The sequence below is a fragment of the Salvelinus namaycush genome, chromosome 4 (assembly GCF_016432855.1).
Source record: "Salvelinus namaycush isolate Seneca chromosome 4, SaNama_1.0, whole genome shotgun sequence".
Lineage (NCBI taxonomy): Eukaryota > Metazoa > Chordata > Actinopteri > Salmoniformes > Salmonidae > Salvelinus > Salvelinus namaycush.
Window position 1 is genome coordinate 73,717,590 of NC_052310.1, and position 141,178 is coordinate 73,858,767.

General features: G+C 44.5%; 2 protein-coding genes and 2 long non-coding RNA genes across 10 annotated transcripts; 3 read left to right on the forward strand and 1 right to left on the reverse strand.

Annotated features, from left to right (window-relative positions):
• Window positions 1–33,820: 33,820 nt before the first annotated feature.
• On the forward strand, window positions 33,821–36,389 carry LOC120045720. The gene is made up of 6 exons (XR_005476747.1): window positions 33,821–33,933; window positions 34,641–34,700; window positions 35,200–35,244; window positions 35,519–35,576; window positions 35,782–35,828; window positions 36,042–36,389. It is a non-coding gene; the product is annotated as an uncharacterized LOC120045720 (long non-coding RNA).
• A 653-nt stretch (window positions 36,390–37,042) lies between these two features.
• On the forward strand, window positions 37,043–89,151 carry LOC120046809 (protein phosphatase 1B-like). 7 transcript variants are annotated; one of them, XM_038992327.1, is made up of 6 exons: window positions 37,043–37,193; window positions 67,979–68,842; window positions 72,146–72,263; window positions 75,441–75,552; window positions 82,383–82,440; window positions 86,803–89,151. In XM_038992327.1, exons 2-6 carry the CDS (start codon window positions 67,994–67,996, stop codon window positions 86,830–86,832), a joined length of 1,167 nt encoding a protein of 388 aa, XP_038848255.1. In that variant the 5' UTR covers window positions 37,043–37,193; window positions 67,979–67,993; the 3' UTR covers window positions 86,833–89,151. The 7 variants fall into 7 exon arrangements, with proteins under 7 accessions (XP_038848255.1, XP_038848253.1, XP_038848256.1 ...); XM_038992325.1 differs by lacking the exon at window positions 37,043–37,193 and adding an exon at window positions 37,311–37,703; XM_038992326.1 differs by lacking the exon at window positions 37,043–37,193 and adding an exon at window positions 54,640–54,690.
• Window positions 87,215–98,254, reverse strand: LOC120045995 (vegetative cell wall protein gp1-like). The gene is made up of 3 exons (XM_038990912.1): window positions 98,177–98,254; window positions 97,948–98,074; window positions 87,215–88,109 (listed from the first exon to the last, which is right to left on the reverse strand). Exons 1-3 carry the CDS (start codon window positions 98,252–98,254, stop codon window positions 87,361–87,363), a joined length of 954 nt encoding a protein of 317 aa, XP_038846840.1. The 3' UTR covers window positions 87,215–87,360.
• A 36,828-nt stretch (window positions 98,255–135,082) lies between these two features.
• On the forward strand, window positions 135,083–136,808 carry LOC120045721. The gene is made up of 3 exons (XR_005476748.1): window positions 135,083–135,234; window positions 136,092–136,255; window positions 136,762–136,808. It is a non-coding gene; the product is annotated as an uncharacterized LOC120045721 (long non-coding RNA).
• Window positions 136,809–141,178: the final 4,370 nt, after the last annotated feature.

The window sequence follows — 141,178 nt, forward strand, 5'->3', positions numbered from 1 at the left end:
CAGCTTGGAGTTTTCCAAAAGGCACCTAAATAATATGAGAAACAAGATTCTCTGGTCTGATGAAACCAAGATTTAACTCTTTGGCCTGAAACCTGGCACCATCCCTATGGTGAAGCATGGTGGTGGCAGCATCATGCTGAGGGGATATGGCAGACTAGTCAGGATCGAGGCAAAGATGAACGGAGCAAAGTACAGAGAGATGCTTGATGAAAACTTGCTCCAGAGCGCTCAGGACCTCAGACTGGGGCGAAGGTTCAATTTTGAGGTGAATTAAATGTCAGGAATGTGAAAGTTTAAATGTATTTGGCTAAGGTCTATGTAAACTTCCGACTTCAACTGTATTTACTTGCTAACTAAATAATAACATAGAATAAACATACACACTTAATACATGAGAAAAAGGTCGCTAACAGACTGACAACATATGGCGGCTTGTTACACAGAAAATGAAGAGGGGGGGAGAAAAAGAGACACCTATCATTGATACATTTTAGAACTATTCTCACAGTAATCATTTACTGTGCACACGAACCGCCTCCAGTTTGGAGTAAGAAATCATTAATCTATTTATGTGGGAGTGCCATTGTTCAGCGTTTATCTCTGTCAGAACCAGCCCTCAGTAGGAAGGATGTGGGTTGGCCTTTCGGCGGTACTCCTGTAAGGCTCTGATTGTCTGAAAGGGTCCAGGCCCATCTCTTCTACTGTTGTTCACTCTGGGAGATGCTCCTGGGAAGATAGTCAGCCGTGTCGACGGTTCCCATTGGTGATGAGAGTAGTGTACTATGGTGATTTGAGAATAGTAGTACAGTAGGATGATTGGAAGAGCATTAAGGTGTTCTCACTTAAATTAGCTTTTCTAGATATTTGACTTAAGACAGCTAATAAGCCGTTCCAGTGATTTTCCGAGAGGGGAGTTTTCTCCTCTCTCCACCTCGTGTTGATATTCAGAGTTTGGACCGCTTTACATGTGCAGCTGCAGCCTGGCGATGTTCTGGTCAAGTCTGGGAGGTGAGTTACTGTTCTTCACCTCATGTTGAGGTTCAAAGTTCCAACCATTTCAAACTTGTAGCTATGCTCCATGCTTTTATGCACTCTGGCCGAAGGGGACGGTTCCGTCAGTCTGACACGCTCTCTGACTTCACTCGGGGCGTGGCTACTTACTGTGCACAGTTTATAGGAGATAGATTATCTTATACCTCCTATAATCATATTCATATCTTCACAAAAACACTTGCTTCATTGTTCATATTTATATACAACGTTAAGGATGGAGACTTCATACATGTAGTGTAAATACTTTTCAAGTTACAGTATTTCCTTTACGACCTTTTCAATGACATCACAAAATAAAAACCAATATGACATTCGTTTTCTATAGATCCTCTCTGACCATTCCCCACGTTCTTGTTAGAATTAGTTTTGGTGGGAAAAAGTCTGTTAACAAAGAACATTCCTTGGTGGGTTTCTTGATCCCCTCTCCTTTAATACGACAGGGTGTGAGCTGGCAACCGGCCCAGTTACCTCCTCCCCTCTTTGGTTGAGAGAGGGCCTGGCTACTGTCATCCACCGCCAAGCTGATCTCACCTATTCTGATCCTCATCCTAATAATGTTTTGGTGCATAACAATGACTGTCATTGAGGAGACTGAAAAGATTTGGCATGGGTTCCCAGATCCTCAAAAAGTTCTACAACTGCACCATCGAGAACATCCTGACCGGTTGCATCACCACCTGGTATGGCAACTGCTCGGAATCTGACCGTAAGGCGCTACAGAGGGTAGTGCGTACAACCTAGTACATCACTGGGGCCAAGCTTCCTGACATCCAGGACCTATATATTAGGCGGTGTTAGAGGAAGGCCCAAAAAAGTGTCAAAGACTCCAGTCACCCAAGTCATAGACTGTTTTCTTTGCTACCGCACGGCAAGCGGTACCGGAGCGCCATGTATGGGACCAATAGGCTTCTTAACAGCTTCTATCCCCAAGTCGTAAAACTGCTGAACAATGAATCCACCAGGACTATTTACAATTAATCCCCCCAACCCTTTGTTTTTACACTGCTGCTACTCGCTGTTTATTATCCATGCATAGTCACTTTACCCCCTGTGGACCAATGGACCAGCTAGCCTCATTATTGTTATGTAATTTTCTTGTATTCTTTTTGATTTTATTTATTTATTTTCACTTTAGTTCATTTAGTAAATATTTTCTTAACTCTATTTCAAGAACTGCATTGTTGGTTAAGGGTTTGTAAGTACGCATTTCAGTGTAAGGTCTACACCAGTTGTATTCGGCGCTTGTGACAAATAACATTTGATTTGATCAATGACAACATTAGAATGCCAATCCAGAATGGACCAGCTAGCCATCATTACACTACTTGTATACACTATTATAACTTTACATCATACATTTGTATATGTATATATTATGAAAATTCCTATTTTATATCTTACATTGTACTGTATCGATTTATTGTACGCTTACACCCCCAACGATAGTTATTCTGTTAATCCACCTCTGTTTCATTACATGAGGACAAGCATAAAGCATTTTTGTCTAGACATGCATGTACTGTGTGACCTGTGCTGTGCTATACACAGATCATCATCATAGTGAATGAAGGAATTGTTAACTCACGCGGCAACTTCATTAATGTAAGAAAATCGCACATTACTGACAGCAATAAATTATAGCTCTCTTTGAATGAAATGATGGTGCAATGACTTTTTTAAACACCAATATAATGTCAAAGCTTTCACATACAGTGTGAGCTTATCAACAGAGTTTGACTGAACAACTGTTGTCATATAACCTGCTGCTGCATTTCCAAGAAAATCCAGTTGGGGATGCTCTTGCCCTATAGAATTGGGTCAGATGAGGCAAGGGAGTAACAAGACTAGGGTTGCAAAATTCAGGGAACTTTCAACAAATTCCCTGTTTTTCCTGAAATCCCGGTTGGAGAATTCCCGTTATCAGTAGGCAGTGGTGTAATAAGTACCCAACTGTCATACTTGAGTAAAAGTAAAGATACCTTAATAGAAAATTACTCAAGTAAAAGTGAAAGTCACCCAGTAAAATACTACTTGAGTAAAAGTCTAAAAGTATTTGGTTTTAAATATACTTTAGTATCAACAGTAAACGTAATTGCTAAAATATACTTAAGTAAAAGTATAAATAATTTCACATTCCTTATATTAATCAAACCAGGTGGGACAATTAAAAAATTAAAAATAATTTACAGATAGCCAGGGGCACACTCCAACACTCAAACATCATATACAAACAAAACATTTGTGTTTAGTGAATCTGCTAGATAAGACGCAGTTGGGTTGGCCAGGGATGTTCGCTTGATGTGTGTGAATTGGACCATTTCCCTGTCCTGCTAAGCATTCAAAATGCATCAACAACATAGAGCAGGTCTTCATCACTAAAGTCAGACTGTCATTACTGATATGATTTACACAATACCCCCTCATTGGTAAATGCTCAACCTGTCAGATGTCTGCCGCAAGCTGTTGTTGTTTGTTTTTAACAAGGCTTGTTTCCTGTGGGGCTGTAGGGAGAGGCTGATTGGCTCCTGCTAGGGGTCAAGCTGGGTAAAGTTCACCCAGATGGGGTGTAGGGCAGGCGTGGGCCGACACCCAGTGGGTCGCAGCAGAGCGTCAAAGCCGCGTTGAGCGTCAGAGCCAGTGGAGGTACGATGAGGTTGACATGTGCCATGCCTTCCCCGGCTCACCAGGGTGACATTTGCCCCCGCAGTCACAGCCCCCATCTCCCCACCCCATGCTGTATGGCACACCACCCCGCGTTGTGTTACCCAACTGACAGGTGACAGTAAACAGGCCCTGCCTGCCAGGCACGTCCAACCCTGCTGGAGCTGTCCTCTCCCTGTCTACTCCGGCCCGTCTAGAGCCGCCCGTCTGCCCACCCAGAGAGGACCAGGGGCAGGAGAGCAGGGGGAGGGCGCTTTGGCAAGTCATGGTGGCACAGCTCAAGCTGATGGCACAAATGCCAAACAACAGACTGGGCAGCCTGAGTCACCATGCCTTATCTTGAGAGAGATTAAACCAGAGTCACACCATGGACAGGTCTAGTAGAAGAGGGAAATGTAACTCTTTTGAATGATGAATATGTTTCCTAATGGCCCAGTGAGTGATGCTGCTGCTGCTGCTGCTGCTGATGCTGCTGCTGATGCTGATGCTGATGCTGCTGCTGATACTGATGCTGCTGCTACTGTCGCTGCTGCTACTGATGCTGCTGCTGCTGCTACTGATGCTAATGCTGCTGCTGCTGATGCTACTGATGCTGCTACTGATGCTGCTGCTGCTGCTACTGATGTTGCTACTGATGCTGCTACTGGTGCTACTGGTGCTGCTGATGCTGCTGACGCTGCTGCTGATGCTGCTACTGGTGCTGCTGATGCTACTGATGCTGATGCTCCTGATGCTGATGCTGATGCTGTTGCTGATGATTTTGCTGTGTGCTACTTGAGGATGTGAGCACATTAGAACATTTGAGTTGCTTGTATTTTCCCTCTAGCTACCAGAGCACATATTTCCCCCAGGATACGTGCAGCTCCTATTCTTCAGTTTGTTTATGTATTGTAGCGTATTCCCTGTGTATCCCCTATCAGTGCTGGTCTTTGAGATAACAGAGAACAGCCTCAAACATATACCACTGCCTTCCTTGTCTCTCTGAGATCACACCGTCTCCCTCTTTTATAATTTAGCCAAAGAAAATATTCCTCCTGATCATGCGTTAAAGATACACTGGTTTCTAACTGGCAGGTGAAAACAGCAACTGCAGACCTGCAGCACCTGAATAGGTGATTGTATTCATGCTAGTTCACCAGTAAGGTGCCAGCTGTGGGACTGTAGTAGCTCTCCAATCCTGTCCTGTAGGAGCATGTCTCTTTATTTACCAATATTTATATTGGCCTGCTTAAGAATTGATTGCTGCACCACCAGCCCCCGTCCTCTTCTCCTGCTTCAGCACGGTGAGTGAACATGTGACAGCTCCGGAGTGATCATGACAGGCAGGCTCCAGTGTCCAAAGGGAACCGGGCCTTTTCTCTGGCCATGTGAGTTAAAAGTAGGACACAGCCAGGGGGGGAAGAGGAGGGATATCTCAAGGTCACTGAATAATGAAGGAGGAAGGGTGAGTTGCGCCACCGAGCAAAGTCCCCTCTCCACTCTCCTCCTCTCTCTCTCTTTTTGCTGAATGAACTGAGATAAGGCCTGTTCTATTTTTCCACAGCATGAACGCATTTGTGTAAGTGATCTATAATTCATCACTATTATCCATTACTTACTTACTATTTTCACTTCTTTACTAAAAAACGTTTTCCCTCAGTCGTCCTTTCCCTCATCGTCCACTAATTGATAACCTGGGCCAGTTGATTCATATGAACAAACCCCTTTCCCTCCTGCCCAGGACTGGAGGTTTTCCCATCTGTGAAGTGCAGCATGAACTGTGCTAAAACACAGGTAGATAAAGCACTACCCTCTAAGTGACCTAAAGTATGTGTTGACAGGCTCTCCTGTCCAGGTGAGGTCCCAGCACTTAGGTTCTGGGTTGGTTATATAAAGTTTCAGCGCTCCTGTTTCTGTCCTGTGCCCACGCCAGCGCCATCCTGCCTGATGGCGGCAGGTGTCTTTCTGAAAGTATCAATCCACCATCACGCCATCCCCTCGAGACCAAACCTTGACACTACTGTACCACATGACTCGATGCCACCCACACAACCCCCACGAGCAGGAGAGGGAGATAGAGAGAGAGGGAAGGAAGGAGGAGGAGAGACATGAAGCACAAACAGAAATAGAAAGAGAGACGTGTCTCCCTAAGAAGTGGTTTCTGTCCATCTGCATCAGGAAGTGTGAATGTGAAGACAGCAGGAGAACTTCCACCAGTCTGAATGTGAAGACAGCAGATCTTCCCCCAGTGTGAATGTGAAGACAGCAGGAGAATTTCCCCCAGTGTGAATGTGAAGACAGCAGGAGAATTTCCCCCAGTCTGAATGTGAAGACAGCAGATCTTCCCCCAGTCTGAATGTGAAGACAGCAGATCTTCCCCCAGTCTCAATGTGAAGACAGCAGATCTTCCCCCAGTGTGAATGTGAAGACAGCAGGAGAATTTCCCCCAGTGTGAATGTGAAGACAGCAGGAGAATTTCCCCCAGTCTGAATGTGAAGACAGCAGATCTTCCCCCAGTCTGAATGTGAAGACAGCAGATCTTCCCCCAGTGTGAATGTGAAGACAGCAGGAGAATTTCCCCCAGTGTGAATGTGAAGACAGCAAGAGAATTTCACCCAGTGTGAATGTGAAGACAGCAGGAGAACTTCCCCCAGTCTGAATGTGAAGACAGCAGGAGAACTTCCCCCAGTCTGAATGTGAAGACAGCAGGAGAACTTCCCCCAGTCTGAATGTGAAGACAGCAGGAGAACTTCACCCAGTGTGAATGTGAAGACAGCAGGATAACTTCCCCCAGTCTGAATGTGAAGACAGCAGGAGAACTTCCCCCAGTCTGAATGTGAAGACAGCAGGAGAACTTCCCCCAGTCTGAATGTGAAGACAGCAGGAGAACTTCCCCCAGTCTGAATGTGAAGACAGCAGGAGAACTTCCCCCAGTCTGAATGTGAAGACAGCAGGAGATCTTCCCCCAGTCTGAATGTGAAGACAGCAGAACTTCCCCCAGCGGGAATGTGAAGACAGCAGGAGGACTTCCCCCAGTGTGAATGTGAAGACAGCAGGAGAACTTCCCCCAGTGGGAATGTGAAGACAGCAGGAGAACTTCCCCCAGTCTGAATGTGAAGACAGCAGGAGAACTTCCCCCAGTGTGAATGTGAAGACAGCAGGAGAACTTCCCCCAGTGTGAATGTGAAGACAGCAGGAGAACTTCCCCCAGTGTGAATGTGAAGACAGCAGGAGAACTTCCCCCAGTGTGAATGTGAAGACAGCAGGAGAACTTCCCCCAGCGTGAATGTGAAGACAGCAGGAGGACTTCCCCAGTGTGAATGTGAAGACAGCAGGAGAACTTTACCCACTGTGAATGTGAAGACAGCAGGAGAACTTCACCCAGTGTGAATGTGAAGGCAGTAGGAGAACTTCACCCAGTGTGAATGTGAAGACAGCAGAAGATCTTCCCCGAGTGTGAATGTGAAGACAGCAGGAGAACTTCCCCCAGTGTGAATGTGAAGACAGCAGGAGAACTTCCCCCAGTCTGAATGTGAAGACAGCAGGAGAACTTTACCCAGTGTGAATGTGAAGGCAGTAGGAGAACTTCACCCAGTGTGAATGTGAAGACAGCAGGAGAACTTCACCCAGTGTGAGGACAGTTGTTTGCCTCAGAGACCCCAGTGAGCTCAAGTGTCACATACAGTTGAAGTCAGAAGTTTACATACACCTTAGCCAAATACATTTAAACTCAGTTTTTCACAATTCCTGACATTTAATCCTAGTAAAAATTCCCTGTTTTAGGTCAGTTAGGATCACCACTTTATTTTAAGAATGTGAAATGTCAGAATAATAGCTCAGAGAATGATTTGTCTCAGCTTTTATTTCTTTCATCACATTCCCAATGAGTCAGAAGTTTACATACACTCAATTAGTATTTGGTAGCATTGCCTTTAAATTGTTTAACTTGAGTCAAACTTTTTGGATAGCCTTCCACAAGCTTCCCACAATAAGTTGGGTGAATTTTGGCCCCTTCCACCTGACAGAGCTGGTGTAAGTGAGTCAGGTTTGTAGGCCTCCTTGCTCGCATATGCTTTTTTAGTTCTGCCCACACATTTTCTATAGGATTGAGGTCAGGGCTTTGTGATGGCCACTCCAATACCTTAAATTTGTTGTCTTTAAGCCATTTTACCACAACATTGGAAGTATGCTTGGGGTCATTGTCCATTTGGAAAACTCATTTGCGACCAAGCTTTAACTTCCTGACTGATGTCTTGAGATGTTGCTTCAATGTATCCAGATAATTTTCCTACTTCATGATGCCATCTCTTTTGTGAAGTGTACCAGTCTCTCCTGCAGCAAGCACCCCCACAACATGATGCTGCCACTCACGTGCTTCACAGATGGGATGGTGTTCTTCGGCTTGCAAGTCTCCCCCTTTTTTCTCCAAACATAACGATGGTCATTACGGCCAAACAGTTCTATTTTTCTTTCATCAGACCAGAGGACATTTCTTCAAAAAGTACGATCTTTGTCCCCATGTGCAGTTGCAAACCTTAGTCTGACTTTTTTATGGCGGTTTTGGAGCAGTGGCTTCTTCCTTGCTGAGCGGCCTTTCAGGTTATGTTGATATAGGATTTGTTTTACTGTGGATATATATACTTTTGTACCTGTTTCCTCTATTATCTTCACAAGGTCCTTTGCTGTTGTTCTGGGATTGATTAGCACTTTTCGCACTAGAGTACGTTCATCTCTAGGAGGCAGAAGGCATCTTCTTCCTGAGCAGTATGAAGGCTGCGTGGTCCCATGGTGTTTATACTTGCTTGGATGAACCAGACAAGTGGAGGTATACAATTTGTTTTCTGGGGTCTTGGCTGATTTCTTTTGATTTTTCCATGATGTCAAGCAAAGAGGCACTGAGTTTGAAGGTAGGCCTTGAAATACATCCACAGGTACACCTCCAATTAACTCAAATGATGTCAATTAGCCTATCAGAAGCTTCTAAAGCCATGACATAATTTTCTTGAATTATCAAGCTGTGTAAAGGCACAGTCAACTTAGTGTATGTAAACTTCTGACCCACTGGAATTGTGATACAGTGAATTAGAAGTGAAATAATCTGTCTGTAAACAATTGTTGGAAAAATGACTTGTGTCATGCACAAAGTAGATATACTAACCGACTTGCCAAAACTAGAACTTCTAAACAAGAAATTTATGGAGTGGTTGATAAACGAGTTTTAATGACTCCATCTTAAGTTTATGTAAACTTCCGACTTGTTTGAAGATCGTATGTGAAAGTTGCAGTTTGAGCTGGTGGGTGAGCTGGGTGGTTGAGCTGGGTGGTTGAGCTGGTGGTTGAGCTGGTGGGTGAGCTGGGTGGTTGAGCTGGGTGGTTGAGCTGGGTGGTTGAGCTGGTGGTTGAGCTGGGTGGTTGAGCTGGTGGTTGAGCTGGGTGGTTGAGCAAGGTGGTTGACCTGGTGGTGGAGCTGGTGGTTGAGCTGGGTGGTTGAGCTGGGTGGTTGAGCTGGGTGGTTGAGCTGGTGGTTGAGCTGGGTGGTTGAGCTGGGTGGTTGACCTGGTGGTGGAGCTGGTGGTTGAGCTGGGTGGTTGACCTGGTGGTGGAGCTGGTGGTTGAGCTGGGTGGTTGAGCTGGGTGGTTGAGCTGGTGGTTGAACTGCTGGTAGTATGTCTTAGAGAGGATGCTCTGGGCTACACCTTTAACTCACCCTTACCCCGTAGCCCCAGGCCCAGCCATGAGCAGCCCTACTGATGAGCCATGCTCCTTAGAGAAAGAGACAGAGAGAGAGAGAGAATGAGAGAGAGAAAGAGAATGAGAGAGAGAGACAGAGAGAGACAGAGAGAGAGACAGAGAAAAATGTCCTCCTGTGTGCTACCTATATGCCCCACTAGAATCCCCATACTTTAATGAAGACAGCATCTCCATCCTGGATGGGGAAATCAATCATTTACAGGCCCAGGGACATGTACTAGTCTGTGTACTAGTCATTAACAGCAGTCTCGTACATTTCCTCAATGAAAACAATGTACTGAGCAAATGTCAAATTGGCTTTTTACCAAATTATCGTACGACAGACCACGTATTCACCCTGCACACCCTAATTTACAATCAAACAAACCAAAACAAAGGCAAAGTCTTCTCATGCTTTGTTAATTTAAAAAAAGCCCCACCCTCTCCAACATATATATCAACGAATTGGCGAGGGCACTAGAAAAGTCGGCCTCACTCTACTAGAATCTGAAGTCAAATGTCTACTGTTTGCTGATGATCTGGTGCTTCTGTCACCAACCAAGGAGGGCCTACAGCAGCACCTAGATCTTCTGCACAGATTCTGCCAGACCTGGGCCCTGACAATAAATCTCAGTAAAACAAAAATAATGGTGTTCAAAAAAAGGTCCAGTCGCCAGGACCACAAATACAAATTCCATCTAGACACCGTTGCCCTAGAGCACACAATAAACTATACATACCTTGGCCTAAACATCAGCGTCACAGGTAACTTCCACAAAGCTGTGAATGATCTGAGAGACATGGCAAGAAGGGTATTCTATGCCATCAAAAGGAACATAAAATTCAACATGCCAATTAGGATCTGGCTAAAAATACTTGAATCAGTTATAGAACCCATTGCCCTTTATGGTTATGAGGTCTGGGGTCCGCTCACCAACCAAGAATTCACAAAATGGGACAAACACCAAATTGAGACTGCATGCAGAATTCTACAAAAATATCCCCAGTGTACAACGTAGAACACCAAATAATGCATGCAGAGCAGAATTAGGCCGATACCCGTTAATCATCAATATCCAGAAAAGAGCCGTTAAATTCTACAACCACCTAAAAGGAAACGATTCTCAAACCTTCCATAACAAAGCCATCACCTACAGAGACATTAACCTGGAGAAGAGTCCCCTAAGCAAGCTGGTCCTGGGGCTCTGTTCACAAACACAGCACACCCCACAGCGCCCCAGGACAGCAACACAATTAGACCCAACCAAATCATGAGAAAACAAAAAGAGAATTACTTGACACATCGGAAAGAATTAACAGAAAAACAGAGCAAACTAGAATGCTATTTGGCCCTAAACAGAGAGTACACAGTGGCAGAATACCTGACCACTGTGACTGACCCAAACTTAAGGAAAGCTTTGACTATGTAGGAGCCTAGCCTTGCTATTGAGAAAGACCGCCGTAGGCAGACTTGGATTTCAAGAGAAGTCAGGCTATGTGCACACTGCCCACAAAATGAGGTGGAAACTGAGCAGCACTTCCTAACCTTCTGCCCAATGTATGACCATATCAGAGACATATTTCCCTCAGATTACACAGATCCACAAAGAATTTGAAAACAAACCCAATTTTGATAAACTCCCATATTTACTGGGTGAAATCCCACAGTGTGAAATCACAGCAACAAGATTTGTGACCTGTTGCCACAAGAAAAGGTCAACCAGTGAAGAACAAACACCATTGTAAACACAACCCATATATATGATTATTTATTTTCCCTTTTGTACTTTAACCATTTGTACATCGTTACAACACTGTATATATACATAATATGACATTTGTAATGTCTTTATTCTTTTGGAACTTCTGTGAGTGTAATGTTTACTGTTCATTTTATTGTTTATTTCACTTTTGTATATTGTCTACCTCACTTGCTTTGGCAATGTTAACATATATTTCCCATGCCAATAAAGCCCCTTGAATTGAATTGAATTGATTTGAGAGAGAAGCGAGCGCAAGAGAGAGAGAGAGACAGAGAGAGAGAGAAAGGGAAGAGAGAGAGACAGAGAGAGAGAGAAAGAGAGAGAGAGTGAGAAAGAGAGAGAGATACACTTTCAATTCCTCTTTTTATAAATATATACTATACATTGAGACAGGCAAATCAATCTCTGCGTCTCTCCTGTTTCCCTCGGACACATATACATGGTATCTTTTCCTCTCTCAAATACATTTTTATTTCCACACACATTCTAAACCATATACAGTGTCTCCTCTTTATACCAACCACACATTCTAAACCACATACACTGTCTCCTCTTTATACCAGCCACACATTCTAAACCACATACACTGTCTCCTCTTTATACCAACCACACAGTCTAAACCATATACAGTGTCTCCTCTTTATACCAACCACACATTCTAAACCACATACAGTGTCTCCTCCTCTTTTTACCAACTTTCACCCTGTGGATTTCACCTTTTTATTTCTTTCCCACGCTTGAGCCCCTTTGTGGACATACAAAAGAGTTTCTTTCTTCTTTCTCTCTCTCTCTCCGTATCTCATCTCCCTCTATGCGCTCCTATGCGAGGAGTGACTCACACCATCCTTCACTGATCCCAAAACACAGTGACATTCAACCCCATGCAAGGATCATTAGCGCCATCATTATAATGATATTAGGACAGTGGAGCAGTTTGCGCTCCAACAACTACTGTAGCACACTGACCGCGTGGAATCTGCTCTGTCTATGTCTCTAGTCATCAGGGTCCTCAGAGAGGCTGCATTCCTCTCCCGCCTGGTGGAGCGTGATGGATGGATGGCAAAGGGGAGATATGTTTGTTTACCCAAACCTCTGTCTTATAGCCGTGCCAGACCTGTGTAATCTTGGGGATCGCGTGACAGATAACCCTGGCTCCCTCTCCTTAATGACTCCACAGAAGGAGTGGTTAAATCTGCCTTGAGTGAGGGAGAGGGAATCGAGGGAGGATGGAGGGGGGGTGGAGGGGGGTTGGAGGGGGCAGTGCATGCCCAATCTAACGATGCCCCAGGCCTGGCTATAGTCACCTGAGAATTAAGTCTGCCTCCCTGGTCAGCGGCTCTCATTCGCCTCTCTCCCAACGCAATGTGCTATATTCATCTCAGACAGACACAGACACACAAGCTATCTCGCCTAAGTCTCTCTCCATGTGTGCAGATGTTGTGAGTGAAGACAGTTATGGTTGTTACTAATGGAGAAGAACATAGCTGTACTGCCCAACACTTTGTTCTCTCATTCCTGCACAAGTGACATAAGACCAAGTCAACAGTGTTCAGGGAACAGCTCTGATTATCAAGTCTATGTGAGGGACAGTGGTCAGGGAACAAGGAGCCCTGGTTATCAAGGCTATGTGAGGGACAGTGGTCAGGGAACAAGGAGCCCTGGTTATCAAGGCTATGTGAGGGACAGTGGTCAGGGAACAAGGAGCCCTGGTTATCAAGTCTATGTGAAGGACAGTGGTCAGGGAACAAGGAGCCCTGGTCAGGGAACAAGGAGCCCTGGTCAGGGAACAAGGAGCCCTGATTATCAAGGCTATGTGAGGGACAGTGGTCAGGGAACAAGGAGCCCTGGTTATCAAGGCTATGTGAGGGACAGTGGTCAGGGAACAAGGAGCCCTGGTTATCAAGTCTATGTGAAGGACAGTGGTCAGGGAACAAGGAGCCCTGATTATCAAGTCTATGTGGAGGACAGTGGTCAGGGAACAAGGAGCCCTGGTTATCAAGTCTATGTGGAGGACAGTGGTCAGGGAACAAGGAGCCCTGATTATCAAGTCTATGTGAGGGACAGTGGTCAGGGAACAAGGAGCCCTGATTATCAAGTCTATGTGAGGGACAGTGGTCAGGGAACAAGGAGCCCTGATTATCAAGTCTATGTGAGGGACAGTGGTCAGGGAACAAGGAGCCCTGGTTATCAAGTCTATGTGAGGGACAGTGGTCAGGGAACAAGGAGCCCTGGTTATCAAGTCTATGTGGAGGACAGTGGTCAGGGAACAAGGAGCCCTGGTTATCAAGTCTATGTGAGGGACAGTGGTCAGGGAACAAGGAGCCCTGATTATCAAGTCTATGTGAGGGACAGTGGTCAGGGAACAAGGAGCCCTGGTTATCAAGTCTATGTGGAGGACAGTGGTCAGGGAACAAGGAGCCCTGGTCAGGGAACAAGGAGCCCTGGTCAGGGAACAAGGAGCCCTGATTATCAAGTCTATGTGAAGGACAGTGGTCAGGGAACAAGGAGCCCTGGTTATCAAGTCTATGTGAAGGACAGTGGTCAGGGAACAAGGAGCCCTGGTTATCAAGTCTATGTGAAGGACAGTGGTCAGGGAACAAGGAGCCCTGGTTATCAAGTCTATGTGAAGGACAGTGGTCAGGGAACAAGGAGCCCTGGTCAGGGAACAAGGAGCCCTGATTATCAAGTCTATGTGAAGGACAGTGGTCAGGGAACAAGGAGCCCTGGTTATCAAGTCTATGTGAAGGACAGTGGTCAGGGAACAAGGAGCCCTGGTTATCAAGTCTATGTGAAGGACAGTGGTCAGGGAACAAGGAGCCCTGGTTATCAAGTCTATGTGAAGGACAGTGGTCAGGGAACAAGGAGCCCTGATTATCAAGTCTATGTGAAGGACAGTGGTCAGGGAACAAGGAGCCCTGATTATCACGGCTATGTGAGGGACAGTGGTCAGGGAACAAGGAGCCTTGATTATCAAGGCTATGTGAGGGACAGTGGTCAGGGAACAAGGAGCTCTGACTATCAAGTCTATGTGAGGGACAGTGGTCAGGGAACAAGGAGCCCTGATTATCAAGTCTATGTGAGGGACAGTGGTCAGAGAACAAGGAGCCCTGATTATCAAGGCTATGTGAAGGACAGTGGTCAGGGAACAAGGAGCCTTGATTATCAAGTCTATGTGAGGGACAGAGATCAGGGAACATGGAGCCCTGGTTATCAAGTCTATGTGAGGGACAGAGATCAGGGAACAAGGAGCCCTGATTATCAAGTCTATGTGAGGGACAGTGGTCAGGGAACAAGGAGCCTTGATTATCAAGTCTATGTGAGGGACAGAGATCAGGGAACATGGAGCCCTGGTTATCAAGTCTATGTGAAGGACAGCACAATACAAATCCTGGAGACAGAGAGAGGGGTGAGGCTCTGGAATGCATACAGACACACAGTGTTCCTCTCACAATATGTTAGCGGCAGCTGGAAAAGGTTTTGGGGAAGCTGGTGTGACAGCACTAAGGCGCTGGCTGAGCACTTGACACAGGAGGTACGGGGCACATTCAGACAGCTTTAGGGAAATAATTGTGAGGTGTGATATTTGGGTATTAACCCAAGCTCAGCAGGTGAGAGGGCTGGTGTGTGTGTGCAGTGGTGTAAAGTACTTAAGTAAAAACTCTTTAAAGTACTACTTAAAACTTCTTCGGGATCGGTGTCCCTTCCACGGGACATTTGAGCTAACTTAGGCTAATGCAATTAGCAAGAGGTTGTAATTAAAAAGAACATTTCCCAGAACATAGATATATCTGATATTGGCAGAAAGCTTAAATTCTTGTTAATCTAACTACACTGTCCAATTTACAGTAGATATTACAGTGATAGAATACCATGCTATTGTTTGAGGAGAGTGCACAGTTTTGAACATGAAAAGTTATTAATAAACAAATTAGGCACAATTGGGCAGTCTTGATACAAAAATTTGAACAGAAATGCAATGGTTCATTGGATCAGTCTAACACGTTGCACATATACTGATGCCATCTAGTGGCCAAAATCTAAATTGCACAGGGGCTGGAATAATAAATTATGGCCTTTCTCTTGCATTTCAAAGATGATGGTACAAAAATACTATTTGTACATTACTATTTATATTTTTGACAACTTTTACTTTTACTTCACTATATTCCTTGACGTCATGGGAAAATCAAAAGAAATCAGCAAAGACCTCAGAAAACAAATTGTAGACCTCCAGAAGTCTGGTTCATCCTTGGGAGCAATTTCCAAACGCCTGAAGGTACCACGTTCATCTGTACAAACAATAGTACGCCAGTATAAACACCATGGGACCACACAGCCATCATACCGCTCAGGAAGGATACGCATTTTGTCTCCTAGAGATGAACGTACTTTGGTGCGAAAAGTGCAAATCAATCCCAGAACAACAGCAAAAGACCTTGTGAAGATGCTGGAGGAAACAGGTACAAAAGTATCTATATCCACAGTAAAATGAGTCCTATATCGACAAAACCTGAAAGGCCGCTCAGCAAGGAAGATGCCACTGCTCCAAAACTGCCATAAAGCCAGACTACGGTTTGCAACTGCACATGGGGACAAAGATCTTACTTTTTGGAGAAATGTCCTCTAGTCTGATGAAACAAAAATAGATATGTTTGGCCATAATGACCATCGTTATGTTTGGAGGAAAAGGGGGAGGCTTGCAAGCCGAAGAACACCAACCCAACCGTGAAGCACGGCAGCATCATTTTGTGGATGTGCTTTGCTGCAGGAGGGACTGGTGCACTTCACAAAATAGATGGCATCATGAGGTAGGAAAAGTATGTGGATATACTGAAGCAACATCACAAGAAATCTCAAGTGGGTGAGGTTATATCCTGCCTGTTGGCCCTGTCTGGGGGTATCGTCGGATGGTGCCACAGTGTCTCCCGACCCCTCCTGTCTCAGCCTCCATTATTTATGCTGCAGTAGTTTGTGTTGGGGGGGCTAGGGTCAGTCTGTTATATCTGGAGTATTTCTCCTGTCTTATCCGGTGTCCAGTGTGAATTTAAGTATGCTCTCTCTAATTCTCTCTTTTTCTTTCTTTCTTTCTTTCTTTCTTTCTTTCTTTCTTTCTTTCTTTCTTTCTTTCTTTCTTTCTTTCTTTCTTTCTTTCTCTCTTTCTCTCTTTCTCTCTTTCTCTCTCGGAGGACCTGAGCCCTAGGACCATGCCTCAGGTCTTCCTGGCCTGATGACTCCTTGCTGTCCCCAGTCCATCTAGCTGTGCTGCTGCTCCAGTTTCAACTGTTCTGCCTGCGGCTATGGAACCCTGACCTGTTCACCGGACGTGCTACCTTGTCCCAGACCTGCTGTTTTCAACTCTCTAGAGACAGCAGGAGCAGTAGAGATACTCTGAATGATCGGCTATAAAAAGCCACCTGACATTTACTCCTGAGGTGCTGACCTGTTGCACCCTCGACAACCACTGTGATTATTATTATTTGACCCTGCTGGTCATCTATGAACATTTGAACATCTTGGCCGTGTTCTGTTATAATCTCCACCTGGCACAGCCAGAAGAGGACTGGCCACCCCTCATAGCCTGGTTCCACTCTAGGTTTCTTCCTAAGTTCTGGCCTTACTATGGAGTTTTTCCTAGCCACCGTGCTTCTACACCTGCATTGCTTGCTGTTTGGAGTTTTAGGCTGGGTTTCTGTACAGCACTTTGTGACATCAGTTGATGTAAGAAGGGCTTTATAAATACATTTGATTGATTGAAGACATCAGTCAGGAAGTTAAAGCTTGGTCGCAAATGGGTTTTCCAAATGGAAAATGACCCAAAGCATACTTCCAAAGTTGTTGCAAAATGGCTTAAGGACAACAAATCAAGGTATTGAAGTGGCTATCACAAATCCCTGACCTCAATCCTATAGAAAATGTGCGGGCAGAACTCAAAAAGCGTGTACGAGCAAGGAGGCCTACAAACCTGCTTCAGATACACCAGCTCTGTCAGGAGGAATGGACCAAAATTCACCCAATTTATTGTGGGAAGCTTGTAGAAGGCTACCCAAAATGTTTGACCAAAGTTAAGCAATTTAAAGGCAATGGTACCAAATACTAATTGAGTGTATGTAAACTTCTAACCCCATGGGAATGTGATGAAATAAATAAAAGCTGAAATAAATAATTCTCTCTACTATTATTCTGATATTTCACATTATTAAAATAAAGTGGTGATCCTAACTGACCTAAGACAGGGAATTTTTTACTTGAATTAAATGTCAGGAATTGTGAAAACTGAGTTAAAATGTATTTGGTTATGGTGTATGTAAACTTCCGACTTGAGTTACACCCCCCCCCCCCCCCCCCCCTTTGCCCTCAGAACAACCTCAATTCTTTGGGGCATGGACTTTACAAGGTGTCGAAAGCATTCCACGGAGATGCTGGCCCATGTTGACCCCAATGCTTCCCACAGTTGTATCAAGTTGGCTGGATGTAATTTGGGTGGTGGACCATTCTTGATACACACAGGAAACTGTTTCAGCTTTGCAGTTCTTGACACAAATCGGTGCACCTGACCGGTACTACCATACCCCGTCCAAAGGCACTTAAATATTTTGTCTTGCCCGTTCACCATCTGAATGGCACACATACACAATTCATGTCTCAATTGTCTCAAGGCTTAAAAATCATTTTTTTACCTGTCTCTTCACCTTCAACTACGCTGGCTGAAGTGGATTTAACAAGTGACATCAAGGATCACTTGTTTTCACCTGATTTCCAAAAATGTAGCATCACATGGAGCTGATTGTCTGGTGTCTTTACAGTATTTTATGTCCAGAAAATATGGGGGGCCAAATAAAACTACCCACGGGCCACCAGTTGGGAAGCCCTGGTGGATTGTATGTAGTATCTGGACATTCCACATGGTGAATGAATGGCCCTGTTAAATTGTTGTTTATTCTGCATCCATATTCAACTAACTATCTCTGACCTCTAACATCTAACCTCTAACCTCTAACCTCTGAGGGATGCTGGAAAACAAATAGTAAACAAACATGCAAACATCCAAATAAATAATTAAACACAGCTATAGCCATTATAATCCAAGGTACAACCGAGCATATGATCAAATCGTCACCCCTTGTAGCGAAAAAAAATTATTAAAAACAAAACGAAACAGGGAAAGATGAGTGAGAATGTACCTGGTCCCTTGACCTGTACCCTCTCTGTGACCTCACTGAGGCCTCTTTCTCTCTCTCCCTCTCTTTTTTCTCTCTCTCTCTTTCTGTAGTTGGACTGGGATGTCCACTCTGTGATTTGTGGTGGGCGGTGTGTAATGTCAGCCGTGTCGTCTCGCATTACCGCGTGGCACCGTGAGGAGATGCTGCGTGCCATCGCGCTCTGCTGAAGATGCCCCTGACAGAATCAGTCCCCCTGCTCTCTGGCACTTATCAGTTAGAGTCTGCATTCCCGGGGGGAAGGAGATTACTGTCGCGCTGCTTCTGCATTCTGCTGCGCTGTGAAAACAGGGCCCGGGGGCATTTAGCAGCGGGCCTAGCTTAGGGGGGATTGTGTTTTTAGGAGCTCAAAGAGAGATACCTTTATTTTATTAGGGCCAAGGAGGCGAGAATGAAAGCCATTATTCTGTGATCTGGCTCATACATGTACATCTCTACTTTTCTATGATCAACAGATTAACCCTCATCATCACTGCACAAAGCTCACATCCAGGACCTCTGTACAAGGCTGTGTCAGAGGAAGGCCCTCAACATTTTCAAAGACTCCAGACACCCAAGTTATAGACTGTTCTCTCTGCTACAGCACGGCAAGTGGTACCAATGCACCAAGTCTAGAACTAACAGGACTCTGAATAGCTTCTCTCCCCAAGCCATAAGACTGCTAAATAGTTAGTCCAGGTAGCTATTTGGTGAACTATTTAACTATCTGCATTGACCCTTTTTGAAATAACTCTTTTGAGTCATCACATATGCTGCTGCTACTGTTTATTATCTATCCTGTTGTCTAGTTACTTTATCCCTGCCTATATGTACTTATACAGCAGGTGGGTCTAATCCTGAATGCTGATTGGTTAAAATCACATTCTATCTGGTGTCTATTCCACGAGTTACCACCGGCTAAATCTATGACCTTAAAATGCCTATTTACTCTGTTCTATCTTACGACGCAATCCACTGTCTCACCAGCCCAGCCAGGCAATTTTGATCTCCGCTATAAAAAGCATTTTTGAAGTGGTTGTGTTAGCTGTGTTGATGGCTAGCTCCTCTGAACAACAGGGTCCAGGCGAGAGAGCATATGTACTATGCCAGGTGAAATCACGCATCATTAGATCATTGTTATGGATGTCTCCAAATAAATGTCACCAGAAAACAGCTTAAGCAAATGCAGCTACTTCGTTGTTATTCTGGCTGCACTGTTTGACTTGACTGTAAGTTAGCCTTAGTTGGCTAACTAGCAAGCAAGGCATAGAAAATTTAGAACAAACAACTTTGTCTCAGGCCTAACAACAGCTGTGCCAATATATCCTCCAAACACCGACTTCGAGGGCGTTTCGTACCCCTGGACATCGACTCTGTACTGGTACTCTGTGTATATAGTCAAGTTAATGTTAGTCATTGTGTATTTATTCCTTGTGTTATTATCTTTCTCTCTGAATTGTTGGGAAAGGCCATAAGTAAGCATTTCACTGTTAGTCTACACCTGTTTGTTTAGAAGCAAGTGACAAATACAATTTGATTTCATTTTGATATATCATGTACATATAATCCTCTTTCTCTTTCTCTCTCTGTCAGATTGCCCTTACTTTACACAATGTCCATTCCCTCTCAGTTTCTTTCAGTCCATATTTATCTGTCAAACAGTTTCTCTGCCCTTGTCCCTCCCCCTTCTTACATTTACATTTAAGTCATTTAGCAGACGCTCTTATCCAGAGCGACTTACAAATTGGAAAGTTCATACATATTCATCCTGGTCCCCCCGTGGGAATTGAACCCTGGTCCCCCCGTGGGAATTGAACCCACAACCCTGGCGTTGCAAGCGCCATGCTCTACCAACTGAGCCACACGGGACCTTCTCTCCCTCTATCCCTCCCTCTCAGCCTTTGGAGCATTTGCTGAATCTCATTAGCTAGCAGGTGAACCCTCCCTGCTCATCTTGTCTGTTTCGTCTGTCAGAGTAGAGCACTCATTCCCTCACTTCCTGTCATCTTCTCTTCCACTCACTCCCTCACTTCCTGTCATCTTCTCTTCCACTCACTCCCTCACTTCCTGTCATCTTCTCTTCCACTCACTCCCTCACTTCCTGTCATCCTCTCTTCCACTCACTCCCTCACTTCCTGTCATCCTCTCTTCCACTCACTCCCTCACTTCCTGTCATCCTGTCCTTCTCTCAAACTTCATCAGCACTCCCCTCATCATAATCTTCTCTTCCTCTTCCTGTGTTTCTCCTGCAACTCTGAGCTGATTTACATTTCACCCCACCACCACAGCAGACCACCAAAAGAGCTGGGCTAGACAATCTGGACCCTCCCTTCCTAAGATTATCCGCCCCCATTGTTGCAACCCCTATTACTAGTCTGTTCAACCTCTCTTTCGTATAGTCTGAGATTCTTAAAGATTGGAAAGCGGCCGCGGTCCTCCCCCTCTTCAAAGGGGGAGACACTCTAGACCCAAACTGTTACAGACCTATATCCATCCTGCTCTGCCTTTCTAAAGTCTTCGAAAGCCAAGTGCACATCATCATCTGCTCATTTATCACTCCAGTGTTAATCTGCTAAATTGTAATTATTCGCTCCTATGGCCTATTTATTGCCTACCTCCTCATGCCTTTTGCACACACTGTATATAGACTCTTTTTTTTCTACTGTGTCATTGACTTGTTTATTGTGTTATTGGCTTGTTTATTGTTTACTCCATGTGTAACTCTGTGTTGTTGTCTGTGTCACACTGCTTTGCTTTATCTTGGCCAGGTCGCAGTTGCAAATGAGAAGTTGTTCTCAACTAGCCTACCTGGTTAAATAAATGTTAAATTAAAATAAAATAAAAGTGAACAAACAGATCACCGACCATTTCGAATCCCACCGCTATGCAATCTGGTTTCAGAGCTGGTCATGGGTGCACCTCAGCCACGCTCAAGGTCCTAAACGATATCATAACCGCCATCAATAAAAGACAGTACTGTGCAGCCGTCTTCATCGACCTGGCCAAGGCTTTCAACTCTGTCAATCACCATATTCCTATTGGCAGACTCAACAGACTTGGTTTCTCTAATGACTGCCTCGCCTGGCTCACCAACTACTTCTCAGATAGAGTTCAGTGTGTCAAATCGGAGGGCCTGTTGCCCGGACCTCTGGCAGTCTCTATGGGGGTGCCACAGGGTTCAATTCTCGGGCCGACTCTCTTCTCTCTATATATCAATGATGTTGCTTTTGCTGCGGGTGATTCTCTGATCCATCTCTACGCAGACGACACCATTCTGTATACTTCTGGCCCTTCTTTGGACACCGCGTTAACAAACCTCCAAACGAGCTTCAACGCCATAACACTCCATAACACCCACCCGTAGCACACGCTCCAGCAGCTATATTTCACTGGTCATCCCCAAAGCCAAAACCTACTTTTGCCGCCTTTCCTTCCAGTTCTCTGCTGACAATGACTGGAATTAATTTTAAAAATCACTAAAGCTGGAGACTTATATCTCCCTCACTAACTTTAAGCGTCAGCTGTCAGAACATCTTACCGATAGCTGCAGCTGTACACAGCCCATCTGTAAATAGTCCATCCAACCAACTACCTACTGTAACGGTTGTTCTCCTCCTCGTCTGAGGAGGAGCATGGATTGGACCAAAACGCAGCTGGTGATGAATACATGTTGATTTATTAAACAAGACGAACACGAAGCACACTTGAATAACTACAACACAACAAAACGACGTAGACAGACCTGAACATGAGAACTTATAGAACACAAAGAACGCACGAACAGGAACCGACTAAAACAAACGAAACAGTCCCGTGTGGTAACAACACTGACACGGAAGACAATCACCCACAAACAGACGGTGTGAACAGCCTACCTTTATATGGTTCTCAATCAGAGGAAACGTCAAACACCTGCCCCTGATTGAGAACCATATAAGGCTAATTACCAATGAACCTAAACATAGAAACACATAACATAGACTGCCCACCCAGCTCACGTCCTGACCAACTAAACAAAGCTAAACAAAGGAAAATAAGGTCAGGAACGTGACACCTACCTCATCCCTGTATTTAGTTTTTGTTTTTCTGCTCTTTTGGACACTAGTATTTCTACTTGCACATCCTCATCTGCACATATATCACTCTAGTATAAAATGCTAAATTGTAATTACTTCACCACTATTGGCCTATTTATTGCCTTACCTCCTTACTTCATTTGCACACACTGTATACCGATTTTTCTGTGGTATTATTGACTGTACGTTTGTTTATCCCATGTGTAACTCTGTTGTTGTTTTTGTCATACTGCTTTGCTTTATCTTGGCCAGGTCGCAGTTGTAAATGAGAACTTGTTCTCAACTGAACTACCTGGTTAAATAAAGGTGAAATAAAAAAATACATATAAAAAAACAAAAAAGACCTGTCCAAAATGGCCGCCTGCCATTGACCCCCTTCACCTGCCCTTTGGTGCCTTGTCCAACCATGTATCTGTATCTGTCTGCCCTGTGGCCTCAAGTCAATCACTGTCCATCACTCCTGTCATCCATCCATCCATCCACCCACCCATCCGTCTATCCCTCCATCCATCCCTCCATCCATGGGCCCGGTGGCCAGGCGGATGTGTGAGGCACCTAAAAGGATTGCTGTCACTCAGGGTGTGGTGGGGGTGTGAAAGGTGCCGTCATGCTCTTTCAGGATCATATGCTGGGTGTCAGACACATGGCAAGGAGACAGACACGCCCCTCTCATGCCCCCTGCTAGCAGCCACATGTCCCCTATACACACACACACACACACACACACACACACACACACACACACACACACACACACACACACACACACACACACATACACACAAACACACAAACACACACACACACACACACACACACACACACACACACACACACACACACACACACACACACACACACACACACACACACACAGGCCATACACTCTCTGGCACATTCACACCACCACAGACACCCAGAGGAACCTTCACACCCCAGCACCCTGAAAAATAACTCTCACATTGATACTCCCCCGGTGGAGAAGCTGCTGTACATCCATGTGAGTGTTGGAAGAGTGGTAAACTCCATTACAGAGTGGGAGCGGGTCTGTGAATGATGGATGAGTGGTAAACTCCATTACAGAGAGGGAGCAGGTCTGTGAATGATGGACGAGTGGTAAACTCCATTACAGAGAGGGAGAAGGACTGTTAATGATGGAAGAGTGGTAAACTCCATTACAGAGAGGGAGCGGGTCTGTGAATGATGGAACAGCGGTAAACTCCATTACAGAAAGGGAGTGGGTCTGTGAATGATGGACGAGTGGTAAACTCCATTACAGAGAGGGAGCGGGCCTGTGAATGATGGAACAGCGGTAAACTCCATTACAGAAAGGGAGCGGGTCTGTGAATGATGGACGAGTGATAAACTCCATTGCAGAGAGGAAGTGGGTCTGTGAATGATGGAACAATGGTAAACTCCACTGCAGAGAGGGAGCGGGTCTGTGAATGATGGAACAGCGGTAAACTCCATTACAGAGAGGAAGTGGGTCTGTGAATGATGGAACAATGGTAAACTCCATTACAGAAAGGGAGCGGGTCTGTGAATGATGGAACAGTGGTAAACTTCATCCCCAACCTCATCCCCTTTCCTCATCAACACACCCCCATATCACCCCCCTCCCCTTCCAAACCAGCCAAACCATACATCCCGTGGTGGCTGTGTTTGTTATGACTGCGTATCGACATCAAAGATATCGGAGGGTGGAGAGGGTTTAGGGTGTGGGTGTACGTGTACTCGCGCGTGTGTGTGTGTTTTCCCATGGTTATGTGTGTGTTTGCCCATGGTTATGTGTGTGTTTGCCCATGGTTATGTGTGTGTTTGCCCATGGTTATGTGTGTGTTTGCCCATGTTTATGTGGGTAAGTAGATTTCTTTGTTAATTGGTTTGTGTAGAGGGGGTAGATTTAGTCCAGGGAGACAAAGAAGATGGAGAGGTCTTCGTCAGACGGCCAGCTATCGTTTCGGGTCAGCCTGGGTGAGAGGCAGACAGAGCTGAGGACAGAGCAGAGGACAGAGCAGAGGACAGAGCGGAGGACAGAGCAGAGGACAGAGCAGAGGACAGAGCGGAGGACAGAGCGGAGGACAGCGCTGAGGATGAATAGGTAAAGAAGCAACATGCTTGGCTCATGTTAAATTTAGAAGGCTCAGCTGTTTGGCCCTGGGTATCGTCGGACAGGGCCACAGTGTCTCCCAACCCCTCCTGTCTCAGCCTCCAGTATTTATGCTGCAATAGTTTGTGTGGGGAGGCTATTGTCAGTCTGTTAAATCTGGAGTTTTTCTCCTGTCTTATCCAGTGTCCTGTGTGAATTCAAGTATGCTCCCTCTAATTCTCTCTCTTTCTCTTTCTCCTTCTCCTTCTCTATCTCTTTTTCTCTTTCATTCTCTCTCTCTACTCTCAGAGGACCTGAGCCCTAGGACCATGCCTCTGGACTACCTGGCCTGATGACTCCTTGCTGTCCCCAGTCGACCTGGTCATGCTGCTGCTCCAGTTTCAACTGTTCTGCCTGCGGCTATGGAACCCTGACCTGTTCACCGGACGTGCTACCTTGTCCCGGACCTGCTGTTTTGGACTCTCTCTCTACCGCACCTGCTGTCTCGAACTCTGAATGATCAGCTACGAAAAGCCAGCTAACATTTACTTCTGAGGTGCTGACCTGTTGCACCCTCTACAATCACTGTGATTATTATTATCTGACCCTGCTTGTCAGCTATGAACTTTTGAACATCTTGGCCATGTTCTGTTATAATCTCCACCTGGCACAGCCAGAAGAGGACTGGCCACCCCTCAGAGCCTGGTTCCTCTCTAGGTTTATTCCTAGGTTCCAGCCTTTCTAGGGAGTTTTCCTAGCCACCGTGCTTCTACACCTGCATTGCTTGCTGTTTGGGGTTTTAGGCTGGGTTTCCGTACAGCACTTTGTGACATCGGCTGATGTATAAAGGGCTTTATAAATACATTTGATTGATTGATGTTAAATGCAGAAGGCTGATGTTAAATGTAGAAGGATCATGTTAAATGTTTTATTAAACCTTTATTTATCTAGGCAAGTCAGCTCAGAACAAATTCTTATTTACAATGACGGCCTACCCCGGCCAAACCCGGATGACGCTGGGCCGATTGTGCGCCGCAATACGGGACTCCCAAATCACGGCCAGATGTGATAGATGTAGCAGGCTCATGTTAAATGTAGCAGGCCCATGTTAAATGTAGCAGGCTCATGTTAAATGTAGCAGGCTCACGTTAAATGTAGCAGGCTCATGTTAAATGTAGCAGGCTCATGTTAAATGTAGAAGGCTCATGTTAAATGTAGCAGGCTCATGTTAAATGTAGCAGGCTCATGTTAAATGTAGCAGGCTCATGTTAAATGTAGCAGGCTCATGTTAAATGTAGAAGGCTCATGTTAAATGTAGCAGGCTCATGTTAAATGTAGCAGGCTCATGTTAAATGTAGAAGGCTCATGTTAAATGTAGCAGGCTCATGTTAAATGTAGAAGGCTCATGTTAAATGTAGAAGGCTCATGTTAAATGTAGCAGGCTCATGTTAAATGTAGCAGGCTCATGTTAAATGTAGAAGGCTCATGTTAAATGTAGCAGGCTCATGTTAAATGTAGCAGGCTCATGTTAAATGTAGCAGGCTCATGTTAAATGTAGAAGGCTCATGTTAAATGTAGCAGGCTCATGTTACATGTAGAAGGCTAATTTTAAATGTAGAAGGTTAATGTTAAATGTAGCAGGCTCATGTTAAATGTAGCAGGCTCATGTTAAATGTAGCAGGCTCATGTTAAATGTAGCAGGCTCATGTTAAATGTAGAAGGCTCATGTTAAATGTAGCAGGCTCATATTAAATGTAGCAGGCTCATGTTAAATGTAGCAGGCTCATGTTAAATGTAGCAGGCTCATGTTAAATGTAGCAGGCTATTGTTAAATGTAGCAGGCTCATGTTATATGTAGAAGGTAACAGATCAGACTACTGACCTGTCTGGTGAGCCTGTCTCTGGGTATTAGAGAGTCCGGAGGCAGTTTGTGGTAGCGGTGGAGGGCGCCCGCTCTAGTGGAGTGTGTGCTAATTGGGAGCTCAGCGGGACAGGAAGCAGTTCTGGCATAATTCAGCATTTAGTGGTCCAGCATCCGCCCTCCGCACTGGGCAAGGACCCCAGAGAGGGCCCTCAAACCTGCCTGTCAGCAGCTGTTATATCACAGCTATGATCGCAGCTATGCACCGCCGCCACACAAGGCCGCACACACACACACACACACACACACACACACACACACACACACACACACACACACACACACACACACACACACACACACACACACACACACACACACACACACACACACGCAGGTTCATTTAGACACATGGAAAACTCCATCAAATTGGTGTAACCCTCTACTGAAATACCTGTACATGTTCACATCCACAGTAAAAGTTGGTACACCCCGTCATAGTCATCCCTCCTTCACAGAAACCCACTCATACACATCACTCCTTCACATAAACCCCCTCATAGACATCCCTCTTTCACAGAAATCCCCCCACAGACATCACTCTTTCACAGAAATCCCCCACAGACATCACTCCTTCACATAAACCCCCTCATACACATAAACACCCCACAGACATCACTCCTTCACATATACCCTCTCATAGACATCAATTATTCACATAAACCCCCTCATTGACATCAATTATTCACATAAACCTCCTCATTGACGTCACTCCTTCACATACACCTCCTCATGGACATCACCTCTTCACATGAACGTCCTCATAGACATCACTCCTTCACAGAAACCACCTCATAGACATCACTCCTTCACATAAACCTCCCCGTAGACATCACTCCTTCACATAAACCTCCTCATAGCATCACTCCTTCACATAACCCCCCCCCCCCCCCCATTGACATCACTCCTTCACATAACCCCCCCATAGACATCACTCCTTCACATGAGCCTCCTCATAGCATCACTCCTTCACATAACCCCCCCCCCCCCCCCCATAGACATCACTCCTTCACATAAACCCCCCCATAGACATCACTCCTTTACATAAACCCCCTCATAGACATCACTCCTTCACGGAAACCCCCCCATAGACATCACTCCTTCACAGAAACCTCCTCATAGACATCACTCCTTCACAGAAACCTCCTCATAGACATCACTCCTTCACAGAAACCTCCTCATAGACATCACTCCTTCACAGAAACCTCCTCATAGACATCACTCCTTCACAGAAACCTCCTCATAGACATCACTCCTTCACAGAAACCTCCTCATAGACATCACTCCTTCACATAAACCCCCTCATAGACATCACTCCTTTACATAAACCCCCTCATAGACATCACTCCTTCACAGAAACCCCCCCATAGACATCACTCCTTCACAGAAACCTCCTCATAGACATCACTCCTTCACAGAAACCTCCTCATAGACATCACTCCTTCACAGAAATCCCCTCATTGACATCACTCCTTCACGTAAATCCCCTTGTAGACATCACTCCTTCAGTCAGATCAACACATTGACTGCACCTTAAACAAAGAAAGAGCATATGTGAACAGTAGTAATTTACAATAATTCACAGTCTTGCCAATTAAAGAGAAATGATCATCGTGTTGGAGCAGAATTTATAAGAGGAAGTTTCAGTGTCTCTCATCCTCTGCTATTTCAGTTCTCATCACTGCTGTGGTAATGAGTAGGGAAGGAGGAGCTAACTGCTGTGGTAATGAGTAGGGAAGGAGGAGCTAACTGCTGTGGTAATGAGTAGGGAAGGAGGAGCTAACTGCTATGGGAATGAAAAGGGAAGGAGGAGCTAACTTCTGTGTCAGCAAGTGCTACTGACACAGCGGGTGAAACATGCTCTGCCACCTTGCCTGTTTTGTCCTTGTGCATATTTAAATGACATCATCAATTATGGACAGGGCCCTATCAGTGGCAGTGCAGGCTGAGATCAGAATGAAGACGGTTCATCTCAGAACCCACTCTATGTGGGTCAAACTGTAGTTTGTTAGCCTTGTTTGTCTCAATGGCTAAGGACTCTCTGTGCACCAACCATGGACCCTCAGAGTGCTCACTCACCGCTCTGGATTTAAGGGAGTTGTGACGGATGACAGGATGCCAACCCTTTGCATGTTTTATGCAATCATGAAGAATGCACAAGGAGAACATGTCTGCATTTGTATTTCCGTCTGTATCTATATCGCCATAAATGCAGCACATATTTTATCATATGAACTGAGATTACCTAAGGATTACCATGAGTATAAAAAGGGTGAATATTTTCTTCAGTTTTGCCCAACTACTTTACTACTTTACTACTTTCAGAACTTTAAGAGCAGAATTCAGTTTGACATAGTTTAACATACATTGTGGGGAGGCAGGTAGCATAGAGGTTAGGCCTGCAACCGGAAGGTTGTTGGTTTGAATCCCTGAGCTGTCTAAGTGAAAAATATGCCGATGTGCCTTTGAGCAAAGCACTTAACCCTAATTGCTCCTGTAAGAGCGTCTGCTAAGTTGTCCCACCCCATTCCACCCAAGGGTCAATGGTACTGCTATGAGAGAAGACAGACTCAGTACTAGTAGCTATTCCTTGGAGAACACACTCTTTATCTGTCTTTCCCACCCAATTACTCCTGGTTCTCTACTGCTTTTTCTGTCATTCCCTTTACATCTCCAACGGCCCCCCTGAACTCACCCGGTTCTCCATCCCCCTGCAGACAAACAAATTGGGTGTGTTTTCCTGTCCAGATCAATACACAGTGAATGTCACGGTGAGACAGAGGTGCTCCTGTGCATGCTTAGGGAAAAAGGCTGCCCTTGCTTTGTTAAATGATTTCTTCTGGTTAAACTGTTCTCAGTCTGAGAAGCCCAGATGGGTACATGTCAGAGCAGTTGAGACGCTGAGTTCACGTGGTCACCATGGCATCCTACTCCTGCTCATCACTTCACCTTGCTGTCTTTCCTGTCCTGGTCATTTCCTTCCTGTACTGGTCATCTTCTTACTGTCCTGGTCATCTCCATCCTGTACTGGTCATCTCCATCCTGTCCTGGTCATTTCCTTCCTGTACTGGTCATCTTCTTACTGTCCTGGTCATCTCCATCCTGTACTGGTCATCTCCATCCTGTCCTGGTCATTTCCTTCCTGTACTGGTCATCTTCTTCCTGTACTGGTCATCTTCTTCCTGTACTGGTCATCTTCTTCCTGTCCTGGTCATCTCTATCCTGTCCTGGTCATCTCCATCCTGTCCTGGTCATTTCCTTCCTGTACTGGTCATCTTCTTACTGTCCTGGTCATCTCCATCCTGTCCTGGTCATCTTCTTCCTGTCCTGGTCATCTTCTTCCTGTCCTGGTCATCTCCATCCTGTCCTGGTCATCTCCATCCTGTCCTGGTCATCTCCATCCTGTACTGGTCATCTCCTTCCTGTACTGGTCATCTCCTCCCTGTACTGGTAATCTTCTTACTGTACTGGTCATCTTCTTCCTGTCCTGGTCATCTTCTTACTGTCCTGGTCATCTCCATCCTGTCCTGGTCATCTTCTTACTGTCCTGGTCATCTTCTTCCTGTCCTAGTCATCTCCATCCTGTCCTGGTCATCTCCAACCTGTCCTGGTCATTTCCTTCCTGTACTGGTCATCTTCTTCCTGTCCTGGTCATCTTCTTACTGTCCGGGTCATCTTCTTACTGTCCTGGTCATCTCCATCCTGTCCTGGTCATCTCCATCCTGTACTGGTCATCTCCATCCTGTCCTGTTCATCTTCTTACTGTCCTGGTCATCTTCTTACTGTCCTGGTAATCTCCATCCTGTCCTGGTCATCTCCATCCTGTACTGGTCATCTCCATCCTGTCCTGGTCATCTCCTCCCTGTACTGGTCATCTCCATCCTGTCCTGGTCATCTCCATCCTGTACTGGTCATCTCCATCCTGTCCTGGTCATCTCCTCCCTGTACTGGTCATCTCCATCCTGTACTGGTCATCTCCTCCCTGTACTGGTCATCTTCTTCCTGTACTGGTCATCTTCTTCCTGTCCTGGTTATCTTCTTACTGTACTGGTCATCTCCATCCTGTCCTGGTCATTTCTTTCCTGTACTGGTCATCTTCTTCCTGTCCTGGTCATCTCCATCCTGTCCCGGTCATCTCCTTCCATCAACACTGTGCTGAAACATAATTAGAACAGGTAACCGTTACACTACTGTACTGGAATTCATGGCAGTACTGCCTTGTGCCACTAGATGGTAATGATATTATTATTATTAATTTTTTATTTGAATTTCACCTTTATTTAACCAGGTAGGCCAGTTGAGATCAAGTTCTCATTTACAACTGTGACCTGGCCAAGATAAAGCACAGCAGTGCAACACAAACAACAACACAGAGTTACATAAGGAATAAACAAACATTCAGTCAATAGGAAAAAATCTATATACAGTTTGTGCAAATGAGGTAAGATATGGGAGGTAAGGCAATAAGGAGTACACCACATCAATCACTGGCTTTATCAATAAGTGCATCGAGGACATCGTCCCCACAGTGACTGTACGTACATACCCCAACCAGAAGTCATGGATTACAGGAAACATTCGCACTGAGCTAAAGGGTAGAGCTGCCGCTTTCAAGGTGCGGGACTCTAACCCGGAAGCTTACAAGAAATCCTGCTATGCCCTGCGACGATCCATCAAACAGGCAAAGCGTCAATACAGGGCTAAGATTGAATCATACTACACCGGCTCCGACGCTCGTCTTATGTGGCAGGGCTTGCAAACTATTACAGACTACAAAGGGAAGCACAGCCGCGAGCTGCCCAGTGACAGGAGCCTACCAGACGAGCTAAATCACTTCTATGCTCGCTTCGAGGCAAGCAACACTGAGGCATGCATGAGAGCATCAGCTGTTCCGGACAACTGTGTGATCACGCTCTCCGTAGCCGACGTGAGTAAGACCCTTAAACAGGTCAACATACACAAGGCTGCTGGGCCAGACGGATTACCAGGACGTGTGCTCTGAGCATGCGCTGACCAACTGGCAAGTGTCTTCACTGACATTTTAAACCTGTCCCTGACTGAGTCTGTAATACCAACATGTTTCAAGCAGACCAATATAGTCCCTGTGCCAAAGAACACTAAGGTAACCTGCCTAAATGACTACCGACCCGTAGCACTCACGTCTGTAGCCATGAAGTGCTTTGAAAGGTTGGTCAAGGAGTGGTAATGAGCTTCAACATCATTATCCCAGAAACCATAGACCCACTCCAATTTGCATACCGCCACAACAGATCCACAGATGACGCAATCTCTACTGCCCTTTCACACCTGGACAAAAGGAACACCTATGTGAGAATTCTATTCATTGACTACAGTTCAGCGTTCAACACCATAGTGCCCTCAAAGCTCATTACTAAGCTAAGGACCCTGGGCCTAAACACCTCCCTCTGCAACTGGATCTTGGACTTCCTGACTGGCCGCCCCCAAGTGGTAAGGGTAGGTAACAACACATCCGTCACACTGATCCTCAACACGGGGGCCCCTCAGGGGTGCGTGCTCAGTCTCCTCCTGTACTCCCTGTTTACTCATGACTGCATGGCCAGGCACGACTCCAACACCATAATCAAGTTTGCCGATGACACAACAGTTGTAGGCCTGATCACCAACAACGATGAGACAGCCTATAGGGAGGAGGTCAGAGACCTGGCTGTGTGGTGCCATGTGGTGCCACCTCTCCCTCAACGTGATCAAGACAAAGGAGACAATTGTGGACTACAGGAAAAGGAGGACCGAGCACGCCCCCACTCTCATCGACAGAGCTGCAGTGGAGCAGGTTGAGAGATTCAAGTTCCTTGGTGTCCACATCACCAACAAACTATCATGGTCCAAACACACTAAGACAGTCATGAAGAGGGCACGACAAAGCCTATTCCCCCTCAGGAGACTGAAAAGATTTGGCATATAGTCCTCAGATCCTCAAAAGGTTCTGCAGCTGCTCCATCAAGAGCATCCTGACTGTTCGCATCACTGCCTGCTATGGTAACTGCTCGGCCTCCGACCACAAGGCACTACAGAGGGTAGTGCGTATGGCCCAGTACATAACCTGGGCCAAGCTTCCTGCCATCCAGGACCTAAAAAACCAGGCAGTGTGTCACGTTCCTGACCTGTTTTCTCTTGTTTTTGTATGTGTTTAGTTGGTCAGGGCGTGAGTTGGGGTGGGCATTCTATGTTATGTGTTTCTATGTTTAGGTTCATTGTCATTTAGCCTGATATGGTTCTCAATCAGGGACAGGTGTTTTACGTTTCCTCTGATTGAGAACCATATTAAGGTAGGTTGTTCACACTGTTTGTTTGTGGGTGGTTGTCTTCCGTGTTTGTGTCTGTACACCACACGGGACTGTTTCGTTTGTTCGTTCGTTTGTGTAGTCTGTACCTGTTCATGCGTTCTTCGTGTATATGTAAGTTCTCTAGTTCAGGTCTGTCTACGTTCGTTTTGTTGTTTTGTATTTTCCGAGTGTTTTCCGTATTTATTTTTTCCTTAATAAATATTCATTATGTCATATCACAACGCTGCGCTTTGGTCCAATCCCTACTCCTCCTCTTCGGACGAAGAGGAGGAGGACAACCGTTACACAGTGTCAGAGGAAGGCCCTAAAATCGTCAAAGACTTCAGCCACCCTAGTCATGGACTGTTCTCTCTACTACCGTACGGCAAGCGGTACCGGAGCGCCAAGTCTAGGTCCAAAAGGCGTCTTAACAGATTATACTCCCAAGCCATAAGAATCCTGAACAGCTAATCAAGGGGCTACCCAGACTTCTCTTTTACGCTGCTGCTACTCTCTGTGCATTATCTATGCATAGTCACTTTAACTCTACCTACATGTACATATTACCTCAATTACCTCGACTAACCGGTGCCCCCGCACAATGACGCTGTACTGGTACCCCCTGTATATAGCCTCACTATTGTTATTTTACTGTTGCTGTTTAATTATTTGTTACTTTTATTTTCTATTTTTTACTTATCTATTTTTGTTGGTTAAGGGCTTGTGAGTAATTATTTCACTGTAAGGCGCATGTGACAAATAATTGTAATTTTTATTTTTTTGGACACCAGATGACACAGGAGAAATACTCCAGATATAACAGACTGACCCTAGCCCCCTGACACATAAACTATTGCAGCATTGATACTGGAGGCTGAGACAGGAGGGGTCGGGAGACACTGTGGCCCCATCCGATGATACCCCCGGACAAGTGAAGCCCCTGACTGCAGTGTGCAGTTTGGGGCCGGGCTCAAAGTGGGCGGAGTCAAACGTCGGGTTGGGCTCAATGTGTGCGGGGTCAAACGTGTTTATCTCGAACCCTTCCCATCTCCTTCAAGGTCACCCAAGTTGAGGTATACGTCGAAGGTATCAACGACAACGAAAGCGAACCTTAATCGAACCTAACCTAACCTACATGGATAAGAATATAAACCATGGACGTAAGTGAGACTGTTATTATGCATAATGCACTTTGTAATATTCATGTTATACCAGTGCAGTGGTATATTTTTATATGACCAACTACCGCACCAATGTTAGCATAGCGTTAATTAGCACCCACCTGCACGTGAGCTAGCTAATAGCTCACAATGAGGGAATCTTATTTGGACAAATTTGCCTACTTGAGCAGTAAGCCTTGGTTTACATGTACAGTTATGTAATCGATTTGATCATTGATTTTCTGTGTTTCTTCAATGTATGCCTTGTTGTGTTTGGCTGGCTCTAAATGTGTATCGCTGATGCCATTCCCTTAGTTACACATAGCGAGTCTACACAGCCTACACATAGTATATACAATAATGAAATTACCTTTTCCCAACATACATGGCAAGTCAAGAAAAGTCATTTTAACTTGTCCACACTGCAAACTGAAGTTAAATAAGAAAAACACATTTACGAAGAAAGCATACACATTGCTTTGAAACAGTGTCCAAGGAAAGATTTTTGGCATGTGAGTGCATTGATGTGAGAAATGGTGTGTTTGCAGTCGAAAATACATTTTCTGGTCCAGCAAAACCCATACATGTTGTGAAAAATACTTGGGCTAATTCAGTTCCAACAGTGTTCAAAACTGTTATGCATGCTGCAGTATAAAAAGCTGTTGAATTGTACTTTTTCTTTACTTTCACATACACCGTGTTCACAGAAACATTGCTCGGATCTTGTCCCCTGGACCTTGGAGGACTTTGGTGTGGATGATGTTCAGGTTAGATATTCCTTTAAATTATTCCACTGAACTGTACTATTTGAATGTCATTCCTTTATTGAAAAGTGTACCTTGTTCACACCACAGGGCCACAGGGCCTTTCTCAAACAACTGTGGGGTGTTTGTTTTGATGGTAAGATGCTGGCTATTCAGTATATTATATTAGTCCTATTTTCTGTTATAACATATGAAAAGTTATAATTTCTGTGCTTGCGGCATGCAAAGCAAACTATTGTTATTGCTCATACTTTTTCTTGTTTATTATTCTTGACACTTTTTGGGACCTATTTCCTACAGTTGTTACAATACATACACAATTCATACATCAAACTCCTGTAGAGCTGAATGCTGATGTGACGTGCTGTGACTTCTTGGGAGGGGATGTCTTCTACATCCTGAAATATATTCCTGGGGGGGAGTGGTATTATTATTATTTACTATGATCATTGTTGTTATCATAACTATCAAACTTAACAACCTACTCTTTCTTAACTTACAGTACACTCTGTACATTACAATGGAAGCACAGTGTGATTTCACTGAGGTATGTATAAATTATGAAATTCTCATCACTAGTGGATATAGTGTTTTTTGTGATCCCCATCGGATTGTGTGATTTTATTTTTCAATGGAAAACATGCAGCAAATTAGGCGATGGTGGTGCCTAGTTCTCCTGCAGAACTTTCCAATGCCGTAAGTCTTGAACATTATAAAACCTTTTGTTTGTATCCTTAAAATCACTTGTTTCACTGTAGCCAGACTGACCTGAATATAATTTCATAATGAAGGTATGTAATGTATGTCCTTCACTCACTAAGGTCTGAAGAAGAGAGGTTGAAAGATCGAAAAAGGCGGTGAAAACAAAACACACTACAGGTAGGTGTCATATGATGAGTGGAATAGTCTTAAACCAATGGTCAAAGACTTAACCCCCCCTCCAATATATTTCAGGAAGATGTAGAAGACGTCCCCACCCCTCTCTACTGTATAGGCTATTAGATAAAGTAAGGTGCATTCTTGTTCATACATCCCTAGAGTCTCCCTTACAATACTTAACGACCACAATCTGTTTTCTTTCTAGATGATACTGAAAACGAAATGCACGGCGAACTGGAAGCTGTGAACTGGGTATGTAGTCTAATGTGTGTAATGCTGAAGGCTTGATGCATGGCAAGATATAATAGTTGTGATGACTTGTTGAGTAGTTATAGATATCACTGAAAACCCCTTTAGTAATTGTGGCATTTGTTTTCATGGTGGTATTGTGAAAGTGGGGTGTAATTTGATTTGATCACCCAATGAGGCACTACTCTTAATATTTATTCCTCCTTTTTCTTCAAGGAAGCAGATGTTCTTTTAAGGGACACCCTGGAGGCAGCAAGGTGGTGTGAACTCCAAACATTTAAAGGCACTGTTTCCCTCCCTAGTGTAATTGGGATGGACGGGGAAGACCGCATTTCAGCCCTTAAAGAACTACGGTTGTATGATGGCCTGGATGAAGAGGAAAATATTCTCCTCAAGGAACAATTCATGTTACAGAGAGATTATGAGATGTTCTATGTGGAGGCAGTTGACAACAAGAACATTACTGTCTTTGCCTCTTGAGGAGCAGGAGTGAAGCCATTTTTGAGGAGTGGTCAAACCTTGTTTTTGTCTGCTGTGTTAATTGTTTCAATTGTTAATTGTGTTATGTTGTTTAGTAAAGATGACGTAGAAGTCACCCAAGTCTCTGATCTCTTTACTGGAGCTGGTAAAACTTAATGTACAAAGCACATTCAGCTTGTCAGTATGTCTATATGGTATAGTCTGTCTCCATTCTCATGAGGAAAGTAAATAACATTATAAATCAGGATAGGTAGTAACTGTATATATATGCTCAATTAAATAATATAATTACAAGTTATAACATTTATCAACACAATGTTAACATTACATGACATAACAAGTTTGTTCACTGCAACAATATCAGTAGCTTGTCTCAAATATAGCATGAAGCAAAAAGTGTTACAACACATCTGCTGGTACTTCATATAATATTTCTTAAGATCTTCAAAAATGAAATGCGTTTGTATTCAATGTGTGCCTTGCGCAAACGTGTGTGTGTTTGTATTCAGTGTGTGACTGTCAAACCTCAGATGGACAAAAATGGCGGGCGGGGTCAAAAGTTTGACACCACCCACATTGAGCCCGGCCCCGAATTGCACACTGTAGTCAGGGGCACTTACCGGACAGGGCCAACCAGGCCCCACCCAATCAAGCCCTCATCCACTTTGCCAAAGCACAGCCCAGGACAGCACACCACTAGAGGGATATCTTCAAACCACCAATTTACTACCCTGAGCCAAGGCTGAACTCCTCCACGGCATGAACCCGAGGGGGCGCCAACCCGGACAGGAAGATCACGTCAGTGACTTAACACACTCAAGTGACGCAAGTGAAAACAGTACCGAAGCGATAAAAAAAAAAAATGTCAACAATATTTCGCCTCAGAGGGTAGGTCACAATGTAACTTGACTGACAAATATAAGTACCAATCTTAGCTCAATTTTGTAGTATACTTTGACCAATGACTAAGGAGTGGAGAGAATGTCACTTCCCTTGAGTTGGACTTCGAGCAGGGATCTACTGTGCTTTAGCCCATCAATGGAGGAAAGAACGTTATCTGTTTCATACATTTAGCTGCCAACATCAGATCAGTTATTCCATGATAACTAGCTAGCAAGTATTTTATTTTTTATCTCTCACCCCATTATTACCATAGCGCTGTCTCTTTTTGGTGCCAAACATGCATTAAAAAAGACCACAGTCAGTGCCGAGAAATGTTGAAAGGGGAATTCGTGTAAGCGCTAGCTATCTCTTGGTTATAGCTAACGTTAGCAATCTAGCTTTAATTCTGGTCAGATAAGTAGCTAGCTAGTTCAAGAAAACGAGTTAAAACCAAAAATTGATAGACAAGTAAATCAATATTCCCTTGCAACCAGAAGAGAACATTTCTCCGAAAACGTAAGTAGATAACTATTTCAGGGCTATTGGTATTAGCCAACTTGCTATCTAAGTCTTAACGTTAACGACTAGCTTGCTAGTCATATTGCAGTCATACTAAATCACGTCTTTCATATGTGCTAGTTATTTGTGTAGTTAGCTAGTTATGGCATAATAGCTAATTACATTATATAGTTAACTAGCGAAAACGGTAACGTTAAATGGACATTGAAGTCGACCTTTGCATGTACGGTAGCCTTTCGGTATTTCGCTAACGCTAGTTGTTGTTGACAGTGCAGCACATTTTCCCACACTTGCACAACACTATTTAGCTACTGTAACTCCTCAACACAGAAACCACACTGGCCCAGTCATTTACTTGTTCTTGGCTACAGATGGCTAGCTGGCCAACTAGAAATGCACGCTAATTTGGTCGTTATCCATAATATACGAGCGGCCAAGACCGCTGGCAAGCTAGTTTTAATTGGGTTCGTACTATCTAACGTTATATTAACTTAGTCACATTATATAGTTGAGTGACATTTGGCAGTGTCCAATAACGTCACTGGAAACGACAACATTAGCTTCAAACATTGTTGACCGAATCTGCAAGACTCTTTATACAGAGGTCTATTTTTATTTAGCCTCTGGGAAGTTGTTTAACAGCAGTGATTTGATTGTTCTTCATTAGCTATCCCACGATCAACAGTGCCATGCCAGGTGGATATAACTAGCTAAGCCAGGACTATAACCATATGTAAACTGACATTGTGTGTTCTGTATCCTTGTCTGTCTTGTTCATCTTAGTAGCTTGTGTGACACTCCTGTTGCGATGGGTGTATTTATTAGTCAGATACTGTAGCGAAACGGTTTGCAATGGAACATTTTTACTGAGATCTGTTTGGTTCCTGGTGAATACCTCCCAGTTATGCGATAATTGTGCACTGCACTTATGTCACAGGTGTGGTCCAGTCATTCCAATAGTATGCAACTCAGAGGGAAAGTATTAGTCCTAAAAAAACAATCAGGTCCAGCTAAAGACAAATTGTTCAGGCTTTACTGGTAGTTATATATAGACAGTGTATGGCTATTAGGCTAAGTGCAAGTACTTGCAGGACGAGACATTTTCAGCTGAAAATTAAAATCATCTCCATGTCTGTTTTGCGTGATTTGAACGATCACACCTGCTTACATTATCTGGGTGCATCGTATGGGTCCCCCCTTCAGGTTTCAGTAGAGATGACAATGACTTGTGGTGTTATTACTGACTACCAACACCTGGGGGAGAGTCAGCTGTGTAGATGAAATTGGATCATCATTAGCCATGTTTCCATTCACAATTTTAATGCGAATAAAGTCATACTGTATTGAAAAAACATGACAGCTGTGATGGAAACAATTTTATAAATGCTGACAAATACTTTGTTCATTCGACATGGTGGGATCTTTTTGTGTCTGTAAAATGTATTATGCGAGGCATGGCAGTGGAAATGTCAATATGCACAAATATTGATATAATAACCATTATATCGAAGTAAACTTGGAGACATGCTGTGATATGGTTTGTGGTCCTCCCACTACAACTTGGGAAACATGCAGTTTTTAAGGCTACGTATGAAATACGCTATATATGCAAAAGTATGTGGACATCTCTTCAAATGAGTGGATTCCGCTATTTCAGCCACACCCGTTGCTGATAGGTGTATAAAATAGAGCATACAGCTATGCAATCTCCATAGACAAAATTGACAGTAGAATGGACTTACAGAAGAGCTCAGTGACTTTCAACGTGGCACTGTCATAGGATGCCACCTTTCCAACAAGTCAGTTTGTTGAATTTCTGCCCTGCTAGAGCTGCCCCGGTCAACTGTAAGTGCTGTTATTGTGAAGTGGAAATGTCTAGGAGCAACAACGGCTCAGCGCTGATGTGGTATGCCACACACGCTCACAGAACAGAGGTGCTGAAGCACGTAGCGTGTAAAATTCATCTGTCCTCTGTTGCAACACTCACTACCGAGTTCCAAACTGCCTCTGGAAGCAATGAACAGTAACTGTTCGTCGGGAGCTTCATGAAATGGGCTTCCATGGCCGACCAGCCGCACACAACCTTAAGATCACCATGCGCTATATGCCAAGCGTCGGCTGCCATTGGACTCTGGAGCAATGGAAATGCGTTCTCTGGAGTAATTAATCACAATTCACCATCTGGCAGTCCGAAGGACGAATATGGGTTTGGCAGATGCCAGGAGAACGCTACCTGCCCGAATGCATAGTGCCAACTGTAAAGTTTGGTGGAGGAGGAATAATAGTCTGGGGCTGTTTTTCATGGGTTGGGCTAGGCCCCTGAGTTTCAGTGGAGGAAAATCTTAATGCTACAGCATACAATGACATTCTAGACAATGCTTTGCTTCCAACTTTGTTGCATCAGTTTGGGAAGGCCTTTTCCTGTTTCAGCATGACAATGCCACCTGCACAAAGCGAGGTCCATACAGAAATGGTTTGTCAAGATCAGTCTGGAAGAACTTGACTGGCCTGCACAAATCCCTCACCTCAACCCCATCGAATACCTTTGGGATGAATTGGAACCCAGACTGCGAACTGGGCCTTATCGCCCAATTCCAGTGCCCGACCTCTAATGCTCTTGTGGCTGGCTGAATGGAAGCAAGTCCCGCAGTAATGTTCCAACATCTAGCGGCTGCTATGGCAGCAAAGGGGAGACCAACTCCATATTAATGCCCATGATTTTGGAATAAGATGTTTGACGAGCAGGTGTCCTCATACTTTTGGTCATGTAGTGTAACTTCTGATGAACTTCACAGGGTGGTGAAAGTGCACAGTGAGCTTGATGCTCCTTTCCAATTAATATTGAGGGTCTTACGCTGGTGACATGATGATCTATGCTTGACTGCTGTTTGACAAAATGTTCTCGCTCTTATCCATAATAATCTCATCATGTAGACTAGCCTACCTCCACAGCCTACCCGCACTGAATCTCTGAGCTGTTGGCTAGAGCGCTATCTGCCAAGACCAGAGTAGGCACATTTTGCCATTTAACACAACTGTTTTTGTGACACAACTATTGGTAGAGTTCAAACTGGGATGGAAAAGCATTGACATTTTGTATTATTATTCTGTACAAAGTTAAGCAAAAAAGTATATTTTGTGTGCATTACGTCAACAGGCACAGCCTTTTTATCAGCAACAAGTCAATTTGATGGAAACATCTCTGGTGGGAAAATGTGCATGTTGTTTTTATGCAGATTTTACAATATTAATGTGACAATCCAGTCTGTCGCCAATTAGGTGGAAACCTAGCTATTGACATGTTTATATTGACACATTGGTGCAAAATGCTGCCCCTGTCCCAATGTAAATATCACTTCTCTCAGCCTGAGGCGAAAGACACTTGTTGGTCAGAAGCTCTTAATAACCTGTTATGGCTGCAAGGGACGGTATTGAGTAGCCAGTTAAATCGTGCCCATTTCAAACGGCCTCGTACTCAATTCTTGCTCGTACAATATGCATATTATTATTACTATTGGATAGAAAACACTCTCTAGTTTCTAAAACCGTTTGAATTATTTCTCTGAGTGAAACAGAACTCATTCTGCAGCACATTTCCTGACCAGGAAGTGGAATGTCTGAAATCGATGCTCTGTTCAACTTCCTGCCTATACATGGGCATGATACGTAAGAGTCTACGTGCACTTCATAGACCTTCCTCTGGATGTCAAGAGGCTGTGAGAGAAGAAATTTCGTGTTTATCTTGATCTGAATTTGAATACAAGCTCTTTGTATGACGTGTCCCTCATTTCCGGTACTCTTGGCAGCGCGAAAGGGGACATGGATTTGCCTTCTGTTTAGCTGCCGTTATGGATGACTACTATCTCCGGCTCTGATTTTATTTGATACATGTGACCATATCATCGTAAAGTATGTTTTTTCAATATAGTTTAATCAGATTATTGAAATTTTTTCGGGAGTTTTGCCGTGTTCCGTTCTCTGACTTTGTTGACGTTGGAGAGATCCGTGCCACTTGGCAAGAGCCCATGCTAAATCAAGAGGGAAATTTGCCGTTCCAGATCCAAACAACGACTGTTCTGGACAAAGGACACCTTGTCCAACATTCTGACGGAAGATCACCAAAAGTAAGAAACATTTTATGATGCTATTTCTAATATCTGTCGTGCATGTGAACTGGTCGTCGGCGCCCAAGTGTTTCTGGCTATTGTGGCTACGCTAATATAACGCTACATTTTGTTTTCGCTGTAAAACATTTAATAAATCGGAAATATTGTCTGGAATCACAAGATGCCTGTCTTTCAATTGCTGTACACTATGTATTTTTCAGAAATGTTTTATGATGAGTAATTAGGTATTTGACGTTGGTGTCTGTAAATATTATGGCTGCTTTCGGTGCAATTTCTGATTGTAGCTGAAATGTAAACTATGATTTATACCTGAAATATGCAAATTTTTCGAACAAAACATATGCTATACAATAAATATGTTATCAGACTGTCATCTGATGAAGTTGTTTCTTGGTTAGTGGCTATTTATATCTTTATTTGGTCGAATTTGTGATAGCTACTGGTGGAGTAAAAAAGTGGTGTCTTTTGCTAACGTGGTTAGCTAATAGATTTACATATTTTGTCTTCCCTGTAAAACATTTTAAAAATCGGACATGTTGGCTGGATTCACAAGATGTGTACCTTTCATATGCTGTATTGGACTTGTTAATGTGTGAAAGTTAAATATTTAAAAAAAATATCTTTTGAATTTCGCGCCCTGCACTTGAGCTGGATGTTGTCATAAGTGTACCGACGTCGGGCTTGCACGCCAAACATCCTTGCGCTAGATATAAACACGTGACCAACCAGTGCCATCCTGCCACTGCCTACACAACAACTAAGTAGAATTCTGTTTGGTCTTCGTATCAACTGAAAAATGCGTGATGTAGCCTGCCCCTTTCTAATACAAAGCTGTGAATTTGGCAGACTTTCAAACAAGTGTTGTGTGTTTTCAGATGGGAGCCATTACATTGAATATTGTCTTATTGAAGCCACTTGCCCTTACATGAGTCAAGAAGTAGGCCTAGTCTAACATCCTTTATACAGAGGTCACTTACAAGAAGTAGGCCTAGTCTAACATCCTTTATACAGAGGTCACTTACAAGAAAAGAGAGCAAGGAAAATTAGCCCAAGGAGTTGCTGACAGTGTAGAACGTATGCACACACACAGATGCACACAGAGAGGGAGGGATAAGTCAGTGATGCGTTCATGGTCTGGAATGAAGAGAGAGAAGTCTAATGTTCACTATAGTGACATGTTTTGAAATCACATAAGCCTGGAGGTCAACGAAGCCTGAGGCCTCATTCATTCTGCTGTTCTGAATGTGACCTGAGTACCACAGGTCTTAAGCATCCATCATAGTCTAAAACCTGTATGCACAGCAGTGTTCTAGAATATTGGGCTGTTGGCTTTCATACTTTTCATATTCTGAGCACAGCAAGTTCTCCAACTGTCAACACATTGAAATGAATAGATGTGTACCGGAGCCCTGTTGGTTGGGAATTGTGTGGAGGTGCACGTTTGGCCTGTGCATCCCCTGTGGATGGTGGTCTCAGAGCTCCGTAGTCTGGCGTCCCATTGCGACATAGTTATCGTGTCTGGACTATGATTTACTCCTGTAGCCCCTGAATATACTTTTTTTAAATGTTGGTGTAGATGGGCGACACTTATGATGACTGAGTATCTCTGATAAAGTGATTAGGCCTAGCAGTCCTGGGGCTTCAGACGACCAGGTGAGGTGGTGACGGGTTCAAAACCAACAGTGATGTCTCCTTCCAAGAACGAGCCTCTCGCTTTCTTGGAAGGAAGGTAGCTCTCTGTTTGTTTTGAGCCCGTCGCCTCGACTGCCATAGAGAATCAGTGCTTCTGAGGTCTCAGGGTGTCATGACATCCTGTTATCCTTGGTCTCAGTACCTCATAGGTGGTGGTGGTGGTGTTGATGGTTCGAATAGAGGGTGGGAGTTGAAGAAAAAAAAAGTAGTGGTCTGGATTTCTTTTTTCCTGGGCTCTACTGAGGACAGTTAAAAAAAATTTTTTTTTTATGTTCTTGACTCCTGGTTCTTATTTGGTAAGTTGTAGTAGGCTTAGGCTTGTTCTGTTAACTGTGTTTGAAAACATGTCATCCTTTTTTTGCGCAGAACTGAACACAACCCAGCTGCTCATTCAGCCTGTTATTCCCACTCAGTTGTAGAGCTGGTGTTTATGCTGGACGGCTCAGACATTTGGTCTCATTATTGGGAGACGGAAAGCCAGCCAGAACGTCTGACATGTTCATTGAATAGTATAGCAGTCTACTCTGCTTCTATGGCTTAGGCCTATGACTAGGGTGGAAAATGTTCAAATAAAACCCACCTGTCCGGTGTATTCAGGATACTTTGAACATTAAATGAACACACAAAATTCGACTGCTTTGAGATTTTGGGGGGATTACGTGTAAAGTATGCTTATTCTTAAATGTTGTACATATTTTTTTAGGTGGTTTGGTACATTATTCAGACAGTAATGAAATGAGGAGACAGGTAAATGGGAGAAACATTGGGAAGGTTGGAAGCAGGAATTGATCCCTGTTCTCAAGTGGAAAGTTGTATGAGAGACGTGTCAGGGAGTGTTACCACCACTACACCAATGCTCTGCACAGGACATTTTCATATTAATGATTTAATGGCAGTGGTTAACCAAATCATAGATTGCGGTCTCCTTGTCCATAGACTGCTTTAAAGGTAATGAGACAAACATTTAGAATTTTTAAAAACTGTCTCTTAGAATGGGGCTAATTTCACAAAATCAACAAAAACTTAAAGATAAATCAAATAAATATATATTTTCAGGTGGTTTGAGGCCTACTAGTTGAAGACCCTACCATCGTCTTCATCTGAATGCAGTGCATACAGAAAGTATTCTGACCCCTTTTCCACATTTTCCCTCATCAATCTATACTCAATACCCCATAATGACAGGTTATTAGACATTTTTGCCAATGTATAACAAATGCCTTGTTTTAAATATCACATTTACAGTAATCAGTAAGCCTACCCTTTACTCAGTACTTTGTTTGATGCACCTTTGGCAGCAATTACAGCCTTGAGTGTTCTTGGGTATGACGCTACAAGCTTGGCACACCTGTATTTGTGGATTTTATCCCATTTTTCTCTGCAGATCCTCTCAAGCTCTGTCAGGTTGGATGGGGAGCGTTGCGGCACAGCTATTTTCAGGTCTCTCCAGAGATGTTCGATCGGGTTCAAGTCCGGGCTTTGGCTGGGCCACTCAAGGACATTCAGAGACTCCACTCCTGTGTTGTGTGTTGGCTGTGTGCTTAGGGTTGTTGTCCTGTTGGAAGGTGAACCTTCGCCCAAGTCTGAGGTCCTGAGCGCTCTGGAGCAGGTTTTCATCAAGGATCTCTGTACTTTGCTCCGTTCAACTTTCCCTAGATCCTGACTAGTCTCCTTGTCACTGAAAAACATCCCCAAAGCATGATGCTGCCACCACCATGCTTCACTGTAGGGATGGTGCCAAGTTTCCTCCAGACGTGATCCTTGGCATTCAGGCCAAAGAGTTTAATCTTGGTTTCATCAGACCAGAAAGTCTTGTTTCTCATGGTCTGAGACTGGCAAACTCCAAGCGAGCTGTCGTGTCTTTTACTGAGTGGCTTCTGTCTGGCCACTCTACCATAAAGGCCTGATTGGTGGAATGCTGCAGAGATGGTTGTCCTTCAGGAAGGTTATCCCATCTCCAGAGGTTTTGTGTGTAGATTGATGAGGGGGAAAAAACAATTGAATACATTTTAGAATAAGGTTCTAATGTAACAAAATTTGGATAAAGTCAAGGGTCTGAATACTTTCCGAATGCACTGTTGACAAAATATGATGCGTTTGAATTGAGTCCCCCTACCATCTCTGCCTAGCATGTGCACAATACTAAAATCAAACGTCAAATTATATTTGATTCCTGGAGCATTTAATATCCAATGGGTATTTGTATGACGTACTCAAAACTGTCCATGAATGTCTGCAAAAATGTATAGCCTCATGTTAATAATTTTCAGAAGACACAAGTAGGCATATCAGATTTCCAGTATATGATTACACTGGCAGAATTGGGGAGAAGTGGAATAATACTATTATTGTGGGGAATAACAGTAGTGTTGTTGCTGACAAGCACAGTAATTACCCAGTATTTTAGCCCATTAAGAATGAGATTTGTTCCACTGATCAGACTAAATAAATAAAATCTCCAGAAGAAAATATTACATAAATCTGCCCCTACACCCTAACCAAATCATTTTTGTATTATTTTCCCCCCTCTAGAATCGAACTTACACTTTTGGGGTTGCAATAATTTTGACACCCTTTTTTCTCCCCAATTTTTGTGATATCCATATGGTAGTTAGTCTTGCCCCATCGCTGCAACTCCTGTTTGGACTCGGGAGAGGCGACTGTCAAGAGCCATGCTTCCTCTGAAACATGACCCTGCCAAGCCGCACTGCTTCTAGACACACTGCTCGCTCAACCCGGAAGCCAGCCGCACCACTGTGTCGGAGGAAATACTGTACAGCTGGCGACCGAAGTCAGCGTGCATGCGCCCGAACCGCCACAAAAAGTTGCTAGAGCGTCCCAGCCGGCCAAACACTCCCCTAACCCAGACGACGCTGGGCCAATTGTGCGCCACCTCATGGGTCTCCCGGTTGCGGCCGGCTGCAACGCTGCCTGGGATTGAACCCGGATCTGTAGTGACGCCTTGTCACGAGAATGTCTATCCCAATGTTCTAACTGAACTATTTTATATCTCTGTCTAATTCCTGAAGGTTGTAAAGCTCCAGTTCAAATAAATAGACAGTCTCAGCCTGCAATAGATCAATTCTTTATTCAGAGAGCGCTCTGTCTTCAAAATGAGAACACAATCTTTTTATAGCACACACACACACAAATGAACTCACATCAGTAGAAACTCCACCTCTCTTTAGGTGGGCTGTATTTTTCCACAGTTCACATACATTGTTTATCACACTTCTGCAACATGTTTCATCTTCTGCAAGCCGTTTCTAACAGTTTTTCTCCTCCCTAGGGTGGGGAGGCCTCTTTCCAGTTATTAGTTTCACCGTTCTAACAAGTCGACAGTTCAGTTGTCTTTGAATGTCTCAACTATACCCTGCTCATATTGCGAAATAGTAACACAATGGCCTAGTCTTAAAAAGTCTAGTCACACACATTATTGGATTATGACTCTAACACATTTCATACAATTATATGGTTTCAGGGTGGAATACTTTAGAAGAATTTGTATGTTTAAGATAATGACTATCACGCCTTTAGCACTGTGATGCAGTGCCTTAGACTGCTGCGCCACTCGGGAGGCCCCTTTACATATCCAGACCAATCATATACTTCAATGTGGCAAGACAGGACAATGATAGCGGTTCCGCTCCTGATGGTAAATTGAAGGCGCAGATGCTCCCATTTCAAAACGATTTGGAGCACAGTTGAAAAGTTAACTGACTATACAATGGACTAATTTAGAAAAATACATTCAGTACTTTTCAATGTGTGATATGTGTTGTGGTGTGAGAAGATGGTAAAATGTGTGTCTCGGCCAATGAGTTGGCAGCTCTGGGTGCGGGGGATTATGGATGTGTGCGGGGGGTTATGGATGTGTGCGGAATGCAGAGAAAGTAGGCTGTACTAGCCTAATCAGTGACGTGTGTTTCTGTGTCAATAATGAAGTCATAGTATGTTGAGTTTTATGCCTATGTTCCTGAGTGTCACACAGACAGTCCTGTTGATTTCGGTGTCTGCGACCAAAAATATTAGATGTTTATTGGATGGGTTTATTGGGAACCAATTACTGGCTGACGTGACCGTTAATGATGTCACCAACAGAAATGGTGTCAACCGTGAATTGTTCCACTCAGTGATAAACCCTGTCTCCCCTGTCCAGATGTCGGCACACTGTTGACTGGAGGGCTCAGAATGACACCTAAATAAGTGTCCAGTGCTGGGTCACTGGTAACGTTGAACAGGGTATCTGTGGGGAAAGGGACTGAAAGGGTCAGGAGAGGCCAGATAACTGAACTCAATCAATATCAAGTGGAAACTGAACACATGCAGTGTGTTAATTTGCTTTGAGAGTTTTGCACCACCTATGCATATGTATGTTGTATGTGCAATTCGGGTTGGTGTGCAGAGTCACTCTGATATTCACACCCTTTCGCAGTGAAGAAAGACCCAAGCTCTCCCAAAGATAATAATTGTTAGAAGTGTTGGTTTTACTTTTTGCCCTCAGAACAACATTCCATCTAAAATTCAGTTGAAATGGTTCCAGAGAGATGAGAGAAACACGCCTCTGGCCCGGTCATTCCTGGGAACTCTTTTGACTGAACCACTGGGAGTAGTTCAGTCAGTGTGAGATGTTTGACAGTGGATTTGTTTGTGCATGTGTGTATAGGCCTATTTGTGGATGATGACTTTAGGATCCGATCTTCATCTAAGGCCAGATTAGGCTACTCAGTGCCCTGAAGAGGTGTTTGTTTTGTAGGACTGACTCCGGATTTAGAAATGGCTCTCGTCATCTTAGAATGAGGATGATGTGTTTGCTCTGTTGGGGGGGGGAAAGGGCTGTGATTCCCATCAATTAGGCGTAAGGCGTCAGCATCCTTCAGTTCAGCTGGCGGCTAGCCGAAGTCGGCTAGGCGAACCGAACGAGTGTGCTCGCATATATTCCTTTAATGCACCCGCTGTGTCAGATTTCAAAAAGCTTTACGGCAAAAGCACAATATTCAATCATCTGAGAACAGCGTTCAGCCACAAAAGGAAGCCATACAGTTACCCGCCAAATTGTGCAGTCAACAAAACTCATAAATCGTATTATAAATCTTCACTTACCTTTGCTGATCTTCGTCGGAATGGACTCCCACTTCCACAAGAAATGTTTGTTTTGTTCGGTAATGTCCATCATTTATGTCCAAATAGCTATTTTTGTTAGCGTGTTTGGTAAACAAATCCAAAGTCAGGAAGCGCGTTCACTAAAAGCAGACGAAATGTCAAAACGTTGTATTGAATCAATCTTTAGCATGTTTTTAACATAAATCTTGAATAACGATCCAACCGAAGAATACCATTGACTTCAGATGTGCGATGGAACAGAGCTCCCTCTCATGTGATCAGAGCATGGTCAGGTCATGGTAGACCTGACTAATTCCTGTCTCCTTCGGCCCCACTTCACAGTAGAGGCATCTGACAAGGTTCTACAGACTGTTGACATCTAGTGGAAGCCGTAGGAAGTGCAAACATATCCATATCCCACTGTGTATTCAATAGGGGCTGGGTTGGAAATCGACCAACCTCAGATTTCCTACTTCCTGTTTGGATTCTCAGGTTTTTGCCTGCCATATGAGTTCTGTTATACTCACAGACATCATTCAAACAGTTCTAGACACTTCAGAGTTTTCTATCCAATACTACTAATAATAATATGCATATATTAGCATATGGAACTGAGGAGCAGGCAGTTTAGTATGGGCACCTCTGGGCACCTTTCATCCAAGCTACTCAATACTGCCCCTGCAGCCATAATTAAAAGACCTTCGCTTGAAAAACTAGAAAAAGTGGCAATAGTACTGTTTGTCCATCTCGAGATCCCGTAGTCAGTATACACTTCCTCAAAATGGTCACAATAAATCTACGATAACTCAAGAAATCTGTCATTAATTTTGACGTTTTTGCAGAGATCTTAGTCGTGCAATTTTATATCGAACTAAGATGTTTGGTGCAGTATTTCTCAATGAAAAAAATGTGCATGACAAGTCGTCTCTCGTTGAAAGACAACAAATACTTTATTGAAGAATCCCTACTGTTGACCAATCACCGATGAAGGGGCATAGACTTTGGCTCCGAACTTAGGTTTGCCTCGGGAAAAAATGGTGTGCCCGAACAGCTGAAAAGCCGTCACCGAAGTCCAAAACAAACAAACAACCTTACAATGTCGTCATAATATATGCCTTAACAGTACACAACCCCCACAGTGCCATGCAGCCATATCGGTCTCCCCACCTTTACTTGTCCTTACTTTTTCTGTTCTTAGTGGTATTCCATGGTGGGTCTGACTACACCAGTCCTAACATCCATCTACATCGAATTTTCAGTTAGGCTAGTCTCCCATTGACCTCAATGCATGCCTAGGGAAGAGCAGTGCCATTCATCCATCCCTTTGGGCTGGCCGCTGTTCAATCAGAGGCTAATCTGGCACTGCATGGACCCATTGAGTAGTTTACCAAATATAAACGTACCATGTAAAGTCAATCAATCAAATGTATTTATAAAGCCCTTTTTACATCAGCTGATGTCACAAGTGCTATACAGAAACCCAGCCTAAAACCCCTAATAGCAAGCAATGCAGGTGTAGAAGCATGGTGGCCAGGAAAAACTCCCTAGAAAGGAAGGAACCATAGAAGAAATCTAGAGAGGAACCAGGCTATGAGGGGTGGCCAGTCCTCTTCTGGCTGTGCAGGGTAGAGATTATAACAGTACATGGCCAAGATGTTCAAACGTTCATAGATGACCAGCAGGGTCAAATAATAATCAGTGGTTGTAGAGGGTGCAACGGGTCAGCACCTCAGGAGTAAATGTCCGGTCATTCAGAGTTCGAGACAGCAGGTGCAGTAGAGAGAGTTGAAAACAGCAGGTCCGGGACAAGGTAGCACGTCCGGTGAACAGGTCAGGGTTCCATAGCCGCAGGCAGAACAGTTGAAACTGGAGCAGCAGATAAATCCGGTGAACAGGTCATAGTTTATTTCTCTCAAATTTTGTGCACACATTTGTTTATATCACTGTTAGTGAGCAGTGCCAAAATCCTTTGCCAAAATAATCCATCCACCTGACAGGTGTGGCACATCAAGAAGCTGATATAAACATCATGATCCTTACACAGGTGCACCTTGTGCCTGACAATATTGGCACCTTAAAATGTGCAGTTTTTTTTCGCACAACACTGCAACAGATGTCTCAAGTTTTGAGGAAGTGTGTAATTGGCATGCTGACTGCAGGAACGTCCACCAGAGCTGTTGCAAGAATTTAATGTCCATTTCTCTACCATAAGCTGCCTCCAACGTCGTTTTAGAGAACTTTAGAGGACTCGCAAACGCACACCACCTGTGACCACGCCAGCCCAGGACCTACACATCCGGCTTCTTCACCTGTGCCATTGACTGAGGGGAAGGGTGATAAGGAGTGTTTCTGTCTTTTAATAAAGCCCTTTTTGTGGGTAAAAACTCATTCTGACTGGCTGATCCCTTGCTCCCCATTGGGTGGGCCTATGCTACCTCAGTATAGCTACCTTTTTAAGACTCTCTGAAGTCCCTTTGTCCTGTGTAAAACGGTCTGGAGATTTTGGCTTCTTCTCCAATTCTAGCGAGGAAGTGGACATTTTAAACATGCTCCTTGTTCTGATAGGTTCCTGGAGAACCAGAACATGATCCCTTGACATTCCCGCTGTCAAGGTCACAAGAGGGTGTGTTTGCTGTGTGTTTGTCTGTGTATGGCACACAGTGAATGTCTATTGTTCTCTTGGGACCGATTTGGGAGAGATAGGTGGTGGATGATTTGAATGGGAGAGATGGCTGAGGTGGTGGATGATTTGAATGGGAGAGGTGGTGGTGGATTTGAATGGCTCTGACATGGAGTGCTGGCTGGGTGAGTTGGACAGACGGAGCACGCAAGAAAACAGCACAGACGTGATGTGACTCAGAGGAAATAGAGAGGAACTGAGCTATCCCAAATGCTGTCAATCCATGACTTCAGCAGAATGTCTCTCAGTAGTTCAGCCAGAATCCACACTCAGTGTCAGAGGGTGGTGACTGACCTGCCCGTCACTGACTGTCCTGCCCTGCCCGTCACTGACTGACTGTCCTGCCCTGCCCGTCACTGACTGACTGTCCTGCCCTGCCCGTCACTGACTGACTGTCCTGCCCTGCCCGTCACTGACTGACTGTCCTGCCCTGCCCGTCACTGACTGACTGCCCTGCCCTGCCCTCACTGGCTGACTGCCCTGCCCTGCCCTCACTGGCTGACTGCCCTGCCCTGCCCTCACTGGCTGACTGCCCTGCCCTGCCCTCACTGGCTGACTGCCCTGCCCTGCCCTCACTGGCTGACTGCCCTGCCCTGCCCTCACTGGCTGACTGCCCTGCCCTGCCCTCACTGGCTGACTGCCCTGCCCTGCCCTCACTGGCTGACTGCCCTGCCCTGCCCTCACTGGCTGACTGCCCTGCCCTGCCCTCACTGGCTGACTGCCCTGCCCTGCCCTCACTGGCTGACTGCCCTGCCCTGCCCTCACTGGCCGACTGCCCTGCCCTGCCCTCACTGGCCGACTGCCCTGCCCTCACTGGCCGACTGCCCTGCCCTCACTGGCCGACTGCCCTGCCCTCACTGGCCGACTGCCCTGCCCTCACTGGCCGACTGCCCTGCCCTCACTGGCCGACTGCCCTGCCCTCACTGGCCGACTGCCCTGCCCTCACTGGCCGACTGCCCTGCCCTCACTGGCCGACTGCCCTGCCCTCACTGGCCGACTGCCCTGCCCTGACCTCACTGGCCGACTGCCCTGAATCAAAATTAATCTTTGGCAATAAATCCCACCAAGCAGGCTATTCTTCATGTTCCTGGGGATATGTCTCTGAGCATGGCAATTTAATGTGCTCAGCAGTAATGCAATTAAATCATTAAACAGTTCTGTGATTTAAATGCATGGATATTCAGGTGACTTACTGATGAAAGCTGTGTCGAGAAGTTCACATGTTCTGTTGAGGGAGCATGATTGGGGGAGGTGGGACATGAATCCAAGCTGAGGAGTTTTATTACCTTACTCTTCGTGCTGCTGTTCAAATACACTGAAACACCAGGATCAGGGGAAATGGGGTGACGACTGAAAAGTGTGTCTGCAGTGTTTATTTCGACAAAACTCCTGTCATTCAAGCGAAGAAACAGTGCATGGTCAGGGGTTTGCTGTTCAGCAGTGCTAGAGCTCCCGGTTGCTATAGGAACCACTTGGCTGCCACTCCAAGCCCAGTAACCATAGAGATGGAACACATGACATCAGCCCCAGAGCTAGAGCAGTCCTGTGGTTACATCACTGCAGTGCCACCGACCTCTGCAAGGGTTTTCTCTGTGTGGGAGAGAGGAAACATCTTCGAGTATGGGAACACAAATCATATCAGAAACTGTATGTTTAGCAAGATGATAATAAATTAAATCTAATTTTATATGTCACATGCGCCGAGTACAACCAGTGTAGACAGTGAAATGCTTACTTACAAGCCATTAACCAATGCAGTTTTAAGAAAATACCAACAAAAAAAAGCAAGATAAGAATGACAAATAATAAACAGTAAAATAACAATAGCGGGAATATGTACAGGGGGTACTGGTGTCGAGGTAATATGTACATGCAGGTGGAGTTATTAAAGTGACTATGCATAGATGATAACAGAGTAGCAGCAGTGTAGAAGGGGGGGGGGGGGGGGCAATGCAAATAGTCTGGTTAGCCATTTGATTAATTGTTCAGGAGTCTTATGGCTTGGGGGGTAGAAACTGTTTAGAAGCCTCTTGGACCTAGACTTGTCACTCCGGCACCGCTTGCCATGCGGTAGCAGAGAGAACAGTCCATGACCTAGGGTGGCTGGAGTCCTGAACAATTTTTAGGACCTTCCTCTGACACTGCCTGGTATAGAGGTCCTGGATGGCAGGATGCTTGGCCCCAGTGATGTACTGGGCCGTACGCACTACCCTCTGTAGTGCCTTGTGGTTGGAGGCCGAGCAGTTGCCATACCAGGCAGTGATGCAACCCGTCAGGATGCTCTCGACGGTGCAGCTGTAAAACCTTTTGAGGATCTGAGGACCCATGCCAAATCTTTTCGGTCTCCTGAGGGGGAATGGGTTTTGTCGTGCCCTCTTCACGACTGTCTTGGTGTGCTTGGACCATGTTAGTTTGTTGATGATGTGGACGCCAAGGAACTCTCAACCTGGTCCAGTCATGAGTGAACATGGAGTACAGGAGGGGACTGAGCACACACCCCTGAGGGGCCCCCGTGTTGAGGATCAGCGTGGCGGATGTGTTGTTACCTACCCTTACCACCTGGGGGTGGCCCGTCAGGAAGTCCAGGATCCAGTTGCGGAGGGAGGTGTTTCGTCCCAGGTTCCTTAGCTTAGTGATGAGCTTTGAGGGTGCTATGGTGTTGAGCGCTGAGCTGTAGTCAATGAATAGCATTCTCACACAGGTGTTCCTTTTTGTCCAGGTGTGAAAGGGCAGTGTGGAGTGCAATAGAGATAGCATCATCTGTGGATCTGTTGGTGTGGTAATGCAAATTTGAGTGGGTCTTGGGTTTCTGGGATAATGGTGTTATGAGCCTTGACCAGAATTTCAAAGCATTTCATGGCTACGGACGTGAGTGCTACAGGTCGGTAGTCATTTAGGCAGTTTACCTTAATGTTCTTGGGCACAGGAACTATGGTGGTCTGCTTGAAACATGTTGGTATTAGACTCCGACAGGGAGAGGTTGAAAATGTCAGTGAAGACACTTGCCAGTTGGTCAGTGCATGCCCAGAGTACATGTCCTGGTAATCCGTCTGGCCCTGCGGCTTTGTGAATGTTGACCTGTTTAAGGGTCGTACTAGGGTTGCAAAGGGTCGGAAACCTTCCTGCTTAAAATTTTGCTTAAAATCATCAAGAAAGTTTACTCTTTTTTTTGTGGGATATTCTAGGTCTTGTGGCATATTTTGGTTAAACTATCCCCAATTCAATGGAATTGCAACCCTCTGCATGCACAGTGCATTCTTCCATCACGTGCAGTACACTCTTCCATCACATGTACAGCCGATTCTCAAGATCTTGAACGCTAATGAGATGCTATTGAGCCTACACTACTACACTGTCTGAGCCAAGGACTACATGCTTTCTGGTAAGTTTTGATTACAATACTGGGTGGGGTGAATATATTTTATGTGACATACAGGATTTTTTGTTAACTAGTAAATAGGAGCCTACAGCAAAGTGTGTTTTTAAATCATTTCTAACTTGTTAACAATTTCTTCTAGTTCGTTTTTTCTACCATGTGGGTTTTAGCTTGCTTGAGCCTGCTATAACTGAGTGTTAATTCACCCGTTTCCATACATGTTTCATTTGATAAATTTATCTTACAAAGGAGTTGTTTAATCTAACTGCTGAACTATTTAGAATTGTATTTTTTTTTACCAATTTAAAAAAAATCTTTACAGGAATATGCCTGATGTGTGGAGACATTTCACTGCAGCTAATGTAGAAGGAAAAGCTGTGTACATTTGCAAATACTGTGCCAAATCATATGTGAAGAATGCAACAAGGATGCAGAATCATCTGGCCAAGTGCATGAAGTTCCCTCAGCGCTCACAACAAGCAACCTCTGACAAAGTCCCTCTACTTCTATTCAAGGTGAAAATGATGAATCAGACACCTTATCGATAGCAACAGCTCATGGTCCTCCTGGAATCAAAGTTGTTTTACTCAATGGAGGAACGTAGTAGGAGAAATCACGATGAATCTTGCTCGAGCTGTGTATGCAACTGGTTCCCCTCTGATGCTCACAGGCAATGTGTATTGGAAGAGATTTCTGAACGTTCTTCGCCCAGCATACACCCCTCCAACCAGACATGCTTTATCTACTCATTTGCTGGATGCAGAGTTCAAGTGAAGGTCAAGCAAATCATAGAGAAAGCAGACTGTATTGCAATCATCTTTGATTGTTGATCGAATGTTCGTGGGCAAGAAATAATTAACTACATAATCTCCACCGCTCAACAAGCATTCTACAAGAGCACAGACACAAGGAACAACAGAAACACCAGTCTCTCCATTGCAGATGAGCTGAAGGCAGTCATCAATGACCTTGAACCACAGAAGGTATTTGCACTGGTGAGACAATGCTGCTAACATAAAGGCTGCTTGGTCTAAAGTGGAGGAGTCCTACCCTCACATCACACCCATTGGCTTTGCTGCTTATGCATTGAATCTGCTCCTCGAGGACATCATGGCACTGAAAACAATGGATACACTCCATAAGAGAGCCAAAGAAATGGTTAAGTATGTGAAGGGTCATCAAGTTATAGCAGCAATCTACCTCACCAAGCAAAGTGAGAAGAATAAGAGCACCACATTGAAGCTGCCCAGCAACACCCGTTGGGGTGGTGTTGTCATCATGTTTGACAGTCTCCTGGAGGGGTAAGAGTCTCTCCAAGAAATGGCCATGTCACAGTCTGCCGACATGGACAGCCCCATCAAGAGGATCCTCCTGGATGATGTATTTTGGGAGAGAGTGGTACGCAGCCTGAAACTCCTGAAACCTATAGCTGTAGCCATTGCACGGATTGAGGGAGATAATGCTGTCCTGTCTGATGTTCAGACTCTGCTTGCAGATGTAAGAGAAGAAATCCGTACTGCCCTGCCCACTTCACTGCTCCAAGCAGAGGAAACTGCAGTTCTGAAATACATCAAAAAGCGTGAAGACTTCTCCCTGAAGCCTATACACGCCGCAGCGTACATGTTGGACCCCAAGTATGCTGGCAAGAGCATCCTGTCTGATGCAGAGATCAACAAGGCCTATGGTTTCATCACTACCGTGTCTCGCCACCTTGGCCTGGATGCGGGCAAGGTTCTTGGCAGTCTGGCGAAGTACACTTCCAAGCAAGGGCTTTGGGATGAACATGCAATATAGCAGTTGTGCCAACATATCTTATCAGCCACCTGGTGGAAGGGACTTTGTGGATCTGAGGCTCTTTCCTCTGTGGCCTCCATCATCCTCCAAATTCCACTAACTTCAGCCACCTCAGAGCGCAACTGGTCCTTGTTTGGGAACATGCACACCAGCGCACGCAACAGGCTGACCAATAATAGGGTTGAAAACTCGGTAGCCATATGGGAAAAGTTGAGGCTTTCTGAGCCTGACAACGAGCCATCCTCAACAAGGTTGGACAGTGAAGATGAGGCCTCAAAGTCTGATGTTCAAGAGGTGGACATTGAGGAGGTCCAGGGAGAAGACAAGGAAGCCTGAGCGGAAGACAATCAAAGCTTTAGTTTCTAGACTATCATTTTACAGATGCATGTTGAAAATGTTTTTGGGAGATGCGATGGATCATTGGGGATCATTCCATTTTCCCTTTTGTTGTTTAGTGAAATCATCCCATGTGAGGAGTCAACTCAAGTTCCATTTGTAACAATTTTTTTATTTTTCTGTTGATTTAAAAAAAAATAATTAGCAATTTTGTCTACTTATAAGGTAAAGGTTTGTTTGTCTCCATATGATATGGAAAATATATCCAATGCAAAAAACATCTACATTTAAATGGTAATATTAATTTGCATATATTTCAGTTAATTCCCACAAAGTTTCCACCTTTGAATATTCCCCAAAATGTGCAACCCTAGGTCTTACTCACATCAGCTGCAGAGACTGTGATTACACAGTCGTCTGGAACAGCTGATGCTCTCATGCATGTTTCAGTGTTACTTGCTTCGAAGCGAACATAGAAGTTATTTATCTCTTCTGGTAGGCTCATGTCACTGGGCAGCTCTCGGCAGTGCTTCCCTTTGTAGCCCTGCCACATCCGACGAGCGTTGGAGCCGGTATAGTACTATTCGATCTTAGTTCTGTATTGAAGCTTTGCCTGTTTGATGGTTCATCGGAGGGCATAGCGGGATTTCTTATAAGCTTCCGGGTTAGAGTCCCGCTCCTTGAAAGCGGCAGCTCTACCCTTTAGCTCAGTGCGAATGTTGCCTGTAATCCTTGGCTTCTGGTTGGGGTATGTACGTACGTACAGTCACTGTGGGGACGACGTCCTCGACGCACTTATTGATAAAGCCAGTGACTGATGTGGTGTACTCCTCAATGCCATCGGAAGAATCCCGGAACATATTCCAGTCTGTGATAGCAAAACAGTCCTGTAGTTTAGCATCTGCTTCATCTGACCACTTTGTCATAGACTGGTGCTTCCTGCTTTAATTTTTGCTTGTAAGCAGTAATCTAGTCTCATTTATTTTATTTTATTTCACCTTTATTTGACCAGGGTGGCCAGTTGAGAACAAGTTCTCATTTTACAACTGCGACCTGGCCAAGATAAAGCAAAGCAGTGCGACACAAACAAAAGAGTTACACATGGAATAAACAAACATACAGTAATTAACACAATGGGGGAAAAAATAATATATACAGTGTTTGCAAATGAGGTGAGATACGGGAGGTAAGGCAATAAATAGGCCATAGTGGCGAAACAATTACAATTTAGCAATTAAACATTGGAGTGATAGATGTGCAGAAGATGAATGTGCAAGTAGAGATACTGGGGTGCAAAGGAGCAAAAAGAAACAGTATGGGGATGAGATAGTTGGATGGGCTATTTACAGATGGGCTATGTACAGGTGCAGTGATCTGTGAGCTGCTCTGACAGCTGGTGCTTAGAGTTAGTGAGGGAGCTATGGGTCTCCAGCTTCAGTGATTTTTGCAATTCGTTCCAGTCATTGGCAGCAGAGAACTTGAAGGAAAGGCGGTCAAATGAGGAATTGGCTTTGGGGGTGACCAGTGAAATATATCTGCTGGAGTGCAGATACGAGTTGGTGCTGCTATGGTGACCAGTGAGCTGAGATAAGGTGGGGCTTTACCTAGCAAAGACTTATAAATGACCTGGAGATAGTGGGTTTGGCTTTGGATTACGTTGGTAGTGCAGTCGTGATGGATCGGCGGGGCTCCGTGTCGGCAATAAAAGGGGTCCAGGCCAATTGGCATTGTAGCCCAAGGAGTGGCTGATGGACCTCTTTAGCTAGCTGGGAGATGGGCCTAGCATAGGTTAGCTACAGGCTAATTGGTGCTTGCTTCGGGACAGAGACGTTAGCCAGGAGAAGCCAATTTGGATAGCAGCTAGCTAGCTGTGATGATCCAGGTGAAGAGTTTCAGAGCTTGTGGTAGGAATCCGGAGATATGGAGGAAAAACTACTTTTCCCATAGTGCCCCATATTCCTAATGAGTAAATTGTTACATGATTAATTTAATCGAGTAACAATTAAACATAGTTGGTTGATGAAATAAATTAGTCATCAGATTAATGAGTCACGACAGCACACACACGTAAGCAATGAGCAGAGCTGGGGCAGACAGTGTTTTGTCATGCTAATGTCAGCGTGCAATCAAAGTGGGCAGAGGATGATGGAGTCAGGGACCAGGTGTGTGAGGAGGCAGGTGTTATTCCTGAACACAAACCCTGTGATATTTATAGCCTGGTGTGGGTGAGGCGTGATGGGCACAGACAGGCACACTGCTCCCTCTGACGCCATAGGACAGACCACTGACAGGACAGGCTGGAATAGCTCAGCCTAGCCGACCCACTCAACACCATTGTGCTGACCTGAACTGTAAAGTGGGTGTTGCTGCGTAGGGTCAACTAGTGGCCTAGCTTACGCAATGTCATTTGTGGGTCGGCAACCCCTTCCTCCGACTTGACATCGGAAAGTCTACCCGTCTCCTCTCCTTGCAATGAGAGAATTCGTTCTCACTGAACCCTCCCTGACTAGCACCAAAAGCTCAGCCTTTAGGGCTTTCTCAGGGATGATGAATCCATAATGGTCAGCTATAGCTAAAAGGTCTACTTTACGAAACCTCACCAAACAATCAACAGAGGGCGCTTCAAAAAACGTGGAGATGGCTGAGGCAGCCATCTTGTACACACAAACTAAACAAGTCATCCAAACTCACAACCTACCATCACTAACCACAGAGAGCTCAGTGCAGCAGGGTCCGGTGGGTTTAATGGAATCCCGGATGAGCCCCCATTATGTTACGCACGCCTCTGAGAAGAGGGAACGCAACACCCTGTGAAGTGGAAGAGGTATGGACCGTAGGTGTGAGAAAGGACGACAAAAGGAAGAATAGACCGTTTACTAGGATTTTATTCCTTTACACGGTAATATGGGGAAAAGGGTCTGGATGGAACCAAAGCAAAGAAAGTAAATGTCAAAGCTCCCCCTCTCCTATCTAACCTGCCTACCCACTACTTACCTAACTTAGCACCCCCTGGTGCACTAACCAAAATACAGGGGGTGGTCCACCCAGGTCTTACCTAGTGTTCCTAGACAGTGAATGTACTACGGGTATATGTATGCCCGTGGGCCTCTTGCCTAAGCACTCCCTAGGTGCCTTCCCCTTCCCCCCTGGGAACAAATGAAACAGAATATCAAACAATATCTCAAACTAAGAAACAAAGGACATCCAAAAAGCTCTCTGAGCAACAGTCTCACACAGAACATACCAACTGCTCCCAGCAACAACTAACACAGTACATACCAACGACCAACATGCTATAACCCTCAGCCATCAACCTCCTCTCTCAGCAATGATCTATATCACATTCAATCTCTCCAGCAATGATCTCAGCCTGCAATGATCTAAGCCTGCCTATGATCTCTCTCTGCAATCTCTCTCTCACAATCAATCTTTCTGCAATGATCTCAGCCTGCCTATGATCGCTCTCTTCTGAACAACAGAACACTGGCTTTTATAGCTTCAGAAGGCATTGGTAATTAGAGACAGCTGCGTCTTGACGAGAGGGCGGGGTCAGCTCTCCAATCATCAATTGGGGCCGACCAATCAGCTGCTTGGGGAGAATTTCAGGAAGCCATCTCCTGAAACACACACACTCAAATACAAACTACAACACAGAAACTGGGGAACGTAACATTCTACATGTCATTGGAATGACAGGTCTTTGCAGCCGATGGCATGTTTTCATTGCCTCAAACATCAAGAATACTGACAGCCGAGAGGTACTTAGTACCTCTGCCCAAGGTGTCGGCAGTACATTTTTTGTTCATCACATAGCACAGATCGGCCTTCAGCCTTGTTAAAATACTCCAGACCAGAAGGTGACAGTACCATTGCCAAGCTATGTTTGGCTTGTGCCTTTGTAGATGGCTAATGTTAGCTAGCTAGAAAGCTAGGTCGAATGTGTAGTAAGCCCTTGTTTATACTAGCCAGATGGCCACAACTAGATAACTAGCATAATTTAAATCACAATGGATACATTTTTTTATGAAGCAGCTGCTTGTCAGCTGTTGAGTAGCTAGCTAGCTATGTTGTGCTAACTGGCAAATGGCAACGCTAACTAGGAAGTTAACTGGCGCTGGACGTATGGGATAATGGAGAGTGAATTCAATTATTTCTTTATCTTGCTAGCTTGCTAAATCATTTAGTGTTGATTACATTGTGCTGCACTTACCACCCCATTCATTTCATATGAAGTGTGTGTGGCTGCTAACTATAGCTAGCTAACTAATGAGCAAGTGTACATTATCAAACCTAACAAAACATGCTTCTTCAAGCACATTACTCCTTAGCTAGACTTAAAAGATGTAAAGGCTTGCTCCAGAAAAACAATATGTATTATGCAGCTTTGTTTTATGCTGAACAAAAACGCAACATGTAAAGTGTTGGTCCCATGTTTCATTAGCTAAAATATATAATCCCAGACATTTTCCAAATGCACAAAAAGCATATTTTTCAAATAAATGTTGCACTAATTTCTTTACATCCCTGTTAGTGAGAATTTTCTCATTTTCCAAGATAATCCATCCATCTGAAAGGTGTTGCATATCAAGAAGCTGATTGAATGAAATTATCATTACACAGGTGCACCTTGTGCTGGGGACAAAAGGCCACTCTAAAATGTGCAGTTTTGTCACAACACAATGCTACAGATGAGGGAATGAGCAATTCACATGCTGACTACAGGAATGGCCAACAGAGCTGTTACCAGAGAATTGAATGTTCATTTCTCGATCATAAGCTGTCTCCAGTGTCGTTTTACAGAATTTGGCAGTACATCCAACTGGCCTCACATCCACCGACCACATGTAACCAGGCCAGCCCAGGACCTCCACATCCGGCTTTTTCACATACGGGATCGTCTGAGGAGGGGGAGGGAGGGTGCCCAGTGGGTGGAACTATGCCTTCCCAGGCCCACCCATTACTGCACCTCTGCCCAGTCATGTGAAATCCATAGATTAGGGCCTAATTAATTCATTTCAATTGACTGATTTCCTTCTATGAACTGTAACTCAGTGAAATCGTTTAAATTGTTGCATTTCTATTTTTCTTCACTATAGTTAGGCCTGCTGAAAAGGGGGTGGATTACACCGGAAAAAGTGTCCTCCCTTTTTTTGTTGTCAATCCTTTCGGCTCCCCTCTCGCGGACGTCCATGCTCTCTGATTAGCTCAGTCAAATTGTCGTTGGGGCAGGCCAATTCTACATGTTCTAAATGTCCTGTTCGCCAATACTAGGTCGATTACCCAGCAGGCCATCAAGACAGTTTTTGGGTGATGCTTTCCTTTCAGTACCTCTCGGTCGTCAGCTGTATGTTTTCTTGCAGTACCTCTTGGCCGTCTGTTTTCTCGGTGTGTCTGACCTCGTTAAGCGACAAAGTATGCTTGGTGTGTGTGATATGTTCTTACCGGTCAGGTTTGGCCAAAGGAATTAAAGCTGCGCCATTCATAATCTTGGAGTAGGCCAGTGACTGTCTCTGGATATCACTAGCTAACATGGAGAAAGGAGAGCACCATATATTTTTACAACAATGGGTCTCCACACTACACCACCTGCTTCTCCGATACCCACTTGACACAATATTGGCTGTTCTTCTGATCAGATCATTCCGGCAAAGCTAAGATCGAAGGCACTGCTATGGTGCTCAAAATCAGATGTAATGATTTAGATAGTTTGGCCTGTTTCCCCAAATAGCACCTGTAACATTGTGGCCACCCAAAAAGTATCATACTCAAGAGACAAAGAGCACAGACATATGCAGAAGAAAATGAAACGTCCCATGTGTAAAGGACTAGCCTAGATAAGTGGAAAATGTTTAGCTTCTTTGTCCTCTCATTCCTGGGAGCTGTCCAGTGAATAAGTTATTCCCCATCTAGCCCTAGTTGGCTAACCGTTGGGGCGGTCATTCCCCATCTAGCCCTAGTTGGCTAACCGTTGGGGCGGTCATTCCCCATCTAGCCCTAGTTGGCTAACCGTTGGTGCGGTCATTCCCCATCCAGCCCTAGTCGGCTAACCGTTGGGGCGGTTATTCCCCATCTAGCCCTAGTTGGCTAACCGTTGGGGCAGTTATTCCCCATCTAGCGCTGGTCGGGCTAACCGTTGGGGCAGTTATTCCCCATCTAGCGCTGGTCGGGCTAACCGTTGGGGCAGTTATTCCCCATCTAGCGCTGGTCGGGCTAACCGTTGGGGCGGTTATTCCCCATCTAGCCCTGGCTAACCGTTGGGGTGGTTATTCCCCATCCAGCCCTGGCTAACCGTTGGGGTGGTTATTCCCCATCCAGCCCTAGTTGGCTAACCGTTGGGGCAGTTATTCCCCATCTAGCGCTGGTCAGGCTAACCGTTGGGGCGGTTATTCCCCATCTAGCCCTGGCTAACCGTTGGGGCGGTTATTCCCCATCTAGCCCTGGCTAACCGTTGGGGCGGTTTTTCCCCATCCAGCCCTAGTTGGCTAACCGTTGGGGCAGTTATTCCCCATCTAGCGCTGGTCGGGTAACCGTTGGGGCGGTTATTCCCCATCTAGCCCTGGCTAACCGTTGGGGCGGTTATTCCCCATCTAGCCCTAGTCGGCTAACCGTTGGGGCGGTTATTCCCCATCTAGTCGGCTAACCGTTGGGGCGGTGATTCCCCATCTAGTCGGCTAACCGTTGGGGCGGTTATTCCCCATCTAGCCCTGGCTAACCGTTGGGGCAGTTATTCCCCATCCAACCGTTAGGTTGGCCAACCCTTTATTTAGCCCAGCTATGTTGTCAAAACACCTCAATGTGAATTTGGCTGGACAAACAGACATGGTGTGAGTGGCCCTGCCAGTGCTGAGTGACCTGCTTTCACCGCTGGACAACAGTGGTCTGACATGTCCAGAACTTTACTCCCGCTTCTTCTGCTTTCAGGGCAGGGATAAAAGGTGTGAGTGAGGGAGAGACCAGAGTGCATTCAGCATGCCCTCTAACCTCTACAACTGGAACTGGGCTCTAGCCAACAGGAATAGACTATGTACCTGTCCACATACGGAACTGCCTGAGCTCTGTGTAGGCCTATACTGTATAGATTGTCAAATAAAGGTCAGATATTTGCGCTTGATTTAGGCTACTTTGCCCGGTACAGTATTTGTAATACTGTACCGGGCAAACTCTTTGGTCCGTTAACCTGCTGTATGTAAAATATTGTGTGCTGTAGCTTGGAAAATAAATACATGTGACTGTGGATGACAACATAATGATGTTTCCAAAATAAGTGAAATCTGCTTTGTGTTTTGTTAACTTGCCACGTTATTACTAAAGGGTATTGCGATACTGTTATTGTCCCCAGCTGAAGTATTTGAATATGGATATGACACAGAATGGTTTGAGAAATCATCTCAATGGCATAAGCTATATTATAAATAATCTGCAACACATCATTATGCCTGGCCAGCCAGGTGATTGCTGCTGCAATCATGCTGGTTAGGTATTCCATCTAGCCTACTCCGTTAGCTGTTGTGAAACCAGATGGCTGTCTTTGGCCTCTCAAAGCTAGGCTGCTCTGTCCACTCAAGACCAAGGCTTCAGACATCCAGGAGCCTGCCCTGCTCGCAGCCTGCCCACCATTAAAACACTAAAGCAGTGGTTCTTAACCTGGGTTCGATCGAACCCCAGGGGTTCGGTGAGTCAGTCTCAGGGGTTCGGCGGAGGTCAAGACACACATCCGACTCATATGCTGTCCCCAGTCCGCCTGGCCTTGCTGCTATTCCAGTTTCAACTGTTCTGCCTGCGGTTATGGAACCGCCACCTGTCCCAGACCTGTTGTTTTTCAACTCTTAATGATCGGCTATGAAAAGCCAACTGAAAATTATTCATGATTATTATTTGACCATGCTTGTCACTTATGAACATTTTTGAACATCTTGGCATAGTTCTGTTATAATCTCCACCCGGCACAGCCAGAAGAGGACTGGCCACCCCTCATAGCCTGGTTCCTCTCTAGGTTTCTTCCTAGGTTTTGGCCTTTCTAGGGAGTTTTTCCTAGCCACCGTGCTTCTACACCTGCATTACTAGCTGTTTGGGGTTTTAGGCTGGGTTTCTGTACAGCACTTCGAGATATTAGCTGATGTACGAAGGGCTATATAAAATAAACTTGATTGATTGATTGATATGATTCGTGATGACACGCCCTGCTTGGCCATCATTGGCTGCAGGTGATCACGCTACATCGCTTGGCCTATCTGTGCTGCAGGGAATTTGGTGCGCTCAGTAGTCGACTTGTGACTGTCGTGATGGTACGACATGGTCTTGTGATTTCTTTCTTAATATTTTAATCCCTTCATACTTACTATGTCGAGCAAAAAAAGAAAGTGGTCGGACGAATATGTACAATATGGATTCACATGTATAACGGAACGTGATGGGAGTCAGCGTCCTAACTGCATGATTTGCAATGCCAAGTTGAGCAATTCTAGTCTAGCACCGGCAAAACTAAGAGAACACTTCCTTAAGCTGCATGGAGATGGAAAATACAAGAACACAACGCTCGCTGAATTCAAGGTGAAGAGAGCCAGATTCGATGAAAAGGCTACTCTGCCTGTTCTCGGCTTTGTACCCATCAACAAACCAATCCTCACAGCATCGTACGAAGTTGCTTACCTGATCGCAAAGCAGGGCAAACCACACACCATTGGTGAAACACTCATAAAACCAGCTGTGTTGAAGATGGCGAATATCATGCTGGGAAAAGAGGCTGAAGTTAAGTTATACTAAATTCCTCTTTCAAATGACACCATCAGCGACAGAATAGAGGACATGAGCAAAGACATCTTGGCTCAAGTAGTTGCAGATCTGATTTCAAGCCCGACAAAATTCAGCCTTCAACTCGACGAGACCACAGACGTTTCCAATCTAAGCCAGCTTGCTGTATTTGTGCACTATGTGAAAGACGACGTGATAAAGGAAGATTTTTTATTTTGTAAGCCTCTTACAACAACAACTAAGGCAGCCGATGTGAAGAAACTTGTGGATGACTTCTTCAAAGACAACAATCTTTCGTGGGATATGGTTTCTGCAGTTTGTTCGGACGGAGCTCCAGTCATGCTGGGAAGAAAGTCTGGTTTTGGTGCGCTAGTGAAAGCCGATGCACCACACATCATTGTTACGCATTGTATTCTGCACAGGCATGCGTTGGCAACAAAAACCTTGCCTCCAAAACTGGCAGAAGTATTAAAAATTGTAGTGGAATGCGTGAACTATGTGCGAACTAGTGCTCTGAGGCACCGCATCTTCAGTGAGCTGTGTAAAGAAATGGGCTCTGAATTCGAGGTACTTCTGTACCATTCTAACATTCAGTGGTTATCCCGGGGACAGATGCTGAATCGTGTTTTTGCCGTGCGTGTGGAATTAGCCCTGTTTTTGCAAGAGCACCAACATTGTCATGCAGATTGCTTCAAAAAGAGTTCATTCTCATTTTAGCGTACATGGCTGATATCTTCGCAGCTCTCAATCATCTCAATTAAAAGATGCAGGGCGGTGGAGTCAACATCATCGAAGCGGAGGAAAACCTGAAGGCTTTTCAAAAAAAGCTACCGTTATTGAAACGACGAACAGAGAACGATAACTTCGCAAACTTTCCCCTGCTGGACGACTGTGTAAGTAAGATCGAAGATGTATCTGGAATCGGAGACATTTCTGTACCCGCGGAACTGAAGCAAGCAATTGCCACGCACTTAGATGAGCTTGCAAAGTCTCTCGACGGATACTTCCCTACAAGAGAGTCATATCCAGCATGGGTGAGACAGCCGTTCACGTTTAGTGTTGAGACAACAGATGTCAATGATGAATACCTCGATGAAATCATTGAAATTCAGCAGAGCCAGGTTCAACAGCAACTCTTCAGAACAACAACGCTTTCAACGTTTTGGTGTCAACAAATGGTAACGTACCCTGTTATTGCTAAGAAAGCTCTGGAGATTTTCATACCGTTTGTTACAACATATCTTTGCGAGCAATCCTTTTCGAGGATGCTGGACATAAAAACGAAGAAAAGGAACAGACTTTGTTGCGAAAATGACATGAGAGTGGCACTTGCCAAGGTGAAGCCGCGAATTTCTGAACTGGTCTCTGAAAGGCAACAGCAGAAGTCACACTGATTTGCAGTAAATATTCATTATTATGTTTTTGTTTTTGTGTGAAAATCATGTTTTGATGATTTTGTTTTTTGAACACACGGTGTTGATGTTGATGCACAGTTCATTTTGTGCACCAGTAAAATATATACCTATGTTTTGAATTTGAAAAAATCATATTTTATTTTTCCAATTAAGAAGGGTTCGGTGAATGCGCATATGAAATCTGGTGGTGGTCAGTAACTCCAACAAGGTTAAGAACCACTGCACTAAAGGATACATTTTCATAGTGCAAAAGCAATGTTAATTTACCATAAACCTCATTGTAATCTGGCAGCACGATTTCACCAGAAATCTATTACCCAGCCAAAAGGATACTAACACTACCCAGCCAACAGGACATAATATAGAATAATAATACTCCATAGGCTAATCAGTTGAGTTGAAAAGTTCTGAAGTTCTTTTTGAAGTCTATTCAATTAGATCTGACACACTGTTCTCCCTCTCCCCTCCCCTGTCTCCGTCACTGTCTGGTGGGTGTTTCTCTTAGAAATGGCGTGAACACTCAGAGCTAGGAAGCAGATTTTCTACATAAGAGTAGTACATTTCAGACCTCTCCACATTCATTTTTATCTTCAATACTGAATGCAGTCTGGCATCCAAGCCAACTATCTCAATGTGTTTAATATAATTGTGTGGGTTTAGTTGTTGGTTGCTATAAAACAAGTGTCTGTTCTGAAGATGCACGTTCTTCATAGACACCGAAGCAGATGCAATGTGGGAGGCATCAGGAAGCAAACCCTGTGTTGATTGCTATAGTGTTGCTTTAGTCTCACACTTGTTGTTGCCAAAACTTTTATCAACATTACTTGAATAGAGTATGTTGTGTTTTCAGCTGCTCTGTTTGGCTAGGCCCATCTCACAAGTGGAATGAATGAGGTGTTTCTAATTTTGCAAGCTCTAACCAGTCTCCTGATCTTCTTCTCTCATTCCCTTCCTCTCTTCTCCTCTCCTCCTCCTCATTCCCTTCCTCCTGTCGCCAGGTGGTGGCCTAAGCCATGGGGGCGTTCCTGGACAAGCCCAAGACTGAGAAGCACAACGCCCACGGCGAGGGCAATGGTCTCCGTTATGGCCTGAGCAGCATGCAGGGCTGGCGGGTGGAGATGGAAGACGCCCACACCGCCACGGTGGGTCTACCCCAGGGCCTGGACAACTGGTCCTTCTTCGCTGTCTACGACGGCCACGCCGGCTCCCGCGTGGCTAACTATGCCTCTAAACACCTCCTGGGGCACATCATAACCCACAGCATGGGTCCCCCGGGCCCTGAGGGTGTCACCCCAGCACCTGCACCCGCCGTGGAGATGGTGAAGATGGGGATCCGCACCGGCTTCCTGAAGATCGATGAGCACATGAGGAACTTCTCTGACCTGCGTAACGGCATGGACCGCAGCGGCTCGACGGCCGTGGCCGTGCTGCTCTCTCCAGAGCACCTGTACTTCATCAACTGTGGTGACTCACGGGCCGTGCTCTACCGCAACGCGCATGTCTGCTTCTCCACGCTGGACCACAAGCCCTGCAACCCACGGGAGAAGGAGAGGATCCAGAACGCAGGCGGCTCCGTAATGATCCAGAGGGTGAATGGTTCCCTGGCCGTGTCCCGGGCCCTGGGAGACTACGACTACAAGTGTGTGGATGGGAAGGGTGCCACGGAGCAGCTGGTGTCCCCAGAACCCGAGGTGTTTGAGATCGAGAGGGCCCTAGAGGATGAGTTTGTGGTGCTGGCCTGTGACGGTATCTGGGACGTGATGACCAACGAGGAGCTGTGTAAGTTTGTCAAGTCCCGTCTGGAGGTGTCCCACGACCTGGAGAAGGTCTGCAACCAGTTGCTGGACACCTGCCTGCACAAGGTACAGTGAGGCTAGACTGTGTGTGTGTGTGTGTGTGTGTGTTTTACAAATGTAAAGGATCGAGGTGTTTGGTACACTGTATTCAGACTAGAGGTCGACCGATTATGATTTTTCAACGCTGATAGGATACCGCTTTTATTGGAGGACCAAAAAAAACGATACCGATTAATCGGACAATTCATTTTTTTAACATTTGTAATAATGACAATTACAACAATACTGAATGAACACTTAATATAATACATCAATAAAATCAATTTAGCCTCAAATAAATAATGAAACATGTTCAATTTGGTTTAAATAATGCAAAAAGAAAGTAAAAGTGCAATTTGTGCCATGTAAGAAAGCTAACGTTTAAGTTCCTTGCTCAGAACATGAGAGCATATGAAAGCTGGTGGTTCCTTTTAACAAGAGTCTTCAATATTCCCAGGTAAGAAGTTTTAGGTTGTAGTTATTATAGGAATTATAGGACTTTCTCTCCATACCATTTGTATTTCATTAACCTTTGGCTATTGGATGTTCTTATAGGCACTAGTATTGCCAGTGTAACAGTATAGCTTCCGTCCCTCTCCTCGCTCCTACCTGGGCTCGAACCAGGAACACAACGACAACAGCCACCCTCGAAGCAGCGTTACCCATCGCTCCACAAAAGCCGCGGCCCTTGCAGAGCAAGGGGAACAACCATTCCAAGTCTCAGAGCGAGTGACGTTTCAAACGCTATTAGCGCGCACCCCGCTAACTAGCTAGCCATTTCACATCGGTTACACCTGTCTCATCTCAGGAGTTGATAGGCTTGAAGTCATAAACAGCAAGAGCTGCTGGCAAAACGCACGAAAGTGCTGTTTGAATGAATGCTTATGAGCCTGCTGGTGCCTACCATCGCTCAGTCAGACTGCTCTATCAAATCATAGACTTAATAATAACACAGAAATATGAGCCTTAGGTCATTAATATGGTCGAATCCGGAAACTATCATCTCGAAAACAAGACGTTTATTCTTTCAGTGAAATACGGAACCGTTCCGTATTTTATCCAACGGGTGGCATCCAAGTCTAAATATTCCTATTACATTGCACAACCTTCAATGTTATGTCATAATTACATAAAATTCTGGCAAATTAGGCGGCCCAAACTGTTGCATATACCCTGACTCTGCGTGCAATGAACGCAAGAGAAGTGACACAATTTCACCTGGTTAATATTGCCTGCTAACCTGGAATTATTTTAGCTAAATATGCAGGTTTAAAAATATATACTTCTGTGTATTGATTTTAAGAAAGGCATTGACGTTTATGGTTAGGTACACATTGGAGCAACGATACGCACCGCATCGATTATATGCAACGCAGGGCACGCTAGATAAACTAGTAATATCATCAACCATGTGCAGTTAACTAGTGATTATGATTGATTGATTGTTTTTTATAAGATAAGTTTAATGCTAGCTAGCAACTTACCTTGGCTTACTGCATTCGCGTAACAGGCAGGCTCCTCGTGGAGTGCAATGTAATCAGGTGGTTAGAGCGTTGGACTAAATAACTGTAAGGTTGCAAGATTCAATCCCAGAGCTGACAAGGTAAAAATCTGTCATTCTGCCGTCATTGAAAATAAGAATTTGTTCTTTACAGACTTGCCTAGTTAAATAAAGATAAAATAAAGGTGTTTAAAAAAAATTAAATGTAAAAAATTAAATCGGCCAAATCGGTGTCCAAAAATACCGATTGCCGATTGTTATGAAAACTTGAAATCGGCCCTAATTATTCGGCCATTCTGATTAATCGGTCGACCTCTAATTCAGACCCCTTGACCTTTTCCACATTTTGTTAGGTTACAGCCTTATTCTTAATCGTTAATCGTTTTTTTCCCTCATCAATCTACACACAATACCCTCTAATGACAAAGCAAAAGCAGGTGTTTAGAAATGTTTTTAGTAATTTATCACATTTACATAAGTATTCAGACCCCTTACTCGGTACTTTGTTGAAGCACCTTTGGCAGCGATCACAGCCTCGAGTCTTCTTGGGTATGACGCTACAAGCTTGGCACACCTGTATTTGGGGATCTTCTCTACAGATCTTTTCAAGCTCTGTCAAGTTGGATGGGGAGCTTTGCTGCACAGCTATTTTCAGGTCTCTTCAGAGATGTTTGTTCGGGTTCAAGCCCGGGTTCTGGCTGGGCCACTGAAGGACATTGAGAGAGTTGTCCCGAAGCCACTCCTACGTTGTCTTGGCTGTGTGCTTAGGGTTGTTGTCCTGTTGGAAGGTGAACCTTCGCCACAGTTTGAGGTCCTGAGCGCTCTGGAGAAGGTTTTTATTAAGGATCTCTCTGTACGTTGCTCCGCTCATCTTTGCCTCGATCCTGACTAGTCTCCCAGTCCCTGCCGCTGAAAAAGGTTCCCACAGCATGATGCTGCCACCACCATGCTTCATCGTAGGGATGGTGCAGGGTTTCCTCCAGGTGTGATGTTTGGCATTCAAACCAAAGAATTCAATCTTGGTTCCTATTGGAAAAATCCAGGTGGGCTGTCATATGCCTTTTACTGAGGGGTGGCTTCTGTCTGGCCACTCTACCATAAAGGCCTTATTGGTGGAGTGCTGCAGAGATGGTTGTCCTTCTGGAAGGTTCTCCCATCTCTACAGAAGAACTCTGGAGCTCTGTCAGTGACCATCGTTTTTTGGTCATCTCCCTGACTAAGGCCATTCTCCTCCGATTGCTTAGTTTGGCCGAGCGGCCAGCTCTAGGAAGATTCTGGGTGGTTCCAAACTTATTCGTTTAAGATATATGGAGGCCACTGTTTTTTGGTACATTCAATGCTGCATAAATGTTTTGGTACCCTTCCCCAGATCTGTTCCTCGACACAATCCTGTCTCGGAGCTCTACCGACAATCCCTTCCACCTCATGGCTTTGTTTTTGCTCTGACTTGCACTGTCAACTGTAGCACCTTTATATAGGCAGGTGTGTGTGCCTTTCAAAATCATGTCCAATCAATTGGATTTTCCACAGGTGGACTCCAATCAACTTGTAGAAAAATCTCAAGTATGATCAATTGAAACAGGATGCACCTGAGCTTATGGTGTATTGTGTGTAGATTGCTGAGGGAAAAAAACGATTAACGATTAAGAATAAGGCTGTAACCTAACAAAATGTGGAAAAAGTCAAGGGGTCGTAACAAAAAGTTGATGGGTCTGAATACTTTCTGAAGGCACTGTATAAAGGAAGCTGCCTTATTTTATTGTCAGAGTTAACTGAGCCTCCCCACACATGTAATGACTCTCCATCCCTCTCTCCCCCCTCCGCTACAGGGAAGTCGGGATAACATGAGTGTTGTTTTGGTGTGTTTGCCAAACTGCCCTAAAGTGTCAGAGGAGGCGGTGAAGAAAGATACAGAGCTGGATAAGTTTCTGGAGTCTCGCGTGGAAGGTGAGAATGATTGTACACATGACTTTTCCCCTCCATACTGTTGTCTTCATCCAGGCTGCATCCCATTCTCTATTACCTTTCTCTCCAAGTGTGCATTAGTTTCCTACCCCTTACGGACCACAGGCCCTGTCAAAATGTATTACACTCCCCTCCAATCCCCTTCTCACACACTTTCTAAACAGCTGGGTAAAACTGCCTGGCTGCCGTTTGCTAGAACTCCAGCTGGCCTATCAACTCCCATTGAAGCACATTCATGTCTTGACCCACTTTCTCATTCCACACTCCCCCTCTTCCTCTCCTTCTTCACCCTCTGCTTCTCTTCCAACAGTCTCTCTCTCTCCCTTCTCCTGTCTGTCACATTCCCCCTCTTAACCCTGTTTCAGATTCTCGTTCTCTTGCTCTCACTCTTAAATTAAAAATCAAGCTGCTTCATTGGCATGAAAAACATTGCATCAATATTTCCAAAGCAACAATGTATACAATATACATTGTAATAAAATTATGAATAATACAAAAAATAATACAATTGTGTTATTATCATTATTAACAGTCAATAGTAGAAGTATAATAAATGTAAAAGGCTAAACATGGAAAATGAAACTGACTGTCATCCTCAAATTACATCAGTATTACAACTGCCATCGTCATTATTACTACTACTACTACTACCACCACCATCATTAAATTGCTATCATTACCATCACCCGTACTACTTGTACCACTATTATTTGGAATAATAATCACAACAATAATAATAGTAATAACAGTAATACCACTGTTAACAATAATAGTAATGGACCTCCTGGGTGTTAACAGTCTAAGGTACTGCATCGCAGTGCTAGCTGTGCCACCAGAGACTCTGGGTTCGAGCCCGCAGCCAGCCGCGACCGGAGGCCCATTTGGCCCAGCGTCGTCCGGGTCAGGGAGGGTTTGGCCGGCAGGGATATCCTTGTCTGGTCGCGCACTAGCAACTCCTGTGGCGGGCCGGGCGCAGTACACGCTGACCAGGTCGCTAGGTGTACGGTGTTTCCTCCGACACATTGGTGTGGCTGGCTTCCGGGTTGGATGTGCGTTGTGTCAAGAAGCAGTGCGGCTAGGTTGGGTTGTGTTTCGGAGGACGCATGGCTCTCGACCTTTGCCTCTCCCGAGTCCATATGGGAGTTGCAGCGATGAGACAAGACAATAGACACTACCAATTGATTACTACGAAAAAGGGGGTAAAAGATCAATTAAAAAAATATACAATAATAGTAATAACAGTAATACCAATATTAACAATAATAGTAATAACAGTAATAACACTATTAATAGTAATAACAGTAATACCACTAATAACAATAGTAATAACAATAACACAGTAATAACACTATTAATAGTAATAACAGTAATACCACTAATAACAATAGTAATAACAATAACACTAATAAATAGTAAGTTACTGCAGATGTTATTTTTCAGTGGGCTATATTTGGCTGAAAAAGTATTTTTTTGTTTTTCCTCTGGGTTTAATAAGTACAAATTTGGCATAAATGTCTTAATATCTGTGAATAATATATCTCTTGGTGAGGAATATTTCTCACAGTAAAGGAGAAAGTGCATCTCTGTCTCTACCTCCCCTGTCGTGCAGTGACCACATACACACTCCTCTTTGGGTAGCCATGTCTTTATATGTTTGCCGGTTTCTATTGCCAATTGGTGGTCACTCAGCCTGTACTTGGTAAGGTTCTGTCTCTGCTTCGTATCTCTGACAGAGTACAGATAATCAGCCATTTCATATACTCTGTTTAGATTTTGACCCCCCCCCCTTTGTTCAGGGAAACATTATTCCATTTCTGTTAGTCACATGTCTGTGGAACTTGTTCAGTTTATGTCTGTTGTTGAATCTTGTTATGTTCATACAAATATTTACACATGTTAAGTTTGCTGAAAATAAACGCAGCTGACAGTGAGAGGACCTTTTTTTTGCTGAGTTTATTTTATAAGGCTCTAACGCAACAAAATGTGGGAAAAGTCAAGGGGTTTGAATTCTTCCTGAAGGCACTGTATAGACTTGCAAATACTTAAAGTACGAAAGGGAAAATAAATCAACATAAATATGGGTTGTATTTACAATGTGTTTGTTCTTCACTGGTTGCACTTTTCTTGTGGCAACAAATCACAAATCTTGCTGCTGTGATTGCACACTTTGATATTTCACACAATGGGAGTTTGGGAGTTTATCAAAATTGGATTTGTTTTCAAATTCATTGTTGGTCTGTGTAATCTGAGGGAAAAATTTCTCTCTAATATGGGCATACATTTGGCAGTAGGTTAGGATGTGTAGCTCAGTTTCCACCTCATTTTGTAGGCAGTGTGCACATAGCCTGTCTTCTCTTGAGAGCAGGTCTGCCTATGGCGACCTTTCTCGATAGCAAAGCTATGCTCACTGAGTCTGTAAATAGTCAAAGCTTTCCTTAAGTTTGGGTCAGTCACAGTGGTCAGGTATTCTGCCACTGTCTTTCTCTTGCTTGCTCTCTCTCACTCTCAATTCAATTTCAATTTAAGGGCTTTACTTTCTCTCTCACTCACCATCTCTCGCTCTCTCCATTTCTATTGCTCTCTCTCTCACTCAGTCTTGACAAATGACCCAACCATCTCGGTTTTGTCTAATTTCTCTCCTATCCTCCCCTTTTTTCATGTCTCTTTTTGACATTTGACTTACTCTGTCAAACGGGGGAGAGTTTTGGGGGTTATGTAAACTCTTCCCCCAGAGTTGGCCCGCAGTGTTGGAATAAGGTTGTGGTAATTTTTCGCTAATGTTTAGCTGGGGGAGCGCCAGAGGGAGCTCCCGCAGAGCAAAGAGGAATGTCTGCTCCAGAGAGGAATGCTCTGGCGGGACATCTAACTGGCACCGGACCTAGCCAGTCCAACTGGGCTGCAAGGGTTTCCTCTGGTCTGTCTCTGTCTCCTACTCCAATGATACATGCACTCTTACTTTCTGTCTCTGGCTTATGCCTCAGGGCTCTGACCTTTCTTCCTTGGTCTTACACACACACACGTAACATTTTCTCACACTCACTTGTCTCTCCGCAGTTGAGGTTTTATGTAGCAACATTTAACCTTGAATGAATCCCTTCAATTCTCATCCCCCTCTTTTCTCTCGCTCACCCTCTCCACCTCTCTCTCTCTCCCTCTCAGAGATCATAGAGAAGGCAGGAGAGGAGGGTATTCCTGACCTGGTGACGGTCATGAGAAACTTGTCCTCAGAGAGCATCCCCAACCTGCCACCAGGGGGAGGCCTCGCCAGCAAGTAAGAGCCTGGCCCCTCCCTCTACTGTCTACTCTATAGTGTTTAGTCTAGTTTCTAGTGTCTAGTCTCTAGTCTATAGACCTTTTCAACTGTCAAAACAATAACACATTCTATATGCACACGCAACCAAGAGGTTCCCCAGTAAACATCCGGCGCTGCAAGTTAGTTTGCTTGCACAAAATGACGTGTTTGTATTTCTTGATCCAACCAAAAAACTTAACTTGCTACCATAACCACTAAACAAAGTCAATTCATTTTTATTTCCTTTTTATTTCCCGCTTACTATCCGTTTGCTCTGGTGGTGTTGGCTACATTTGGGTAGCACAGGAAATAACCACACAGCTAGGGTGATGTGAAGGTAGAGTAAGATCAGTTTACCTTGTTAGATATATTATTGGCTGTCGTGAAAGAAATTAATCTAACTAAACTAAATGTAGCTAGCATACTAGTCCAATGTTTGACGGCCACATTGTTTAAATCAAAAGTTAGCTAGCAGAAGTCATTATCCCACTATCAATCTCTCTCCCCCTATACCAATCTGTTTCTTCTAGCTCTTCGTCTGCTTTATTTTACCTAGGTGTATTGCCTTCATTGTTTTGATTAAGAAACATAGCGTGGTTTTAATGAACCGGTAGCTAGTGCTAGTCATGTATTATTTACCTCACAGACCTCGCTAGTGGTTTGTTTACGTGTAGTAAAGCTATAATACAAATGCTAGCGCTGACACCTTGTGGTGATAATAATGAATGCATATAATTGCACGAGGATGATGCATAACATGAAGCAAACAAATTGCTACTTTATTTCAAGCAACATATATTTTTTTAATCAATCAATCAATCAAGTTTATTTTATATAGCCCTTCGTACATCAGCTAATATCTCGAAGTGCTGTACAGAAACCCAGCCTAAAACAAGCAAGCAAGCAATGCAGGTGTAGAAGCACGGTGGCTAGGAAAAACTCCCTAGAAAGGCCAAAACCTAGGAAGAAACCTAGAGAGGAACCAGGCTATGAGGGGTGGCCAGTCCTCTTCTGGCTGTGCCGGGTGGAGATTATAACAGAACATGGCCAAGATGTTCAAATTTTCATAAATGACCAGCATGGCTTAATGAAATGAACCTTAAAATATTCGTTTCTGCACACCCTCATGATAGTAATATGTACTATTAATATCTCTCCTGAGCATGTCATCCTTAAGGCCTACCTTCATTACAAGGGTAGGGCCTTTATTTTAACCATTTATTTAATTTGGCAAGTCAGTGAAGAACAAATTCTTATTTACAATGATGGCCTACCCCGGCGATGCTGGGCCAATTGTGCGCCGCCCTATGGCGGAATCCATTGGGCACTAATCCATTTCATGGCGGCATGTACAGGAGCTGTAGAAGTTCAATCTAGTATCCTTCAACATGGTTAGCATCATTATGAGTCTAATCTGGTATCCTTCAACATGGTTAGCATCATTATGAGTCTAATCTGGTATCCTTCAACATGGTTAGCATCACTATGAGTCTAATCTGGTATCCTTCAACATGGTTAGCATCACTATGAGTCTAATCTGGTATCCTTCAACATGGTTAGCATCATTATGAGTCTAATCTGGTATCCTTCAACATGGTTAGCATCACTATGAGTAATCTGGTATCCTTCAACATGGTTAGCATCATTATGAGTCTAATCTGGTATCCTTCAACATGGTTAGCATCACTATGAGTCTAATCTGGTATCCTTCAACATGGTTAGCATCATTATGAGTCTAATCTGGTATCCTTCAACATGGTTAGCATCACTATGAGTCTAATCTGGTATCCTTCAACATGGTTAGCATCACTATGAGTCTAATCTGGTATCCTTCAACATGGTTAGCATCATTATGAGTCTAATCTGGTATCCTTCAACATGGTTAGCATCATTATGAGTCTAATCTGGTATCCTTCAACATGGTTAGCATCACTATGAGTCTAATCTGGTATCCTTCAACATGGTTAGCATCACTATGAGTCTAATCTGGTATCCTTCAACATGGTTAGCATCATTATGAGTCTAATCTGGTATCCTTCAACATGGTTAGCATCACTATGAGTCTAATCTGGTATCCTTCAACATGGTTAGCATCACTATGAGTCTAATCTGGTATCCTTCAACATGGTTAGCATCACTATGAGTCTAATCTGGTATCCTTCAACATGGTTAGCATCATTATGAGTCTAATCTGGTATTCTTCAACATGGTTAGCATCACTATGAGTCTAATCTGGTATCCTTCAACATGGTTAGCATCACTATGAGTCTAATCTGGTATCCTTCAACATGGTTAGCATCATTATGAGTCTAATCTGGTATCCTTCAACATGGTTAGCATCACTATGAGTCTAATCTGGTATCCTTCAACATGGTTAGCATCACTATGAGTCTAATCTGGTATCCTTCAACATGGTTAGCATCACTATGAGTCTAATCTGGTATCCTTCAACATGGTTAGCATCACTAAGAGTCTAATCTGGTATCCTTCAACATGGTTAGCATCACTATGAGTCTAATCTGGTATCCTTCAACATGGTTAGCATCACTATGAGTCTAATCTGGTATCCTTCAACATGGTTAGCATCACTATGAGTCTAATCTGGTATCCTTCAATATGGTTAGCATCACTATGAGTCTAATCTGGTATCCTTCAACATGGTTAGCATCACTATGAGTCTAATCTGGTATCCTTCAACATGGTTAGCATCACTATGAGTCTAATCTGGTATCCTTCAACATGGTTAGCATCACTATGAGTCTAATCTGGTATCCTTCAACATGGTTAGCATCACTATGAGTCTAATCTGGTATCCTTCAACATGGTTAGCATCACTATGAGTCTAATCTGGTATCCTTCAACATGGTTAGCATCACTATGAGTCTAATCTGGTATCCTTCAACATGGTTAGCATCACTATGAGTCTAATCTGGTATCCTTCAACATGGTTAGCATCACTATGAGTCTAATCTGGTATCCTTCAACATGGTTAGCATCACTATGAGTCTAATCTGGTATCCTTCAACATGGTTAGCATCACTATGAGTCTAATCTGGTATCCTTCAACATGGTTAGCATCATTATGAGTCTAATGAAAAAGAAAAACCCACACACTCATTTTGCCAATGTCAGCCTTTTATTTAGCTAATCCTGTTTCAGTATAGAAATGACAAGCCCCATGTACAGTGTATTGTACATGCCCACGAGGCCAATACTAGTCCCTTCTTATGTCTGCATTGTACACGCCCACGAGGCCAATACTAGTCCCTTATGTCTGTATTGTACACGCCCACGAGGCCAATACTAGTCCCTTCTTATGTCTGCATTGTACACGCCCACGAGGCCAATACTAGTCCCTTATGTCTGCATTGTACACGCTCACGAGGCCAATACTAGTCCCTTATGTCTGCATTGTACACGCCCACGAGGCCAATACTAGTCCCTTATGTCTGCATTGTACACGCTCACGAGGCCAATACTAGTCCCTTATGTCTGCATTGTACACGCCCACGAGGCCAATACTAGTCCCTTATGTCTGCATTGTACACGCCCACGAGGCCAATACTAGTCCCTTATGTCTGCATTGTACACGCCCACAAAGCCAATACTAATCCCATCATATGTCTGCATTGGACACGCCCACGAGGCCAATACTAATCCCATCATATGTCTGCATTGGACATGCATGCTATAAATAATCTCACATCCACTGTAAGCAATGGAACCAAAAGGGTAGAGCATGAATAGTGGAGGCAAGAGAGATCCCCTGGAGAGTGACCACAGTGAAGGGTCACTGTTACATGGGCTGCTAAGTAGCCATGTACAGTATGATTTCCGTCCCTGTATGGCTGACCGGGCCGGGATGCAAACCCTAATCCAATGACACTTGAAGCTAGCATGCCAACCACTGGAGGAGGAGGACTGTGAATGTAGCAGAATGAAGCAAATTGGTACAAAATTGCAAGTATACAAAGCACCTGCTCTTTCCATGACATAGACTAACCAGATGAATGCAGGTGAAAGCTATGATCCCTACTGATGTCACTTGTTAAATCCACTTCAGCCAGTGTAGATGAAGGGGAGGAGACAGGTTAAATAAGGATTTGTAAGCCTTGAGACAATTGAGACATGGATTGTGTATGTGTGCCATTCAGAGGGTGAATGGGCAAGACAAAATATTTAGGTGCCTTTGAACGGGGTATGGTAGTAGGTTCCAGGCGCACCGGTTTGTGTCAAGAACTGCAATGCTGCTGGGTTTTTCATGCTAAACAGTTTCCTGTGTGTATCAAGAATGGTCCACCACCTAAAGGACATTCAACTAACTTGACACAACTGTGGGAAGCAATGGAGTCAACATGAGCCAGCATCCCTGTGGAACGCTTTCAACACCTTGTAGAGTCCACACCCGATTAATTGAGGCTGTTCTGAGGGCAAAAGGCGTGCAACTCAATATTTGGAAGATGTTATTTAATGTTTGAGAAAGACTGTTGGAAGAGAAGCAGAGGGTGAAGAAGGAGAGCAAGAGAGGGTCAGGCATACAAGGCCCTCGCTAGTCCACCATTCGGCAAATCAGATCATGACTCCGTACTCTGATTTCTGTTTACAAGCAGAATCTCAAACAGGAATTACTCATGTCTCGCTCCAATGAGAAATGGTCATCAGAATCAGGATTATGCTGCAGGACTGCTTTGCTGGTGCTTATTGGAATATGTTCAGAGACTCCGCTTTTGGCATTGACAAGCCAACCCCAGTCACCGGCTTCATTAGGAAATGCATCGGCGATGTGTGTCCCCACAGTGAGGGTTCACTGCTTCCCCAATCAAAAGCCCTGGATTAACACAGAAGTTGGCACTAAACTAAAGGTCAGCGCTACCACACACATGGCTATCGCAGACAACCCTGATGCTACGACTGAGGTCAGGAACAAGTACAAGAAATCCTACTATGACCTCTGCAGAGTCATCAAACGAGGAAAAGGACAATATAGGAATAAGGTGGAATCATATTACATAGGCTCCAACGCCCACCGCATGTGGCAGGGGTTACAGTCCTTTACGGATTACAAAGGAAGACCCAGCCGTGATCTGCCCAACGATGCCTCTCTTCCAGACAAACTCAATGCATTTTATGTACACTTAGACAATAACTGTGAATATGCCTTGCCTGCGTCTATATTCCAGTCTCTAATCTCTATTTTAGTCCCTAGTCTCATCTCTAGTCTATACTCTGGTTTGTAGTGTCTAGTCTCTATGCTCTCCAGTCTGAACACTATAGTCTCTACTGTAGTGCCTAGTCTCTAATCTAATCTCTATAGTATCTAGACTACTCTATAGACTAGTCGGTATTCTAGCCTCTAGTCTATACTCTAGTCTAGTCTCTAGTCTAGTTTTGCTTCTACTCTGTATTCTGTAGTCTCTCTAGTGTCTAATCTATAGTCTCTACTCTAGACTAGAGATCAGGGATGAGCTACTGGTGTCCCGCGGACCATTAATAATAAAATATGACTAAGGTTTAACCAGGAAGGCAGAGAGACTAGACTCTACTCTATAGTCTCTAGTGTAGTCTACAGTCTCCAGTCTAGTCTCTAGTCTGTACTTTATAGTCTCTAGTCTATCGTCTCTAATCTAGTTTTGTCTCTTTTTTATTTATTTAATTTTATTTCACCTTTATTTAACCAGGTAGGCCAGTTGAGAACAAGTTCTCATTTACAACTGCGACCTGGCCAAGATAAAGCAAAACAGTGTGACACAAACAACAACACAGAGTTACACATGGGATAAACAAACGTACAGTCAATTACACAATAGAAAAATCTATATACAGTGTGTGCAAATGTAGTAAGATTAGGGAGGTAAGACAATAAATAGGCCATAGTGGTGAAATAATTACAATTTAGCATTAACACTGGAGTGATAGATCTGCAGATGATGATGTTCAAGTAGAGATACTGGGGTGCAAAGGAGCAAAAATAAATAACAATATGGGGATGCGGTAGTTGGGTGGGCTATTTACAGATGGGCTGTGTACAGGTGCAGTGATCGGTAAGCTGCTCTGACAGCTGATGCTTAAAGTTAGTGAGGGAGATATGTCACCAGCTTCAGTGATTTTTGCAATTCGTTCCAGTCATTGGCAGCAGAGGAAGGAAGGAAAGGCAGCCAAACGAGGAGTTGGCTTTGGGGATGACCAGTGAAATATACCTGCTGGAGCGCGTGCTACGGGTGGGTGTTGCTATGGTGACAAGTGAGCTGAGATAAGGTGGGGCTTTACCAAGCAAAGACTTATAGATGACCTAATGAGGTTTGGCGACGAATATGAAGCGAGGGCCAGCCAACGAGAGCATACAGGTCGCAGTGGTGGGTAGTATATTGGGCTTTGGTGACAAAATGGAGGGCACTGTGATTGACTACATCCAATTTACCTAGTAGAGTGTTGGAGGCTATTTTGTAAATGACATCGCCGAAGTCACGATGTCTCTAGTGTAGTCTCCACTCTATTCTCTCTGCCTTCCTGGTTACACATCAGTCATTTTTTTTTTTGTCCGCAGGCCACCAGTAGCTCATCCCTGGTCTATAGTCTGGTCTCTAGTCTCTAGTCTAAAGCCTTTGGTATCTTTGCCTTCCCAGTTACACAGTCACATGGTGATTAGCTCCTGTGTAAATGTCCTCCTTGGGGTAAATGGTTTAGTGAAGAAAAAAAAAATTCAGAAAGAATGTATCGGTCATGTAAGAGAGGGATTGATTTGACCTGTCACCTGTGTGAATTATCTTAGAGGGTGTGTTGACTTCTCTCACTGTGTGTGCACCCCTCAGACACAGTGTTATGGAAGCAGTGTACAAGCGGCTGAACCCACACAGGGAAGTGGACGGGGTGAGTATCAGGTTGCTCTTTTCTTCTTTCCTCAAATGTATTGAAGAACATACACTGAGTTTACAAAACATTAGGAACACTTGCTCTTTCCATGACATAGACTGACCAGATGAATGCAGGTCAAAACTATGATCCCTTATTGATGTCACTTGTTAAATCCACTACAGTCAGTGTAGATGAAGGGGAGGAGACAGGTTAAAGAATGATTTTTAAGCCTTGAGACAATTGAGACATGAATTGTGTATGTGTGCCATTCAGAGGGTGAATGGGCAAGACAAAATATTTATGTGCCTTTGAACGGGGTATGGTAGTAGGTGCTAGGCGCACCAGTTTAATTGAGTCAAGAACTGCAATGTTGCTGGGGATTGTCACGCTCAAGTTTCCCGTGTGTATCAAGAATGGCTACCACCCAATGAACATCCAGCCAACTTGACACAACTGTGGGAAGCATTGGAGTCAAAAAGAATTTGTTCTTAACTGACTTGCCTAGTTAAATAAAGGTCAATCAAAATATTTTTAAAAAAAAGAGTCTGCCGAATTTCTGTTCTGAGGGAAGGGCGGGGGTTGCAACTCAACATTCGGAAGGTGTTCCTAATGTTTTGTCCACTGGTGTATACTGTACATGTTTAAACCTCTTTTATACCCCTGTCTTTTCTACAGTATGTTTTGCTCTGTTAAATTTATGATTTTGTCTAGCTTTCCCTAATTGATTTGTATTTCATAGAGCACAAGGCTACACTAAAGTCCCGCCTGTCTGATAAGACTTATCCGTTCTGGAGACCGGGGATGGCATAACCACAGAACTAGAATGATCACTATTTCTATGGGCACAGCCCATCATTCTATGTTATTGAATAATATCATTTTTAAGTGTTGCCCCATTTTTTTTAACGCTATAGGCTAACCTTCAGAAAGTATTCAGACCCGTTTTCCACATTTTGTTATGTTACAGCCTTATTCTAAATTTGATTAAATAGTTTTTTTCCCCTCATCAATTTACACATGACAAAGCAAAAACAGATTTTTAGAAATGTTTGCTTATTTATTAAAAACAAGAAACCGATATCACATTTCCATATGTATTCAGACCCTTTTCTCAGTACCTTGTTGATTCACCTTAGGCAGCAATTACAGCATTGAGTTGTCTTGGGTATGCCGTTACAAGCTTGGCAAACCTGTATTTGGGGAGATTCTCCCATTTTTTCTCTGCAGATCCTCTCAAGCTCTGTCAGGTTGGATGGGGAGCATCGCTGCACAGCTATTTTCAGGTCTCTCCAGAGATGTTTGATCGGGTTCAAGTCCGGGCTCTGGCTGGGCCACTCAAGGACATTCAGAGATTTGTCCCGAACCCCCTCCTGCGTTGTCTTGGCTGTGTGCTTAGGGTTGTTGTCCTGTTGGAAGGTAAACCTTTGTCCCAGTCTGAGGTCCTGAGTGCTCTGGGCAGGTTTTCATCAAGGATCTAGGTGACTTTTGGCAAACTCAGTGGGCTGTCATGTGCCTTTTACTCTACCATAAAGGCCTGATTTGGTGGAGAGCTGCAGAGATGGTTGTCCTTCTGGAAGGTTCTCCCATCTCCACAGAGGAACTCTAGAGCTCTGTCAGTGACCATCAGGTTCTTGGTCACCTCCCTGACCAAGGCCCTTCTCCCCTGAATGGCTCAGTTTGGCTAAGCAGCCAGCTCTAGCAAGAGTCTTGGTGGTTCCAAACGTCTTCCATTTAAGAATGGTGGAGGCCACTGTGTTTTTGGGGCACTTCAATGCTGCAGACATTTTTTGGTACCCTTCCCCAGATCTGTGTCTCAACACAATCCCGTCTCGGAGCTTTGCGGACAATTCCTTCGACCTCATGGCTTGGTTTTTGCTCTGACATGCACTGTCAACTGTCGGATCTTATATAGACAGGTGTGTGCCTTTCCAAATCATGTCCAATCATTTGCATTTACCACAGGTAAACTCCAATCAAGTTGTAGAAACATCTCAAGGATGATCTAGGGAAACGGGATGCACCTGACCTCAATTTCGAGTCTCATAGCAAAGGGTCTGAATACTTATGTAAATAAGGTATTTTTGTTTTTTATTTTAAATGAATTTGCACCACAAAAAAAACAGTTTTCGCTTTGTCATTATGAGGTATTGTGCGTAGATTGTGGATTTAAAAAAAAAGGTAATCCATTTTAGAATAAGTCAGCAACGTAACAAGATGTGGAAAAAGTAAAGTGGTCCGAATTCCCCGGCGGCTTCCACCTTGTGTCGCCGTAATGCCCCCTAAAAAATCCATGCCTTTTGCGGCCAGCGTGTCCGTTGTGCCCTTGGGCTGAATATAATAGGCTAATTGTAATTCCCGGCTGCCGTGCTCCGAAGCACCTCACTCAAAAGACTCTCTCAGATACAGCCAATGCGTGTCACGTGACTGGGTCCTTCTCACAGGCATTTCAGCTAAGAAGTAGGCTACAAGTGAATGAACATAGACACATTGGGGACGCAACTGCACTCTTATGGAATTTGGAGGCACATATTGAAGATGTCAGAACTTTCTACATTTACTTTCCTTCAGCCAACAAGATGAGTAGGCCTAATGAACAGCAAAAGCACTAGCCTATGTCAATCTACTATCCCCCATAGAACAAAAGTTGACCTATTCTATTGGTCAACTTGTCATTCTGTGTAATAGATGAATATTCCAAACATACTCTGGGACAGTTGTGGGATGTGCTATAGCCCAAATTAATACAATCACCCGCATTAAAACAACTTTTAAAAGCTATATAAGGTTGATTGTTTAGCTTAAAATGTTGATAAACTAATGAGCAAAAATTACCTATTATAAGCGCAGCAATGCACACACGAGAGTAGGCTATAATCGAGAATGTTCCAAAATGCAATTAATTAGCAGGAAAACACTTTTCTCCAACGTGACCACAAATGCAATTATGCATGTAATGCTTTTATTATAAAGGTGCATTTTTATGGTGAAGATTATCTTCCCCAAACTTGAAACACACTCGCAGCTTATGAATGCCAGTTTGGCTCTATACCAGTTGTAAAGCAGATTAATGTGCTTAATTTTAAGAAGTTATTTGGCCACTTTAATTGTGATACAAACCTTATCAAAACATATAGGCCTATGGGCTAGGCTACATGAGGTTTGCGACTATGATTTGAAGAAGTCACCAAAAAAAAGGCATGTGCTGTTTCTTGCCTTAATGCACAAGCGGGGCATCATTCACAAGTGATAGGCTAATATTGTCACCCATCAGGCTATTCTTGATTTAATCTTGTCTTTACATATACTAAATAATGTGTGATATTAGTTTAGATTTAGAATGGACCATTATCATGCACCTGTCTCGAAACAGGGACAGCGGGAAAATACATGTCAACTATGCACTTAAATAGAGAATGGAGGACGCTTTTCCCGTGGTTCCTTTTCATGCCATCCAGGTAGGCTTATACACCTGTTCTAAAGAAAAGCAATGTTCCTAATATTAGGAAAGTTGATAAATAAATATAGTAGGATAGCCATCAAAACTCTGTTTTCTCACACAATTGCATAGCCTATAGAAATGTGGCGCAACATGAGCTTGTGCTCGATTTAGATTTCCAATTACATTTGCATTGATGTCAGAGTGATTAGAGGGACGATAGAGTGCTGAGTAGCACAGTCAGCAAGTTTGGTAGGCTACTAATGAGTATTAGCAGAATCAGAGCTTGGAGAAGCCTAGTTACCGTGACTAAACGGTCACGTGGAATTTGACTGCCGTCATGGCAGTAATACGGTCACCGTAACAGCCCTATGGATTTACACACATTCAAAACACAAGTGTGCGCATCTCCTCAGATAATCTCGTACTTTACACCCTCTTGATAGACAATACGGTTTGCTGCAAGTATAAACTTGTAGATCTGTGTTCACTGATTAATGCGGCCCTCCTGTATCATTGGGTAAGTTCACACATAGAAATACATAGCTACAGTACTGATGCTCTCCCTTACCCTTTTAACTATTTGCTCAGTAGTTTCGCCTTTAGGTAAAGTGTTCAAATTGGAACATTCTTGATCTGACTTGTTTTATTGGCTGCCTCCTTGGGGGATGTGGCAGAGGTGATTGTCGAGCACTTCAGGAGAGGTGCTTATCTGAGTTCTAGGGAGCGATCTCACATGTTTCCCTTGAGTGGAGGGGAGTTGGTTTTGTTGTGCAGGTGGCCATTGTGGATTGGTCTAACAAAAACAAGCCAGGACTGTCTAATGAGGAGTCTGTCGTTAGGTATTATGGATTTAGTAGTCATGACGTTACTCACAATGTCTTCTCTTGCTTTGCCTTTCCTCTCTGCTCACTTTCTCCATCTCTCTCTCTGTCCCACAGAATGGAGTAGACCTTGAGGACCCCTGGTAGCAACCCAGCAGAACTGCCTGTTCCCACACCAGGACTCCTTTATACACAAGACATCTTTCATCACTTTCTTTCCCTTTTATTTTTCCTACGATACCAAGAGATCAATTGGACCATGAATGCAGATTTGAAACTCTCAACACACACAACGCAAAGGATTGCAAACCATTTTAGATGTTTTTTAAAGGGGGGGAAAGGACGACTGCAATGGTAGTATAAAACATTTAAACAAAATATATTCTAGAGAAATTAAGAGCGTTTTTCCCCTTGTTGCTTTTTTGTTGTTTTTGTGGATTGATGAAGAGCCTTAGCCTTAGTTGGGACATGTACACTCTGTGGTGCCTTTTTCCCCCAACGCTGTTAACTGACCTGGCCCCAGCCCTGCTTCTGGACACAAGGGGCCCTACAGGGGACTACCACTGGGTCAGGGAATCACTGGCCTGTGTCTGCCTGGCTGGACATTGCTACTGGGATCGCAGATAGACAAACGCAATGTGCAAACATGTGGACAGGAGTGTCTGATTGCATTACTTATGTGGAAGGGTTTGGAGACGGACTGCTGGTGCGGGAGGGTTTGGAGACGGACTGCTGATGCGGGAGGGTTTGGAGACGGACTGCTGGTGCGGGAGGGTTTGGAGACGGACTGCTGGTGCGGGAGGGTTTGGAGACGGACTGCTGGTGCGGGAGGGTTTGGAGACGGACTGCTGGTGCGGGAGGGTTTGGAGACGGACTGCTGGTGCGGGAGGGTTTGGAGACGGACTGCTGGTGCGGGAGGGTTTGGAGACGGACTGCTGGTGCGGGAGGGTTTGGAGACGGACTGCTGGTGCGGGAGGGTTTGGAGACGGACTGCTGGTGCGGGAGGGTTTGGAGACGGACTGCTGGTGCGGGAGGGTTTGGAGACGGACTGCTGGTGCGGGAGGGTTTGGAGACGGACTGCTGGTGCGGGAGGGTTTGGAGACGGACTGCTGGTGCGGGAGGGTTTGGAGACGGACTGCTGGTGCGGGAGGGTTTGGAGACGGACTGCTGGTGCGGGAGGGTTTGGAGACGGACTGCTGGTGCGGGAGGGTTTGGAGACGGACTGCTGGTGCGGGAGGGTTTGGAGACGGACTGCTGGTGCGGGAGGGTTTGGAGACGGACTGCTGGTGCGGGAGGGTTTGGAGACGGACTGCTGGTGCGGGAGGGTTTGGAGACGGACTGCTGGTGCGGGAGGGTTTGGAGACGGACTGCTGGTGCGGGAGGGTTTGGAGACGGACTACTTTTTGCACCCTTTTTTCTTTTCTCTCCAACCAACAAAAAAACCCACAGAGAGACAGCTAATGTTGAGACACTGCTTCAACCTGCAAGCATGTCACTTCTTTGTCCATAAGCTTTCTAGCCTGCTGTTGATCAAGAAAAATGGAAAATGTATATAAAATCTTGAATATTTTGATTTACGTAAACAAATGTAATCCATGGTGTCAGATGTGGCCTACTGTGTGTAAATATGAGGAGGTTGCTGGTCTGGTGTCTTTGTTTCACTCCTAGAGGTCTTGGTTGACACATGGGGAGATGTCTGATATGATGTGACGTCTACACCTGGTAAAAGGGATTCTAACTGCCCACCAATGCTTCACTACTCATTTCTACTTGCATCTTTCTCCTTATTCATTTATCTTATTTTCTGTCTTTCCTCAACCTCTCCTTAAAATACAGAAAGACTTGCAACACCTGGCCTTTTAATTTCTCTCAGACGATATTGTAGTGTTTTATTTGTTGTTTTTTTCATTTAGCAAATGTACATTTCTAGGCAATGAGTTCACCTTTTTGTATTTTCATTTTCAAATGCTGTGTAATATGGTTGTTACCTTCTATTCTCAAAATGTCTATAAATTGGTTGTATAAAAAAAGTGTTAAAAGGAGAAGTCTAAGGATGATTTAGCGTGTCAGTGAGATTAGAAGGGTGAGGTGGATCCCTGCCTGGGCTTCTGATTTAACAATGATCTAGTATACAAGCCTTGGCTGCCATATGACTTTTAGGTACTTGCATGTTGTGTGTGGTTGTATTTTTACAATAACATTGGGGGGGGGGGGGGTCATTACTCCTGGGAAATGGGTATGTTTAAGCTATAGCAGACACTGGGTTAAGGTGGTGGGGGGCTGCTTTGAATGTAATTCAACTTCACACTACACTGCTGAGCAGAGTAGGGGCTACAGACTCTTTCCTCCCCCTGGTCATTTGATGGCAAAACTTGCCTTGGCATTCAGTTTTCATTGTGTTTCATTGGAATATGTATAGATTGTCCCACATGGGATTATATTAATAAAATGTTTATTCTCCCTCAACTTCCTCCCCCGATCACTACTAACTATAACGATTGAAAAATGAGAATGATTCTGATGTTTTGGGGGCTGGATTTGATTTGAGTAATTTAGTGCCAATGTCATTCATCCTGATTTTCCTTTTATGTTTTTTGTATATCTACAAGTATTGATCTAAAGAATGATCTAATTTCCACATTTTATTTATTCCAGATTTTAGCCTGTATTTGAGAATGGTATGAGATTATGATGATGTGTGTAGGCGTGGCAGCCCCGCTCCCTCTTCAGGGTCAGCTGAGTGACGAGGGTCGCGGCGGGTTCAGGGGTCGATCCTGAGTTTTCACCATACCTCCTTGTACTGATAGTTCCCAGTATAACATTGTGATGTTTCGGACCATATCGTGAGAATAATCTTCAATAAAGGATGGATACATTTAGATGTCATTATTATACTCTCCGTGTTAACTTTCAGTCCTGCTGGGCGCTCGCACATACAGTCGTGGCCAAAAGTTTTGAGAATGACACAAATATTAATTTTCAAAGTCTGCTGCCTCAGTTTGTATATACACCAGAATGTTATGAAGAGTGATCAGATGAATTGCAATTAATTGCAAATGTATAAATTGAAGGTAAAAGCAGAAGTGTTTATTAGTTTACTCCAATTGGGGGATCGGTGGTAGGGTTTGCGGGGAATAATAATAAAGGTATATTCTTTAAAAAAGTATGTATATGTATGCATGCGTGTATGAATATATATATTAACCCCAAAAATATGGGGGATTGGAAATGATGCAGACAATTACATTGGAAGCAACATTCTTTCCGCAATATTAAGCTGATCCACCCCTTAAAAAAAATTAAAAGTCCCACTTTGCCATGCAAATGAACTGAATCCCCAAAGAAACATTTCCACCTCATTTCAGCCCTGCCACAAAAGGACCAGCTGACATCATGTCAGTGATTCTCTTGTTAACACAGGTGTGAGTGTTGACGAGGACAAGGCTGGAGATCACTCTGTCATGCTGATTGAGTTCGAATAACAGACTGGAAGCTTCAAAAGGAGGGTGGTGCTTGGAATCATTGATCTTCCTCTGTCAACCGTGGTTACCTGCAAGGAAACACGTGCCGTCATGATTGCTTTGCAGGCAAGGATATTGCTGCTAGTAAGATTGCACCTAAATCACTTTCTTAATCACTCTCAATCAGATATAGTAAAAACTGCAGACATTTCTCTCCGCCCCATGGCAAAATGAATTACAGGAAATTACTTCTAAACTTTTTTTCTCCGCTGTCAAGAGGGGGACCTAGACCAATATTCCCGATGCCCGGTCAGGTCTGAAATTTCATTGTCCACAGGTCTATGTAACTACAGCTGATAGACCCGACTGGAGAAAAGGTTAGTGGCGTTCCAATATGGCATCTGGAGTATGGGCGAGTGGGTGTGTCAATCACTCAATAGGTTCAACTGTTTTGACAACATTATTTTCTAATGTTTCTTACCATGCAACTACCGTACAATGAGCTACTGTACCACAAGAGTTTGTACTATTGTTCTGAAACCAGAGGATGATTCAGTCGTTTTTCACTGTTAGTTTTACACAAATACTTTGTAAATGTCCAGTTGTAAAACTGACAATTGTTTATTTTTGATTAAAAGTACTGATGTTGGGTGTACTGTTGCTAAATGCATCGTATGCGTGTGCTTACTGTGACTCACCCCGATACTAGGTAGCTACTTCCCACGCCGTTGCCGGACAATAGTGATTGTCAAGCAGGCACTGTGTCCCGATGTTGCTGTTCATGCCCTCCCCATTGAGTAGACTGTATGTGCATGCATCAAGGAGACGTCTAGATGGTTATCAATGTTGGTTATTTCTTGTGTAGGCTGCTATCCTACTGAAAAAATGGCCACCGTAGCTACTGCCGGCGACACGACCATGATGTATGACGGTCAGGTCTCAGGTCGGTAGGCATGTCCATACAACACCAGTGCACTGGTCGCCCGGCTTATCGACTCGTCATGCAGCCCAATCAGCCACGCAAAAACGGTCTTGAAGTGACAACAAATCTGCCCAATTAGCTGATTCGCTTTCCATACATCACCATATTGGGCTGCAGCTACCCTTTGTTGCCCGAATTTGTGTCATTGGTCCAATCAGGTCTGGTATGGGTCGGTCTAGGTTGAGTTGTCCTCGGGTCCATTCGTGTTTGGGTCTGACTGTCCTCTGGTCCGTTTGGGTCTGACTCCCACTTTGTGGACCTGTGAAGACCTCTAGGGGGGCAGCTCAAATGTTTTGCTTGCAAGGTGGCTAGGGCTGGCTTAGACTGGATATGTGGGTGTGCAGACCCGTGAGCCACTGCAGCCCATCATGATGAGTTCTGTATTTTTGTGGCCCCCATCAGTTGCCCATCCCTGATCTAGAGATATCACTCACCGTTATAATTGTATGATTCTAGGGAAATGTGACTGCACTCTTCATTCTTCAAATGTTAACTCAATGTATTCACACCAACCAATAGAGCAAGAAGAGTCTCTGGCCATGCGTTTACAACTCTCCGAGAGAGAAAGAGGGGTGGGGGTGGAGGGCGGTTGTACTATGGACCCTGTGACTAGTACTACCTTGATACGACAATGAGTCAATTTCTCTCGACAAAGGATTTAGGGATAGACAGACACAGTACCCGTCAAAAGTATATACTACGTTCAAAAGTTTGGGGTCACTTAGAAATGTCCATATTTTTTAAAGAAAACTATTTGGCCATTTCTAGCATGGAATAGCCTTAATTTCTCAGAACAAGAATAGACTGATGAGTTTCAGAAGAAAGGTTTGTTTTTGGTCATTATGAGCCTGTAATCGAACCCACAAATGCTGATGCTCCAGATACTCAACTAGACGAAAGAAGACCTGTTTTATTGCTTCTTTAATCAGAACAACAGTTTTCAGCTCTGCTAACATAATTGCAAAAGGGTTTTCTAATGATCAATTAGCCTTTTTAAAATGATAAACTTGGATTAGCTAACATAACGTAACATTGGAACACAGGAGTGATGGTTGCTGATAATGGGCCTCTGTACGCCTATGTAGATATTCAATAAAGAATCTGCCGTTTCCAGCTACAATAGTCATTTACAACATTAAATGTCTACGCTGTATTTCTGATCAATTTGATGTTATTTTAAATTGACAAAAAAGTAGATTCTTTCAAATACAGTGACCCCAAACTTTTGAACGGTAGTATATACATATATTTATAAGGAAGAGAAGCTTAGGCCTAACCCCATAGAGAGAGAGATAACGGTGGCATGCTACGACACCAATTCGTAGATTTTCGATCAGAATATTTTCTATAAAGATAAGCATTATTGGAGTAACTCTGTTTCAGGCCTACTAATCTTCCTCACCTCAAGTTCAACTGTCGGGGTCAGTTGTGTGTGTGTGTGTGTGTGTGTGTGTGCATGTATGTGTATATATATATACACTACCGCTGGGCGCACTGCTTTTATATCATTTGCCTGCTAAAGCTTAATAATAGCCACACCATACCTTCACAAACGTTTCTAAACTTTATTAGCGTAAAATCTAAATTAAGTCAAGCCATTGTTTATAGGGAAAATACGAGCAGAAGAGCAAATGTAAACCAGGGAAAAAACGCACTACGCTCTCCTGTGCCTCCCCCCCAAAAAAACACACAACCCTCCCCTATTTTGGACACCCCTTCCCCCCAGTAAATTTCGATATGTCCCTTATGTTTGAGGTGAAACAGTTTTCATGGGCACATGAATATAAAATAATAAATGCAATTGAAAAATCGAATACTTCTAACTGAAAGAGTCACCTTAACTTGATACTTAACCTAAATTGATACTGTCATTAACGTGCATACTACTTGTTGGAAGCGCATTTGTTGTCGAGCTGTGTAGTTATACCATGATATTTTCACACGTCACCATCTGATCCAGGAAGGAATTTTCGAATGACAGTCAAGTGACGAACAGCTGTTGTGATAGCACATGCAATGCAACAACAACTCAAGTGCTCGAAAAAAAGATTTTTGCGAGGAATGGCCAGAATATTTTGTCGTCTCATTCGTTATGCAGGTGAATAAAGTTCTGCCTGGATCCACGTTGGATCTAATATCCCTTGCTAATTGAGGTCGATCGTCTGTCTCCTTAGATTTAACAGAGAAAGCAGCAAGGTAATGAGTCATGTTTTCGTGCCTCGGATTGGACATCGAGTCTACTGTGCGCAAGTGTGTAGGATAGGCTATTGCGCAAAACCAACGCTCTTCCTATTAATTATTCTGGATATAAGGACAACAAATGACATAGCCCAGTGGGCTTACTCACACTATGATCTGGTAATGAAATAACATGACAAATACATTGTTTTCCATGTTACACAATACAAGGGGCTTGAAGTAGCCTGCTTGAATTTGGAGTTTAGAAATTGAAGTGCTAGATTCGGCCTACCTTGAAAATCAGACATTTACTCAATTTGGTGCTTGAAAAGTCCTTGTAATTATATATATTTTTTGTTGAGATGTGGCCACTTTATTTTGTTTCCTGCGGCTTCAGTTGAATGGTGCTGTGCTACTTTGTTGCGTAAAACCACGTGATCATTATGAGGACGACAACATCTAATGTTGATTTCAACTTGGCTTCCATACAAATCCTGGCATTAATAAAGGAACCTGGTTTTTGGTACCGCTATTTATGGCGTTTGTGTGCCTGCGTCGGCCACAGGCTACAGACAAATCGCCACGTATGCATTCAATCTATTTAGTCACAATGTCCACCTTCTCGCATATATTCATTCTTTAAAAAAATACCTGAAAATCCTTTCATTTGAATTGCCAATGTCTGTATGAACCCTGCTTAAAGGATGTATAGTCCTAGACCTATGTTGTTGTATAGCTGGAGTTCTGGGACAATGTGCATATATTCACCACTAAGTACACATGGAACAGCATAAAAATCATTATTTTTGTTTCAACCATTTTGAAATGTTGATCCAAATTTCACACATTGGTCCCATTTATTTATAGGAAGACCCATATATGCTGTGTGTACACAAAATATTATGAACACCTGCTGTTTCCACGAAACAGACTGACCAGGTGAATCCAGGTGAAAGCTATGATCCCTTATCATGTCACTTGTTAAATCCACTTCAGTCACAAATTGAGGCTGTTCTGAGGGCACCTTTCAAACTCATCAAAACAATCCAGGTCCTCTCCTATGGTCATTAAGTAAACAACAGTGGAGTCTCCACAGCCTTCACCAAAGTGATGCAACAGTTGCCGTGGTTATTGATGTTTACTCCTCTGCTTTAGTGGCCAGGTTACTCATTATCGCTAAGTGGTTACCATGGTTAAGCTTTTATAACTGGACACACAGTCATAGAGCCCAAAGTGCAGGAGACGGACAGGGACCATGAGCAACCAGTGGATGTGTCTGTGTTTCATCTACTGATGAGTGACTAGTTGTGTAAAAGTACATCTGTGGTCCTTTGTTATGAAACCGAGTGGACATTATACTGGACATGACATGAGTTACAAACAAATACATTCATGTTGAAATAACTTTGTATGAGCTACACTGAGTGGACAAAACATTAGGAACACCCTTCTAGCATTGAGTTGCACCCCCCCTTCCTTTTGCCCTCAGAACAGCCTCAAGTCGTCGGGGAAAGGACTCTACAAGGTGTCGAAAGCATTCCACAGGGATGCTGGCCCATGTTAATTCCAATGCTTCCCACAGTTGTGTCAAGTTGGCTGGATGTCCTATGGGTGGTGGACCATTCTTGATACACACGGGAAACTGTTGCACGTGGAGAAACCCAGCAGCGTTGCAGTTCTTGACACAAACCGATGTGCCTGGCACCTACTACCATACCCCGTTCAAAGGCACTTAAATATTTTGTCTTGTCCATTCACCCTCTAAATGGCACACATACACAATCCATGCCTCAAGGCAAAAAAATCCTTCTTTAAGCTATCTCCTCCCCTTCATCTACACTGATTAATTGAAGTGGATTTAACAAGTGACATCAGTAGGGATCATAGCTTTCACCTGAATTCACCTGGTCAGTCTATCATGGAAAGAGCAGGTGTCCTTAATGTTTTGTATAAAACAAAAAGTTATCCTCCTCCATTCCTTCTACCTCCACCTGTTGTTGGTCTTCTGCTGGTCCAGGTCCAGCTCTGTGTGGAGAAAGGCCAGCTGTCGAGCACTGAGTGGGGAGGGATGGAGACAGGAGTGGGCTGTCAGGCCAGCCTGAGAACACCACTATATACTAATGTTATCCTGTAATCTGAGTCCACAGTGCCATATCAACACTGCCAATCTCTGTTTGCAACTCCTGGGTCGGCAGGTTGGAGGGATTCTTATCACAGTTCTGGTGTTTATGTAGCTATGGAGATTAAGGCTTCTTCATGGTGTAGCATAATAGTAACCTATTCCCTGTGTAGTGTTCTACAATCTACATTGCACTACTGTATATACTAACTAGAGCACTATATAGAGAATAGGGTGCCACTTCAGATTTGCCCAGACTGATTATGGGTCAGAGAGTCACCATGATGGATGTTACATGACTTGATCTGATCTCAGTCAACATGACCACATCAGAGGTTGTTTTTGACAGGGGATTGTGTTCACTGGGCGAAGGGTTCTGATCGGAAGATGCCATCAGCGGGTGCAGTCAGTTAGATAGGAGGTAATCCCGGTTAACCCAGAACTAAAGTCTTGCGTAATTGGTCAGCTGCTCGATTAAGTTATAGGTCCATAAGTGTTAAGCGAAAATATCAAGAGACGCGAGAACAAGGAAGGGAACCAGAACCTCACCCTCTGTCTTTCCAAGTTACGGCCCTTCTGAAATTTGAAAGATGCCAACACCAGCGACATCATGATTTGTCCAAGTAACCAGTGACGAAAAACACAAACACCGGAACTACTGCTGCTGGTTATCCCACGCATCCCATTCCTTCCCGACAGATTCTACGGTACCAGTTATGTTTACGTAGATCCTTGGTTGGGGACAGAAGCACCAGATCATCAGCAAACAGTAGACATTTGACTTCAGATTCTAGTAGAGTGAGGCCGGGTGCTGCAGACTATTCTAGTGCCCTCGCCAATTTGTTGATATATATGTGTATATACACTACTGTTCAAAAGTTTGGGGTCACTTAGAATTGTCCTTGTTTTTGAAAGAAAAGCAACATTTTTGTCCATTTAAAATAACATCAAATTGATCAGAAATACAGTGTAGATAGACATTGTTAATGTTGTAAATTACTATTGTAGCTGGAAATGACTGATGTTTAATGGAATATCTACATAGGCATACGGCGGCCCAATATCAGCAACCATCACTCCTGTGTTCCAATGGCACGTTGTGTTGGCTAATCCAAGTTTATCATTTTAAAAGGCTAATTGATCATTAGAAAACCCTTTTGCAATTATGTTAGCACAGTTGAAAACTGTTCTGATTTAAAGAAGCAATACAACTGGCCTTCTTTAGACTAGTTGAGTATCTGGAGCATCAACATTTGTGGGTTCGATTAGAGGCTCACAACGGCCAGAAACAAAGACCTTTCTTCTGAAACTCGTCAGTCTATTCTTGTTCTGAGAAATGAAAGCTATTCCATGTGAGAAATTGCCAATAAACTGAAGATCTCGTACAACGCTGTGTACTACTGCCTTCACAGAACAGCGCAAACTGGCTCTAACCAGAATAGAGAGAAGAGTGGGAGGCCCCGGTGCACAACTGAGCAAGAGGACAAGTACATTATAGTGTCTAGTTTGAGAAACAGACGCCTCACAAGTCCTCAACTGGCAGCTTCATTAAATACTACCCGCAAAACACCACTCTCAATGTCAAAAGTGAAGAGGCGACTCCAGGGTCCTGGCCTTCTAGGCAGAGTTCCTCTGTCCAGTGTTTGTGTTCTTTTGCCAATCTTAATCTTTTATTTTTATTGTCCAGTCTGAGATATGGCTTTTTCTTTGCAATTCTGCATAGAAGGCCAGCATCCCGGAGTCGCCTCTTCACTGAAAGTGTAAGTATTCAGACCCTTTGCTGTGAGACTCGAAATTGAGCTCAGGTGCATCCTGTTCCCATTAATCATCCTTGAGATGTTTTTACAAGTTGATTGGAGTCCACCTATGGTACATTCAATTGATTGGACATGATCTGGAAAGGTAAACACCTATATACGTATAATGTCCCACAGTGGAAAGTGCATGTCAGAGCAAAAACCAACCCATGAGGTCGAAGGAATTGTCCGTAGAGCTCCAAGACATGATTGTGCCAAGGAAGATGTGTTTCCAATGACATCATCAACCAATTAGTAGGCAATGCCTCCTAATTGGTTAAAATCACACAATGCACACCGATGTCATTGGAAACACTTACCTTCCTCTATCTTTTTTTACTACAAAACATAGAAACATGCCACTTTCACATATGTATATGTTGGGGTGGTGCTGGAGATGATACATATGAAGTTGAACAATAGTGACATTTCCCTTTAAGGAGAGGTAAAGAGTAAGTCCCTCACTGGGACTTGCTGTGATGTAAAGTGATTTCTGCTCCTTACTGGATACACTGTAAACTCTCACACGTCCAGCTATGATCTATTACAGCCGTCTCCTGAGGAACACTGACTCCTCTAGTGAGACCTGAACCTGACCACACTGCTGCTCTTTCAGGAAGAACACAAATCTTAACAAAGGCTGTGAACAAATCCCAATCCAGGGATAATGAGCCTTCATTGGATTCTGCGTCAAGTAGAGGAACTGTTTCATGTCTATCTACTCACCAGATACAGGGTGGCCATTGAGGTGTGTGTAGATTGCTTCCTGAGGTCTTTCCACGTACTTGTGTAGCCCGGCTCCAGGCACTCTGTTTTCTACTCTGTAGGCTGTGAGCAGCTTGGAGAGGTAGTGCTGTGGAATACACACACCCGCACAGTTTAAAAGTTGATTGTACATTTTGTGTATTATTTTATGGTACTGTGTTAATGTGTATAGTAAGGTTTATTAGCTCACCTGAGGTGTGATGCTATGACAGCGGCAGTAGGAGGCAATAGTATCCCTTTGATAGAGGTCTGACGAGGTCCCCCCCATTCCCCCCTCTCATCCAGCGTCAGGGGCAGACAGAAGGTTCTTGCGTAGTTCCCAGCACATCAAGGAATGGAGCCTGGAGACAGAAGAGATCCCCTAATCAGTGACTTGTGAGGGCCTAATCCTTACTCAAGATAAGTGGCTGTACTGTAACTTGAACGTCCCTGTTAATCATGCATTGATGTCAATGGGGGATTTGCGCGGAAATTCAACTTACACACGCAAGTTACACACAAGTTAGGATTCAGGCCTGAGAGAGCAGGGAAGATAGGGGTGGGAATGTTCTGTACTGTAATGCACTGTACTATAATGTAATGTTCCATGCTGTACTGTAATGTTCCATGCTGTACTGTAATGTAATGTTCCGTACTGTAATGCTTGGAAGAGTGCGTACGTGCGTGTCAATGTCAGTGTTTCAATGGCTTGTCTTTACTTGGCCTCTTCTGAATATTAAAGTACACACACACACACACACACACACACACACAAGACTCATGCACACTCACTCATGTACACACACACACACACATACATACACACAGGTTTGACAAAGGGAGGCATGTGTTAGCCTTACTCAAGCTGCTGTTCCTGGTACACCAGGGTGTTCCTGGTGGCAGTCAGGTCCAGACAAAACACACGGTGACTGCTGTAGAGGAGCAGAGTGTTATCTGTATCCCACTCTATACAGATACACAATCCTCACACATCTCATGTTCTTTCTACAAGTGTCAGCTCTGGATGGTAAAATAAAGTGGTGCTTCTAGAACATTGTGCTTACCCTGCCTGGTATCCATTCTATGGATGCTACCCCTGGATTACACATGGATATGGCCTTGGATTTGGGGAAAGAGCTGCATGTGTATTTATAAAAATAAAAAAATCACCTTTTTAACCAGGTAGGCCAGTTGAGAACAAGTTCTCATTTACAACTGTGACCTGGCCAAGATGGAGCAAAGCAGTGCGACACAAACAACACAGAGTTACACATGGGATAAACAAGCATATAGTCAATAACACAATAGAAAAGTCTATATACAGTGTGTGCAAATGAAGTAAGGCAATAAATAGGCCATAGTGGTGAAGTGTCAGTCAAATGACTACTTTGTTCAACCAGTGTTAGTTATTTAGTAACCTTACCAAAACAACAAGCACAATTTTAAATCACATCAACTTTTACAGCTGTGCCATCATAGGTTTAGACAATGATTTTCTCTATGAACTTGAACTCAGACAAATCAAAATTCATGAATTCAAACACAGACTGTGCATCTCGCCCACTTGACACATCAAAGTAGCTCAAGAAACGATCCTGAATAAAGCCCACATACCTGACGATAACTGACAACTGCAAGCAGACTGGTGGCACCATAGGTCCCAGAGCGGTGGGGCAATTTTTACCCCCTGGGGCCTGGAGTTTTTCCTTATACGTTAACCAAACTACTCTGGACCCTATACGGTATGACGGTGATTAATCAGTTGTAAAAAGGATTCAACTCCTGAAAAAAACTCCTGGGGGGGATGAAAACCCTTTCAAACTGCAGCTACCTTATATTTGTTGATATAAATTATATTTAGACTAGATTAGGAGGGGGGATTTCTTCTACCCAGACACATAGACAACAACTGATAGACAATACAACTCACAGGGCTGCTTGCTTTGTGTGTTTGCATCATGCAGGCCTATGCAACTGTTGACCTTACAAAACATTTACTCACATCTGTATCCACTATTATGTTGATTCATTAATTCCAGTTAATAATTTTGGATTAAAAACATAGGCAGCCGGTGACCCGTTCCTGTAGGTTCATGCTCTACAACATTCGCAGAGTACGACCCTGCCTCACACAGGAAGCGGCGCAGGTCCTAATCCAGGCACTTGTCATCTCCCGTCTGGATTACTGCAACTCGCTGTTGGCTGGGCTCCCTGCCTGTGCCATTAAACCCCTACAACTCATCCAGAACGCCGCAGCCCGTCTGGTGTTCAACCTTCCCAAGTTCTCTCACGTCACCCCGCTCCTCCGCTCTCTCCACTGGCTTCCAGTTGAAGCTCGCATCCGCTACAAGACCATGGTGCTTGCCTACGGAGCTGTGAGGGGAACGGCACCTCCGTACCTTCAGGCTCTGATCAGGCCCTACACCCAAACAAGGGCACTGCATTCATCCACCTCTGGCCTGCTCGCCTCCCTACCTCTGAGGAAGTACAGTTCCCGCTCAGCCCAGTCAAAACTGTTCGCTGCTCTGGCACCCCAATGGTGGAACAAACTTCCTCACGACGCCAGGTCAGCGGAGTCAATCACCACCTTCCGGAGACACCTGAAACCCCACCTCTTTAAGGAATACCTAGGATAGGATAAAGTAATCCTTCTAACCCCCCCCCCCCTTAAAAGATTTAGATGCACTATTGTAAAGTGGTTGTTCCACTGGATATCATAAGGTGAATGCACCAATTTGTAAGTCGCTCTGGATAAGAGCGTCTGCTAAATGACTTAAATGTAAATGTAAATGCAGCCCAATTTTGAATATAAACTAAATTTGATCACATTCACATTTTCTCCTGACACACAAATGACTATAAATACATAACGTTACCAATTAGTTTACCCTGACCAGATGGACAGGGCGCATAGGCTATATGCAGCTGCTCTTAATAGCCTACAGTTGATCAGACTGAAAAATAGTATTGTTTTTGTCCCATACAGCGAGTCAGATTTGTAACGTTTAGCTGTAGCCTAGGCTGCTGCAACATTTATATCAGAAGTTTTTGCTTGTGTCTGTCCGGAGTGATTATGTGTCATCTTTGCTAAATAAGAAAACTGCACATTCGCGCTGCTAGCTAGCTATTGAAGTTAGCACGGCAAATTTAAATAAATTGCACTAACTGGACACAAAAATAAAGTTCTAAAACCAAGAAAACAATTCATAATATACCTCCTACCTCTCCTGTAATTTCAAAAAACTAATTTGAATTGAATAATATCCCAAAAATGCTCAACTATCACTTTTCACTCTTAATCTCTATCCAACAATGTCACCAAGCTTCTCAACACATAGAACCCACATAATGCTCCATGGCACAATCCCAAAACAACTCACTAGGTTAATTCTCTGATCCTAATTCTATGATTGGATGGACAGTTCAGTTCATACTGCAAAAGCTTTGATTGGTTGGAGGACGTCCTCCGGAAGTGGTCGTAATTACCATGTATGTCTATGGAAGGGGGTGAGGCCTACGAGCCTCCTAGGTTTTGTATTGAAGTCAATGTAGCCAGATGAGGACGGAAGCTAGCTGTCCTCCGACTACACCATGGCGCTATCCCAGACAGTGCTGTTGAAGTTACTGTAGACATTCATTGCAAAACAGTGTGTTTTAATCAGTTATTTGGTGACATATGAATGTATTTAATATAGTTTTATCTAAAACTATTCACAACTGGCAGCTTCATTAAATAGTACCCGCAAAACACCAGTCTCAACGTCAACAGCAAAGAGGTGACTCCGGGATGCTGGCCTTCGAGGCAGAGTTACCATATCTCAGACTGGTCAATAAAAATAAAATATTGATATGGGCAAAAGAACACAGACACTGGACAGAGGAACCCACAAATGCTGATGCCTCAGATACTCAACTGGTCTAAAGAAGGCCAGTTTTATTGCTTCTTTAATCAGGACAACAGTTTTCATCTGTGCTAACATAATTGCAAAAAGGTTTTCGAATGATCAATTAGCCTTTTAAAATGATAAACTTGGATTAGCTAACACAACGTGCCATTGGAACACAGGAGTGATGGTTTCTGATAATGGGCCTCTGTAGCCTATGTAGATATTTCATAAAAAATCTGCTGTTTCCAGCTACAATAGTCATTTACAACATTAACAATGTCTACACTGTATTTCTGATCAATTTGATGTTATTTTAATGGACAAAAAAATGTGCTTTTCAAAAACAAGTACATTTCTAAGTGACCCCAAACTTTTGAAGCGTAAGTGTACGGATGTAGCAGGCTTTCTTTAGCAGCACCGGAGCATTTTACTGGCTAATGACCGTTAGAGCACTGTATTTGTCCTTTTCTGTGAATAAACAGAGCCATAATCGGTTTATGAGAGAGTGTAGATTCATATTTGCTTTTGCCCAAGACAGGATGAAAGGGAAGTTGGCAGGTGGACCAGAAAAGTATAAACATCACGAATCGGCAACTCTGTCTTTGCCAGAAATGAAAGAAACTGAGCTCATTACGAATACGAACCACCTATCCAATTGAGACCCTAGCTGTGGAACCAACGTGGCTCGTGCTCGATGGACTCTCCTACGACAGGTAAAACAATCGTCACATTTGCGATAGGTTTGTTATCAACTGACATTCACTTTTGCATTGCACCTAGCTAGCTACTTTAGTTACTGTTAGCTAGCTAATATCATTGCACCATTAGCTATACCAGCTTTAGCTTAGATACATTTGTCAGTCATTTACCATTCAGCATATACCTATTTGTTTGTACAGTAACGTGGAACTGAGGGTATACCTACAATTATCCAGTCCCCCGTCCCACTTGGGCTGTAACCATAACAATGTGAGGCATGACCTGGGAAGGAGATTTTGTCCTTACATTGACATTTCACTAATACAATTGGCTGTCACTACGCTGCCAAAAATATCCTCATGCATTTCAAAAACTGATAGTATCACTGAGTTGCATTTGCTGCTTTATTGACTAGGCTATCGCATGTCATGTAGGCAAAGATCCAAATAAATAATAATGAATGTATATTTAACTGAGCAATGCAACACAGGCTAAGTAGTCAACTAAAGATGTCCGGTGACAAGGTAATGGCTACACTACTGTGAGGATCAGTTTCAAGGATAAAGCAAAAGAGCCTGAAGCCACATCCCCTCACCACTATCTAGGTTAGATAGAAGGTTCTGATACCTCCCTCTCAGGTGCTGAGGCAGAGTCCGCACTGCCCAGCTGTTTCTAAGGTCAAGCAGGTGTCTGTCCGGAGATTCTCCTCCTTCAACCTGTTCAACAGAACCAGGGTCATGGACCCAGAGACAGATTGCCCATCCAGAGGTCAGTGGGTGGAATACACAAACAAGTCCCTCCTTCCCAGAGTACCAAATCAAAGTTTATTTGTCACGTGCACTGAATACAACAGGTGTAGACCTTACAGTGAAATGCTTACTTACAGGCTCTAACCAATAGTGCAAAAAAGGTATTAGGTGAACAATAGGTAGGTAAAGAAATAAAACAACAGTAAAAAGACAGGCTATATACAGTAGCGAGGCTATAAAAGTAGCGAGGCTACATACAGACACCGGTTAGTCAGGGTGATTGAGGTAGTATGTACATGTAGATATGGTTAAAGTGACTATGCATATATGATGAACAGAGAGTAGCAGTAGCGTAAAAGAGGGGTTGGCGGGTGGTGGGTGGGACACAATGCAGATAGCCCGGTTAGCCAATGTGCGGGAGCACTGGTTGGTCGGCCCAATTTGAGGTAGTATGTACATGAATGTATAGTTAAGGTGACTGCATATATGGGAAACAGAGAGTAGTCTGTGGCTTGGGGGTAAAAACTGTTGAGAAGCCTTTTTGTCCTAGACTTGGCAGTCCGGTACCGCTTGCCATGCGGTAGTAGAGAGAACAGTCTATGACTGGGGTGGCTGGGGTCTTCCTCTGACACCGCCTGGTGTAGAGGTCCTGGATGACAGGCAGCTTAGCCCCAGTGATGTACTGAGCCGTTAACGCACTACCTGCTGTAGTGCCTTGCGGTCAGAGTCCGAGCAATTGTCGTACCAGGCAATGATGCAACCAGTCAGGATACATCGCCTTTCTCAGGTGGGTTTGAGATGCTTGTTGTCCTATGAGTATGCCAAGCAGCTTGCAGCTTACACACACACACACTGTATGGTATTTCTCTCTCATTCTTTCCAATGATAAACTTGGGCCCATCAGAGTGGATGAGGTGCTCAACAGTTTTAACAATACAGGGAATATCTGTGAGTACATCCTCCGTATGCATATTTAAAAGTGTGTGTGAATGTACCCTATGACTACCTCCCTATGACTACAGCCTGTTATACAATGTTTGCCATTTACCTTAATTGCACTTCAGGTGAGTCACTCAGGCAATTTTTTACCATCATCGCTGAGGGCAGGTTGAGGTTCACCTTTTGTGTTGATATAACAGTCTCATGCAATACAAATGGTCTTTTGTTAAGTCATGGAAGCCCATCAAATGAGGAGAGGTGAGAAGGTGGTGCCATGGTAACAGAAACAGTGTGTTCTGTTGTGTTGTCACGGTGACAGCCATTCTGCATCGTCTTATATAAGGCTCAGTAACCATTTGGTCAGTAAATCAGAGAGGTTGGTTGAAGAAGAGGGAACCCCCTCAGGGATGGCCCGCATCTCTCTGTACTCCCACTAGCAGGCAGCGCCGAGCAGCAGTATTCACACAACAGAGCCAGAAACACTCTGAGAGCTGATCTGCCGCTTTCTTTGCCTGCCTGACAGCCAGGTCATGTGATCATGTGATCCCCATCAGCCTGGCCTTTAGCAGGCCCACATACCTGCCACCCGGTGGGGTGAGCATTCCACTAATGTGATGATAGGAACAGATTGGCTAAAGCTGCTTTCGCTGTTCTAGCTCCCTGTCAAATGAACCCAAGATGGGGTGTTGTGATATCCTAGCTTTGGACTGTGGTGGAACAAGACGGGTGGTCTGGACTTTTCATTCTGTGTTCCTGTTCCGTTTTCGTCTTTTAGAAAATGGGTCAACAACAGATATCAGAAAAATAACAAAGTGCCTCAACAGGGCGTTGGGCCACCACGAGCCAGAACAGCTTCAATGAACCTTGGCATAGATTCTACAAGTGTCTGGAACTATCGGAGGGATGCGACACCATTCCATTAGAAATTCCATAAATTAAGACGGCCATGGCATTATTGGTACATTTTCATACATCATTTTCATGCTCATCAAACCATTCAGTGACCACTTGTGCCCTGTGGATGGGGGCATTGTCATCCTATTGGGGCATAGTCATGGTTGCCAAAATAATGGCCTGCCCAGGACTTTTATACATGTCCCTAAGCATGATGGGATGTCAATTGCTTAATTAACTCAGGAACCACACCTGTATGGAAGCACCTTCTTTTAGTCAAGTGTTTCCATTATTTTGGCAGTTATTGTAATCTAAGAGTACATATGTTAATAATATAATCATGGTATGTAACTATGTAGACATGCATAGATGGATCCTGATTTAATCCATGAGTTAATAAGGACACTTTGTTTGATTGGAGGTCTTAGTACCTCATTGTGTATGTCAAGCCCGCTTTACAGTCACCTGATTAGTTCTAGGTATTCTTGTGGCTTCATAACTATGGGGTCAGAGGGTCATGTCAGTGAGCAAGATGGCTACACAGGGATCAAGTCTAGGGTCATGGTAGAGGTCATAAACTGGGACTCTACCCAGTCCTACCAGTATTCCCCCATTATAAAGTCACACAGCTCAGCAGACACCATCATCCCAGATTATCCTGATGGAGCTGAAAGCAGAGAGAAATAATAAGCAGTCTATCCCAGTAGTGGGTCCCCTTGCCCTAGGATATCTCAGTTACAAGTAGTCCTAGCTGGTGTGGAGTAGGGGTCATGGGTCATTCTAAAATGCACTCTGACTGTTCAGTATAATAGTGTAATTATTCAGATGTATTGTGACATTCAACCAAGCAAGGATCTTTACTTCCGAAAGATCTTTACATCTAAGTGTTAGAGGGTGTACAGAATTTTGTCTGCACAGAGATTGATGTGACATGAAAAGACAGCTGTAGGCTAGATGTTGTTGTTATTTGTCAAGAGAGCTGATGATCCTACCTGCTTAACCTTGTCTGATCTGCTTTGGTAACTGCAGTTGATCAGGTGCCCAGCTGGATGAGTGAGGGGTTAGAGAGGTGTCCCTGTCACCAGGACCAGGGTCTGGGGTTAAGAGGGTACAAGAGAACCCTTCTCGCTCTGGTAGGAATGTGGGGCTTCCATCTCTGTTCGTTCCCCTCAGTGACCACAGCAGGATGCTCGTCTTCACCACGTCCTGAGTACCATCCCAGCTGGAGGAGCTATTCACTGGTTCAGATAAATATCTGGCTCCTTGACCCACCTCTGGTCTTGATTAGCCTGGGGAGGGAGACAGAGGTAGAGCTGCTGGAGGTAGGGACTCCCAGGCATTGGGTCGTTACCACCAGGCAGGGTCACCTCAGGGGCCTTTCAAACCCTCCTCTCAACCACTCTTAATTGATCTCATGCATTGCTAGGCCCAATCATCTGACCCCAAAAGTCCCTGTCAGAAAGAGTTGGGAGGGAAGCTCAGAAGCTCATTGTCTGAAGAGGGGGTGCCCCTTGCCTCTGTGTTAGCCTCCCCCCATCCCCCTCCACCCCCACTCCACATCACACATCTCTAAATCCTCCCCTGAGGAGAGTACAAGCCACAATCCTTGGGCTCCTTCTCTTCCTGAATGGGAGTCCAAAACGCTGGCGGTGGATTAGTCCTGCAAATGTGTGGACTTAGGTGCTCTACACTGTATTGGCCATAGGAGGAGGGCTTGTATGGAGCTTGTTTTGGGGTTTAACTGGCCTTGTTTCCTGTGAGGATCAAGGTTTTCAGGCACAATGGCTCCCCTTTAGGGCTGGGTGCGGCTGAAGAGGTTTTAGCTGGGGACATGAGAGACTTGTTGACACAGGGTTTGGACTGGAGGGGAGTGGCTGGTTTTGGGGGTGTTTGCTAGGCTAGGTCACAGATAGGTCATGCTAGGCCATGCATGTAGGTTTCACTCTGTGCTGTCATAAGGCTCTACAAGGAGGTGTTGTAAGGCATGCTGTGGGATGAGCTGGGTGAATTAGGGCTACAGATCCCATCCATTGAGAACTCTGTTTGGACACAGCAAGTCTCTGGAAATAGGCAGGCTTTATAATGTGGCTCCTTCGACCATCGACTATACCATCAGCTATACCATCTATACCATTGGCAATACCATCAGCTTTACCATCTATACCATCATCTATACCATCAACTATACCATCAGCTACACAATCTATACAATCAGCTATACCATCTATACCATTGGCTATACCATCAGCTATACCATCTATACCATCAGCTATACCCTCTATACCATCGACTATACCATCTATACCATCGACTATACCATCAGCTATACTATTGGCTCTACCATCAGCTATATCATTGGCTATAGCATCGCCTATAACATCTATACCATCGGCTATGCCATCTATACCGTCGCATATAACATTGATACCATCGGCTATACCATCAGCAATACCATTGGCTGTACTATCAGCTATACCACTGGCTATACCATCGTCTATACCATCGGCTATGCCATTTTATATCGTCGACTATACCATTAGCTATTCCATCAGCTATATCATCTATACCAATGTCTATATCATAATCTACACCATCGGCTATACCATCGACTATGCCATCGGCTATATCGTCTATACCACCTATACCATTGGCTATGCCATCTATACCGTCCACTATACCATCTATGACATCGGCTATACCATTGTCAATACCATCGGCTATACCATCGGCTATACCATCAGCTATACCATTGGCTATACCATCTATGACATCAGCTATAGCATTGACTATACCATCTGTACCATCAGCTATACCATTGGTTTTTCCATCTGTACCATCAGCTATACCATCAGCTATACAATCTTTGCCATTGGCTATACCATCTATACTATTGGCTATACTATTGGCTATACCATCAGCTATACCATTTATACCATCAGCTACACCATCATCCATACCATCAGCTATACCATTGGCTATACGTTTGGCTATACTATCAGCTATACCATTGGCTATAACATTGTCTATACCATCTATACCATTAGCTATACCATCAGCTCTACCATCTATACCATCAGATATACATCTATACCGTCAGCTATACCATCAGCTATACCATCTATACCATCAGCTATACCATCTATATCATCGGCTATACCATCTACACCATTGGTTATACCATCAGCTTTACCATCTATAACATCGGATATACCATCAGCTATACCATCTATACCATCGACTATACTATCAGCTATACCAGTTATACCATCAGCTATACCAGTGACTATACCATCTATACCGTCAGCTATACCACCAGCTATACCATCTATACCATTGGCTAAACCATCATCTATACATTAGCTATACCATCTACACCATCGACTATACCATTGTGTATACCATCTATACCATCGACTATACCATCTTTACAATCTGCTATACTATCGACTATACCATTGTGTATACCATCTATACCATCGACTATACCATCTTTACAATCTGCTATACTATCGGCTATGCAATCGGCTATGCCATCGGCTATTCCATCCATATCATCGGCTATACCATTGGCTATACCATCTATGCCATCGGCTATACCATCTTAACCATTGGCTATACCATCATGTTTACCATCTATACCATTGACTATACCATCAGCTATTCCATCTATACCATTGGCTATACCGTCAGCTATACCATCTACACCGTTGGCTATACCGTCAGCTATACCATCTCTACCGTTGGCTATACTATCTATACCATCAGCTATATCCTCTATACCATCAGCTATATCCTCTATACCATCATCTATACCCTCTATACCATCAGCTATACCATCTATACCATCGTCTATACCATCAGCTATACCCTCAGCAACACCGTCTATCCATCAATACCATCAGCTATTGCATCAGATGTACCATTTATACCATCGACTGAACCATCGGTTATACCATCAGCTATACCATTGGCTTTACCATCGATACCATCAGCTATGCCATCTATACCATCATCTGTACAATTAGCTTTACCATCTGTACCATTGGCTTTTCCAACTATACCATCGGCTATAACATCTATACCTTCTGTACCGTCAGCTATACCATATATACCATCAGCTTTACCATATATACATCAGCTATACCACCATCTATGCCATCTATACCATCAGCTATACCATCTATACCATCTATACCATCATTTATACCATCTATACCATCAGCTATACCATCTATACCATCAGCTATACTGTCAGCTTTACAATCTATACCATCAGCTATACTTTATATACGATCTATACCTTTAGCTACTCCATCGGCTATACCATCATCTGTACCATCAGCTATACCATATATACCATCTATACCATAATTTATACCATCAGATATACCATCTATACCATTGGCTACACCATCAGCTATACCATCTATACCATCATTTATACCATCTATTTCATCATCTATAGCATCTGTACCATCATCTATGCCATTTATACCATCAGCTATGCCATCAGCTATACCGTCAGCTATACCAACTGTACCATCATCTATACCAGCTATACCATAAGCTTTACCATCATCTATACCATCTATACCAGCTATACCATCAGCTATACCATCTATACAATCTATACCATCATCTATACCATGTATACCATCTATACCATGTATACCATCGGATATACCATCTATACAATCACCTATACCATCTACACCATGTATACCATCGGCTATACCGTCTATACCATTATCTATACCATCGACTTTATGTGTAAGTGTGTGTGTTCATGTATACGTGTGTGTGTTCATGTATACGTGTGTGTGTTCATGTATAAGTGTGTGTGTTTGTGTAAGTGTGTTTATGTATTTGTGTGTTTATTTATACGTGATGTGTTTATGTATAAGTGTGTGTTTATGTGTAATTGTGTGTGTTTAATACTGTGCTTTAAGGGGGCCCATTTTGTCCTCTCTTGTGCCAACCCTTTAGCAGCCACTGTTTGTATAACTATGCTAATTCGCTCTGCCAGAATGCTATCTAATTGTATCCCGTTTGACAATTGCGGAGGGCTAGGGCCCGGGGGACTGCATATGTTTCTGGGGGCTGTAACTCTGACACTGCAACTCTTAACTCTTGCATTGGTGACAGTTATTTCGTGCTCCACTGTGTGTGTTAACAGGCCAGGCTCTGTGACAAGCCTCTGTAGCCCTCAGTGTAACACTCTACTGATGGAGCTACCAACACTGCTACACACAACCACTGTTCCAGTTAGAGAACATGGTGCTACCAACACTGCTACACACAACCACTGTTCCAGTTAGAGAACATGGTGCTACCAACACTGCTACACACAAACACTGTTCCAGTTAGAGAACATGGTGCTACCAACACTGCTACACACAACCACTGTTCCAGTTAGAGAACATGGTGCTACCAACACTGCTACACACAACCACTGTTCCAGTTAGAGAACATGGTGCTACCAACACTGCTACACACAACCACTGTTCCAGTTAGAGAACATGGTGCTACCAACACTGCTACACACAACCACTGTTCCAGTTAGAGAACATGGTGCTACCAACACTGCTACACACAACCACTGTTCCAGTTAGAGAACATGGTGCTACCAACACTGCTACACACAACCACTGTTCCAGTTAGAGAACATGGAGCTACCAACACTGCTACACACAACCACTGTTCCAGTTAGAGAACATGGTGCTACCAACACTGCTACACACAACCACTGTTCCAGTTAGAGAACATGGTGCTACCAACACTGCTGCACACAACCACTGTTCCAGTTAGAGAACATGGTGCTACCAACACTGCTACACACAAACACTGTTCCAGTTAGAGAACATGGAGCTACCAACACTGCTGCACACAAACACTGTTCCAGTTAGAGAACATGGTGCTACCAACACTGCTACACACAACCACTGTTCCAGTTAGAGAACATGGAGCTACCAACACTGCTACACACAAGCACTGTTCCAGTTAGAGAACATGGTGCTACCAACACTGCTACACACAACCACTGTTCCAGTTAGAGAACATGGTGCTACCAACACTGCTACACACAACCACTGTTCCAGTTAGAGAACATGGTGCTACCAACACTGCTACACACAACCACTGTTCCAGTTAGAGAACATGGTGCTACCAACACTGCTACACACAACCACTGTTCCAGTTAGAGAACATGGAGCTACCAACACTGCTACACACAACCACTGTTCCAGTTAGAGAACATGGTGCTACCAACACTGCTACACACAAACACTGTTCCAGTTAGAGAACATGGTGCTACCAACACTGCTACACACAAACACTGTTCCAGTTAGAGAACATGGTGCTACCAACACTGCTGCACACAAACACTGTTCCAGTTAGAGAACATGGTGCTACCAACACTGCTACACACAAGCACTGTTCCAGTTAGAGAACATGGTGCTACCAACACTGCTACACACAACCACTGTTCCAGTTAGAGAACATGGTGCTACCAACACTGCTACACACAACCACTGTTCCAGTTAGAGAACATGGTGCTACCAACACTGCTACACACAACCACTGTTCCAGTTAGAGAACATGGTGCTACCAACACTGCTACACACAACCACTGTTCCAGTTAGAGAACATGGTGCTACCAACACTGCTGCACACAACCACTGTTCCAGTTAGAGAACATGGTGCTACCAACACTGCTACACACAACCACTGTTCCAGTTAGAGAACATGGTGCTACCAACACTGCTACACACAACCACTGTTCCAGTTAGAGAACATGATGCTACCAGCACCACTAGGGTTCCGGTTTATATTCCTGCTTGGGCCACAGTAAGACTGCTGAGGATTTGTCACTGTGAATGGGAAGTTGCTTTTTTTGATTGTGTCTAGTACTACATGAGTACATGACAACTGCATTGATTTACCCAATTATATTTATAGTCTCGAGTTAATCTAGTAAATTGTAGTAAAAGCAAAGTAAATGGTTTGTGAGTGTAGTGTGATGTGAGTACCCCTGGGCTTGTCTGTTTGCTGGGGGAGGTGTTGGCTGTGATGATTAGCTGAGGGGCTCCTTGTAGCTCAGGAGGAGAAGTGGGGAAGAGTTGCCAGTTGACTTAATTGAAGTTAATTGGTTTGGTCCCATTCCTTGAGGAAATGGCTTTGCCTTCTACAAATGTTAGGCTGTTAAGAGCTCAGTGGTTGTGTCCATGCAACTGTCCTAACCCTGTTTAGAAAATATATATATTCTCAGAGACACACACACACACTATAGAAGTACCCCTGTGGTAAATAGCCAATGAATAGAATGGCTAGTGAAGTAAAGCCCCTGGTGTATTCTATGGTTGGTGGGGTATTGGTCAGTATAGGTGGTATGAGATGGGGGTGGTGAAACCTGAGTGTTGCCAATGAGCAGGAGGATTAGAGCGGAAATGATGGTGGCCCAGTCAGAGCTGCCCAGAGCCCTGCATTGTTAGACCAGTAATACTGTGGTAATTACAAAGACTACATACTTTAGCAGCCCCCCCCCCAGTCCTCCTTTCTTCTGTTGCAAAGGTATTAGAGGGAAAATGAAAGAGTAATACCACCCCTCCTAAAAGCACACACCCCTGACTGGCACAATTACTGGATTTTTCACGACTTTAGTCACCCTCCCTAGAAGCCAACCCTCCCTCCTTTCCTTCTCATCAGGTTTTTAATTCCAACCTGGTCTGCTGTGTTAACCCATACCTAAAATACTCTGTGAACTCTACGCTACCGATTCTATTGTGAGCCATAGTCAGTAGTCACTATATGACCAACATGGATGGAATGAGATGCAGAGTTGTTCTCCATATTATACGTGATGCCTGGAAATGTCTACCTGCACAATGTGTGTGTGTAATGTGTATATTCACATTGTGTGTGTGTAATGTGTATATTCACAATGTGTGTGTGTGTGTGTAATGTATATATTCACAATGTGTGTGTGTGTGTGTGTGTGTGTGTAATGTGTATATTCACATTGTGTGTGTGTGTAATGTGTATATTCACAATGTGTGTGTGTGTGTGTAATGTGTATATTCACATTGTGTGTGTGTAATGTCTATATTCACAATGTGTGTGTGTGTGTGTGTGTGTGTGTGTGTGTGTGTAATGTATATATTCACAATGTGTGTGTGTGTGTGTGTGTAATGTGTATATTCACATTGTGTGTGTGTGTAATGTGTATATTCACATTGTGTGTGTGTGTAATGTGTATATTCACAATGTGTGTGTGTGTGTAATGTGTATATTCACAATGTGTGTGTGTGTGTGTAATGTGTATATTCACAATGTGTGTGTAATGTGTATATTCACAATGTGTGTGTAATATGTATATTCACAATTTTTGTGTGTGTGTAATGTGTATATTCACAATGTGTGTGTAATGTGTATATTCACATTGTGTGTGTAATGTGTATATTCACATTGTGTGTGTATGGGCGTGTGTGTGTGCAATGTGTATATTCACATCGTGTCTGTGTGCGTGTGTGTGTGAGTGTGTAATATGTATATTCACATTGTGTGTAATGTGTAAATTTACATTGTGTGTGTGTGTGTGTGTGTGTGTGAATGTGTATATTCACATTGTGTGTGTGTAATGTGTCTATTCACATTGTGTGTGTGTCCTCCCATTAGAGAGATAAGTGATTAGTGCATGGTGGTTAATTAGTGTCTCTTTGCTCTACGTCCTGGAGTGCCATGCCGCATCATCCTATTGGTCCCTTTTCACCTCAAAATACTCGACAACGCTGTTTGCCTAGCAACGAGCACAGGGCTGGTGAGGAGTCCTCTTGCCCTAATGTAGGCTGCTTGATGATGTTTTAGAACAAATAGATGATTATCTGATTAGTGTCTTGGTTGGGAGTGCAGCTGATAAATGGCCACCCTGTGTAACACGCTTTGGGCACCCCTCCAAAACCAGCATCAGCAGAAAAGAACCACTAATCATGTGTTTGTGAAAATACTGTTTGTTTACTTGTTTCATGTGTTCTTTCTGTCTTAGTTTTTGTGTTTAGATTAATTTTTACACTGGACTTGGTGTGTTCTTTCAACTGTGTGTTATGATTTATTAACTTATGTCTGTTTTATGTGCTGTAATTCAGGAGAAATGTATGTCACACAGAGGAATCCATGACATCATGTCACACAGAGGAATCCATGACATCATGTCACACAGAGGAATCCATGACATCATGTCACACAGAGGAATCCATGACATCATGTCACAGAGGAATCCATGACATCATGTCACACAGATGATTCATTTTCCTGTGAATTTAGTGGCAGCCAAGTGAGCCAGTCACTCTGTCAACCCCAGGAGAACATACTCACAGCCTGCCAAGTGACAGAAAGCACAGTGGCGCTGTTTGTTTAGTGACTGACTGACTGACTGACTGACTGACTGACTGACTGACTGACTGACTGACTGACTTGTTGTATGTGGATGGTAAGTGGGCTCTTTAGGACTGTTTGTTTTTGTCATTGGAAATGTCGCTACTGGCTGACAACTAACATATTATTTTTGTTGGTCTCCATCTTTTTCTTTACTTACTCTCTCTGTCTGTATGTCTCTGTTTGTGTGTCCCCCCTCTGTCTTTCTCTCTCTCTAATTGTGGTCCACACAGAGGAATCCATGACATCATGTCACAGAGGAATCCATGACATCATGTCACACAGAGGAATCCATGACATTATGTCACACAGAGGAATCCATGACATTATGTCACACAGAGGAATCCATGACATCATGTCACACAGAGGAATCCATGACGACATGTCACACAGAGGAATCCATGACGACATGTCACACAGAGGAATCCATGACGACATGTCACACAGAGGAATCCATGACGACATGTCACACAGAGGAATCCATGACGACATGTCACACAGAGGAATCCATGACGACATGTCACACAGAGGAATCCATGACGACATGTCACACAGAGGAATCCATGACGACATGTCACACAGAGGAATCCATGACGACATGTCACACAGAGGAAGGAATGACGACATGTCACACAGAGGAATCCATGACGACATGTCACACAGAGGAATCCATGACGACATGTCACACAGAGGAATCCATGACGACATGTCACACAGAGGAATCCATGACGACATGTCACACAGAGGAATCCATGACGACATGTCACACAGAGGAAACAATGACGACATGTCACACAGAGGAATCCATGACGACATGTCACACAGAGGAATCCATGACGACATGTCACACAGAGGAATCCATGACGACATGTCACACAGAGGAATCCATGACGACATGTCACACAGAGGAAACAATGACGACATGTCACACAGGAAACAATGACGACATGTCACACAGAGGAATCCATGACGACATGTCACACAGAGGAAACAATGACGACATGTCACAGAGGAAACAATGACGACATGTCACACAGAGGAATCCATCAGCGTGCTTTTATTTTTAGTGTATCTCCACTCTACATTTGAGTGAGGAGAAAAATAAATGTAATTTTGACATCAGTTTATAACCTTGTCTTTGATGTTGTTTTTGTGTTTGTCAGTGAGGTACATACCCATTAGCTAGCATCAGCTAGAATCAAACCCCATTCCATTTCTTGAGTGTGCTTATGCTCACACTGGCATTCTCCTGATGCCCCAAACCCCAGAGTGGCCTGTCAGTTAGTGTTGTGGTGCTAATGGAGGTGCTAACATTAATGTAGCTAGCGCAGGCTCTGATGTAGCCTACAGCTGCACATGTCTTTAACTAGCCCTCAACGGGAGCCTTGCTGATGGAGGAGCCATTTTGGGGGCTCTGGGCCCGCTGGGACCATTTTCCTGTGAATTTAGTGGCAGCCAAGTGAGCCAGTCACTCTGTCAACCCCAGGAGAACATACTCACAGCCTGCCAAGTGACAGAAAGCACAGTGGCGCTGTTTGTTTAGTGACTGACTGACTGACTGACTGACTGACTGACTGACTGACTGACTGACTGACTGACTGACTGACTGACTGACTGACTGACTGACTGACTTGTATGTGGATGGTAAGTGGGCTCTTTAGGACTGTTTGTTTTTGTCATTGGAAATGTGCTACTGGCTGACAACAACTAACATATTATTTTTGTTGGTCTCCATCTTTTTCTTTACTTACTCTCTCTGTCTGTATGTCTCTGTTTGTGTGTGTCCCCTCTGTCTTTCTCTCTCTCTAATTGTGGTCCAGGCAGAGCGCAGGCTATTGGCCATCGCAGCAGTGTTTTAAGGTCAAAGTCCACTCTCTCAATAGTGCTGACTGGGCCAGTGTCTCACTGACAGCTGATCCAGCAGCCCTAGCAGGCTGGAGCCGGTCCATTCCTCCTCCTCCTCTTCCCTTTCTCCTCCACCTCCTCCTTTTTCTCTCTCCCTCTCTCAACAGCGGGTGATGGCTGGGCCAGCCTTTGTGTTTGGCCAGTCAGGCCTAAACCCTGGCCCCGGGGGCTGCTCGCCGGGAGAGCCCAGGCCGCAGAAAGGGAGAGAAGAAAAGGAGAGAAGTAATTATGTTCAGTCATTGAGTTCTGAAGATCCCCGTGTTAATTACGGGGCCGCTCGCTACAAAACACCGCCAATTCAAGTGAAAAAGCAGGAATGTTTGCAAGAGCAAATTGGAACATGACACCTCTAGGCTCCAACCCCGCCATGACATGCAAGATTAAGATGGCCGAGCCCGCTGTCCTCCCCCCCCTCCTACCCTGTCCTCCCTCCTCCCCTGTCCTCCCTCCCTCCATCCTTCCTCCTCTGTCCTCCATCCTTCCTCCTCTGTCCTCCATCCCTCCTCCTCTGTCCTCCCTCCCTCCTCCCCTGTCCTCCATCCTTCCTCCTCTGTCCTCCATCCTTCCTCCTCTGTTCTCCATCCCTCCTCCTCTGTCCTCCATCCCTCCTCCTCTGTCCTCTATCCCTCCTCCTCTGTCCTCCATCCCTCCTCCTCTGTCCTCCATCCCTCCTCCCCTGTCCTCCATCCCTCCTCCCCTGTCCTCCATCCCTCCTCCCCTGTCCTCCATCCTTCCTCCCCTGTTCTCCATCCCTCCTCCTCTGTCCTCCATCCCTCCTCCTCTGTCCTCTATCCCTCCTCCTCTGTCCTCTATCCCTCCTCCTCTGTCCTCCATCCCTCCTCCTCTGTCCTCCATCCCTCCTCCCCTGTCCTCCATCCCTCCTCCTCTGTCCTCCATCCCTCCTCCCCTGTCCTCCATCCCTCCTCTCCGGTCCTCCCTCTTTCTTTTGCTCTTTTCTTTTGTGACAGAGAGATTACGCACACGGGGTCCGGTTACAGAGCCGGGTCCATTGTCCTGCTCTCACTGTTTCATATGTGCTGAAGTGTCTCCACAGCCCGCTCTGGCTTTCTCCCTCTCTCTCTCTTTCTTTCTTCCTCATTGTCTCTTTCTCTCTCCTTTGGTCTCTAACTCATTCCCCTCCTTATTCATCTCTCTCTACCTCTGTCGCTTGCTCTTTCTCTGTGACCATTCACTCGTATTTCCCCTCCCTTCATCCCTCTCCTACAACATTTTCTATGTCTGTCTTCTACTCTCAACTCTCTTAGCCCCTCTCTTCCTCCATCTTTTCACCCATCTGATTTCCTCCACAGGTATCTCCAGTAGAGGTCGACCGATTTATGATTTTTCAACGCCGATACTGATTATTGGAGGACCAAAAAAGCCGATACCCATTAATCGGCCAATTAAAAAATAAATAAATAATATAATACATCAATAAAATCAATTTAGCCTCAAATAAATAATGAAACATGTTCAATTTGGTTTAAATAATGCAAAAACAAAGTGTTGGAGAAGAAAGTAAAAGTGCAATATGTGCCATGTAAGAAAGCTAACGTTTAAGTTCCTTGCTCAGAACATGAGAACATATGAAAGCTGGTGGTTCCTTTTAACATGAGTCTTCAATATTCCCAGGTAAGAAGTTTTAGGTTGTAGTTATTATAGGAATTATAGGACTATTTCTCTCTCTACCATTTGTATTTCATACACCTTTGACTATTGGATGTTCTTATAGGCACTTTAGTATTGCCAGTGTAACAGTATAGCTTCCGTCCCTCTCCTCGCCCCTACCTGGGCTCGAACCAGGAACACATCGACAACAGCCACCCTCGAAGCAGCGTTACCCATGCAGAGCAAGGCGAACAACTACTCCAAGTCTCAGAGCGAGTGACGTTTGAAACGCTATTAGCGCGCACCCCACTAACTAGCTAGCCATTTCACAACGGTAACACCAGCCTAATCTCAGGAGTTGATAGGCTTGAAGTCATAAACAGCGCAATGTTTGAAGCACAGCAAAGAGCTGCTGGCAAAACGCACTAAAGTGCTGTTTGAGTGAATGCTTACGAGCCTGCTGGTGCCTACCATCGCTCAGTCAGACTGCTCTATCAAATCATAGACTTAATTATAACATAATAACACCCAGAAATATGAGCCTTAGGTCATTAATATGGTCGAATCCGGAAACTATCATCTCGAAAACAAGACGTTTATTCTTTCAGTGAAATACAGAACCGTTCCGTGTTTTATCTAACAGGTGGCATCCAAGTCTAAATATTCCTGTTACATTGCACAACCTTCAATGTTATGTCATAATTACGTAAAATTCTGGCAAATTAGGCAGCCCAAACTGTTGCATATACCCTGACTCTGCGTGCAATGAACGCAAGAGAAGTGACACAATTTCACCTGGTTAATATTGCCTGCTAACCTGGATTTCTTTTAGCTAAATATGCAGGTTTAAAAATATATACTTCTGTGTATTGATTTTAAGAAAGGCATTGATGTTTATGGTAGGTACACATTGGAGCAAGGACAGTCCTTTTTTGCGAATGCGCACTGCATCAATTATATGCAACACAGGACACGCTAGATAAACTAGTAATATCATCAACCATGTGTAGTTAACTAGTGATTATGATTGATTGTTTTTTATAAGATAAGTTTAATGTTAGCTAGCAACTTACCTTGGCTTCTTACTGCATTCACGTAACAGGTAGGCTCCTCTGGAGTGCAATGAGAGGCCGGTGGTTAGCCCGTTGGACTAGTTTTACTGTAAGGTTGCAAGATTGAATCCCTGAGCTGACAAGGTATAAATGTGTTGTTCTGCCCCTGAACAAGGCAGTTAACACACTGTTCCTAGGCCGTCAGTGAAAATAAGAATGTGTTCTTAACTGACTTGCCTAGTTAAATAAAGATTAAATCTGCCAAATCGGTGTCCAAAAATACCGATTTCCGATTGTTATGAAAACTTGAAATCGGCCCTAATTATTCGGCCAATCTGATTAATTGGTCGACCTCTAATCTCCGGTTGATCCACTTTGCAGATGTTGCTTTATCTGGTATATAGTATAGTTAGTGACTTAGTTCTATGGGATAGCAACCTGTTTGTGGTCTGGTCTGGGGTGTTAAAGTCTGGTCTGGTGTTTCCAGCCCCACCTGTTCCCTGGCTCTGGTCAAAGGGGTGTACAGGGTAGGAGGACAGAGGAGGAGACATTGTGGCAGGTAGATTCTCCTTGCTTCCTCTCTCCCTCTCTTCTCTCTCTCCCAATGTCTTGCCAGGCCTGTTCCTGCTTCACTGTGGCAGTAATGGTGTGGAGGGAAGTCATCTTGGCTGTTAAAAAGTAGAAGTCATTTAAGTAGAAGTCATTTATCAGTGTCGAGACAGGAGTTGATGCTTCATCAAGGACTGTTCAGGCTTTGTGTGGACATTTCTCAGGCATGGAGCAGGGTCAGCCATGTAAGTGGGGGATATATTAGTAGTAACCTTTCTACGAACAGGCATTTAGATCACATAAGTGCCTCCTTACCTCTGTGGCCTGCAGTAGGAGACCTGCAGGCAACTCCTGGCTTTCTCTCTCTCTCTCTCTCTCCTATCTCTTTCTCTTTCTCTCAAAATTCAATTCCAATGGCTTTATTGGCATGGGGAAATATTTGTCCATTGACAATGCAGGTGAATGATATTAAGCGATCTCTCTTTCTCGCGCGTACATTCTCTCTCTGCCCCTTCTATGGCCATAAAACCCCCACCGGCCCTAGTGCCAGACTCCTCCCCCCGTCCTTCACCTCCACAGGGGGAAAAAGGACAAGGTCGCTCAGATATAAAAATGATTCCGATTCATTTCAAGTGAACCATCTCATTTAGACATTAGCCCCGGGCAGCCATAGAGAATACTTCCAATCCCAGTGGTAATGCACATTGCCCAATTTTGTATGTGCATTATTTAGGTTCCGTTAGTGAGCTGCTTTGACAGTCTATTACAGAGGATAATCAAGAGCTGTCTCTCTCTGGCCAGGAGATATGGCCACTGACAGACAGACCAACTCAGAGACGCATCTAGTGTCATATAGTGAGAGCCTTACTTACTTACACACAAACGGTACCTGGCTGCGTGAGTGTGTGTGGCGTCCTCATCAAAGATGGTGGGCTATTTCTGTTAGGCTCTTTGTAAGGATGTAAGAGATCAAACCTCCATTCTTAATGAACCATGGACTTAAGAAACCGACCAGGAGGTCATTTCCATGAAAGTCAGCAAACAGGACTTTGAGTCCTGAGAGTTTTATAGTTAGACTCAGCACAACGTGTATATACGATACGCGTACAGTTGGACCACGGGGAGCACAGTTGGAACACGGGGAGCACAGTTGGACCACGGGGAGCACAGTTGGAACACGGGGAGTACAGTTGGACCACGGGGAGTACAGTTGGACCACGGGGAGTACAGTTGGAACACGGGGAGTACAGTTGGACCACGGGGAGCACAGTTGGACCACGGGGAGTACCGTTGGAACACGGGGAGTACCGTTGGACCACGGGGAGCACCGTTGGACCACGGGGAGCACAGTTGGACCACGGGGAGTACAGTTGGACCACGGGGAGCACAGTTGGACCACGGGGAGTACCGTTGGAACACGGGGAGCACCGTTGGACCACGAGGAGCACAGTTGGACCACGGGGAGTACAGTTGGACCACGGGGAGTACAGTTGGACCACGGGGAGTACCGTTGGACCACGGGGAGTACCGTTGGACCACGGGGAGCACAGTTGGAACACGGGGAGTACAGTTGGACCACGGGGAGTACCGTTGGAACACGGGGAGTACAGTTGGAACACGGGGAGTACAGTTGGACCACGGGGAGTACAGTTGGACCACGGGGAGTACAGTTGGACCACGGGGAGTACCGTTGGAACACGGGGAGTACCGTTGGACCACGGGGAGCACAGTTGGACCACGGGGAGCACAGTTGGACCACGGGGAGTACAGTTGGACCACGGGGAGCACAGTTGGACCACGGGGAGTACCGTTGGAACACGGGGAGCACCGTTGGACCACGAGGAGCACAGTTGGACCACGGGGAGTACAGTTGGACCACGGGGAGTACAGTTGGACCACGGGGAGTACCGTTGGACCACGGGGAGTACCGTTGGACCACGGGGAGCACAGTTGGAACACGGGGAGTACAGTTGGACCACGGGGAGTACCGTTGGAACACGGGGAGTACAGTTGGAACACGGGGAGTACAGTTGGACCACGGGGAGTACAGTTGGACCACGGGGAGTACGGTTGGAACACGGGGAGTACGGTTGGACCACGGGGAGCACGGTTGGACCACGGGGAGCACGGTTGGACCACGGGGAGCACGGTTGGACCACGGGGAGCACGGTTGGAACACGCGGAGCACGGTTGGAACACGCGGAGCACGGTTGGAACACGCGGAGCACGGTTGGAACACGGGGAGCACGGTTGGACCACGGGGAGCACGGATGGACCACGGGGAGCACGGATGGACCACGGGGAGCACGGATGGACCACGGGGAGCACGGTTGGACCACGCGGAGCACGGTTGGAACACGCGGAGCACGGTTGGACCACGGGGAGCACGGTTGGACCACGGGGAGCACGGTTGGAACACGGTTGGACCACGGGGAGCACGGTTGGACCACGGGGAGCACGGTTGGAACACGGTTGGAACATGCGGAGCACGGTTGGAACACGGGGAGCACAGTTGGAACACGGGGAGTACAGTTGGAACGCAGGGACTACAGTTGTGATATAACAGCCTAAGTAGAGGGTTAGAGGAGAAGGAAGGGTGATGCTTGGTAATGTTTCATGTTTAGGCTACCAGTTTAGTGCAATGCATGGTCTGCAAGAGGACAGGGGAGATGGTCACATCCTGACATAAAGAGAGAAATACAGAGGGATGTCTCTGCTGCTGTAGCTCCAGTTGAGAACTAATGGAGGGTGAGGGTGTAGTACTCTCTCCAGTCAGAGTGTTAAGTGCTGTCCTGTTATCTGACAGATCAATGACAGCCAGCCCGCCACTGAGATCCCCGCTTCAACGAACAGCCTGGGTTCAGAGGTCACACACACACACACAGAGGCAGTCCCAGGCAGGTCAGTGGGGTGGGAGGGTCTGCCCTAAGGGGGGCATCACATCGATACCCAGGCAGAGCCATGGAGCACTAATGCTTAATGTTCCGCTGATGGAGCACGGCCCAGGGACCATCTCACACACACTGGGAGAGGGTCTGGAGACACACACACATGGGGTGTAACGGTTCACCAAACTCACGGTTCGGTACATAATGCAGTTTTGGGGTCACTGTTCGGTTTCGGTACAGTGGGAACATTTGATGCCATTTACAATGTTCAGAATTCACAATGTTCCTGGCGTTGTCTGTTGTGACAGCATTCACAATGTCCCTGGCGTTGTCTGTTGTGAAAGCATTCACAATGTTCCTGGCGTTGTCTGTTGTGAAAGCATTCACAATGTTCCTGGCGTTGTCTGTTGTGACAGCATTCACAATGTCCCTGGCGTTGTCTGTTGTGAAAGCATTCACAATGTTCCTGGCGTTGTCTGTTGTGAAAGCATTCACAATGTCCCTGGCGTTGTCTGTTGTGAAAGCATTCACAATGTTCCTGGCGTTGTCTGTTGTGAAAGCATTCACAATGTCCCTGGCGTTGTCTGTTGTGAAAGCATTCACAATGTTCCTGGCGTTGTCTGTTGTGACAGCATTCACAATGTCCCTGGCGTTGTCTGTTGTGAAAGCATTCACAATGTCCCTGGCGTTGTCTGTTGTGAAAGCATTCACAATGTCCCTGGCGTTGTCTGTTGTGAAAGCATTCACAATGTCCCTGGCGTTGTCTGTTGTGAAAGCATTCACAATGTCCCTGGCGTTGTCTGTTGTGAAAGCATTCACACTGTCCCTGGCGTTGTCTGTTGTCACAGGATTGTGATGTTGGGCCTCTCCAGGTTCCACTCTGACCATGTAGAATTTACCAGTTTTGAAGTCTTAATTACCAGTTGGATGCATTCATGTGATTTTAACTCATTGAGAAATGGAGATTGGCTAATAGCCAATAAACTGTGTCAACCATAAATTAAAAGTACAACTATCATGCTTGTAAACAAATTATAGAGTTCATTTACCACAATAATAGATTGCTTTTTATAAATGTTTGAGAAGTGGGTGCTCAGGATGATAGAACATTTCCCCACTAGTAATTACCAGTTGGAGGGCTGTTCACAAGTGGGTTTTTCCCATATGGTAAATTCCCACTTCCCACTTGGTTACGAACGCACCATGACACTGCCTCCTTCAGTTCCAGATGTGCACTTGTGGCGCTTATAAAGGGTCCGTGTCGGTAGCATGGTACATCTCCCACTCCAGGGTAATGTGATGGGCTGTCACTAAGCGCAACACAGGGCGCGATGGCCAATTAATTGAAAAAGTTGGCTTTGGCTTGCTTATATAGAGCGGGTACTACCTGTTTGCTGAAATGTGTGCAAGAGGGATGCTCGTAACGTGGCTCGTAACCTCATATTCTCAACCACTGAGAATGGGCGCATATCCGCGGCTATAAACAGAGCCTATCTATCGCTCTTGTGATTTTTCTTTTGGACGTTTATGGACAAACATCGGATTCTGCAGTGAGACTGTGAGAGCTTGTTACACACACACACACACACACACACACACATACATACAGTATATAGCAGACATGCACCTAATTGATTGGTGTGGCTCAGACATACATTGACGCAAATACAGAGATTTAGGGGTCTGGAAACACACTTTTATTCATGGTTCACCCTCCACTCCCTCTCCCCTTTCACACACAGCACACTCAAATTTACATAATCACACACAGACTCCCACACACCTTTTTGTTTCAAATTCATTTGAATGGGAGTTTACCAAAGCATTCTGAATTGCTGAGAGAGAGATGGTGGTGAGACAACTTCAACAGGAGAAAGAGCTTGAGCAGAAGAAGGCCCAGCCGCAGGAGAAGAACAAAGCACTAGAGGAGAAGGTGAGAGTGCTGGAGTAGAAGCTGAGAAACATGACGTGTGACAGAACAACCCATTAGAGAGCTGGCCACACCCACAGAGAAGTCAGCAGAACAGTCCACCTCAGATCCTGACCATAGGACATCACAGCAGGACAGATAAATGAAGGACCCCAAGCCCAGGGGATCCCACCCCCTCTGAGCACTCCCCCTGTCAGCCCCTCTGATAGACCTCCTGACACCCCCCCCCGCCCCCACCCACTGAGGACATACACAAGCCACAGATTGTACTCCTTATAGACTCAAATGGGAAATACATATATACAGTGCATTGGAAAGTATTCAGATCCCTTGACGTTACAGCCTTATTCTAAAATGTATTACATAGTTTTTCCCCCTCATCAATCAACACACAATACCCCAAAATGACAAAAGAAAAAACATTTTTGTCAATGTTTGCAAATTTATAAAAAATTAAAACTGAAATATCACATTTACATAAGTATTCAGACCCTTTACTCAGTACTTTGTTGAAGCACCTTTGGCAGCGATTACAGCCTCGTGTCTTGGGTATGACGCTACAAGCTTGGCACACCTGTATCTGGGGACTTTTTCCCATTCTTCTCTGCAGATCCTCTCAAGCTCTGTCAGGTTGGATGGGGATAGTCGCTGCACAGCTATTTTCAGGTCTCTCCAGAGGCCGGATTGGTTGAGTGCCGCAGAGATGTTTGCCCTTCTGGAAGGTTCTGCCATCTCTACAGAGGAACTCTGGACCTCTGTCAGAGTGACCATCGGGTTCTTGGTCACCTCCCTGATCAAGGCCCCTCTCCCCAACTTGCTCAGTTTGGCCGGGCGGCCATCTCTAGGAAGAGTCTTGGTGCTTCCAAACTTCTTCCATTTAACAATGATGGAAGCCACTGTGTTCTTGAGGACCTTTAATGCTGCAGACATGTTTAGGTACTCTTCCCCAGATCTGTGCCTCGGCACAATCCTGTCTCTGAGCTCTACGGACAATTCAACCAACCTCATGCCTTGGTTTTTGCTCTGACATGCACTGTCAACTGTGGGACCATATATAGACAGGTATATGCCTTTCCAAATCATGTCCAATCAATTGAATTTACCACAGGTGGACTCCAGTCAAGTTGTGGAAACATCTCAAGGATGATCAATGGAAACAGGATGCACCTGAGCTCAATTTCGAGTCTCATAGCAAAGGGTCTGAATACTTATGTAAATAAGGTATTTCTGTTTTTGATTTGTACAAAAATGTCTAAAAACCTGTTTTTCCTTTGTCATTTTTGGGTATTGTGTGTTGATTTATAGTATACATTTGTAGAATAAGGCTGCAATGTAACAAAATGTGGAAAAAGTCAAGGGGTCGGATTACTTCCCAAATGCACTGTTTAAAACTTCTTATGGATAGGGGGCAGCATTTTCACGTTTGGATGAAAAGCGTGCCCAGAGTAAACGGCCTGCTACTAAGTCCCAGTTGCTAATATATGCATATCATTAGTAGATTTGGATAGAAAACACAGTTTCTAAAACTGTTTGAATGATGTCTGTGAGTATAACAGAACTCATATGGCAGGCAAAAACCTGAGAAAACATCCAACCAGAAGTGGGAAATCTGAGGTTGGTTGTTTTTCAACTCATTCCTTATTGAAGATACAGCGGGATATGGGTCATGTTGCACTTCCTAAGGCTTCCACTAGATGGACAGTCTTTAGAACCTTGTCTGATGCTTCTACTGTGAGGTGGGGCCGAATGAGAGGGGAATGAGTCAGACTGGCAGAATGCTTTGAGCTCGTGACGCTCGTTCACATGAGAGCGAGCTCTGTTCCATTTGCTTTTCTGAAGACAAAGGAATTCTCTGATTGGAACATTATTGAAGATTTATGTTAAAAACATCCTAAAGATTGATTCTATACTTCGTTTGACATGTTTGTACGACCTGTAATATAACTTTTTAGACTTTTCGTCCGTACTTTCCGTTGGACTTGCACGCGCTTCGTGAGTTTGGATTTGTTTACCAAACGCTCTAACAAAAGGAGGTATTTGGACATAAATGATGAACTTTATGGAACAAATCAAACATTTATTGTGGAACTGGGATTCCTGGGAGTGCATTCTGACGAAGATCATCAAAGGTAAGTGAATATTTATAATGCTATTTCTGACTTATGTTGACTCCAACATGGCGGATATCTTCTTGGGTTGTGTTGGTCTCTGAGCGCCGTACTCAGATTATTGCATGGTTTGCTTTTTCTGTAAAGTTTTTTTGAAATCTGACACATCGGTTGGATTAAGGAGAAGCATATCTTTAAATCTGTGAATAACACTTATATCTTTTATCAATGTTTATTATGAGTATTTTTGTGATTTGATGTGGCTCTGTGCAAATTCACAGGATGTTTTGAAGCCAAAGCCAAATGTAAACTGAGGTTTTTGGATATAAATATGAACTTGATCGAACAAAACATATATGTATTGTGTAACATGTTGTCCCGGGAGTGTCATCTGATGAAGAATATCAAAGGTTAGTGATTAATTTGATCAATATTTCAGCTTTTTGTGACTCCTCTCTTTGGTTGGAAAATCGCTGTATGCTTTCTGTGACTAGTTGCTGACCTAACATAATGATATGTTCTGCTTTCGCCGAAAAGCTTTTTTGAAATCGGACACTGTGGTTGGATTACCGCAAATTTTATCGTTAAAATGGTGTCTAATACTTGTATGTTTGAGAAAATTGAATTATGAGATTTCTGTTGATTGAATTTGGCGCCCTGCAATTTCATTGGCTGTTGGCGAGGGGTTTCGCTAGTGGAACCCCAGTCCTAGACAGGTTAATAAAATAACCTTTTTCCCAAACAGTGTCTAAACTCTGGTGTCCAAACAGCGTAGATCTTCTGTTTGCGGACAACTAGGGTCACCCGGCCACATACAAATACACATAGGCACAGACGACCTGAGAGCACAGCAGGAAATGGTGGCCACATCATTCAAGGGAGTGATTGAAAAAGCTTTCCCCAAGTGGTTATCTCCACCCTGTTACTACGAAAAATACTTTCACCCTGCCACCATACAGTGGGTAAACGCAAGTATTTCCCGTTACTGTGCCTCAAAACCAAATGTTTCCCTGGCCCACCACTCCACCCTGGACTTGAACAAACTTCAGGACCAGGTCCACCTCTATAAGGCAGCAGTGCTCACCTTCGCCAGGACACTAAAGACATCACCCTCAACCGCAGCCCAAAAACTCACACAGTAACAACAGATCAACAGACAACCACCCAGACCAGCGAGACACTCTCCCAGACCAGTGGGAACCACCCCCCCCCCCCAAGTACCTATACATAGAGGACCCACGCTGTGAGGACCTGCTTCCACAGCACCACCAGCTACATCACACCCCCACCCAATCAATACCCCCCCAAACCAACGATGCCCACACCCCATATATGCCCCCTCAGATCAGACCTATGCCCTGCCTGCCCACCCCATGCCCCCCCATTCCCGCAAAAAGGGCCTCAACATGGAAGTCACACATACGCCCAGGCCGTGAGCAGGCAAACAGGCCCAATCCCCACTCTTACAGTAGGCCAAGTCAATGGCATTTACCAGATGCTCAGCAGGCTCTGCTCACATTTACTGGTCTGAGACCAAACCACATGACTAACAACATTGGACACTTTATGGAACACAAAGCCTTCACTATCTCATCCTGAAATATCCAAGGTCTAAGGTCATCTGCCTTTGGCCTAAAGAGCAGGATCCTGGACTTCATCAAATAAATCCGAAATACAGAAATTGTCATCCAACAAGAAACATAGAAGAGATGGACCAACTGGTTGCTCTCTAGGTTACAGAGAGCTGATAGTCCCATCCACCAAACTACCAGATGTGAAATAGGGAAGGGACTCAGGGGGTATGCTAATTTGGTACAGAGCAGACCTAGCTCATTCTATTAAATTAATCAAAGCAGGAACATTTTACATTTGGCTAGAAATTCAAAATGAAATGATCTCAACAGAGAGACATGTCCTCCTGTTTGGTACCTTAATCTCCCCAGTAGTTATCCCCATACTTTAATGAAGACAGCTTCTCCATCCTAGAGGGGGAAATCAATCATTTCCAGGCCCAGGGACATGTACTAGTCTGTTGTGATTTAAATGCCAGAACTGGACAAGAACCTGACACCCTCAGCACACAGGGGACAAACACCTACCTAGAGGTGACAGGATTCCCTCCCCCATATGCCCCCCTAGGCACAACTACGACAACATAACCAACAAAACAACCTCTCCCTCAAGGTGATCAAGACAAATAATATGATTGTGTACTACAGGATAAGGAGGACTGAGCACGTCCCTATTCTCATCAACGGGGCTGTAGTGGAACAGGTTGAGAATTCAAGTTCCTTGGTGCCCACATCACCAACAAACTATCATGGTCCAAACACACCAAGACAGTTGTGAAGAGGGCATGACAAAGCCTATTCCCCCTCAGGAGACTGAAAAGATTTGTCATGTGTCCTCAGATCCTCAAAAAGTTATACAGCTGCACCATCGAGAGCATCCTGACTGGTTGCATCACTGCCTGGTACGGCAACCGCTCGGCCTCCGACCACAAGGCACTACAGAGGGTAGTGTGTACCACCCAGTACATCACTAGGGCCAAGCTTCCTGCCATCCAGGACCTCTATACCAGGCGGTGTCAGAGGAAGGCCCTAATAATTGTCAAAGACTCCAGCCACCCTAGTCATAGATTGTTCTCTCTGCTACCGCAAGGCAAGTGGTACCGGAGTGCCAAGTCTAGGTCCAAAAAGCTTCTTAACAGATTCAAACCCCAAGCCATAAGACTCCTGAACAGCTAATCAAATGGCTACCCAGACTATTTGCATTGACCCCCCCACCCCCCACGCAGCTGCTACTCTTTGTTTATTATCTATGCATAGTCACTTTAACTCTACCTACATGTACATATTTCCTCAATTACCTCGACTAACCGGTGCCCCAGCACATTGACACTGTACCGGTACCCCCTGTATATAACCTCGCTTACTGTCATTTTACTGCTGTTTTTTAAATATTTATTTATTTTTTATATATTTTTATTTAACCTTTATTTTATTTAACTAGGCAAGTCAGTTAAGAAAAAAATCTTATTTATAATGACTGCCTACAACAGCCAAACCGAGGCGATGCTGGGCCACAAATTCCAATTGGCTATACTTAAAATCTTTAACATCATCCTCAGCTCTGGCATCTTCCCCAATATTTGGAACCAAGGACTGATCACCTCAATCCACAAAAGTGGAGACAAATTTGACCCCAATAACTACTGTGAGATATGCTTCAACAGCAACCTTGGGAAAATCTTCTGCATTATCATTAACAGCAGACTCGTACATTTCCTCAGTGAAAACAATGTACTGAGCAAATGTTAAATTGGCCTATTACCAAATTACTGTACGACAAGACCATGTTTTCACCCTGCACACCCTAATTGACACAAACAAACAAAACTATACAAATTGATGGAAAGTGGTGTTGTGGGAAAAACATATGACATTATCAAATCCATTAACACCAACAAGTGTGCTGTTAAAATTGGCAAAAAACACATTTCTTTCCACAGGGCCATGTGGTGAGACAGGGATGCAGCTTAAGCACCACCTTATTCAACATATATAAATATATATATATGAATTGGCGAGGGCACTAGAACAGTCTGCAGCACTCGGCCTCACTCTACTAGAATCTGATGTCAAATGTCTACTGTTTGCTGATGATCTGGTGCTTCTGTCACCAACCAAGGAGGGCCTACAGCAGCATCTAGATCTTCTGTACAGATTCTGTCAGACCTGGGCCCTGACAGTACATCTCAGTAAGACAAAAATAATGGTGTTCCAAAAAAGGTCCAGTTGCCAGGACCACAAATACAAATTCCACCCAGACACCGTTGCCATAGAACACAGAAAAAACTATACATACCTCAGCCTAAACATCAGCGCCATAGGTAACTTCCACAAAGCTGTGAACGATCTGAGAGACAAGGCAAGAAGGGCCTTCTATGCCATCAAAAGGAATATCAAATTTGACATATCAATTAGGATCTGGCTACAAATTCTTGAATCAGTTATAGAACCCACTGCCCTTTATGGTTGTGAGGTCTGGGGTCCACTCACCAACCAAGTATTCACAAAATGGGACAAACACCAAATTGAAACTCTGCATGCAGAATTCTGCAGAAATATCCTCTGTGTACAAGATAAAACACCAAATAATGCATGCATAGCAGAATTAGGCTGATACCCGCTAATTATAAAAATCCGGAAAAGATACGTTAAATTCTACAACCACCTTAAATGAAGTGATTCCCAAACCTTCCATAACAAAGCCATCACCTACCGAGAGTTAAACCTGGAGAAGAGTCCCCTAAACAAGCTGGTCCTGGGGCTCTGTTCACAAACAGACCCCACATATCTCCAGTACAGCAACACAATTATACCCAACCAAATCCTGAGAAAACAAAAAGATAATTACTTGACACATTGGAAAGAATGAACAAAAATACTGCGCAAACTAGAATGCTATTTGGCCCTAAACAGAGAGTATACAGTGTTAGAATACCTGACCGCTGTGACTGACCCAAAATTAAAGAAAGCTTTGACTATGTACAGACTCAGTGAGCATAGCCTTTATTGACAAAGGCCGCCATAGGCAGACCTGGCAGGCTTTGTGCACACTGTCCACAAAATGAGGTGGAAACTGAGCTGCTCTTCCTAACATCCTGCCAAATGGTCATACATTTGGCAGGATTAGAGACACATATTTCCCTCAGATTACACAGACCCACAAAGATTTTGAATACAAAACCAATTTTGAAAAACTCCCATATCTTTTGGGTGAAATACCACAGTGTACAATCACAGCAGCAAGATGTTGCCACAAGAAAAGGGCAACCAGTGAAGAACAAAAAACATTGTAATTGCAACCCAACCCAGCTACAGGCACTTAGATTTGGGTATGTCATTTTAGGCGAACATTGAAAAACAAGAGTCCGATTTTTTTTTATTTTCCCTTTTTTACTTTAACTATTTGAACATTGTTGCAACACTGCATGTGTTTCCCATGCCAATAAATCCCCTTAAATTGAAAGAGGGAGTGCTTTTAGCCTTGTTTGCTGGGCGGTGTCTCATTTTGTTTGTGTGTTGTAGGCAGTGTTGTGTTGTTTGAATAGCAGCTGAGAGAGCTGAACGAGGGTCCACCTGAATTCAACATCTCAGAAACAAATGTCACAGCCACTACAGACCACTTCAGATTACAGGGAAAACAAGTCAAGTCCTTCACCCCTGCACACTTTAAATGGAATATCTCTGTCCTTTCCCCTACTGAATGTGAGGTGTGTGCGTGTGTGTGTGTGTGTGTATTGATGTACTGCACTGTGTACAGTATGTGCAGCTCTGTGTAAGCACATGAGTTCAAGGTTATGTTTGTGTGTGTAGTGTAGTCATTGTGTGTGTAATGTAGTCATTGTGTTTGTGGTGGAGTCATTGTGTGTATGTAGTGTAGTGATTGTGTGTGTGTTGTCCTATGCTCTCCTGGTACTTTAATGTTTGGAGGTGTACTCTCTCGAGTGGTGGTGTTGTCCTGGCTGGTTGGACTGAGATCCAGGCAGCTGCTGCAGCAGCCACAGTGTTCCTCCCTGCCTGCCCAGCTGGCTGCCTGGGGAAAAGCAGGGGGTCCACCCATGCTCCGGCTGTAATATCATTCCTAATCTGCATACTAATTACAAAAAATATTGGGTGCAAGTCATATGGCAAATAAAACCATTGTTTGGGAGCGTTATTGAAAATGTGACCATAATGTCCCCCTACAGAGGCCTGTGCAACAGAGAAGAAAATACTGTATACAAACCTCCCTTCAGGCCTGTGTTCTATTTCCATATGAAGTAGTTATTAGGGTGTAGGACAACACAGGGAACATGGTCAATGTTTTTCTTTATTTTTGGCATTCTAGTTGAGAGAATGCCAAGAGAGTGCAAATCTGTCGTCAAGGCAAAGGGTGGCTATTTTGACGAATCTAAAATATAAAAAATATTTTTAGATTTGTTTAACACTTTTTTTGGTTACTACATGATTCCATGTGTTATTTCATAGTTTTAATGTCTTCACTATTATTCTACAATCTAGAAAATAGTAAAATAAAGAAAAACCCTTGAATGAGTACGTGTTCTAAAACTACAGTCCCCCCTCTCAGCCTTGCCCTCCCCCTTCCTCTCCTCCATTAACCTATATTTCACTGTCGGTAGCGGAGAAGGAGCGAGAAAGAAAGAGATGTTCCTACAGTAGTACAGAGAGGGAGAGAGAGTGCATGTGAGAGAATGTAAAGGAGAGAAAGAGAGAGGACACCTTGGCTGATTCCGTCACACTTTGGGCTTCAAACACAAAACATACAAACTGAGATGGTTCCTAACAGAAGGCAGGGTTGTCATCAGTCTGTCTGCTAATATGCCAGCGTCAAAGCAGCTGCCTGGGTGCGCCCGCAGGCATCGCCGCTCAGCATGCGTACACACACTGATAAACCATCAGGCCTGCCCATTCACCCGCCTGAGAGGCCGCTTAATCCAACGTGACTACACTTGACAGAAAAAGCTAATTCACTTCCACTTGCATTCTGGGGAAGCGGCCGCTCTAAAGATAAAGGGCAGCGCTGAGCACAGCGGTATGTGTGTGTGTGTGTGTGTGTGTGTGTGTGTGTACAGAATTCAGTGCATTCGGAAAGTATTCAAAACCCTTGACTTTTTCCACACTTTGTTACGTTGCAGCCTTATTCTAAAAATGATTAAATTCTTAATTTCCCTCATCAATCTTTACACAATATCCATGATGACAAAGCAAAAACAGGTTTTTAAACATTTTTGCAAATATATAAAAAACTGATACCACATTTACACAAGTATTCAGACCCTTTACTCAGTAATTTGTTGAAGCACCTTTGGCAGCGATTACAGCCTTGAGTCTTCTTGGGTACGACGCTACAAGCTTAACACACCTGCATTTGGGGAGGAGAACCTCCCCAAATGCACAGCTATTTTCGTGTCTCCAGAGATGTTCAATCGGGTCCAAGTCTGGTCTCTGGCTGAGCCACTCAAGGACATTCAAAGACTTGTCTAGAAGCCATTCCTGCGTTGTCTTGGCTGTGTGCTTAGGGTCGTTGTCCTGTTGGAAGGTGAACTTTCGCCACAGTCTGATGTCCTGAGTGCTCTGGAGCAGGTTTTCATCAAGGATCTCTGTACTTCGCTCCGTTCATCTTTCCCTCGATCCTGACTAGTCTCCCAGCCCCTGCGGCTGAAAAACAGCACCATGCTTCACCGTAGGTGTTTCCTCAAGATGTGGCGCTTGGAATTCAGGCCAAAGAGTTCAATCTTGGTTTCATCAGACCAGAGAATCTTGTTTCTCATGGTCTGAGAGTCTTTAGGTGCCTTTTGGCAAACTCCAAGTGGACTGTCATGTGCCTTTTACTGAGGAGTGGCTTCTGTCTGGCCACTCTACCATAAAGGCCTGATTGGTGGAGTGCTGCAGAGACGGTTGTCCTTCTGGAATGTTCTCCCATCTCCACAGAAGAACTCTGGAGGACAGTCCTCCAGAGTGATCATTGGGTTCTAGGCTCTAGGAAGAGTCTTGGTTGTTCCAAACTTCTTCCATTTAAGAAAGATGGAAGCCACTGTGTTCTTGGGGACCTTCAATGTTGCAGACATTTTTTAGTACCCTTGACACAATCCTGTCTCGGAGCTCTACAGACAATTCCTTCTACCTCATTGCTTGGTTTTTGCTCTGACATGCACTGTCAACTGTGTGACCTTATATGGACAGGTGTGTGCCTTTCCAAATCATGTCCAATACATTGAATTTACCACATGTGGACTCCAATCAAGTTGTATAAACATCTTAAGGATGATTAATGGAAACTGAATGCATCTCAGCTCAATTTGGAGCTGGTTGAGAGAATGCCAAGAGTGTACAAAGCTATCATCAAGGCAAAGGGTGGCTACTTTGAAGAATCTCAAATATAAAATATGTGATCCGATTCAGGAAACTAGGCGTATGTCGCAAGTCACGATTTCACAGGAGAGCCATTTGAACGTAAACATTTTTATTTATCAAATTGCATTTTTTTTGGCAGAAATGCCTTCTTGAACATGTGAACCCTGATGTGCCTTAATATCAAACTTGTATGCCATCTCCAAATATGAATACAATTGATAAATTACAAGCCTAGTTGGTTTAGCCACAGAAAAAGCGGGCAACCTTCTCGCTAGCCATGATTGGCTGAGATAATGAGTTGGCTGGAGATGCCAAGATGAGTTTGGATTGGTCTATAATATAACACACATCTTTCTATTGGAGTTGGTCAGTATGTTTAGGTAATTGTGTCGAACTCGGCTTTAAAAAAAAATGTAATCGTGTAGTAAATCTGCATAAACCTAATGTCAAGTTAAAGTGTACTGTTAGCTAGCTCGCTAGCTAACATTAGCTGGCTCGCTAGCTAACATTAGCTGGCTCGCTAGCTAACATTAGCTGGCTCGCTAGCTAACGTTATGTGTATGCTCTCCACTTTCTGGATGACCAAGTTTTGAAATCAGTGGAATTCGAGTATGATAGCTAAGGAGATGGAGAAAACACCAGTCTGGAATACATCGTCAAACTAAGGCATGGCATCAGACAGGAGACGCGTCCAACCATGATGTATACTGGTAAGATTTTCAGATATTACACTTTTCTAATTTTGACAAAAAGTGGTTTCATTTCAAGTGTACTGTTAGCTAGCTAACGTTAGCTGGCTGGGTCGCTAGCTAACGTTATGTGTATGATCTTATTCTTCCTATCTCAGACACATTTTCTTGACTAGTTATAGCCATAGAACCTGGTTGAATAGCTACCTGCAGATTCATGCAGGGTAGCAACGTCATGAGTTGTGATTATGGTCCATTGTTTAGCTAGCTAGCTACATGTCTTAACAAAAGACTCAACACTAATGTTGACAGTATTTTAATTTAAAGTTAAAGTGTACTGTTAGCTAGCTAGCTAACGTTAACTGGCTGGCTCGCTAACTAACGTTACGTCATGTTGGTATTCATTGTTTACCTAGCTAGCTATCTAGCTACATTTCTTAACCAAGACTCTCGTCTTAGTGTGCCAGAGCACAGAATAACTGATGCATTTTTGAACCCTCAACCCCCGTTGAATATGTCCTGTGTCGAAGAGTAATTCAGTTGTTGACAGCAGCACAGTTATAGTCACCAACGCTCTGGATAACATGAAAAAAGCCTAACCAGCTCTGCTAGGGTGAGTAAAAGGGTCAGAGTGGGGTCTTCTCTCATTATGTGTCTGGAAGTAGCTAGCCAATGTTAGCTTGGGTGCTTGACTGTAGTTGTGAGGTCAGAGCTTTCGGAACAACCCTACTTATTGGCCAGAGCGTCCAGTGTGCACTCTGAACACGAAACCACAGATAGAGTGATAGGGTGAGTAATGTTCAGTGAGCTGTTCTCTCTCTCTCTATCTCTCTCTCTATTTCTCTCTCTCTTTCTCTCTTTCTCTCTCTCTCTTTTAGATGTCTGGAAGTAACTGGCAAGTTAGTACAGAACGGTTGGATCAACCCTTAAAGAGATGGGTGGGGCTAAGACTTAAGAGGGTGTGAACAATGCTGAATGGGTGTAGACAAAGCAGGGCTCTCCAACAGTGGTACCAAAACATGGAAAGACGGTTTTCTCAAAAGTAAGTTTACAAGTTGATTAACTTTCAAAGCAGAATTACTTTCCCATTGTTTCCTCAAATGCGGTGTATGATATACCATTTTGTAGCTCTGAGTCTTTACTTTTATCCAATGTAATAACCAGAAATTCAAATGTTGCTACATAAGACCGAATCCAGCTGGTGAGTCACATATATTTTGATTTTTTTAACACTTTTTTTGGTGTTAAAAAAGTGGACAGGACACTAGTCTATCTGTTTCTGTAGTGAGACAGCTTCATGTGGAGAACACCCCTGGACAGGACACTAGTCCATCTCCTGTTTCTGTAGTGAGACAGCTTGATGTGGAGAACACCCCTGGACAGGACACTAGTCCATCTCCTGTTTCTGTAGTGAGACAGCTTGATGTGGAGAACACCCCTGGACAGGACACTAGTCCATCTCCTGTTTCTGTAGTGAGACAGCTTGATGTGCTGTCACAGTTACCAGCCCTTTCAAGCTTAACATCCTTATCATTTATCGCCCTCCAGGTTCCCTCGGAGAGTTCATCAATGAGCTTGATGCCTTGATAAGCTCCTTTCCTGAGGACGGCTCACCTCTCACAGTTCTGGGTGACTTTAACCTCCCCACGTCTACCTTTGACTCATTCCTCTCTGCCTCCTTCTTTCCACTCCTCTCCTCTTTTGACCTCACCCTCTCACCTTCCCCCCCTACTCACAAGGCAGGCAATACGCTTGACCTCATCTTTACTAGATGCTGTTCTTCCACTAACCTCATTGCAACTCCCCTCCAAGTCTCCGACCACTACCTTGTATCCTTTTCCCTCTCGCTCTCATCCAACACTTCCCACACTGCCCCTACTCGGATGGTATCGCGCCGTCCCAACCTCCGCTCTCTCTCCCCCGCTACTCTCTCCTCTTCCATCCTATCATCTCTTCCCTCTGCTCAAACCTTCTCCAACCTATCTCCTGATTCTGCCTCCTCAACCCTCCTCTCCTCCCTTTCTGCATCCTTTGACTCTCTATGTCCCCTATCCTCCAGGCCGGCTCGGTCCTCCCCTCCCGCTCCGTGGCTCGACGACTCATTGCGAGCTCACAGAACAGGGCTCCGGGCAGCCGAGCGGAAATGGAGGAAAACTCGCCTCCCTGCGGACCTGGCATCCTTTCACTCCCTCCTCTCTACATTTTCCTCTTCTGTCTCTGCTGCTAAAGCCACTTTCTACCACTCTAAATTCCAAGCATCTGCCTCTAACCCTAGGAAGCTCTTTGCCACCTTCTCCTCCCTCCTGAATCCTCCTCCCCCTCCCCCCCCTCCTCCCTCTCTGCAGATGACTTCGTCAACCATTTTGAAAAGAAGGTCGACGACATCCGATCCTCGTTTGCTAAGTCAAATGACACCGCTGGTTCTGCTCACACTGCCCTACCCTGTGCTCTGACCTCTTTCTCCCCTCTCTCTCCAGATGAAATCTCGCGTCTTGTGACGGCCGGCCGCCCAACAACCTGCCCGCTTGACCCTATCCCCTCCTCTCTTCTCCAGACCATTTCCGGAGACCTTCTCCCTTACCTCACCTCGCTCATCAACTCATCCTTGACCGCTGGCTACGTCCCTTCCGTCTTCAAGAGAGCGAGAGTTGCACCCCTTCTGAAAAAACCTACACTCGATCCCTCCGATGTCAACAACTACAGACCAGTATCCCTTCTTTCTTTTCTCTCCAAAACTCTTGAACGTGCCGTCCTTGGCCAGCTCTCCTGCTATCTCTCTCAGAATGACCTTCTTGATCCAAATCAGTCAGGTTTCAAGACTAGTCATTCAACTGAGACTGCTCTTCTCTGTATCACGGAGGCGCTCCGCACTGCTAAAGCTAACTCTCTCTCCTCTGCTCTCATCCTTCTAGACCTATCGGCTGCCTTCGATACTGTGAACCATCAGATCCTCCTCTCCACCCTCTCCGAGTTGGGCATCTCCGGCGCGGCCCACGCTTGGATTGCGTCCTACCTGACAGGTCGCTCCTACCAGGTGGCGTGGCGAGAATCTGTCTCCTCACCACGTGCTCTCACCACTGGTGTCCCCCAGGGCTCTGTTCTAGGCCCTCTCCTATTCTCGCTATACACCAAGTCACTTGGCTCTGTCATAACCTCACATGGTCTCTCCTATCATTGCTATGCAGACGACACACAATTAATCTTCTCCTTTCCCCCTTCTGATGACCAGGTGGCGAATCGCATCTCTGCATGTCTGGCAGACATATCAGTGTGGATGACGGATCACCACCTCAAGCTGAACCTCGGCAAGACGGAGCTGCTCTTCCTCCCGGGGAAGGACTGCCCGTTCCATGATCTCGCCATCACGGTTGACAACTCCATTGTGTCCTCCTCCCAGAGCGCTAAGAACCTTGGCGTGATCCTGGACAACACCCTGTCGTTCTCAACTAACATCAAGGTGGTGGCCCGTTCCTGTAGGTTCATGCTCTACAACATCCGCAGAGTACGACCCTGCCTCACACAGGAAGCGGCGCAGGTCCTAATCCAGGCACTTGTCATCTCCCGTCTGGATTACTGCAACTCGCTGTTGGCTGGGCTCCCTGCCTGTGCCATTAAACCCCTACAACTCATCCAGAACGCCGCAGCCCGTCTGGTGTTCAACCTTCCCAAGTTCTCTCACGTCACCCCGCTCCTCCGCTCTCTCCACTGGCTTCCAGTTGAAGCTCGCATCCGCTACAAGACCATGGTGCTTGCCTACGGAGCTGTGAGGGGAACGGCACCTCAGTACCTTCAGGCTCTGATCAGGCCCTACACCCAAACAAGGGCACTGCGTTCATCCACCTCTGGCCTGCTCGCCTCCCTACCACTGAGGAAGTACAGTTCCCGCTCAGCCCAGTCAAAACTGTTCGCTGCTCTGGCACCCCAATGGTGGAACAAACTCCCTCACGACGCCAGGACAGCGGAGTCAATCACCACCTTCCGGAGACACCTGAAACCCCACCTCTTTAAGGAATACCTAGGATAGGATAAAGCAATCCTTCTGACCCCCCCCCCCCCCCCCTTAAAAGATTTAGATGCACTATTGTAAAGTGGCTGTTCCACTGGATGTCATAAGGTGAATGCACCAATTTGTAAGTCGCTCTGGATAAGAGCGTCTGCTAAATGACTTAAATGTAAATGTAAATGTGGAGAACACCCCTGGACAGGACACTAGTCCATCTCCTGTTTCTGTAGTGAGACAGCTTGATGTAGAGTACACCCCTGGACAGGACACTAGTCTTTCTCCTTTTTCTGTAGTGAGACAGCTTGTTGTACAGTACACCCCTGGACAGGACATTAGTCTTTCACAGATCCTTACCCCCAGTCTATCATCTTAATGCTGAGTGCCAAGCAGAGGCGCAGTAGTTCCCATTTTTAGAGTCTTTGGAATGACTCGGCCGGGGATCGAACTCTGAAACCTCCAATCTTAGGACGGGCACTTGCTCCCCAATTCCCCCTTCCCCAATACACATGTAAATATTGGACTCAACATGTTGCCTTCCTGTATTATTTGTATTTATTATGGATCCCCATTAGCTGCTGCCAAAGCAGGAGCTACTCTTCCTGGGGTCCAGCAAAATTAAGGCAGTTTATACAATTTGAAAAACATTACAATACATTCACAGATTTCACAACACGCTGTGTGCCCTCCGGCCCCTACTCCACCACCAACACATATCTACAGTACTAAATCCATGTGTATGATAGTGCATATGTTATCGCGTGTGTGTGTGTGTGTGTGTGTGTGTGTGTGTGTGTGTGTGTGTGTGTGTGTGTGTGTGTGTGTGTGTGTGTGTGTGTGTGCGTGCGTGCATATGTCTGTGCCAATGTTCGTGTTGCTTCACAGTCCCCGCTGTTCAATACAGTGTTTTTTTATGTTTTTAAATCTAATTTTACTGCTTGCGTCAGTTACTTGATGTGGAAGAGTTCCATGTAGTCATGGCTCTATGTAGTACTGTGTGCCTCCCATAGTCTGTTCTGGACTTTGGGACTGTGAAGAGACCTCTTGTGGTGTATGCATGGGTGTCAGAGCTGTGTGCCAGTAGTTTAGACAGACAGCTTGGTGCATTCAACATGTCAATGCCTCTCATAAATGAAAGTAGTGATGAAGTCAATCTCTCCTCCACTTTCAGCCTGGAGAGATTGACATGTATATTATTAATATTAGCTCTATGTGTACATCCAAGGGCCAGCCGTGCTGCCCTGTTCTGAGCCAATTGCAATTTTCCTAAGTCCTTTTTTGTGGCACACCACTGAACAGTAGACAAGATGCTACAAAACTAGGGCCTGTGGGACCTGCCTTGTTGATAGTGTTGTTTAGAAGGCAGAGCATCGCTTTATTATAGACAGACTTCTCCCCATCTTAGCTACTACTGCATCAATATGTTTTGACCATGACAGTTTACAATCTAGGGTTACTCCAAGCAGTTAAGTCATCTCAACTTGCTCAATTTCTGTCACGCCCTGATCTGTTTCACCTGTTCCTGTGATTGTCTCCACCCCCTCTAGGTGTAGCTTATTTCCCCCAGTGTATTTATCCCTGTGTTCCTGTCTCTCTGTGCCAGTTAGTCAAGTCAACCAGCGTGTTTTTCATGTACTCCGTTCGCTATCCTCTTTTTGATAGTCTTCCCGGTTTTGACCCCTGCCTGACTCTGGACTTTCCCGCCTGCCTGATCATCCTGCCTGGCCTGACCTTGATTCTGCCTGCCCTTCGGTACCTTTTGGACTCTGAACTGGTTTTGATCCTTTTGCCTGTCCACGACCATTCTCTTGCCTTACCCTATTGGATTAATAAATATTGCCTCCTGTATCTGCATCTGAGTCTCGCCTTGTGTCAATTTCCACATTATGTATTATACAAAAAAAATAAATTAAGTTAAATCACATAAAATGAGATTTATAAAAAAAATAAAAAAAAAAAAAGAAA

What these genes read in the sequence shown, in the direction of transcription:
- LOC120046809 (XM_038992327.1), top strand. Translation starts at nt 67,994, where the DNA reads ATGGGGGCGTTCCTGGACAAGCCCAAGACTGAGAAGCACAACGCCCAC. An exon ending in TCTGGAGTCTCGCGTGGAAG is followed by an intron (nt 72,264 to 75,440) that starts GTGAGAATGATT and finishes TCTCCCTCTCAG; the next exon opens with AGATCATAGAGAAGGCAGGA. An exon ending in GGGGGAGGCCTCGCCAGCAA is followed by an intron (nt 75,553 to 82,382) that starts GTAAGAGCCTGG and finishes TGCACCCCTCAG; the next exon opens with ACACAGTGTTATGGAAGCAG.
- LOC120045995 (XM_038990912.1), bottom strand. Translation starts at nt 98,254, where the DNA reads ATGGGGGGGACCTCGTCAGACCTCTATCAAAGGGATACTATTGCCTCC. An exon ending in GTCATAGCATCACACCTCAG is followed by an intron (nt 98,075 to 98,176) that starts GTGAGCTAATAA and finishes TGTATTCCACAG; the next exon opens with CACTACCTCTCCAAGCTGCT. An exon ending in CAATGGCCACCCTGTATCTG is followed by an intron (nt 88,110 to 97,947) that starts GTGAGTAGATAG and finishes TGTTGGTTGGAG; the next exon opens with AGAAAAGAAAAAAGGGTGCA.